Below are 102,643 nucleotides of genomic sequence, written 5' to 3' on the forward strand. Positions count from 1 at the left end.
GACAGATATTTGTGGAGGTAAATCACAGGAGGAAGGGCAATTTAAAACGTAGACAGCTACAGAGAAATTATACGTAATATAATTTATATATTTAAAATAGGGCGGCACAGTGGGAGGTAGTGTCTCAGTCACAAAGCTTCAGGGACCTCTGGGTTGTGGGTTCAAGTCCCAGTCCAGGTCTGTGAGGAGTGTAGTGTGTTCTTCCTGTGTCTGCGTGGGTTTCCTCCGGGTGACTGTCTGTGAGGAGTGTGGTGTGTTCTCCCCGTGTCTGCGTGGGTTTCCTCCGGGTGACTGTCTGTGAGGAGTGTGGTGTGTTCTCCCTGTGTCTGCGTGGGTTTCCTCCAGGTGACTGTCTGTGAGGAGTGTGGTGTGTTCTCCCCGTGTCTGCGTGGGTTTCCTCCGGGTGACTGTCTGTGAGGAGTGTGGTGTGTTCTCCCTGTGTCTGCGTGGGTTTCCTCCGGGTGACTGTCTGTAAGGAGTGTGGTGTGTTCTCCCCGTGTCTGCGTGGGTTTCCTCCGGGTGACTGTCTGTGAGGAGTGTAGTGTGTTCTCCCTGTGTCCGTGTGGGTTTCCTCCGGGTGACTGTCTGTAAGGAGTGTGGTGTGTTCTCCCTGTGTCTGCGTGGGTTTCCTCCGGGTGACTGTCTGTGAGGAGTGTAGTGTGTTCTCCCTGTGTCTGTGTGGGTTTCCTCCGGGTGACTGTCTGTGAGGATTGTGGTGTGTTCTCCATGTGTCCGCGTGGGTTTCCTCCGGGTGAATGTCTGTGAGGAGTGTGGTGTGTTCTCCCTGTGTCTGCGTGGGTTTCCTCCAGGTGCTCTGGTTTCCTCCCATATTCTAAAAACACATGTTGGTAATCTGGATTGGTGACTTGAAAATGTCCGTGTGTGTGTGTCTCACCCTGTGAGGGACTGGTGCCCCAATAGCTTCCCTATTCATAAATCTCTAGTGACATTACAGTTTATAAATAACAATGGGTAATGTGTCAGAAATCACAAAGCTAGAGAACTCTTTACTGTGGATCACATTTCAAGGCTACATAACACATACCTACCTTGTGCCCAGTGATTCTGGGTAGGTTCACTTGATTTGATGCCGCCTCAGAATGAGCACCAGGTTTGGAATGAGCGCAGGGTTTACTTGGTTAAGCCTCAGAATGAGTGCTGGTTTTTACTTGTATCTCTGCAGTCATTCAGTAGACTTACAGAGCATCTTCAATAATTAAGTGTCTATCTACATATATTTCATGACTAGAACATCTGTATCTCTGCAGTCATCCAGTGTAAATATACTCAAACATTTAATGATCAGAACATCTGTATATCGTCGCCGTCCAAATGAAAAAAACATGGATCATTTGAACCCAGCAGCTGTCCTTCACATTGTGTGACAACTTCATGATGAATGAACAAATAGAAGTGCTCCAAAATTACTTTCTACACTGACTTCCATTGAAAGTTAGGAAGGTTTTTTTTCCTTTTGCTGTAAAGTTACTATTTTCTACAGTAATTAAGTGTAGCGTTATGCTAACTTTAATGAAAAGAACATCTGTATCCCCAGAGTCATTCAGTGTAGACTTGTTCAAACATTATTAATCATAACATTTGTATCTCTACATTCATTCAGTGCAGATCTACAGTAAACAACACATCTGTACATTTACAGTAAAGCTGTATCTCTCCATCATCATATCACTTTCCCTCTTTCTTAATTTTTCTAATTTCAGGTCTCAGGCCCTATGTTCATTTCTGTGCCAATGTCCTCTGCCAGTGAAGCATCACCCTCCACAGTATTGCAGTTTCTGAACTTGTGGTTGGTGATGTGTTAAATGCCCTGCCACACGTGACGTGGGTCGTTGTTGGTGAAGTGTTCCTCAATTTTCCTCTTGTAGGCAATCTTGGCCTCTTTGATGCCTCTCTTCAGGTTGGTTCTTGCCACGCTGTATAAGGCACTGTCCCCAGACCTGAATGCGATGTTACGCTTGTTGAGGAGTATTCGGACCTCTTTTGTCAACCAGGGTTTTTGGTTTGAGTAAACCCTGATGTGTTTGTCCACTGTTGCATTGTCCACACAGGTTTTGATGTAGCAGAGTACAGTTGATGTGTACACTTCCAGGTCCTGATCCTCAAAGATGTCCCAGTTGGTTCTTTCGAAGCAGTCCTGCAGCTGTAAGGAAGCTCCTTCGGGCCATGTCTGGACAGTTCAACCAGGTAAGGACAATATTTGAGCTCTGCGCATTTTACAGCTTTTGAGTATCCATTCAGTGCTACAGAATGTGGTCCAGCACAGTTTGCTGATAATTAATGTTGTAATGATTGGCTTCCATATGTGTTGTGTTCTGAACATGTTTCACTGCTGCTGTGTAGGATGGAGTTCTGTTGGCAGACAGCAGTCCTTTTACACCAAATAGCAGCCTGCACCCTTTAATACTAATTTACAGCTTGAATGGCAAGCCCTGTACAAAGGTAAGGAATATTTCTGTGCTTCCTTCACTGTTAAATGTCTTTACAAGATTGTGCGTTAAGGATTGAGAAGTTGCTGATACACGTGTGGTCAACAATATGTACAGACAACTCTTTTTATTGATAACAGATCTGTTCAGCTGAGCACACACTGCTGCCACATTCACAATATTGACAAAAGTGTTCACTCACCCGTCCAAATCATAGTATTCAAATGTTCCCTTCGCATAAAGCAGTAGCCAGAATAGGTAGCTCACTGTTTGTATGACTTTTATACCATAATAGTATTCAAGGAACATGTCAACCATAGATTGGTGTTGTTTATCCTTTAGGGGTTGGACCAGTATCAATATCTCACTAAGTTCGTTAAGGAGGGCTGGAACAGAAATGCAACAGACCAGGGTCTATAGGGTTAAAAATGCAATGATGTATTCATTAACATAATGCTGTGACCTTCTGCCACTGTGTGCATAAATGTCTGTGAATAACTGAGAAAAGAAAAAAAAATCACAGGGTAGGAGTGCGTATAATGAAGTTAAATATTACATTAAAATACCATCAAAATACCACAGCAGCCAACTGAGAACAACTCAACAAGAACTGTTCGTCAGTACGTTTCTCTCTCTCTTCCTGTGGTGAAATGTAAAGAATTACACGGTAATTTACTCACTCAGAGGGTGGTCTCTCAGGGGTCTGAGCTGGTCCACGAGGATGTTCAGTGCCTCAGTGACTGCTCTGATGTGGGCGTTGATGTTCACTGAATTATGTTAAACATATTAATGAATACATATTAATGCTGATAATAAACAGAATTCATACATTTTCATGAATGTTATTATAATGACGTCTTCTGTCCACCTCCACCTCCAGCTGCTGCTTACAGAGGTTAAGGTTCTGATCACATCCCCTGCCATCAACATCATCATCACTGTGAGCGTCCTCCTTGTGCTCTCCTCTGTTTAATATCAACAAACACAGCTAATATTAAGAAAATATATTTAAATAGTTTTTCCTCAAAAGGAACATTTTTATTTTATTTTTTGTTCAAACCCCAAGTTAGAAACTGTTCTGATCAATAGGAATATAAACATTTTCATAACACATCACACCTGTGAGGTCCCTTATGCATGGAGCGTTATCGCCATCTTGTGGTAGTAAGGGCTATTTCATCCACAGCTGCAACAACATCAGGATCAAAATGTGTAAATAACTTATTTGTTTGTTGCTTGTTTTTTACGTGTAATTGTATTCCTTTAAAATGCATTTCACGTGGCTTTATATGTAGCTTTTGAAGTTCTATCCCAATAAACACTCAGTTAAAGTTAATAACTGTACACATTAGTACCTGTTTCCACCTTGACACACAATATATTCATTCATTTATTCATTCATTGTCTGTAACCCTTTTCCAGTTCGGGGCCAGGGTGGGTCCGGAGATTACCCAGAATCACTGGGCACAAGACCGGAACACACCCTGGAGGGGCGCCAATCCTTCACAGGGTAAATATATTCATTTGAATGTTAAAATAAAAGTATTAATTTCCCTGTGGAGCAGCACGGTGGCAGTACATTTAGTGTCACATATTAGATATTTATTGTTGTAATGTAAATATAATGTAATGCACTGATTGAACTCTATATTACAACACAACTATGAAAGCAGGGGCCACGGCAAATCATTTGAACACAGCAGCTGTCTTTCACTTTCTGTGAAAATTACATGATGAATCATGGACCAATAGAAACGCTCCAAAATTACTCTGAATAACACCTTTTTACATTGAATTCCATTGAGAATTAAGGTTTTTCCTTCCACTATTAAGTTACTTTAGTTATTTTATAAATTCATGTTTTTTGGGGGACACCTGTGTAAATATATCGATGAATATATAAGAGACACTGGTCGTCTGGTCTTCCATGTTAAATATCTTTCAGGTTAGGTCTAAAAAACTGCTGTGTCAAGGAGACACAAATGAACGAACTAACAGTTCTTGTTGTTGAGTTGTTCTTAGTTGGTTGCTGTGGTATTTAAGGAGTTTGCTAGGGTGTAGTACTCAGTAGCAGATACTCGAGGTTTCAGAGTCAGTATCGGTCGACCACAGACTGCTGTATTGACCGACAGTGACACTGTTAATATTTACTCATATGAAACAGTTGGAATCATGATGGACCTGATGAGTGTGACTGAAGAGGATGGGGAAGTTGTGAATTTGCTGGAGAACCTCCTGAAGGAACCAAGCACCGACACCCAACCTCTGAGTAAGTAGCTGAAATTATCAGCATCATCAGCTTCATGATAACACTCCATTTCTCAATAGAAATGATGATAAATAGCTGCTAATAAATAAGAAATAACATGCAGAAGATGAGCAGGTTCAATAAAGTGCTGCTTAAGTCCTTAGATTTATAAGAAATACGTGTCCACACACTTTTCGACGTGAAGTGTAGCTGAGCCTCTGCTGATTCTTTCAGAGCATGACTCAGGAATGGAGCCGGAGGCAAATACTGGCTCTGTTCATGGTGAATTCATCGGTGAGTGGTGGAAACAGTGTGAATACATGAGGAATGAATAGGGATTGAAAAACTGACTTTGTTTATTGATGTTGAAGGAGAGGTCTTGACAAGAATGTACAAGGTAATGCTGAGGGTGAAGTGACTCAAGGATGAGGCGGTGAAGAAGAGAATTGATTGAAGCAGGGAAACACTAGTACACTGTCCAGTGGTTGTTAGATGGTTGCTAGGGCATTGGTAGGTAGTTGCCATAGTGAATTGTGTTGTTGTTATGGGCAAAGAGGTCAAAGTGTTTAACCCCTCATCAGACAGAAAAGAGGGATGAGGGAAATGAGAAAGGAACAACAGTAGAGGAGATTGAGACAGGAACAAAAGGAAAGGAGGGTGAGACAGGAACAAAAGGAAAGGAGGGTGAGACAGGAGCAGAAGAAGAACAGGGTGAGACAGGCAACAAGAAAGAGGAGGATGAGACAGGAGCAAAGGAAGATGAGAGTGAGATGGAAACAGAAGTAGAGGGTGAGACAGACAACAAGGAAGAGGAGGATGAGACTGGAGCAAAGGAAGAGAAGAATCAGAAAGGAAAAGATAGTGAGAAAGAACAGAGACAAGTGTTAAGGCTGGGAGCAGTTAGAAAACAGCAGGGTGAGCGAGTGAGGAAGAAGGAGGACAGAGTGAACCGAAGACAGTGAGAAGACAAAGTGGACAGCAGAGATTTGGAGGACGTAGTGCACAGGAGACAGTGAGAGGACAGAGTGGACCGCAGTGAGGAAGAGAACTGAAAGGAGTAGACAGCAGAGAGGAGGAGGCAGTGAGAGGACAGAGTGAGGAGGAGGCAGTGAGAGGACAGAGTGAGGAGGAGGCAGTGAGAGGACAGAGTGAACAGAGAAGAAGAGGACGGAGTGAGGAGGAGGCAGTGGGAGGACAGAGTGGACAGCAGAGAGGAGGAGCAGGAGGATGGAGTGAGGAGGAGGCAGTGAGAGGACAGAGTGGACAGCAGAAAGGAGTACGGCGTGAGGAGGAGGCAGTGAGAGGACAGAGTGGACAGCAGAAAGGAGTACGGAGTGTGGAGGAGGCAGAGTGGACAGCAGAAAGGAGTACGGAGTGTGGAGGAGGCAGAGTGGACAGCAGAAAGGAGTACGGCGTGAGGAGGAGGCAGTGAGAGGACAGAGTGGACAGCAGAAAGGAGGACGGAGTGAGGAGGAGGAGGCAGTGGAAGAAGAGAAACACACGAGGACAAAAGAGAAAATTCAAACTTAAAAAAAAATCACGCATATGTTAATAATGAAAAGACCTACAGCCCTCTTCTGGCACATCAAATGATCTAATTACATTTCTAATTAATAATGGGAGATAACCTGGTAATTAAATAGTGACAGTAATTCAGTAATTGAGCAGTCTTTACTTGTCTAGGACAGCTTTACAGTGTACTCTGGAACATCCCTGTGAGGATTTGATGGCATCAGCCATGAGAATGTTAGTGAGGTCAGACACTGATGGATGTTTGGTTTTGAATCACAAACTCCACTGTAGTTCATCACAAAGGGATTGGGTGCAGTTTATGGAAAATCCACTTGTAACCAGGGGGTCCTATGTTCTACTATGGGACACTTCAAGGTGATGTTCATGATTCTATTTAAAAAAAGAACATTTAATACAATTCTGATGATGTTTCCTTACTATTTGCTGCTCTGTAGTTTGTAAGTAAATTTCACTCGGATGTGGACATGAACAACACATGTACTGTACGTAAGAAATACTTGTAAATGATATATTTTGTCACCTACAGGCCTAGTCTAATACATGTAAATAATAAAAAATATATTTTGGCTATTCATCTTTCACGGTTTTCCTAGATTTTCCCTCAGTATCGCGATATAACGGCCATAAGCCCTTTTGAAAGAACCTGAGAAGTAGCGAATCTGCGAAAGATGAACCACGAAGTAGCGAGGGATTACAGTAATCAGAAACACACAACTAAAGGTCAGACAGATCCACCTTTTGTCAAACTGAGATGTAAATACTCTTCTGATCCAAGAGACATTTATTTTTTTTTTTTTAAAACCTACCTAACAAAAAAGTGTGTAATTAAAAACTGCATAATGAATGATTAATTGCATATACTTTATATATATATTCATTAATTCATTGTCTATAACCTCTTATCCAGTTCAGGGTCGCGGTGGGTTCGGAGCTTACCCGGAATCACTAGGATGCATGGCAGGAACACACCCTGAAGGGGGCACCAGTCCTTCACAGGGTAATACTATATATAGTCTGTGTCTAATTAAAAATATGTATCTCCTAAATTAGTAACTTTCCGGGAGATTGAAAAAACCTTGTTCATTTTCAGTGGAAGTGAATGTATACAGATTTTATTCAAAGTTCATTTAGAGCATTTCTGTTGGTTCATTCAGTGAGAAATTTTTACACATAGTGAAAGATAGCTGCTGGTGTGGGGTGTGCTCTCCCTGTGTCTGCAGGGGTTTCCTCCAAGTATTTTTTAAATGATTATTATTATTATTATTTTTTTTGCCACAATCCTTAAACCCATGCTGGTAAGTAGATCATTCAAAAGTGAAGAGTTAAAACTGACTTTCATTTTGGTTGGTTACAATAATGAACAGTATAACACTCAAATAACCTTTAGTGCTCAGAGACTATGACATCATCAGTTTTCCTTGAGAATATGATGCTGATTCAGCATTGATCTGTAGTTGAAATGTAACAAAAAAAAGCAACACTAACAACAAGAAACAATATCTAACATTTATTTCAGAATTAATTTAATTTAGCATTCAGAATAATAACAGCACAGAAATAAATGTCAGATAATTCACGTCTATGATGGAATGTCAGGGAATAATCTCAGTGCAGGCGTTGCTTTGTGTCAGTGCTGGTGTGGAGTTGGGGTTCACTTCCAGAGAATTCCTCTTGTTCTCCAGGACCACACCATAGCTAAAACAACACAGAAAAAACACAGTGGTCTATGACAGGAGGAGTATTTAATGAAAATTCAGTGAGGCCCAGGTGCTAAAATATGCTCTCAGTCAGTGTCCTTAAAAAGCCCTTAAACCTGATTTCTAACTGACTTCAGGACGAATGTACATTACATACAATGTGCATACAGTACATTAGCTTACAAGCTAATTGGTTTGATCATTTTATGTGAACAATGATTCCTAGCTAGGAACTTTAGTTTGGCTCCTGAATTTAATATAGCTGATGATATTATGGTAATGTAACCCAGTGAGATCCATTAAAAAGGAGAAAGTCTACATTCATTCATATGTTTTGAGATTGTCCCAAATATTTTAATTTCAGGAAATCAAAATTAGGTATGCGCTCTAATACTACTGATCAATACAGATGATCGCTTAGATTCATCAGCCTCTCTTGCACTGTTTGGAGTGGTAACAAAAACAAATGTAACACACACAAAAAAGAACAGATGTTTATTAAACTATGCTGAGAGATAGATGGTTAGATGGAAAGCTCACAGTCCTCTAATAGTAGCACAGTGGGATAGGAATATGTTTAAACTGGAAATACATGGTTAGAGGGTCTGCATAAAGATTTACATTAATGTGGCAGTCTTGTCACTAGGGAGCTGAGGAATGGAGAGCGGTATCTCACAGCTTGAATATTTATTTGTAGTAGTTATTACAGTCGTATTAACAAATGGACACAAACTTTGTTCAATAAAAGGGAAAAAAGTGTGATGCTGTATTACTAAATGGTGTGTAAAAACTATACATTTCTATTGTGGTTAATTTTAATATTAAAAATGCTGTATAGAGAAACAGAAATATTTACAGTTGGGTAGCTGTGACTATAACGGTTACTGTCACCTTTAACTGGGTGCAATTATGTAAAAATAAGTAGCCCACCTTATTTCAGATCTTATTCTTTCACACCAAGACACCTTGCACTCTAATCAACGTCCTGAGGATGTTCTGTTGGTGTGTGATATGATATCCTGTTGGTTTCATCACCTCTAGGAAAAGAAAATAATTTGAAGTCTCAAATGTGTGTTAGCTTCAACAAACGTGGAAGTAAGCACTGGGAATACCAAGGCCTGACTCCCAAGACATGTCAGTTAACTTCAATTAAATTCTGAATAGATATCAGCTTCACAAAACCAAAAAAAAGCAGTTGTTGGTGTTTAACAGTGTTCTTTGTTGACACAAGATACTCAGTCTAATATCAGTCCCTGTGCACACATACATTCACACAGTCAAATAAATAACCTTATCATTCAACAGCTGACTTACAGCAGTCCTTAAAACCTATGACTTGAAAAGGACTTTAAAATATTACAGTCACAGGACTCTGATCCCAATTAAGTGTGGCCTTAATATTTCGAAAACTGGCCTGATTAAAAAAAAATATTCTCGCTTTGGTTATTTGGAGGTGTGTTCTCCCCGTGTCCACGTGGGTTTCCTCTGGGTGCTCCGGTTTCCTCCCACAGTCCAAAAACACACGGTGGTAGGTGGATTGGCAACTCAAAAGTGTCCGTAGGTGTGAGTGAATGTGTGTATGTTGCCCTGTGAAGGACTGGCGCCCCCTCCAGGGTGTATTCCGGCCTTGCGCCCAATCATTCCAGGTAGGCCCTTGACCCACTTCGACCCTGAACTGGATAAACGCTTACAGATAATGGATGATGATTGAATGGTTATTTGGAGGGTGGAACCATGGTGCAGCAGGTAGTGTAGCAGTCACACAGCTCCAGGGACCTGGAGGTTGTCGGCTCCCTCTGGGTGACTTGTCTGTGAGGAGTGTGGTGTGTTCTCCCTGTGTCTGCATGGGTTTCCTCCGGGTGAATGTCTGTGAGGAGAGTGGTGCGTTCTCTCTGTGTCTGCGTGGGTTTCCTCCAGGTGACTGTCTGTGAGGAGTGTGGTGTGTTCTCTCTGTGTCTGCATGGATTTCCTCCGGGTGAATGTCTGTGAGGAGAGTGGTGCGTTCTCTCTGTGTCTGCGTGGGTTTCCTCCAGGTGACTGTCTGTGAGGAGTGTGGTGTGTTCTCTCTGTGTCTGCATGGGTTTCCTCCGGGTGAATGTCTGTGAGGAGAGTGGTGCGTTCTCTCTGTGTCTGCGTGGGTTTCCTCCAGGTGACTGTCTGTGAGGAGTGTGGTGTGTTCTCTCTGTGTCTGTGTGTGTTTCCTCCGGGTGCTCCGGTTTCCTCCCACAGTCCAAAAACAGACGTTAGTAGGTGGATTGGCGACTCAAAAGTGTTTGTAGGTATGAGTGTGTGAGTGAATGTTTGTGTGTCTGTGTTGCCCTGTGAAGGACTGGCGCCCCCTCCAGGGTGTATTCCCGCCTTGTGCTCAATGATTCCAGGTAGGCTCTGGGCCCACCTCTACCCTGAACTGGATAAGCGCTTACAGATGGTTACAAATGAATGAATGGCTATTTGGAAGATAGGCCCTGATTGGCCAAACATTGGCTTTGGTACGTTAGAAGATTGACCCATACAGACCAAAAGTTGGCTTTGATTATCCAGAAAGTTGAGTTATTTAAGGAATTATTAACAATCCGTCTTTCCAAATCTTAGCACCTGTGACAGATGGCATATGTTGCAGGCCATGACAATCTACTAGGCTGGTAAAAATTCATCCACTGTTATTAGACATCCAAATATGTCAGCTGACTAAGCACCAAATTCTGCTTCATGTAACAGGTTTTAGATGTACCTGAGCTTTGGTTTGATATAGAAGTGATAAATGATGATGATGATGATGATGAGTACTGGAATCACAAGGAGGGACCACAGCCGATGATCCTGACCTTGAAATACACATCATCACAAAATCCCATCAGAGTTTCAGCAATTTCCTTTTAATCCTCCAGTTTACACATTTTACACACATTAGTGAGAACACATGTAAACACAGTACACATGTAAAGACTGATTGGATACTCACTGGATCTGATGTTTCCCAGAATAGTCTGATTACCAACTTAAAAAAAACAAAAAAAGAGGCATATTTCATTGCACTCTATTAATACTGACATAGCACTAAAGTCTAAACTTCTCTCAGTGTTTCAGTTATTTATGTCAAATCTGTGGGTTTAAGCTCCAGTTGAGGAAATAAAACAAGAACTACACTGAATTACTCACCATAGTTTGAGGGCGGTGTACTCGTGTTGTTAATGGCTAAAGAATAATAAAGAAAATGACAAAAACAAAAAAAACATAATAACTGGTGAACACTTGACTGTTTTTGACTGCAGCTGCAGAACTGAATTACAAACTACAGTCTTTTTGGCTAAACTCATTTTTTCAGCATCTGCGATTAAAAACAAGTTCCCTGTTCTTACAAAACAGTATTTTAAAGAAATTAAACACAAGAAAATGTAGGTACATACCAAGATACACGATCTGGAACTGAAACTGGAAAAGAGAGAAATCAATAATTAATAACAATAAAGATACAGTTATAAGAACACACCACTGCTCATGATGTACTATAGAACAGAATGCCTATGGTTTAAAAAGTGGTCCAAAGACAGATGATTTAATGTTGGAAATGAACGTACACCAGTGCCGTGGCAGGTCATCTTATACTCAAGTCCAGTGATGCAGTATTTGGTGGTCAGACTGTCTTGAGACACAGCAAGGACTAATGAGGGCAGGGTCTTATTTGGTGAAGAAGGGCCACTGTCAATCAAGAAGTGTCTATCCTAAACAGCAGCAGAAAAGAGGAACATTAGTCCAGTTATTTAGTTAAAAGGAGTTAATTACGTGAGTTCACTCTTCCATTTTAAGAAAATATTACACTATTTGTTAGAACATTGCTAAAGGTACTGGGCTGGGCTCTAGCACTTCAGAGAATGGTGTTGCACTGCTGATTAAAAGAATTTGAAGTCATTGTTTGGACATGTTTTGCATATTTAGTACTACTCTGGTTAGTGCTGCTTCCTTCATATCCTCACCAAAAATCAGCTCACCAAATTCCCATGGCTCCACATCTCTGCATGTAAACACCTGCCACTCCCAGGCACATACCCTACATGACAAAAGATATGAATTCTCCTGTTCTAATAAGTGGGCTGGGCTTACCTTTGGTGGTGGTGAATGAAGACTCAATTCTTTTCTTTGTGCCGCCATCAACTATGGAAAGACCCTTTTCTGTTTCAGCATGAAAATGTATTGATTTGACCTCCATTAAGAATTGGCTTGGAGAGTTTGATGTCGGAGAACTTGACTGACCTTAACTGGCCTTCTCAGAGGAGTAGAGAATGACACACTACCCATTGCTCGTATTAAATGTATTCATGTTGGGTTATATATCAGAGGTAGAGTAAATAGAGGTCTCACCTTTGTAAACCACTCCTGTTCACAGTCTTTGTCCTTCTGGTATCTGAGTGGTTCGGCTGGAACTGGATAACTGCATCCATCAGAACAAATCTCCTCACAGTTCAAGGTAAAGGAAGAATCCTGAAATTGTGTTCAAAACCCAGTTTGTCAATTTAAATATAAAAACAAAGATTTGATTGTCTGATTCATGAATGTGAATTATGAATTTCCACAAAATTTCTGCAGATAACAGATACATTTTTGGCATTTGTGTTTATGAAATTGTTTGGTTAACAGCTTTTTAACAGTATAATTAAAATTTTTGGGCAACTTATAGGAGGCCTGCACATTTATTCATTAGAAAATGATTTAAAATTTCAATCGATTGTCAATGATTAATTGTTTTTGATTGTCTATCCTCTAAATGAAAAAATTCAACTGCTTCCTTGGTAGATATTATTTGGATGCAATACAAAAGGAAACAGTGGAGAGCACTCTGTGCCCACAGAAGAAAGACTAGAGGACGCCCAACACAAACTGTGCAGCAACAGATGAGCTACTCCCTCGGGCTTACATCTACAAGAACTACAGGGTATGTGTGTCTGTTTAAAAATGCATCTGCCCTACTGTGTCAGATTTAGTGTTACCAAGCCAACAGCAACACACACTAACACAGCACCACATCAGTGTCCTGACCGTTTAAGAACCGTGTGAAAGTGGGGCAAACAGAATTACACAACTACAGATGGACTACAGCCTGTAATTGTTGGTCTACATAGTGCACATATTTGGTAAAACACCACTCTCCTCACAGACAGTGACCTGAGTTGTGGTTTGAACAAGAATCTGTCACACTTTTTCCTTAAACAGACATATGAAAAATTCTCATCCAATTACATGTTTTATGTAAAAAGCCCAACAGCGTATGTTCTACACCATGAAGCTACTGGAAAACTTAATGATCTGCACTCAGGAATCAGAAAGAAAGGAGTAACATTTGTTTGTTAAATATCTGCTTACATTTGGTGGTGGAAAAGATGGTCCTGCAGGAAATGTTGCTGTTGTTAGACAAGACAGGATCAATGCAGCTCCGATGATAACTCTATTCATTTTCAACCTGTAAATAAAGACAAATCCTGAATGAACTTAGACATGTTACTGTCAGTGTTCCCCTCTGTTGTTTGGGTCAGATTAGTCTTAGCCACAGACGTTCTGCCCAGCAGTTGGCAGAGAGTATGATACTTTCCGTGCACTAATCTGGCCCAGGACCCCAGGTTTTGCCTTCCACCACGTGCCACGCGAAATGAGCAGAAAAAAAAGTTCTCTTCTGCAGAGAATGGACTTCTGTCATTTTTACCTTGAATTAAATTTAGGATCATGTATTTATGTACATCTACTCGAGTAAAAAAACCTCAGTAACGATTAAACTTTAACAGTTCTTGACTAGATTAATAGTACTTTTACTGAAGTAAGGGACTTCTGTACCTCTGTGCCACCATGTCATCCATAGAAATGAATGAAGCTATGCATAAATTGTCCAAATATCTGTGCTATTCTATAGTCTTCTGAAACAGGAAACACAGTGTAGAGCTTGTGTAAATCTTTTGCAGAGCTCACTAAGAATCACTCATTCTCCTAAATAACTGTCCCAGAATGCCCTACAGTCTCAACAGAACAAAGTTAGAAAAACTCAAAGTATTTCACATATACTTTCCAACGTTTACACAATGAGCTAAATTGTAAACGTTAGAAAATAACAGTGAGATAGTACCAATGATGAGTAATGAGTTTCAGTATCATTGAGTTTTTCATGAGAGAGATTGAACAAATCAGTTGTTATTTTTGTAGTTGGAGCTATAGCTACAGTATCTATAGAGTGAGGCTGAAGTTATGACAGACGTCTGACAGAAGTCACTGCTGACATTTACTCTTATCATAGTGTTATAGAATTACAGTAAACTATTGTAAAATGTTGTACATTGATTATATATTAATAGTATTTTACTGGTAGCTGAGCTGTATGTTTGTTCCCTGCAAGTGGCACACATTCATTCATATTCCTTGGCTCATTTGACATGAATCCCTTATCAGTTGTAATATTCCAGTTACAGCAGAAACAACACAACGATGCTGTCCCCACACACACACACACACACACACACACACACACACACACACACACACATGGGATTTGAAGAAAGGCTATGGGCAATAATATCAAAAACTATGCCGTAGTTTCAAGTGTGTTACTGTGATTCTGATGTGTGTGTTTTCTGGGAACAATTTTGAAAAATCTGCCATGTGCAGCAAATGGAGGTTATTACCATTTTCCACCAATGGAGGCTACTTCTACTTTGATTCTATTAATTATTGACATTTTTGTTTAGTTAATTTCTCATTTTCTTGAATATTGTGTGCACTACAGTAATGTACTAGTTGTTCAGCAGTCTATATATTAAACAAACTGGAAAAGCTCTTACCTGTTATACTTCCAGCAGAGGTTAGATGCAGAGTGATGAAGTCTTACTTCAGTGAGGAGGAAGTGATGCTTCAGAGAGTATGAAAGAACTTATATAAGGGCCCCGCCCCGCCCCCCCCCCCCGCCTTCAAGAAACTTCAGATGCTATGTCACTTCCTGGCATGTCTGCAGATATTAAGCAGCAGGTCTATTCCATAAGACCATAAAACTTAAACTATAGGCAATTGAAAAAAAAACACTTCTGTAGTTTACTGAAAGTGTATCTTCAAATTGCATTGTGTTTGACTCATTACACATTTGATGTCCTGTTGAAACCTGAAACCTTTGTTCAGTTTGTGTCACTAGCTGAAGTTTTATTCTCTGTAGAGGGCATGTTAACATAAGACAATTGCAGTGAAAATGGGTAAAATGCAAATAAATCCGGAGGCATAGTCAATGTGTGTAATCTTTCTGTTACAGCAAAAAATACACACAAATTCTGACCACACACAACACATACAGATGGGACTAAAAGAGAGACCATGGGCAGTAGTATCAACAACTTTGCATTAGTTTCAAGTGTGTTACTCTTATGTGGATGTGTGTGTTCAGGGAACGATGTTCTCTGGGTCCTGGATCCTCTGAGCTCTATTTAGGTTTTAGCTATGCTCAGCCATGACTCAGCAAAAGTGACTTTTCAACACTAAAATTGTATGAGTCAACACCAAACAGCTGAGTTCAATACCTTGACTGAGGTTAATATAACTTTACAGTGTGTGGGTAAATGTGTTTTTTCTAGTTCATACTTGTTGTTTACCAGTGGAAGTGTATCAATGTGAGTTCAGAGCAATTTGGATCAGATACAGGACTAAACGGGAATGAAACTAAAAAGAAGGTTCATGCATGTACAGGAAATAAACAAGTGTGCTAACATCAGAGGATATGAGCAGGTTATCACTGCTTTTTTATATTTAGAGCCCAGTGCTTTTAGAATAATGTGAGTCCTTAAGGTCAAAGTTAGGACCAACCTCGCTGTAAATGAAACAGAGCTTCCTCCTCACTGTGTTTTTAACTTCAAAGTGCAGATATTCACAAAGATGAGGGAGGAATGTGTGCACTACGCTAATGAACAAAGGCTAATGAGCGGTCCAGAGCTGAAACAAACTGGAAAAAAAAACATCAAATCATTTTAATAAATCCAGCAAAAGTACTTTTACATCCAGTTTTTCCAGCGTCAGTTTAGATCAAGTGTTTCTTCAAGGAGTGTGCATGGAGAATAATGAGATGATATACTTCCTTCCACTAACAGTGATGCAAAAAAGGGCCGACTAATAACACTGACATATGACGCTCACGTCACCAAAATAATGGAGCAACTCGGACTTCTATTGCTGCGTAAACAGAAACTCATGAGTCAGGCTGTTTTTGCTCCCTCTGCAGTTGTGTGGAAAGTTATTGTCAGAAGGGTGTGTAAACAATGAGCACATGAGTGTGATATGCAAATAATCCAGTAGAAAGTTATTGTTTAAGCCCTTAGACAAATTACATGTTTTGTTAGTTTTATAAGAGGAAATTAGTTAATGCATTGTCTACAGAGAACACACTGCACCAGAGGCATTTGCTCTAAGACTGCAAGGGAAGCTCAGCTTCCCCTAAAATGTAAAAAAAAAAAATAAGTGATCAAATATATACTGCTGTGTGTACATGTCATTGAATAAATATGCACTACAACGCGCTCAAGTTTTGTTCAGAATCAGCTTCTTATCACTGGTAAAGACGCGGCTTTCCTCTCAATCATTCCAGCAGTTTCACAGTGCTTTAAACAGTAGTCCAATAGTGAAGCAGCGAAGTGCAGTGAAACGAGACGAGTCATTGGATAAATGCTGGGCTTTGTCCCGCCCATCGGATGCTCAGCGTCTCTGGGGGTCTATGGAGCAGTGGGCTGGCCTCGGCTGGCCCGGACGCTCAGCTTCTGCATGATGATTGGATGATCTGTCTGAGGCTGAATCCCTTTTTGATTGACAGCGAAATGAGCGAATCAGCGATCCTTTGGTGTAAAGATCCGTGGGAGCATTACATTTTCACACAGTTTATTACTGAGTTTACTATTCTGCCAAATGAAGATTAGACTGATAAAATGTGTCCTCTGAAAACATTTGCTATTCTATTGTAAGTGCATTTACAGTTTGTAGGTTTTGGGCATTTTTCTGTTTTCCGTTCAGAAATATTCTGTAATGATTGATTTTGTGAAGTGACCGTGCTACAGATGAATCAAATTATACTGAACTGATTTGAAAAATGCAGAAATACATCTTTACAGCACCTGCCTCTTATCTTCAATTACAGAAGGTGTTTAGAATGAGGGGGTGATCTGCTCTGTTCTAGATTTAGGAAAATGTACTTGAATATGGTCCACGGGACCTGGCCATACTCCACAGAAACAGCTTACGTTTATATAATGGAAAGATTGGTGTTTCTGATTCACGGCTGTAAACACAATCACAGTTATATACGTGACCATTCAAACTAAGGAAATCCCAAACAGTGGCAGCTGGCAGCATTTTAACATATTTTTATTGTAAAAGGTCTGTATTCAGGCCAAGAAAATGCAACTGCCCTTTAAAATATATCATTTTTATTTTACTGAAATTTGCATCATAGAGTATGTTTGCAATACATGTGAAGTATGTGAAGCTGCTTTGTGACATCAGTTGTAAAAAGCGCTATACGAATAAATTTGATTTGAAGTTCCATACAAAACCAGTTCCAGTCTAGCCTTTCATGGCTGAACTCAAGTGACCTTCAACACATTCTACACTCCTCCCGCTGACTGGATGAGGGTGGGTGGAGTTGTCCTGGACTCTCATGCTTTAGGAAACCCCCTCAACTGATATCAGGCATAAATCATTTAAAACATTTTAAAGTAAAGACATGATTTAAGGTCATGGTACGGATAAGAGTTAGTGTTAAGTCGAGTAGTAAAAGTTAACATTAAGGTAAGTCTCTACAAATTGAACGGAACTTTCAAAAATGCAGACCTTTATTTGTTTATACTGATTGGAGTGTGTGTGCATGTGACATGTGATGTGTTTTTATTCCTTCCTTTGCCTCATGATTGCGTAAGATTTAGATTAAAAAAAAAGTTTCTTAGAGATGCAGCTTCCATGTTAAAAAAGCATTTCATGGGCAGAGTTAGAAGCCATTACAGGACACAATTCATTCAAGAAACACACAGATGAGTTCATCTCCTTGAAAGTTTGGATTAAAGAGAACCTGCAAATTTCTTTCAACGGCTATAAACTTTTATTTGTTTTTAAAAATTGTGATGAATATATAGATATTTCATTTACTGCAGTCACTCTGAGCCATTCATTCATAGAAAGAACTTAATGAAAGTGCTTTTTAAGATTGTACTAAAATGTACTAAGGTACTACCCTGAAGTGTGTGGTGGGTGGGTGGGGGGGGTGTTAATATGCTTTCAATGTTCTCAGGTTTCCAAAGTAAATAAACTTGCTTCACCCTGCCCCTGTACTTTTTACAAGGCAAGACTTAAAACTTTGACACATTTATCTCTACAGAAATGAACAGACAACCTTTATCTCTACACTCATTCTGTATAAATCTACACTATCTTTGATGATCAAAGTCATTCAGCAGTCAGTGTAAATCGACATGTGATAAATCATCAGAGCATCTCTGCAATCATTTAGTGTAGATCTATACAAATGACTGCTAGAACTACAAGAATACAGTGTAGACCACACACACATGGGATATAGTCAGAATCTATTTGCAATCATTTTAACAACTATTCATTAGTTCCATTTCAAGGAAACATGTTGATTTTACTGAGTTTACTAATCTGCCAGGTGAAAAGGGTAGGTAAGAGTCCTCCTTAAAGCACCTTCTCATTTAGTTCTACAATAATCATAAACATGAGTCAGGTGGGTTTTCTGCTCTTTTCTAAATTCAGGGAATTACGTTGAAATGATTGACTTAATCACTCACGTGCTACAGATGCATCAGATTATATTGTTGAATCAGAATCAGGAGTACACCTTTAAAGCACCTGTCAATTGATTTATAAATGTGTTTAGAGTCAGTGTGTGATCTGTGATCTTTTCTATGTTTAGTGAAATGTGCTGAAACTATTGTTCATAGGAACTGCCCACATGCTGTTAGAAAGAGCAGACAGATATTAGACTGAAAAACACAGGAGTTTACCTTTTTGTTTGAGGGTATTTTTGAGTCACGGCTTTGGACAAGAACACAACCATTCAACCAAAGACAATCATAAAGAGTGGCAATGTTTTCACATTCTTCTGGCCTTTAATAACGCGTGAACTGAAATGACCTCTACAGGAATCTCCTGTTGTGACGTGCTCGCGTCTGCTCACATGGAGGAAGTGCTGACTGTACAGGCTTCAAAATAGATTGTATACAACCGCATTACGAAATACAGCACAAGTGAAAGTAAAAGCTTTTCATTTTTAATTGCAGCTATGATTTCACAGATGTTTAGGGATTATTGATGTTTTGGCAGAGGTGTCACTGTCATCTTTGGATTATTTTGATGGGCAACAAAAAAAAGGTTACATAACACATACCTACCTTGTGCCCAGTGATTCTGGGTAAGTTCACTTGATTTGATGCCGCCCCTGATCAGAGCCTCAGAATGAGCACCAGGTTCAGAATGAGCGCAGGGTTTACTTGGTTAAGCCTCAGAATGAGTGCTGGTTTTTACTTGTATCTCTGCAGTCATTCAGTAGACCTACAGAGCATCTTCAATAATTAAGTGTCTATCTACATATATTTCATGACCAGAACATCTGTATCTGCAGTCATCCAGTGTAAATATACTCAAACATTTAATGATCAGAACATCTGTATATCGTCGCCGTCCAAATTAAAAAAACATGGATCATTTGAACCCAGCAGCTGCCCTTCACATTGTGTGACAACTTCATGATGAATGAACAAATAGAAGTGCTCCAAAATTACTTTCTACACTGACTTCCATTGAAAGTTAGGAAGGTTTTTTCCTTTTGCTGTAAAGTTACTAGTTTCTACAGTAATTAAGTGTAGCGTTGTGCTAACTTTAATGATAAGAACATCTGTATCCCCAGAGTCATTCAGTGTAGACTTGTTCAATCATTATTAATCATAACATTTGTATCTCTACATTCATTCAGTGCAGATCTACAGTAAACAACACCTCTGTACATTTACAGTAAAGCTGTATCTCTCCATCATCATATCACTTTCTCTCTTTCTTAATTTTTCTAATTTCAGGTCTCAGGCCCTGTGTTCATTTCTGTGCCAATGTCATCTATGAACCTGAAAAGCCAGATCTACTGGAGAGGAGTGAAACAATTGTTAAATGTTTAATGAACTTGTTGTTTATCCCACAGCCTCCAGTCATGCTGCGATTGATAGGAATGCTTCTAACAGTACCGATATTCCGTTTGTCACTTCCAGCTGTTCCGTCCACTACTGACCCACACACTCCATCAACAGATGTGAGTAGTAATCGTTTAACTAGAGGTCATTATTTTACAGCTCCACAGTTTGTAATTTCTGAAGAGTTTTATATGACTTTTGATTGACGTCCTACAACTGACTAGAACCTTTTTTTCAGAATCAATTGCCCACCATCACCCTTCAATGTGACAGAGGATGTACGTATACAGTACCAGATAAAGCAGTACCAAATTTGTGGGGAAAAGACTGAACAGGAGTGGTTAAACCAGGTAAGGACAATATTTGAGCTCTGCGCATTTTACAGCTTTTGAGTATCCATTCAGTGCTACAGAATGTGGTCCAGCACAGTTTGCTGATAATTAATGTTGTAATGATTGGCTTCCATATGTGTTTTGTTCTGAACATGTTTCACTGCTGCTGTGTAGGATGGAGTTCTGTTGGCAGACAGCAGTCCTTTTACACCAAATAGCAGCCTGCACCCTTTAATACTAATTTACAGCTTGAATGGCAAGCCCTGTACAAAGGTAAGGAATATTTCTGTGCTGCCTTCACTGTTAAATGTCTTTACAAGATTGTGTGTTAAGGATTGAGAAGTTGCTGATACACGTGTGGTCAACAATATGTACAGATAACTCTTTTTATTGATAACAGATCTGTTCAGCTGAGCACACGCTGCTGCCACATTCACAATATTGACAAAAGTGTTCACTCACCCGTCCAAATCATAGTATTCAAATGTTCCCTTCGCATAAAGCAGTAGCCAGAATAGGTAGCTCACTGTTTGTATGACTTTTATACCATAATAGTATTCAAGGAACATGTCAACCATAGATTGGTGTTGTTTATCCTTTAGGGGTTGGACCAGTATCAATATCTCACTAAGTTCGTTAAGGAGGGCTGGAAGAGAAATGCAACAGACCAGGGTCTATAGGGTTAAAAATGCAATGATGTATTCATTAACAGAATGCTGTGACCTTCTGCCACTGTGTGCATAAATGTCTGTGAATAACTGAGAAAAGGAGGAGTGAGTATAATGACTCTGACTCTATTCAGATTTCAAAAGTTACTTCACTGAATTAGTTCTTGGAAAGAAAACAAATAGTACACACAAGCAGCACGCAGCTCATCTTCTGTAATAAAATAATGAATTTAAGTGGCACTCAACTCATCAATTCTTCAGAATTATTCAACTCATCTTTCAACAATGTAGCTAACACTCTGTGGAAATGAGAGCCTTTTTGGGCTAAAGTCAATATTCTTTCTTTCCTTTTCCCTTGTTATGTGTGTAACAGGTCCGTAATTATCAGAAAAGGTGTTCAAATGTTCATTACCCGGGGAGATTAAAGTTAAAGATTACATTAATGACGTCTTCTGTCCACCTCCAGCTCCAGCTGCTGCTTACAGAGGTTAAGGTTCTGATCACATCCCCCGCCATCAACATCATCATCACTGTGAGCGTCCTCCTTGTGCTCTCCTCTGTTTAATATCAACAAACACAGCTAATATTAAGAAAATATTTAAATAGTTTTTCCTCAAAAGGAACATTTTTATTTTATTTTTTGTTCAAACCCCAAGTTAGAAACTGTTCTGATCAATAGGAATATAAACATTTTCATAACACATCACACCTGTGAGGTCCCTTATGCATGGAGCGTTATCGCCATCTTGTGGTAGTAAGGGCTATTTCATCCACAGCTGCAACAACATCAGGATCAAAATGTGTAAATAACTTATTGTTTGTTGCTTGTTTTTTACGTGTAATTGTATTCCTTTAAAATGCATTTCACGTGGCTTTATATGTAGCTTTTGAAGTTCTATCCCAATAAACACTCAGTTAAAGTTAATAACTGTACACATTAGCACCTGTTTCCACCTTGACACACAATATATTCATTCATTTATTCATTCATTGTCTGTAACCCTTTTCCAGTTCGGGGCCAGGGTGGGTCCGGAGATTACCCAGAATCACTGGGCACAAGACCGGAACACACCCTGGAGGGGCGCCAATCCTTCACAGGGTAAATATATTCATTTGAATGTTAAAATAAAAGTATTAATTTCCCTGTGGAGCAGCACGGTGGCAGTACATTTAGTGTCACATATTAGATATTTATTGTTGTAATGTAAATATAATGTAATGCACTGATTGAACTCTATATTACAACACAACTATGAAAGCAGGGGCCACGGCAAATCATTTGAACACAGCAGCTGTCTTTCACTTTCTGTGAAAATTACATGATGAATCATGGACCAATAGAAACGCTCCAAAATTACTCTGAACAACACCTTTTTACATTGAATTCCATTGAAAATTAAGGTTTTTCCTTCCACTATTAAGTTACTTTAGTTATTTTATAAATTCATGTTTTTTGGGGGACTCCTGTGTAAATATATCGATGAATATATAAGAGACACTGGTCGTCTGGTCTTCCATGTTAAATATCTTTCAGGTTAGGTCTAAAAAACTGCTGTGTCAAGGAGACACAAATGAACAAACTAACAGTTCTTGTTGTTGAATTGTTCTTAGTTGGTTGCTGTGGTATTTAAGGAGGTTGCTAGGGTGTAGTACTCAGTGGCGGGCGATACTCGAGGTTTCAGAGTCAGTATCGGTCGACCACAGACTGCTGTATTGACCGACAGTGACACTGTTAATATTTACTCGTATGAAACAGTTGGAGTCATGATGGACCTGATGAGTGTGACTGAAGAGGATGGGAAAGTTGTGAATTTGCTGGAGAACCTCCTGAAGGAACCAAGCACCGACACCCAACCTCTGAGTAAGTAGCCGAAATTATCAGCTTCATCAGCATCATGATAACACTCCATTTCTCAATAGAAATGATGATAAATAGCTGCTAATAAATAAGAAATAACATGCAGAAGATGAGCAGGTTCAATAAAGTGCTGCTTAAGTCCTTAGATTTATAAGAAATTTCAGGTCTGAGCTGGACTTCTCTGTGGTGGGAATGAATGTGACGATCGAAAATTGTTTGTTGTATTGGGTTGTGATATATCACCAGCCTGAACACTATCTGTTACCATGGCAACCGAGTGAACTGGGCTGGTATTGGTCCATTCCTGCAGCTTAATTCATTCATTCAGTGCCATCTTTTCACTTCTAATCACCACAGGATATAAACCATTTAATTCACACAAAACTACAACTTACTATTGAAAAAACAAATATAAAGATTAATCATCATTAGTATCTCATTATTTTGCTTCGCTATCCCTCACATAAACTCACTAAAGTCAGAGGTACAATGTGGAGACACAACAGTTTGATTAAAACAAACACTATGTGGCCAAAAGTCTGTAGACACCTCTCAGCCAACATTTCTTCTGGTGTGAAGAGTATTAATGAAGACGTTTACCTCCCCTGACCCTTTTGGGAAAGCTGTACACTAGATGTTGAAGAGTTCCTGTGAAGATTTGATGGCATTCACACACAATAAATTTTATTTTCAGGTCACAAACATTGCACCAACTGATCCTATAGATATTGAATGGAGCACCACCTCTCCAGTGAATCCTCCCCCAGCTACAGTCCAGTGCTGGGGGGCTTTAATACCCTTTTTGCTCTGATTTATCGTTTGCCTTGGTGACGTGCTCAATTCCTCAATTGAAAATGTGTCCACACACTTTTGGACGTGAAGTGTAGCTGAGCCTCTGCTGATTCTTTCAGAGCATGACTCAGGAATGGAGTCGGAGGCAAATACTGGCTCTGTTCATGGTGAATTCATCAGTGAGTGGTGGAAACAGTGTGAAAACATGAGGAATGAATAGGGATTGAAAAACTGACTGTGTTTATTGATGTTGAAGGAGAGGTCTTGACAAGAATGGACAAGGTAATGCTGAGGGTGAAGTGACTCAAGGATGAGGCGGTGAAGAAGAGAATTGATTGAAGCAAAAACAACTTGTGGGAGAGAAGGGGAAAGAGCAGGGAAACACTAGTACACTGTCCAGTGGTTGTTAGATGGTTGTTAGGGCATTGGTAGGTAGTTGCCATAGTGAATTGTGTTGTTGCTATGGGCAAAGAGGTCAAAGTGTTTAACCCCTCATCAGGAGATAATGAGTTGGGACCTGGAAAAATAACCCAGACAACAGTGGTGCATCTTCAATAATTAATAACACTTCTAGCAGAGAGAGCAGAGGAGTATGAGACAGAAAAGAGGGATGAGGGAAGTGAGAAAGGAACAACAGTAGAGGAGATTGAAACAGGAACAAAAGGAAAGGAGGGTGAGACAGGAGCAGAAGAAGAACAGGGTGAGACAGGCAACAAGAAAGAGGATGAGGAGACAGTAGCAAAGAAGATGAGAGTGAGATGGAAGCAGAAGAAGAGGGTGAGACAGGCAACAAGAAAGAGGAGGATGAGACAGGAGCAAAGGAAGATGAGAGTGAGATGGAAGCAGAAGAAGATGGTGAGACAGACAACAAGGAAGAGAAGGATGAGACAGGAGCAAAGGAAGAGGAGAATGAGAAAAGAAAAGATAGTGAGAAAGAACAGAGACAAGAATAAAGGCTGGGAGCAGTTAGAAAACAGCAGGGGGAGTGAGTGAGGACGGAGGGAACAAGAGAGGGAAGGAGGACAGAGTGAACCGAGGACAAAGTGGACAGCAGAGATATGGAGGACGGAGTGCACAGGAGAGATATGGAGGAATGAGTGCACACGAGACAGTGAGAGGACAGAATGTACAGCAGAGAGTCAGAGGATGGAGTGGACAGCAGAGATTTGGAGGACGTAGTGCACAGGAGACAGTGAGAGGACAGGGAAGATGGAGTGAGAAGGAGGCAGTGAGAGGACAGAGTGAACAGCAGAAAGGAGTATGGAGTGAGGAGGAGGTAGTGAGAGGACAGAGTGGACAGCAGAAAGGAGGACGGAGTGAGGAGGAGGAGGAGGCAGTGAGAGGACAGAGTAGACAGCAGAAAGAAGGACGTAGTGAGGAGGAGGAGGCAGTGGAAGAAGAGAAACACACAAGGACAAAAGAGAAAATTCAAACTTAAAAAAACAAACAAACACGCATATGTTAATAATGAAATGTAACTGTAGAGCTGTTATTAAACCTGTCCATTGCATCCTCCTGGTGGGCTGTGTTTAAAGTACTAACACACCTACAGCCCTCTTCTGGCACATCAAATGATCTAATTACATTTCTAATTAATAATGGTAGATAACCAGGTAATTAAATAGTGACAGAGGACTGGATTTAAAGGCTAATGAATGGTTTAAATGTGTTCAGTAATTGAGCAGTCTTTACTTGTCTAGGACAGCTTTACAGTGTACTCTGGAACATCCCTGTGAGGATTTGATGGCATCAGCCATGAGAATGTTAGTGAGGTCAGACACTGATGGATGTTTGGTTTTGAATCACAAACTCCACTGTAGTTCATCACAAAGGGATTGGGTGCAGTTTATGGAATATCCACTTGTAATCAGGGGGTCCTATGTTCTACTATGGGACGCTTCAAGGTGATGTTCATGATTCTAATAAAAAAAAACATTTAATACAATTCTGATGATGTTTCCTTACTCTTTGCTGCTCTGTAGTTTGTAAGTAAATTTCACTCGAATGTGGACATGAACAACACGTACTGTACGTAAGAAATACTTGTAAATGATATATTTTGTCACCTACAGGCCTAGTGTAATACATGTAAATAATAAAAAATATATTTTGGCTGTTCATCTTTCACGGTTTTCCTAGATTTTCCCTCAATATCGCGATGTAGCGGCCATAAGCCCTTTTGAAAAAAACAGACAAGTAGCGAATCTGCGAAAGATGAACCGCGAAGTAGCGAGGGATTACAGTAATCAGAAACACACAACTAAAGGTCAGACAGATCCACCTTTTGTCAAACTGAGATGTAAATACTCTTCTGATCCAAGAGACATTTATTTTTTTATTTATTACCTACCTAACAAAAAATGTGTAATTAAAAACTGAATAATAAATAATTAATCGCATATACTTTATATATATATATTCATTCATTCATTGTCTATAACCTCTTATCTAGTTCAGGGTCGCGGTGGGTCCGGAGCTTACCCTGAATCATTGGGGCGCAAGGCAGGAATACACCCTGAAGGGGGCACCAGTCTTTCACAGGGTAATACTATACATAGTCTGTGTCCAATTAAAAATATGTATCTCCTAAATTAGTAACTTTCCGGGAGATTGAAAAATTATTTTCAGTGGAAGTGAATGTATACAGATTTTATTCCAAGTTCATTTAGAGCATTTCTGTTAGTTCATACAGTGAGAAATTTTCACACATAGTGAAAGATAGCTGTTGGTGTGGTGTGTGCTCTCCCTGTGTCTGCAGGGGTTTCCTCCAAGTATTTTTTAAATTATTTTTTTTTTTTTTTTTTTGCCACAATCCTTAAACCCATGCTGGTAAGTAGACCATTCAAAAGTGAAGAGTTAAAACTGACTTTCATTTTGGTTGGTTACAATAATGAACAGTATAACACTCAAATAATCTTTAGTTCTCAGAGACTATGACAACATCAATAGTCCTTGAGAATATGATGCTGATTCAGCATTGATCTGTAGTTGAAATGTAACAAAAAATAAACACCACTAACAACAAGAAACAATATCTAACATTTATTTCAGAATTAATTTAATTTAGCATTCAGAATAGTAACAGCACAGAAATAAATATCAGATAATTCACATCTATGATGGAATGTCAGGGAATAATCTCAGTGCAGGCGTTGCTTTGTGTCAGTGCTGGTGTGGAGTTGGGGTTCACTTCCACAGAATTCCTCTTGTTCTCCAGGACCACACCATAGCTAAAACAACACAGAAAAAACACAGTGGTCTATGACAGGAGGAGTATTTAATGAAAATTCAGTGAGGCCCAGGTGCTAAAATATGCTCTCAGTCAGTGTCCTTAAAAAGCTCTTAAACCTGATTTCTAACTGACTTCAGGACGAATGTACATTACATACAATGTGCCCTACAGTACATTAGCTTACAAGCTAATTGGTTTGATCATTTTATGTGAACAATGATTCCTAGCTAGGAACTTTAGTTTGGCTCCTGAATTTAATATAGCTGATGATATTATGGTAATGTAACCCAGTGAGATCAATTAAAAAGGAGAAAGTCTACATTCATTCATATGTTTTGGGATTGTCCCAAATATTATAATTTCAGGAAATCAAAATTAGGTATGCGCTCTAAAACTACTGATCAATACAGATGATCGTTTAGATTCATCAGCCTCTCTTGCACTGTTTGGAGTGGTAACACAAAAACAAATGTAACACAGGCACACAAAAGGACAGATGTTTATTAAACTATGCTGAGAGATAGATGGTTGGATGGAAAGCTCACAGTCCTCTAATAGTAGCACAGTGGGATAGGAATATGTTTAAACTGGAAATACATGGTTAGAGGGTCTGCATAAAGATTTACATTAATGTGGCAGTCTTGTCACTAGGGAGCTGAGGAATGGAGAGAGGTATCTCACAGCTTGAATATTTATTTGTAGTAGTTATTACAGTCGTATTAACAAATGGACACTTTTTTCAATAAAAGAGAAAGAATGTGTGATGCTGTATTACTAAATGTTTAAAAACTGTATACATTTCTATTGTGGTTAATTTTAATATTAAAAATGCTGTATAGAGAAACAATTTTTTACAGTTGGGTAGCTGTGACTATAACGGTTACTGTCACCTTTAACTGGGTGCAATTATGTAAAAATAAGTAGCCCACCTTATTTCAGATCTTATTTTCTTCACACCAAGGCACCTTGCACTCTAATCAACGTCCTGGGGATGTTCTGTTGGTGTGTAAATAAATAACCTTATCATTCAATAGCTGACTTACAGCAATCCTTAAAACTCATGATTTGAAAAGAACTTTAAAACATTACAGTCACAGGACTCTGATCCTAATTAAGTGTGGCCTTAATATTTAGATTTTGGCCTGATTTTATTTTATTTTTTTATTTTCTCGCTTTGGTTATTTGGAGGTGTGTTCTCCCTGTGTCTGCGTGGGTTTTCTCCAGGTGCTCCGGTTTCCTCCCACAGTCCAAGGTATGTATGATAATGGATGATGAATGAATGGTTATTTGGAGGTAGGCACCGTGGTGCAGCAGGTAGTGTCGCAGTCACAGGTTGTGGGTTCCCTCCGGGTGACTGTCTGTGAGGAGTGTAATGTGCTCTCCCTGTGTCCGCGTGTGTTTCCTCCGGGTGCTCCGGTTTCCTCCCACGTGTTAGTAGGTGGATTGGCGACTCAAAAGTGTGTTGCCCTGTGAAGGACTGGTGCCCCCTCCAGGGTGTATTTCTGCCTTGCGCTCAATGATTCTCTGGACCCACCGCGACCCTGAACTGGATAAGGGTTACAGATAATGAATAATGAATGAATGGTTATTTGGAGGATAGACCCTGATTGGCCAAACATTGGCTTTGGTACATTAGAAGATTGACCCATACAGACCAAACGTTGGCTTTGATTAGCCAGAAAATTGAGCTATTTGTAGAATTATTAACAATCTGTCTTTCCAAATCTTAGCACCTGTGACAGATGGCATATGTTGCAGGCCATGACGATCCACTAGGCTGGTAAAAATTCATCCACTGTTATTAGACATCCAGATATGTCAGCTGGCTAAGCACCAAATTCTGCTTCATGTAACAGGTTTTGAATGTACCTGAGCTTTGATTTGCAATAGCAGTAACAAAGGATGATGAGTCCTGGAATCACAAGGAGGGACCACAGCAAATGAAGCTGACCTTGAAATACACATCATCACAAAATCCCATCAGAGTTTCAGCAATTTCCTTTCAATCCTCCAGTTTACACATTTTACACACATTAGTGAGAACACATGTAAACACAGTACACAAGTAAAGACTGATTGGATACTCACTGGATCTGATGTTTCCCAGAATAGTCTGATTAACAGCTAAAAAAACAAAACAAAAAAAGATACACATTTCATTGCACTCTATTAATACTGACATAGCACTAAAGTCTAAACTTCTCTGTGTTTCAGTTATTTATGTCAAATCTGTGGGTTTAAGCTCCAGTTGAAGAAATAACACAAGAACTACACTGATTTATTCACCATAGTTTGGGGGCGGTGTACTCGTGTTGTTAATGGCTAAAGAATAATATAGAAAATGTCAAAAACAAAAAACAACATAATAACTGGTGAACACTTGACTGTCTTTGAGTGCAGCTGCAGAACTGAATTACAGACTACAGTCTTTTTGGCTAAACTCATTTTTTCAGCATCTGCGATTAAAAACAAGTTCCCTGTTCTTACAAAACAGTATTTTAAAGAAATTAAACACAAGAAAATGCAGGTACATACCAAGATATACGATCTGGAACTGAAACTGGAAAAGAGAGAAATCAATAATTAATAACAATAAAGATACAGTTATAAGAACACACCACTGCTCATGATGTACTATAGAACAGAATGACTATGGTTTAAAAAGTGGTCCAAAGACAGATGATTTAATGTTGGAAATGAACGTACACCAGTGCCGTGGCAGGTCATCTTATACTCAAGTCCAGTGATGCAGTATTTGGTGGTCAGACTGTCTGGAGACACAGCAAGGACTAATGAGGGCAGGGTCTTATTTGGTGAAGAAGGGCCACTGTCAATCAAGAAGTGTCCATCCTAAACAGCATCAGAAAAGAGGAACATTAGTCCAGTTATTTAGTTAAAAGGAGTTAATTACAAACCGGATTCCAAAAAAGTTGGGACACTAAACAAATTGTGAATAAAAAAATGATATGGAGGTGCCAACATCTAATATTATATTTAGAATAGAACACAAATCACACATCAAAAGTTTAAACTGAGAGAATGTATCATTTTAAGGGAAAAATATGTTTCAAAATTTCATGGCGTCAACAAATCCCAGAAAAGTTGGGACAAGGCCATTTTTTACCACTGTGTGGCATCCCCCTTCTTACAACACTCAACAGACGTCTGGGGACAGAGGAGACCAGTTTCTCAAGTTTAGAAACAGGAATGCTCTCCCATTCATGTCTAATACAGGCCTCTAACTGTTCATTCGTCTTGGGCCTTCTTTGTCGCACCTTCCTCTTTATGATGTGCCAAATGTTCTCTACAGGTGAAAGACCCTGGACTGCAGGCTGCCATTTCAGTTCCCCGATCCTTCTCCTACGTAGCCATGATGTTGTGATGGCTGCAGAATGTGGTCTGGCATTATCTTGTTGAAAAATGCAGGGTCTTCCCTGAAAGAGATGACGTCTAGATGGGAGCATATGTTGTTCTAGAACCTGAACATAGTTCTCTGCATTAATGGTGCCTTTCCAGACATGCAAGCTGCCCATGCCACAAGCACTCATGCAACCCCATACCATCAGTGATGCAGGCTTCTGAACGGAGCGTTGATAACAACTTGGGTTATCCTTGTCCTCTCTGGTCCGGATGACATGGCGTCCCAGTGTTCCATAAAGAACTTCAAATCGTGACCCATCTGACCACAGATCAGTCTTCCATTTTGCCACACTCCATTTTAAAAGACCCCTGGCCCAGTGCAAACGTCTGAGCTTGTGGAGCTTGCTTAGAAATGGCTTCCTCTTTGCACTGTAGAGTTTCAGCTGGCGACGGCAGATGGCACGGTGGATTGTGTTTTCTGGAAGTATTCCTGAGCCCATCCTGTTATTTCCTTGACAGTGGCGTTCCTGTTTGAGGTGCAGTGACGTTTAAGGGCCCGGAGATCACGAGCATCCAGTAGAGTTTTACGGTCTTGACCCTTACGCACAGCAATTGTTCCAGATTCTCTGAATCTTTTGATGATGTTACGCACGGTTCATGATGATAACTTAAGAGTCTTTGCTATTTTACGCTGAGTAACACCATTCTGGTATCGCTGCACTATCTTTCTGTGCAACAATGGTGGAATTGGTGATCCTCTTACCATCTTGGCTTCAGAGAGACACTGACACTCTGAGAAGCTCTTTTTATACCCAATCATGCTGTCAACTGACCTAATTAGTGTTAATTGGTCTTCCAGCTGTTCGTTATGTGCTCAATTTCTTTTTTCCAGCCACTTATTGCTACTTGTCCCAACCTTTTTGGGATTTGTTGACACTGTGAAATTTTGAATCAACGTATTTTTCCTTTAAAATGTTACATTTACTCAGATTAAACTTTTGATCTGTCATCTATGTTCTATTACGAATAGAATATTGACATTTGCCATCTCCACATCATTGCATTCAGTTTTTCTTCACAATTTGTTTAGTGTCCCAACTTTTTTGGAATCCGGTTTGTAAATGAGTTCACTCTACCATCTTAAGAAAATAGTACACTATTTGTTAGAACATTGATAAAGGTACAGCCACATACTTTTTTTATTCATTGCCAAAATGCTGCACAGTGAGCCAAGAAATAGACCAAGTTCTCATGGGAGAAAGCAATCTTATCTTCACCAAAATCTAAAGCCTTCTCAGAGGAGTAGAGAATGACACACTACCCATTGCTCATATTAAATGTATTCATGTTGTGTTATATATCAGAGGTAGAGTAAATAGAGGTCTCACATTTGTAAACCACCTCTGTTCACAGTCTTTGTCCTTCTGGTATCTGAGTGGTTCGGCTGGAACTGGATAACTGCATCCATCAGAACAAATCTCCTCACAGTTCAAGGTAGGGGCCAGCGGTTCCTGAAATTTTGTTCAAAAACCCAGTTTGTCAATTTAAATATAAAAACAAAGATTTGATCGTCTGATTCATGAATGTGAATTATGAATTTCCACAAAATTTCTGCAGATAACAGATACATGTTTTTAACTGTATAATTAAAATCTTTGGACAACTTATAGGAGGCCTGCACATTTATTCATTAGAAAATGATTTAAAATTTCAATCGATTGTCAGTGATTAATTGTTTTTGATTGTCTATCCTCTAAATGAAAAAATTCAACTGCTTGGATGCAATACAAAAAGAAACAGTGGAGGGCACTCTGTGCCCACAGAAGAAAGACTAGAGGACGACCAACACAAACTGTGCAGCAACAGATGAGCCACTTCCTCAGGCTTACATCTACAAGAACTACAGGGAAGGTGTGTCTGTTTTAAAAAGCATCTGCACTGCTGTGTCAGATTTAGTGTTACCAAGCCAACAACAACAACACACACTAACACAGCACCACATCAGTGTCCTGACCGTTTAAGAACCGTGTGAAAGTGGGGCAAACAGAATTACACAACTACAGATGGACTACAGCCTGTAATTGTTGGTCTACATAGTGCACATATTTGGTAAAACACCACTCTCCTCACAGACAGTGACCTGAGTTGTGGTTTGAACAAGAACCTGTCACACTTTTTCCTTAAACAGACATATGCAAAATTCTTAGTTCTTCTGATCCAATTACATGTTTTATGTAAAAAAAAGCCCAACAGCGTATGTTCTACACCATGAAGCTACTGGAAAACTTAATGATCTGCACTCAGCAATCAGAAAGAAAGGAGTAACATTTGTTTGTTAAAAATCTGCTTACATTTTGTGGTGGAAAAGATGGTCCTGCAGGAAATGTTGTTGCTGCTGTTAGACAAGACAGGATCAGTGCAGCTCCGATGATAAAGATCCAAACTCCATTCATTTTCAACCTGTAAATAAAGACAAATCCTGAATGAACTTAGACATGTTACTGTCAGTGTTCCCCTCTGTGGTTTGGGTCAGATTAGTCTTAGCCACAGATGTTCTGCACAGCAGTTTGCAGTATCATACTTTCTGTGCAAAATAATCTGGCCCAGGTTTTGCCTTCCACCACATGTCACACGAAATGAGCAGAAAAAAAGTTCTCTTCTGCAGAGAATGGACTTCTGTCATTTTTACCTTGAATTAAATTTAGGATCATGTATTTATGTACATCTACTCGAGTAAAAAAACCTCAGTAACGATTAAACTTTAACAGTTCTTGACTACATTAATAGTACTTTTACTGAAGTAAGGGACTTCTGTACCTCTGTGCCACCATGTCATCCATAGAAATGAATGAAGCTATGCATAAATTGTCCAAATATCTGTGCTGTTCTATAGTCATTTGAAACAGGAAACACAGTGTAGAGCTCACTAAGAATCACTCATTCTCCTAAATAACTGTCCCAGAATGCCCTACAGTCTCAACAGAACAAAGTTAGAAAAACTAAAAGTATTTCACATATACTTTCCAACGTTTATGCAATGAGCTAAAAAACACAAAGTTGCTGTCCCCACACACACACACACACACACACACACAAATGGGATTTGAAGAAAGGCTATGGGCAATAATATCAAAAACTATGCCGTAGTTTCAAGTGTGTTACTGTTATTCTGATGTGTGTGTGTTTTCTGGGAACAATTTGGAAATTGCTCTATGTGCAAATCTGCCATGTGCCGCAAATGGAGGTTATATGATTCTTCTGTTTTGATTCTAATATTATTGCTATTTTTGTTATTTAATTTCTTATTTTCTTAAATATTGTGTGCACTACAGTAATGTACTAGTTGTTCAGCAGTCTAGATATTAAACAAACTGGAAAAGCTCCTACCTTTTTTACTTCCAGCAGAGTTTAGATGCAGAGTGATGAAGTGTTGCTTCAGAGAGTGTGAGGATGAAAGATGAACAAAGAGCCTCTCCACTCATATGAGGCCGGCCCTCTACCCCTTCATCCTTCACCCCCCTCACTGCCTTCAAGAAACTTCAGCAGCTAAATATGGCACTTCCTATGGTAAGTCTGCATCCAGCAGCTGGACTAAAACTTAAAGCTACAGTATAGCTACAGTCAATTGAAGAAAAAAACACTTCTGTTCAGTCAATGTGTTTAATCTTTCAGTTACAGGAAAAAATACACATAAATCCTGGCCACACACAACACATACAGATGGAACTAAAGGAGAGACCATGGGCAGTAGTATCAACAACTATGCATTAGTTTCAAGTGTGTTACTGTTATGTGGATTTGTGTGTTCAGGTGAAATTGCTCACTGTGCTAATCTGCCATGTGCAGCAATGTCCTCCTGAGTCCTCCTTTAATCAGCTGCTTATTTTCTTTTACTGTAAACATTAACATGAGTCAGGTGGGCTCTCTGTAAAAGGTGTCTTTTGTAAAGACATTAGAACACAATAAGATTAGTCTAATAGTGAAATTTCAACTAACCACTAAAATGTATCCGTTATGTCCCTTTTTTATTTTCCTAAAATTTTCATCATACAGTACATTTAAATACATGTGACATTTTTTTGTTGTTGAACTGGTAGTTAACTCTGTGTTTTATAGTGTGCACTTATCCAAGGTGTAAATATGTTACACATCTGTTGCATTGTTTACATTTATTTCCATTCTTTGGCCCCACTGCATTAGTGTTTCAACTGATGACATTCTGCACATTCCTCATGCTTCAAGCTGATTGGCTGAGGTGGAGGTAGGCTGGCCAATCAGGAGTTAATAATCTGAATAACAGGTTCCTCTGGGCTCTATTTAGGATTTAACTATGCTAAGCCATGACTCAGCAAAAGTGACGGAGCTGCTGTGTTCTGTGGCTTTCCAAAGCACATCTGGGAAAACCACCACAATGTCTGTTAGTCTAAACACACTTTTAGTTACAATATTCATATGGACAGTTATCAAGTGATTTTCAAAAAAAAAAAACCTTATCTTACCAATTGGGTGATCTCTTGAAAGTCTAAAAAATCATAAAAAATATCAAATGACAACATGGGGATTGGGATATAGAAACAGAAAAGCAGTTGAGTCTTGGCTTTTTAAAACTGCTCTGCAAATTTTGAGTTAGTGTTCACTACCGAGTTTGTTCTTAAGCATGTTTTAAGCTTAGGATTAGGGTAAGGGCAGTAGTCAAGGTTAAATTTGGGATCATTTTACACAAAATTAATGGACATCCCAACAATGTAAACTTGTTGTTTGTGTCTTTGTATGATGTTTAATTCATGGAATATCTAGATCTTAAGCTGTAAGAGAAGTGGTGTGTGTGGACATGTGCATTTAAATGTGTTCGTGTGTTTGAGAGAGAGAGAGAGTTGACATATTTTCAAATAGACAAGATTTGTTTGTGTTCACTTCATTATTATACATTCATTCGTTCATTGTAACTGCTAATCCAGTTAAGGGTCGCAGTGGTTTCTGAGCCTACCCAAAATCACAAGACTGTTTCTGTTGTTCTGATGTGTGTGTTCCTGGGGACATGTTAAAATTACTGAGTTTACTATTCTGCCAAATGAAGATTAGACTGATAAAATGTGTCCTCTGAAAGCATTTGCCCATTTGCTTCTATTGTAAGTGCATTTTTCTGTTTTCCGTTCAGAAATATTCTGTAATGATTGATTTTGTGAAGTGACCGTGCTACAGATGAATCAAATTATACTGAACTGATTTGAAAAATGCAGAAATACATCTTTACAGCACCTGCCTCTTATCTTCAATTACAAAAGGTGTTTAGAATGAGGGGGTGTTGTGGCAGCATTTTACACTCTCTACATGCCTCCAGCTGACAGGATGAGGATGGGTGGAGTTTCCTGACACTCAGCAGTTAGAATCTCCTCAACTGGCATCGGGCAGTGGAAACTTAGTGCTTAGTACATGTGTGGTTTGGATTACAGAAACAGGTCGTACAGAGAAAAGGGACTACAATTCTCTATAAAGCGAAGTGACTGAATGTGGTCTTGTGGTACAAATGTATTTGTACCTGAAATAGCTGAGGATTTGTTCACTAAGGTAATTTGTGTGTGTGTGTGTGTGTGTGTGTGTGTGTGTGTGTGTGTGTGTGTGTGTTTGTTTGTGTATGTATGTGTGCACCAGATTTTATATCTGTGGGGAACAAAACCTGATCCAACACTCAGACAGTGGAGACCCACAAACTGTTCCCTACCACATAAATCATTTCATTTTAAAGTAAAGACATGATTTAAGGTCATGGTACGGATAAGAGTTAGTGTTAAGTCGAGTAGTAAAAGTTAACATTAAGGTAGGTCTCTACAAATTGAATGGAACTTTCAAAAATGCAGACCTTTTTGTTTATGATTGTGTAAGTGTTAGATAAAAAAAAACTTAGAACTTAAAACTTTCTTAGAGATGCAGCTTCCATGTTAAAAAAGCATTTCATGGGCAGAGATAGAAGCCATTACAGGAGTTCTGTTGGCAGACAGCAGTCCTTTTACAACAAATAGCAGCCTGCACCCTTTAATACTAATTTACAGCTTGAATGGCAAGCCCTGTACAAAGGTAAGGAATATTTCTGTGCTTCCTTCACTGTTAACTGTCTTTACAAGATTGTGTGTTAAGGATTGAGAAGTTGCTGATACACGTGTGGTCAACAATATGTACAGACAACTCTTTTTATTGATAACAGATCTGTTCAGCTGAGCACACGCTGCTGCCACATTCACAATATTGACAAAAGTGTTCACTCACCCGTCCAAATCATAGTATTCAAATGTTCCCTTCGCATAAAGCAGTAGCCAGAATAGGTAGCTCACTGTTTGTATGACTTTTATACCATAATAGTATTCAAGGAACATGTCAACCATAGATTGGTGTTGTTTATCCTTTAGGGGTTGGACCAGTATCAATATCTCACTAAGTTCGTTAAGGAGGGCTGGAAGAGAAATGCAACAGACCAGGGTCTATAGGGTTAAAAATGCAATGATGTATTCATTAACAGAATGCTGTGACCTTCTGCCACTGTGTGCATAAATGTCTGTAAATAACTGAGAAAAGGAGGAGTGAGTATAATGACTCCGACTCTGTTCAGATTTCAAAAGTTACTTCACTGAATTAGTTCTTGGAAAGAAAACAAATAGTACACACAAGCAGCACGCAGCTCATCTTCTGTAATAAAATAATACATTTAAGTGGCATTCAACTCATCAATTCTTCAGAATTATTCAACTCATCTTTCAACAATGTAGCTAACACTCTGTGGAAATGAGAGCCTTTTTGGGCTAAAGTCAATATTCTTTCTTTCCTTTTCCCTTGTTATGTGTGTAACAGGTCCGTAATTATCAGAAAAGGTGTTCAAATGTTCATTACCCGGGGAGATTACATTAAAAATACCATCAAAATACCACAGCAGCCAACTAAGAACAACCCAACAACAAGAACTGTTCGTCAGTACGTTTCTCTCTCTCTTCCTGTGGTGAAATGTAAAGAATTACACGGTAATTTACTCACTCAGAGGGTGGTCTCTCAGGGGTCTGAGCTGGTCCACGAGGATGTTCAGTGCCTCAGTGACTGCTCTGATGTGGGCGCTGATGTTCACTGAATTATGTTAAACATATTAATGAATACATATTAATGCTGATAATAAACAGAATTCATACATTTTCATGAATGTTATTATAATGACGTCTTCTGTCCACCTCCAGCTCCAGCTGCTGCTTACAGAGGTTAAGGTTCTGATCACATCCCCCGCCATCAACATCATCATCACTGTGAGCGTCCTCCTTGTGCTCTCCTCTGTTTAATATCAACAAACACAGCTAATATTAAGAAAATATTTAAATAGTTTTTCCTCAAAAGGAACATTTTTACTTTATTTTTTGTTCAAACCCCAAGTTAGAAACTGTTCTGATCAATAGGAATATAAACATTTTCATAACACATCACACCTGTGAGGTCCCTTATGCATGGAGCGTTATCGCCATCTTGTGGTAGTAAGGGCTATTTCATCCACAGCTGCAACAACATCAGGATCAAAATGTGTAAATAACTTATTGTTTGTTGCTTGTTTTTTACGTGTAATTGTATTCCTTTAAAATGCATTTCTCGTGGCTTTATGTGTAGCTTTTGAAGTTCTATCCCAATAAACACTCAGTTAAAGTTAATAACTGTACACATTAGCACCTGTTTCCACCTTGACACACAATATATTCATTCATTTATTCATTCATTGTCTGTAACCCTTTTCCAGTTCGGGGCCAGGGTGGGTCCGGAGATTACCCAGAATCACTGGGCACAAGACCGGAACACACCCTGGAGGGGCGCCAATCCTTCACAGGGTAAATATATTCATTTGAATGTTAAAATAAAAGTATTAATTTCCCTGTGGAGCAGCACGGTGGCAGTACATTTAGTGTCACATATTAGATATTTATTGTTGTAATGTAAATATAATGTAATGCACTGATTGAACTCTATATTACAACACAACTATGAAAGCAGGGGCCACGGAAAATCATTTGAACACAGCAGCTGTCTTTCACTTTCTGTAAAATTACATGATGAATCATGGACCAATAGAAACGCTCCAAAATTACTCTGAATAACACCTTTTTACATTGAATTCCATTGAAAATTAAGGTTTTTCCTTCCACTATTAAGTTACTTTAGTTATTTTATAAATTCATGTTTTTTGGGGACACCTGTGTAAATATATCGATGAATATATTTACTGTTAATATTTACTCGTATGAAACAGTTGGAATCATGATGGACCTGATGAGTGTGACTGAAGAGGATGGGGAAGTTGTGAATTTGCTGGAGAACCTCCTGAAGGACCCAAGCACCGACACCCAACCTCTGAGTAAGTAGCCGAAATTATCAGCATCATCAGCATCATGATAACACTACATTTCTCAATAGAAATGATGATAAATAGCTGCTAATAAATAAGAAATAACATGCAGAAGATGAGCAGGTTCAATAAAGTGCTGCTTAAGTCCTTAGATTTATAAGAAATTTCAGGTCTGAGCTGGACTTCTCTGTGGTGGGAATGAATGTGACGATCCAAAATTGTTTGTTGTATTGAGTTGTGATATATCACCAGCCTGAACACTATCTGTTACCATGGCAACTGAGTGAACCGGGCTGGTATTGGTCCATTCCATTATCCATTATCTGTAACCGCTTATCCAATTTAGGGTCGCGGGGGGTCCAGAGCCTACCTGGAATCATTGGGCGCAAGGCGGGAATACACCCTGGAGGGGGGCACCAGTCCTTCACAGGGCAACACAGACACACACACATTCACTCACACACTCACACCTACGGACACTTTCGAGTCACCAATCCACCTGCAACGTGTGTTTTTGGACTGTGGGAGGAAACCGGAGCACCCGGAGGAAACCCACGCAGACACGGGGAGAACACACCAACTCCTCACAGACAGTCACCAGGAGCAGGAATCGAACCCACAACCTCCAGGCCCCTGGAGCTGTGTGACTGCGACACTACCTGCTGCGCCACCGTGCCGCCCGTATTGGTCCATTCCTGCAGCTTAATTCATTCATTCAGTCACAGTCACACGCAGCTGAACTTGAACCCACAACCTCCAGGTCCCTGGTGCTGTGTGACTGTGACAGTACTGTGCCTATTGTGTCACATTTGACTGTGACACTGACAATTTATTTATTGATATCAAAAAAAAAATTCTTACTAGTATAAATTGATTTTTTTCTAGTGGAAATTGAATTTTTACTAGTGGAAAAAAATTGGATATCAAGAATTAAATAGTTACTAGTGAAAATGAAATTTGGATATCAAGAATTTATTTTTTAGAAGTAAAAATATTTCCCACACTAAAATGAATGGGGAAAATTGAATTATCACTTGTAATAATTAATTATTTACTAGTAAAGAAACCTCTGTAGACGTATAAATATGCCGTCTGTACACAAAAAAAAATCCTGCAGACGTCTGTACATTTAAAAGAAATACATCTGAATACATGAACACGCACATATTTTACATCTGGACACAATATTTTTACGTGTCCAGCCGTTAGAATTAAGACGATTTTGACCCCAAATTCATGCCATAAATTTTCTCTCATTTCACCATTTTGGTGTGGTGAGTAAGGTGCTGAAGTTTCACGCCTTATTCCCTTCTCACTACGCAATGACTGAAAATCTCTAGTTGTGAAGTCTGTAGCATTATTTGAATGAATACATTTTACTGTTTCATATGGGGAAGAATCAGCCAAGAATTGCTCAGTAGCTTTAATGGTGTCACTCTTAGATTTCAAAAAATACACAAACACTGCACCTGAGTAATCATCTGTAAAACACCACCACATCTAATGCCATCTTTTGCTACTGGATCTATAAGACCAGATAGGTCAGTGTGTACTAGCTCAAGCAAAGCTTTTCCCCATGGATCAGGTTCTCTGTAAATCATGGCGATTAAATAAAATAGGAATTTTTTTAATGCACTGTGCAGGTCACCTTGCATGTTGAAATCAAAATTGTATGTTTATTCTATCATGATACAATAACAGATGGTGTCGTTTATTACATATATTTTAAATGGGCTAAATCAAATATTATAAAAAAAATTGGGATTTTCAGTCAATATTTTGGCACTTTTATTATGAAGGCCTCGTCAATTTTAATTGTATGAATGGAAGATCTTTTGCACACACTTTTCTTTTTGCTGGTTTCAAAAGATTTACTAAACTAATTTATAAAGAATAACAAAAGAACCTGATGAATGAAAAATTTGTAAAATATATTGTGAATGAAAAATGCAAAAATGTGGCATTTTGTCTAAAATTCTGTTTAATCGGCCGATTACACAGGTTACAGACATTAAACTCGTTTATATTACAATGGTCCACATTAAGTAATTTTCTATGAGTTACAAAATAATTCAGCAAGGAATTGCTGTACTTTCAGCATCTTTCAGACATTACGCACTCTTTACGCATTTTCTGGAGCAGGTGTAAATTTCATTTATATAGGGTGACCAGATCTGAGATGGACACGTCTTTGGGGTGTGTGTGTGTGGGGGGGGAACCAATCGGAGTAGGGGAGGGCGGGACTAGTTTGTGAACTAAACTTCTCGAAGTTCTATGTAAGCTCTAGAAAAAATCAAAATCCAGGACGTTTGTGAAATTCCACCCGGACATTTTTTCAAGTTTAAAAAAGAGGACGTCTGGTCACCCTAGTTCCTACCTACGAAGAATTTGATACTAGGAACATTGTGATGAATCCGGATATTTACGAAAAAAAAAATTTACAAATGATTTACGCGCTAATTCGTTTTGCTGCATTTCAAGAATGAGGCCCAGTGTTCTCTGTGATGTATTTGTGCTGTATAATAGCTGATAAATCAGTGGGAATAAGTAGGTGTAATGAACCAAGATTAATAGGATAAGTTTAAAGATGATTTAATCTCCATTAACAGACTGCTTCTCATCATCGAACGATCTAGAATCTGATTGGTCTCATTCAGTCAGCAGATTTTCTTGTAAAGCTGAATAATGGGCTGAAAATGCATGTTTTTGTCAGCATCACCACTAGAGAGGGCTATTCCAGTCATGAGTGTGTTCCTCTTTTCTGCACTTGACAGTCTCTATATTTCTGAACTGAAGACTGTAAAAAAAAAAGATATTGGATCATTGCTGTAGTGTTGCTGGGGGTCCTGGAGTTTTGGGTTCAGTCCCTGCTCAGGTCACTGTCTGTGGCGTGTTTGTTGTGATCTCTCCATGTCTGCTTGGGAAGGTATTCTGCCAAAAAAGTATAAATATAAAGTGTGTAAGTATCCATAGGTGAGCATGTGTTGCCCTGTGATGGTCTGGTGCCTTGTCTATAGTCTGTTACTACCTTGCACCCAGTGTTTCTCCCTGTGTCTGCATGGGTTTCCTCCCACGTTGGTAGGTTGATTGGCGACTCAAAAGTGTCCGTAGGTGTGTGTGTGTGTGTGTGTTGCCCTGTGTAGGACTGGTGCCCCCTCCAGGGTGTGTTCCCGCCTTGCGCCCAATGATTCCAGTTAGGCTCTGGGCCCACCACGACCCTGAACTGGATAGGAGCTTACAGATAATGGATGAAGAAAGTACTTCCCACCAGAAATGCCTGAACACAGTGAAAGCTGTGACAAATATCAGAATGGGTCCATTTAGTTACTGTTGTCTAAATCAACCTTCGTTTATTTAAAAGCCCCAACTGCGTCACAAGCTAAAGCACCAAGACAGGCACAAACTCGGGTGTGTTGTTGCTGTTTTATTACAAAAAAAGAGTAATAACCAGGAATAAAGTAAAATAAACACATATAAAGAGGAGCAAAATGTAACACAATTCAGCAGAAAATCCACCAGCATTATCAATTATTATAGGGCTTTAAAAGTATACACACATTCAAATGCAAACACTCTAAATAAACTTATAGCTTAAAAGGTGTAGTTAAAAGCATTCAAATCCACAAAAAGTAATACATCTGTTAAATGTTTCCCATACATACAAGCAGCTTTTTCTTCTGCAAAAACAGTATAACAATTTATAACTCAAAATCCTCTGCTGTTATTTCTGCATCAAAGAGCAGGAGGACGACAGGAAGAAAAAGAAAAATACAAATAAACAAACAAATCCAGCTGATTTGTGGCTAATAAACAGCGCCTTAAATTCCCAGAGACATACATGGTGGCTCCGCAGGGCAACACCACCAAATTTAAAAAACAAAAACAAACAAAACCTCCTGACAAAGTGAAACATTAAAAAAAAAAAATATCTGTCAGAGTTCCACAAACTTTATTTTCTACCTGTACACCATCGATTGCCCCAGCTCATTTCTTTTTTTTTTCCTCAAGTCCTAGTGAAGTGATCCCACTAAACTTTAAGACTTTGGTCTCTACATTGCTATGTACAGTTTATATACAATCAGCTGTGCATGTTTTGAGTGAACGTGGGTGACATAAATCTAATAAATAAGACGCTATAAGCTGATATTTCAATAATAGGTGATGCATTATATGTGTACTATGAATATAATTATATAATATTTATGTATAATGTACAGTACAGTGCAAAATCCAGAGTAATTTACTTAATTCTAGTCAAAACGTATATGAAACCCTTGACAAAGTTTTTATCGTGAGGGGGGGTGCCAAACATAATTAATATAAATTACACATATCCTAAAAAAAAAAAAGGCGGCACGGTGGAGCAGCAGGTAGGTGTCGCAGTCACACAGCTCCAGGTGACTGTCTGTGAGGAGTGTGGTGTGTTCTCCCTGTGTCTGCGTAGGTTTCCTCCAGGTGACTGTCTGTGAGGAGTGTAGTGTGTTCTCCCTGTGTCTGTGTGGGTTTCCGCCGGGTGACTGTCTGTGAGGAGTGTGGTGTGTTCTCCCTGTGTCTGTGTGGGTTTCCTCCGGGTGACTGTCTGTGAGGAGTGTGGTGTGTTCTCCCTGTGTCTGCGTGGGTTTCCTCCCACAGTCCAAAAACGCACATTGGTAGGTGGATTGGCAACTCAAAAAAGTGTCCGTAGGTGTGTGTGGCCTTGTGAAGGACTGGCGCCCCCTCCAGGGTGTATTCCTGCCTTGCGCCCAATGATTCCAGGGAGGCTCTGGACCCACCACTACCCTGAACTGGATAAGGGTTACAGATAATGAATGAATATCCTAAAAAATATTTCATATAAATATGTATACATACTTTATATTATTATGTCCACATTGTCTTCATTACAGGTTTGTTTCTTTTCAGAACACTACTTTGCATTGGGTGCTAGTTCTCTTCTTAGGATTAGGAACACAGGAATTCAAAAGTGGAGCTTTTTATTTGCCATCAATGATAAAAGGTTTGTGTGTTGTTTATCTGGTGGTGGTATTTATGCTCTATAAACTTCTGCTTGGTTCTTTAGAGTCCAACATTTTCTGTAACTTCAACAGACCTCTAGTTCTGCGAAATCCTGTATTTAACTTTCTCAGAAAAATCTTCTGAAATGAGAATAACTTGTATTTAATGTTAGTCTCTCGTTTTTGCACAGTACTGTATGTAAAAGAAGTTCCTATTCTCTCTCTCTTCATGTGTGTGTTTGTGTTGCAGGTCTGTCTTCATGCAGTGTGCAGAGTGGGTGGGTGAGTGTGAGAGTCTGATGAAGCCTAGACCTGTGTGTGTACGCATGTGTGAGGTAGATAGGGCTATGACAGGGTTCTGATTCTAACCAAACCTTCTCAGCCAACTTCCTCTATATGGTGTTAATGTGAGAGTGTTTGTTAATATTGCATAAATGATCTAGAACCTTTGTCCTGGTCGGTGTGTGTGGGAGGTGGGGTGGGGGTTCACTATATAACATGGAGATTCCTATTAGTAAGGCCCCGAGCCTGAGCACACAATGTTTCTGTGTATGTTTTGTGTGTGTGTGTGTGTCAGCTCAGCAGTGCTGTGTGTACATAGGTGAAGCGCAGTAATCTGACTTCAGTAATCAACCCTCTGCAACTGACCATCTCAGATTAGGGAAATATTTTCAGAACTTGTTTAAAATGATGACCAGTTATTACACTCGTGTACAGCCAGGTTTTGCAGGTGTGTGTTCATGATTGTTTTGTCTCTTTAAATGATGCAAAAAAAAATTTAACAGTAATTGCTGCTTGTGCTGAAGATATTTTTGGCAAAACATGAGCAACGAGTTCAAAAAACATGTTCTACATCTTTAACACAGGCTCTCTGGTGTCCAGCTAAAGATTCCTGTGAAAACAGGGAGACATTTATTCAAATCACCCAAATAATCAGAACACTCGGACTGTACAGAAAATCTGCATCAGATTTTATGCTGCAACCCCAGTCAGAAACAGTGGGAATTTTACTGTTACCATACAGCCTATAAATACCGTATAAAATCTACTGCTTTAGCAGTAAAACATTTTTTTACTCCATATTTAAATAAGCCAATTCTAATTTCCTATCAACAGTCATCCTGTGAAGGACTGGCGCCCCCTCCAGGGTGTGTTCCTGCCTTGCGCCCAGTGATTCTGGGTAGGCTCCGGACCCACCGCGACCCTGAATTGGATAAGCGCTTACAGATAATGAATGAATGTGTCTAAAACAGGAATTATGATATCTGGTGTATTATTATTATTTAACTGTGAAACATAAAAAGCCACTGACATTCCTTCTAGAGATAAATCAACAGCTTGTTTTGAGCCTTGTTCACTTTTAAATCCTCCACTTCTCAGAAAGTGCTTCAAGCATAAAATCAGGCCTAACATCTGCTTGTCCTAATTACATTTCCTGAAAGGTTCAAGCTCAGCTGAGATGGTCAGCTCAGAGGATGTTAGTAACTGTACACAGATTGATCTCACTATATACAGTATAGTATGTGTGTGTTTGTGTACAGGTTTATGACGTGATGGTGGTCCCCCTCAGCAGGATATGTTGGCAGTCTGTAAGCGTACGGCGGTCCCCCACTCTCTCCAGAGTGCGTTTAGCCTCTGCCAGCATGTGAGCACGGTGTCCGGGTGGGGTCAGCAGAGGCACGGGTAAGTGGCTGAAGGCCAGCAGAATTGCATGGGCTCTCTCCCTCTCACCCGCTACACATGCGCCCTCTGAAGGCACAGAGAGAAACAACATGGAAAAATCACAAGGTTACAATGGAAATAACTTATGCAATGTAGTACATGTATAGAAACTGTCCATAAATTGTCTCCAAGTCATAAAATATATTTATTATTACCAAGTTACTGAAGTCCAAAAGAGGGGAAAAAAAAAAAAAAAAAACATTATGTGCATGGTCATGTGTTTACGCTCAAAATGTTAATTTATATTTCCACTTAATCCATATCAGGATCACAGTGACAACAGAGCTATCAAAGAAGGCCAGGTATCTCTGTCTTCTGCAACTTCCACCAGCTATTTTCTAGTGGTTCCCCATGTTTCCCCAGGGCATACAGGAGATATAATCTCTATAGCCGATCCTGGGTCTACCTGCCTCGCATGCCGCCAGCTGGACGCATTAGAAAGTATTCAGGAAGCTTATCAAATGCTCGAAGGACCTGTATGTGATGGAACAGGAGTTCCACTCCAGTCAAGGTAAGTATACCCATGAACCCTGGGTGAAAACCCAATGAAGTAACTGAATATATAAAACTAAAATATATTTTTCACAATAAATTTTGAGAAATGGGGCAGCACGGTGGCACAGCAGGTAGTGTTGCAGTCACACAGCTCCAGGGGCCTGGAAGTTGTGGGTTAGATTCCCACTCCAGGTGACTGTCTGTGAGGAGTGTAGTGTGTTCTCCCTGTGTCTGCGTGGGTTTCCTCCGGGTGACTGTCTGTGAGGAGTGTGGAGTGTTCTCCCTGTGTCGGCGTGGGTTTCCTCCGGGTGACTGTCCGTGAGGAGTGTGGAGTGTTCTCCCTGTGTCTGCGTGGGTTTCCTCCGTGAGGAGTGTGGAGTGTTCTCCCTGTGTCCGGGTGACTGTCCGTGTGGAGTGTTCTTTCTGTGTCTGCGTGGGTTTCCTCCGGGTGACTGTCTGTGAGGAGCGTGGAGTGTTCTTTCTGTGTCTGCGTGGGTTTCCTCCGGGTGACTGTCTGTGAGGAGTGTGGTGTGTTCTCCCTGTGTCCGCGTGGGTTTTCTCCGGGTGACTGTCCGTGTGGAGCGTGGAGTGTTCTTTCTGTGTCTGTGTGGGTTTCCGCCGGGTGACTGACTGTGAGGAGCGTGGAGTGTTCTTTCTGTGTCTGTGTGGGTTTCCTCCGGGTGACTGTCTGTGAGGAGTGTAGTGTGTTCTCCCTGTGAATACACTTGTGGGGAAGTGCTGTTCTCTCTTGTTTGTTTACGTTCAGATGCTCTGTGTCTAAGGTGGAACTGTATGTTTTTATTCACAGTTTGAATTATCTTTGAAACTTTCTCACATGAGTTGTTTAGTTTTCTAGAACGTTCAGTCTTTGTTTACATGCTTTAAGCAGCCTTCTGAATTTATCGTGAATTCCACCTTAATTAATCACAAAAATTAGTCTATATTACCCACCTAAAGAGCAGGAATAAAGCTATATCCTCATCATGATTTTCAAAATGTAGAGCTCTCTTTGCCGCTTCTCTGCCATGAGCCTGGCATGTCTGTCTGAGCCGCCTGGATGTTTATTTTCAACTTTACTGACGCTAAGCTAACGAATTGTGAGCAAACATTATTTTAAAAAATTAATTAAAAGTGGCCTTTACAAGTGGAGATAGAGGACTCAAACAAAAACACAAACCTGTATAAGGGTGTGTTCTTCTGCGCAGGCTGTGCTCCAACAATTGGTGTGTACGAGTTGGGCTTGCCCCTGCCATTAACCTCACAGTAGTCTCATGCAAAAACACCTAGAGTACGAAAGAACAAGAGAGAGTGAGACTCATCCTTATTGCTTACAGTTTGAAAATCTGTCTTTGAGGTATTTCAGGTCTAAGCTGCAGTATTAGGGACAAACCATGAGGTATTAGAGGTTGCAGAATTTATGTTAATGACAAATATTTAAGTGCTAGCATTACCTTGTGCTGGGCCTGGGGGAAACCCTGTGCTAATTTACGTAGAGAACTCAGGTCCCTCTGGAATCCTGCCAGTTGTGAGCTTGGGGCAGGGCCTGGTTCTCCATTAGCTCCACTTCCTCTCTGCCATAAACTGGTTCTCAGGGTCAGGAGGAGGTCACACATCAGCAGCTCCATTCCCTGCCAGAGAAACACAAACAGGGAATGTGCGATTTGCTATGAGTGTGCCCGTGTGTATGGTGAGCATGTGTGTTTGTAAATATACAGTGTGAGTGAATGTGTGTGAGAGTGTGTAGGGAGGTATATGGTAGGCCTCTGTTTTGCACTGCAGAAACATTGCACTGGGCTGCAGCATCATGCAATGCAACTACAATGCACCACAGCCACCTCCGTCAATTACTGCACACACACACACACACACGATTTTACAAACACAATGCCATAGGTTAACATCGGCACATTTATAGAACATTAAGTGAGAGCAGGTAGTGTGTATAGGTGTACCTTGTGTAGCCAGGTGTAGGTGTGTGTGTGAGAGAGGCTGGTGTGCAGGTAAGCACTGGCCCGATCACAGTATGTCAGGCAGCTCAGAGTTCCCTCTCCTTTCTGTGGAGACACACTCATCTGTACTGCCTTACACAGTGCCAGCACAGCCTTTGGCAATGGGTGGCTAACACACACACACACACACACAAAAAAAAAAACAGAATTAACACTTAACACACAATAGCTAATGACAGCAGCATGTACAGCAAGATACTGAGACCTACCAGGTCGACCTAGAAGAGGCATTTTCCCTTACAGACTGACTCCTAATGTTGAAACAGGCATGCATGAGTAGAATCGTTATTTCAGCCATTTTTCACATAGCACTTTTCCACCAATGAGGAAAAAGAACAGTTCCAGTTTGTGAACTAAATTTGGAACTATTTGGCATGCTTCCACTGACAAACTGGCACGCAAAAAAAACTTATCCTGAGCTGGAACCAAAGAACAGTAGGTTCTTCAACACGAACTGTGGCTTCATCTCTGGGTGTGTTGGGGTTCAGTAACTTAAAAAAGAGCTCAGAGTCTCATGCAGCGTTAGCGCCCAGTGGAGCTGGGAAGGGTAATTTACAAACTTTCATATAGGAAATGAAACAGGAACACAGCTCCTTTTCTGTGTGTTTCTGGGGCTGTGTTTGACTCTGAAGACGGCTTGGAACTCTGTATTATTTCACGTGTGTCTTTGCCTGAAATATTGTAAAGGGAAGTGGTGGGGAGACATTTTGTGCCGTAAGTGTTTATAAAACTCCATATAGTTGCTTACAACCACATTAAACTTCACGTGCTTTAACGCGTTACATTGAATATATAATGAATTGTAATTCTTAATATCAACACAATGTCAAATCTTGAGTATCGATATTTGGATCAAGCCGCCCACCTCTAGTACAATCACATGTAAACAAAGACATTGATATGAAGCACCACAGCTTCTCCAGACCTTCCAATGAGTGTGTATTTAGGGCTTTTCTGTTTTTGAAATGCCAGAAACACCTGTTACAATAGCTACATGGCTAATGGTTGTCCGGCAAAACTAGGCTAGGTTTTAGTGTCTGAGCTGTTAGCTGTCTGCTGCAATTTTCTCAATTAAAGTTGTGTCCAAGCTTCACTGTGTTTGATGTTAACTCTCTCCCTGAATGTTTAATCAGCAAAGCACCTACAGTCCAGTCATAGAGCATTCTCCTGTTGTCATGGTCCAAGTAATACATAATTTAGTGCTATCATTCTTTAAAACCTCTTATTTTTTCTTCTCTATTGGAACAGACAGAAACACATGTGAACTACTTAAGAAATACTCACTCTATTGAGTGCAGTGCCCTGGGCATTCGCTCTACATCTGCCAGCAGTGACTTCACAGATGCATCATCACCCTGCAGCCAATGAACAGACGCCTTCAGGATGGATGCCCACCAGCGACACACAGGGTCTCCCACTGGCAAGAGCATGGGAAAACAGGACCAATGTACAAGTAAGTTAAAAATATAAAGGAATTTCCTTAAAGGCTAAGCACCAGCTATATTACAGTGGGACATCTGTGAACAAATGGCCCAAAGATCCCAAAATATCCAGAAAATGGACTAAATTTGTCCACTTTAAACGGGCACTTTGGAAAGGACCATCCGCTCACTCCGTTATCTGTAGCTCATTTCACTGGCGCTTTTCCAACAATATGGGCATGTAAGGACACCAACGAAAGGTGTTCAAGAGCCTCTGTAACATGGAGGTAAACAGGGTAAGGACACTCACTTCGCCTGTTTTAGTTGGTGTTAGTTAGCGTTAGCTTGACTCGCTAAACTCGGTGCTCAGATTATACTCGGCTACGTAGCTGCATTACGGAGGTTTATAGTGTCGGATGAATTCGAGTTCGATCACATTTACAAGAATAACGGTACTTCTAAATTTGAGTTTAGCTTATTGCTAGGCTATTGTCATGAATAATGTTGGTTATTTAGCTAGATACTGTCATAACAGTCAGTCATAACGGTGTTTTACCGCGGCGTTGTTCAGCTGTTGTCCTCCAGTGACGTCACAGTTGCGTTCAAGAATTTCCGTAGAGAGCTCGGGTTTTTCCGTCAATTTAATAATAATAATAATAATTTGTTTTAAAGCAAATTAAGCTGCTATTTTCATTTTAATTCATACTTATATCTGTCAGTAACTACAATAAAGTGGAATATTCATGGAGGTCCATTAAGTGGTGCTTAGCCTTTAAAGATTAGTATTAATCTTCCAGCCAATCAACTGTGAAAGGCAGGAATTACAGACATTAATTCATTCACGTCTCAAAAGATTCTCTAAAAGATCATTCTATATCCCGTTGATGTTGTAGGCTTCTGATATTTCTATCTTGGATGCTGTGCACATTGTACCTGGTGTTGTGATGTGATTGGCCACAGCAGGGAAGGGTGGAGTAGGAGAGGCTGAGTCTTCTGTACAGTTGTTCAATAGCTGCAAAAACTCTAACACACCACTGAACTCTCTACAGAGGCAACAATAGAGAGAATAAGGTAAGTGATATTAATATTTATTTTCCCCAATCCAGGACATAGAAAGAGATGTGGTCTACATTTTAAAATTTATCATCATTAGACACAATCATTATTTGTGTCATATGTGATGTTATAAAACATTCAAATTCATTAAACATGCAGACAAGGAGAATACACATCACATTCCTAATCATGATTTGTGTGTGTGTGTATATACCCGCTCTCCTCCCTGCGTTTGCTCGTCTCTGTATCAGTGTGTGGTTGGATGAGAGTATGCACAGCTCTTTCCAGAAGCTTCTCACAGAAACTGCGATGTAGCTGTGCAATGGGATCCGCTACATAAACACACAGATGTACAAAAATAATTAAGTAGAAGTTCTACTCGTGTTAAGTAGCTACATTTACATTTAAAGCATATGCTCTTAACTAGAACTTACAAGGTTACTGGTATTACAGGTAGGCCAATGCTGTCTTGCTCAAGGACTCTTATTGGGGTAGCACAGACTTGGAATCGAACACAGGTCTCTCCCATGTGAGTCAATGGTGTTACCACTGTACCACACCAACCACTAGCTGAATACATGTCATGTTCTTTGTGGTTACTGAAAATATCTAAGCATCAGATCCCCCACTCACATGTGGTGGGTTGTTTTTGATATCTATGTTCAGCTAAACTGGACACAACTATCAAGATTTTGTCTTGAAAGAGAGATTTTTCAAGGGGTTTCCAGAATTCTATTATTCATATATTTGCTTTGAAGCCATTTGTAGATTTTAAGTGAGATGTCCTTGTGTATTTATTTTGAAATTCACCATTTTCCAGTAAGTGACTTCACTTCCTTTAAATATAGATGTTTTGTAAAGTGTTGCTTATAAAAGCAATGCTTTCATATACTCAAATTTTAATTAGTTATTTATTTAAAATGTTTTATATTCCATTCTATTTTCTATTACTAGTCTAAATTAATCTGTCTGTTTGTGGGAGCATGTGTATTATGTGGTAACTGAAATTTACCTTGTTCTCTTTTGGAGGTGTAAACACCACCACTGCTCTCCGGCTTCACTGACCAATCACAGCTCAGGAAAAACTGCCTGCCCAATGGGGTGAAGAGCCAGCGCAGGCTATCTGGGAGTGGCTTGGAGTCTGACTGACCAATTAAACTTTCAGCACAACTCAACAGATATCCCTGAGTGAGAAATAGGAGCGGAACACATTGTTGTGCACATGTTGTAAACATTCATTCCAGTTGTTTTTTTGTATAATGATTATACAACAGGTTTTGTCAAAAAATTAAAATAAAGCAAAGTACTTTTCTGTTAAATATATTCTGTAATTATGTGTGTGCATACTCACTGGTAGATAGCTGAGGTGGTTTCCCAGTGCAGCTCGCAGTGCGATGGCAGTGGAAATGTAAATCTGAGCATGCTCAGTAGGGTTCATCTTCCCCCGTGCACTTTCACTCAGATTCGCCGCATTCAGACACACACAGACACCCCATAATGTGCTGCGGTCTGACATTTTACCTGCAAACAGACAGGTGTTTTAACCCAAGGAATAAATAAAACACCATCACCTGAGAAATCGTATATTTCACAGTAGGAGACTGGGACTTTAAAATATGCCCCACCTACAGATGAGTGCCACAGAAATAGGTTGAATTGACTTTGTTTGAAACACACACCTGTCAGCTGCAGTTTGCCAAGTTGATGGTAGACCAGAGCCGCATCTCTGGAGCTAGTCTGAGACTCTTCCCCCTCGTGCTTTGCACCAACCAGACGCACCAGCCAGCCAAAGGGGGCGGGTCTGTGCAGGCAGTAACGAATCAGATTCCAGGAGAGCGAGCAGGCTAGGTCAAAATTCGTGGAGGGTAGTGCACGGGATAAAATGGAAAGACACGTCTCTAAACTGACCACTGCAGCGCTGTAATCGCCCTGAGAGAAAGGGAAAAACAGAATAAATGTCTGATAGCAGTTTTTCACTGCATGGACCTACACAACTCGACTCTTTTGCTTTTCCACTGGGCAAATGTGGCACCTGGAACCAGATCATTTTTTAAATCCTGCTTGCTTAGGGTTCAAAACGAGCAGTGTAGGTACTAAGTCATGACGTGTAAACCCTGCAGAGAGTTGACTGGCCAGAGAGACCTGTCAATCACCAAAAATGCAGAGCTCCAGCAAAACACGCTTCTTGTAAAATATCTGAAATTACAGCAAATTTCACATTTGTCCAACTCACTACGGCACCTCGTAACATTACCTCGAGGGGTTCCAATGCTCTTTGGGTCGGTGGCTGACAAGAATCTGAAGCGAAAGCTGAACATGCCACTAGAAATACTGTGAGAACTAAGAGCTGTGTTCAGTCCAAAAAAACACAAACAATACGCGACTACACCACAAGTATTTATCTCTGCAGGCTGGAGACCAGTACGTAGGCTGATACCAGCAAGTGGGAGGTGGTGGTGTTTTGGTTTTCAAAGCCTGCAGATCCACAGAGTCAGAGTTTCACAACGTCACCAGCTCCATTTAGCATGGGAGCAAAATACAAGCAGCTAAAAGTCCTATTGAGCCAAATCCATGCAGTGGAAAAGCATCATGAGACAGAGGTTTTGAAAGGTAAGGTTACACTGTTCAGGGATTGTGTTCTTGTTGTGCAACATGCATGAATGTATACCCTGTAGAGTTGTACGTCAGCTTGTTTGCGGTGTCTCCAGAACAGTACTGATGTTGGAGAGTGTAGGCGTGTTACTGGCTCCCACAAATACAAAATCCTCACGCACCCCCATACCACTCCAACACCACTGAGCACCCAAACTGTTAGCCACGGCAATACACACCACAGCCAGGCCGCTACAAAGAGAGAGAGAGATATTAAATGTTAGCATTGACTAAATAAGACCATCTGTATGAGGAGTTCATAGAAGTACTATGTCATTCAGAATTGTTCAGGATAATAATCATTATTTACACATATATGACCTGTATGTGTGTATGAATGTAGATATCGATGTCCTCTATGTGAATATACTGAGCATGTGTGTGTGCGTAGTGTGTGTGAAAACCTCACCAAAGCTCTGTGTCTGTGCAGGCAGCCAAACAAGGGATCTGGAGGAACCGTGTCCTTCTCCTCCAGGCCATGACCGGGCGTTGTTATCATCAGAGCCCAGCAAAGATGGCAAGGGGTTCAGTGAGAGACAGAGAAAGGTTAAAGCACATAGAAGGACTCTGGAGCGGTCCATTACACCCACAGAGGAGGACGGAGACGCTGGCTCACTCTTCACCTGTAAACAATAGAGGGAGTGGTTAGAAGTTAACTTTTACTGTATCGTATCTGTGGACATTAAAATGACCTCACGCAATAAAGCACATTGGAAAGGAGCGTATTTACTTACTCTTCCCATAATTTCCCTTCAAAGATCTATAACCCCTTACTGCTATCTGTATGCAGAAGTAAACCTCCAGGTTCTAATGTTTGGCTGTGTTTGTGTGTACCTGCTCATGTTCAAGCAGTGGACTGCCTGGCTCTGAGTCCAGACAGAAAGGAGAGAACTGTGGAGGAGAACTGGAGCCAGAGTCTGAAGGTGGAGGGGTCATCACACACACGTCTGGCTTCATTTCCACATCATCTGACACACATATCACCTCTACACAGAGAGAAACACTGCATTACGACCTGCATTTATATTGTTCAAATTCACTATGTATTTAAAATAATTCTGAAATCTCTCTTTTCACTAACATCCAGATACGTGTAGATGAGGCCTGAGCCAAACATGTGTATGACAAGATTTCTGACAAAATGATCGTCTTTCCTCAATTCAAGCGTATCTCACAAAGACAAATTTATCATACACACGTGTGCTTGCAGATACTCACTGTGTTTTTGGCTGGCCATCTTGAGTGTCAGGTTCTCTTGTCTCAGTTTATGATTCACTTGCTGCAGGTACTTAATGTAATCTATCGCCTTACGCAGCACACCTGACTTGTGCATCTGTCACACACACACTTCACAACATTAGTCTCAGCCTCCCAATCAACCATAAATATTAACGTGTTTTGAGATTTGAGAGTCATTAGAAAAATGACAAAAACTGCACTTCCCAGAATGCAGCAGGAGGCTGTACCTTAGCATCACTGCCCATGACCAGATCACGGAGCTCAAGGATTTTGTCATTTATGGACGAGCGGTATCGCTTCTCGATAATATTATGGGTTGTCCTCCGTTCACCCTCCTTCACCACACCGCCGGCTGCCGTGGCAACTGCAGTGCTCTGTTCCACCACAGCCCTTGTCATACCCCCACTGTGTGTGGGGCCTGTCTGGAGTTGTTTGATTGGGAGTTTGTCATTACCACCCATGACAACTGGAACAGTGGTCAGAATATTACTGCCCACCAGAGTCTGAGAGAGAGAAAGAGAGCGAGATGCATTTGTGAATTCAGTGCAAAATGAATCAGGACACTATTAAATAGCTTCTCTCATGCCCAAGGTCATCGTACATTTTACCAGTGTTAATTACAGACGTTTCCAAACCTTGTGGCCAGAGCACTACAATGCACCTCCAGTCAATGCATATAATCTTGTGAATATTTAACTAAGGGCTTCTCCATTTATTTTCACGTGACATAGTGGAGACACTGGAGACACCAAAATACAAATATGAGACGCTTTGGTAGAAGTTATTGTTTCAGAGGTCAATGTGAGGTAAAATGTGTTGTTTGGTGGCATCAGTCGTGGCGTTACAAACAAACACAAGTTAGTTGAATGACAACATGTGTCTGCAGCAGGAAACAGTGTTAAATCGGATCATTAACCAGTCATCGTTCGCAAAATGATCTCTGAAAACATGCTGTTGCCTTATTACAACAATAATAATAAAAATAATAATCATGACAGTTTAAAAAGCCCTTGAATAATAGCTAATGAATGTATTACAGTGAGATAAAACAAAATAGATAAAATCTGAATAAAAGAGTGAAATAAAACAAGCTAGACGATAAATATACTGTAAAGTAGTACGTTTTTATATATTCCACATTTTGTTATTTTAAAAAAGGGAGTGTTAATCTTTCTTAATTCTTTATGCTTTAGAGACAGTGTGAGGATAGTTTGCACGTTCACTTGCAATTCTCTTTTTTACCACATGATGTCACCAATGTGCGCTCTCTCCGCAAAGTCTTATGTCAAACCTTGCTTTATGTGTGACGTTACGTACACACGTTTTAGACCCGGTTTTGTGCAAACACTCGAGAAAGAAATTGAGAAAGTGTGTGTGTGTGTGTGTACTTACTGGAACTTGTAGTGCAGTCTGCAGTGGTGTGGTGAGTGTGGTGATTCCAGCTGGATTCTGCATGGTGGAGAGAACCTGGGTTCCATCATGTTTAAGGGTGGTCAGAACCAGTGAGTCTGTCTTTAAGATCTGCGGTTGATGCACTAACAACTGTGAAAGAGCGGGAGAAACAACATTAAATGTTTACAGCTTCGATTTGTCAGCTTCAAGCCTAATTTATGATGACTTTAATGAAGCCTGTATTTTTGATTCCTAGAGAATCATGTTTGAAAACTCTGACAGGATAGAAACATTCATTCGACTCAATTTACACTAAACATTCCAAAAGTTAACGGACAACAGGTCAGTGACATGACGGGATTTTATCTCAGAGATGCTGAGTTTCAGAAGTAAAGATGGGTAAGTGTTCAACATTCTGTGAAAGACCACACGAGCAAATAATACAACAATCATGTTTCTCAATGTAATATAGTAAATAACTTTAAGATTTCTTTATCTATAAAACATACCAGCCTTATAAAATTAAGAGAATCCAGTGAAATCTGTAAATGCACAGCACACGGCCCATAACCAACACGGACAGGCTGTGAACGTGGCGTTCCCAAACGCTTACAGAGTGGTGTTAAAGGAAGAGTTAATGCAATGCAGTGGAAATATGCCCTTGGCATTAAACTCAAAATGCGGTTTTTCAACAATTTAAAATGTACTTTTAATTCAATATAGGGTTCATATGATTTTAACATCACTGCATTTGGTTTTTAATTTATATTTTGTAAATTATTTTGGGGTTTGTTCTAATAAATGGCTATATTACAGGTAAAAACACTCACACTGAAATCTTCAAATTATAGTGTAATTATACAACAAATATATTTACAAATGCTGTGCTGCATTATTTTAGTGCTATACCTCATAAATTTCGTTAAAATGATCGTTTTTATAAATGGTCCCCTCCCCCACTGAAAAATGGAAATTTAAAAATACTTATTCATAAATAAGGTTATAATTTGACATTAATATGACTACATTAGTAAGTGGTAAGCGAGCCTCAGATATTGTAAAGCTTTGGTGGTGTGTTTACTCACAGGCACTTGCTGCACTTGTTGCATCTGTGGTGACATGGTGTGAACAGTAGTAGGCGCTGTGGACAGTGTTTGGATCGTCTGACCAGCAGGTGTTAACAAACGCTGGTGCTGGATGGTCATTGGCTGGACCTGCGATGATGTCACAATGCTCTGCATCTGTGGTTGGAGGACTAAAGGCGAGAGATTAAATAATTTTATAAATAGCACACGTCACAGCTAAAAAGAAGAATTGAGGTTACAAAAATATAATTTTGTATTTTCAGAAAGACTTGAAATGGCAAAGGTTCTCTGTTTTTACAGGTTTTAAAGTCAACTGAAAAATATCAAAACAATTCAATCAGTAGCTCTTCTGTGACTTCAGAGGTACAGGTCATACTTTCTCATATGGAATAAAATGTGTAGTTCTGTCTCACCCTGAAAGCCAGTGTTGGGAGTTTGGTGGCAGATGACCGGGTTTTGTATAAACCGAGACTGTGTTGCTGTGGGTGCGATCATCACTGTCTGCGCCTGCGTCTGCACTGGGAGCGTCTGAGTGTTTGCCTGCACGGCCAGCGTCTGTACAGGAAAACTTGACGACTGCACCGTCACAGTTTGCGTCTGCAGAGGCATTGGAGCAGCAGCCAACTATGAAGCGACAACACAGACTTATTATAGCAGCAACTTCACTGTACGTTTATCATAAACATGAAATCTTAGCTGATAAATACTACTAAATTACTGCTGAATTTAACCCCAACAGATTCTATACACACACTCACTGGCCATGTTTATGTGCAGCCTTATCATCCATAAATAATCTAATAGCTCAATAAGAATAGAAAAGTTCCATGTATACACCTCAATCACAACAGAGTAGTCTGATTCTATCCATTAAATAATCTGTTAAATTAAATAATAGTATCCGATTACACACACCCAATCAGTAATCTTATGTAAATTCTGCACATTAACCCCAGCTTGTACAAGGTACACATTACTGAGGGGAAACTGTATCCATCGCTGTGGGTCTTTACCTGTATGTGCTGCTGTGGCTGTGGTCTGGGCTGAAGCACTGGCGGTGTGCGGGTTTGATTCGCTGAGACGGTCTGTACAGGTGTGTGTGGTGGGGTGACCGGCATAACAGGTGTGGGGGTGGCAGGCGCAAGGGTCACTGGGTTATTCTGGATCCCAGCAGGGTGTGGCTGAGCTACAGAGCGAATAGGAGCTCCCACCCCAACCTGCAGGGGCACTGACCCAACCTGGTCCTCAAACAGGTCGGGAAAATCAGCCTGGTTACTCACAAACTGCAACATTTCTGGAAAGAAAGAAGAAAAAAAAAGTGTGGGTTAATTCTAGTTTGCCGATATTACAATTAAAAAAACCACACTGTCATCACATTGTTTTGAAGTTTGAACTGAAGTTCTAGGGCTGATTCATAGTTCACGGAGATGTGTGAACGCTCAGAGCGTGGGACTGTCCGCATTGCTTCATGTCCATAGTTCTTGGGTCACTATTCCTGGCGACCGCATACAGTGGAACCTCTACTAACAAACTTTCCAAGATATGAATTGGGCATTTGAATATTTTTTGCCTCCACCAACGAACCATGACTCTAGAAACAAACCCGAGCCGGCGGCTGGAAATGGCCACTGACCCCAATAGGCGAGTCTCCCAGCGCCCCCAGACTTGAGTGAGCTTTTAAGATTAGCACATTGTAGCTTTAGCAATTTAGCATTAGTGTAAATAGCAGACACTGAAATTCGTGCTAAGTTAAGCCGTATCTACGCTTCGTCTCCCCACATTCACCGCCTACTCTCCGTTATTCCCCCCCCCCCTCCCCCCCACCTCCCGTCATACAGCCAGTGCCTGTGTTACTCCTCCAGCCAGTCGTCACGTCTTCAAGGTAGCGCTGTGTAACCACTTACAACTTTATTATTTCTTTTTTATTACTGTTTCCACTGTATTTCTCTTTTATTTTTAGTAACGCTACATGTATTTTTTTTACTAATTTGAGAGTGTTGTAAACATATATCAGTGCAAAAAGGGTGACTTTTGGGGTGGGGGCTGGAACGCATTAATTGCTTTTCCATTATTTTAAATGGGGAAAACTGACTCGAGAAACGAACTTTTCCACTTACGAACCGGGTCACGGAACGGATCAAGATCGTAGGTAGAGGTTCCACTGTATTTCTATGCAAGAGCTAGGGGTGGCACTGTAGTGCTGCTGGAAGCTGCTTTTTCCAGCACAGAAGTGATGAAGAACAAAAGCAAGCGCCAGTGTAAACACCCACACTGTGATCTGTAAAAACAAATCTATTTAAACAATCACTACATCAAGAGTTGGACAAATCTGTATGCACTAATTTAAATGAATAAGTAAATAAAGATGTCTTTGCTCACATTAAAAGTGCTTAGGTGTGTCATCTGCTGGCCCTGTGCCAAGCAAAAATGCAATCGTTAAGTTTCTAATATATTTTTTTGCTTTTATTAGTGCAAATTTTGCATTCTTGTCCATCTTTTATTGCAAAAAATCCACAAAAACAATAGACATTTTTGTATGTGCTATTCTAACAGTCTGGAGAATTATGACAGGGCCCTGTGTAAAATTAACAATTTATTTAAGAACTCTTAAACAGACACTGTACTAAAAAGGACTGGCTATAGGTTCGTGCTGAATCATTAACCAAACACTGAAACCTGTTTCAGTTCATGCAAACAAATGCACATGCACCGATTAGAGTCACAGTGGCCCACGGCATGTTTAACAGGACCACATTCTTTGGAGATAAAATGTCAGGTTCTGTTTGTGCAGCATCCGTTTTTCTCTTTTCCCCACTGAGCTCATTTTCTACACCTAGGTTCAGTTCATAAACATTTCTCTACCGTAATCAGCAGCTTGGTGCGGTTTTTACCAGGTTCTGATGGTATATGAATTGGAAGAGTGACCACAGTTGCAAATAATTTGAAATATGTAGACACACCCAATGCTGCTATTACCATCGTATTGCATTTAGACTGTTGTGATAATGGGGTTCATAATGGACAAGGCTAAAAGAATAGCTTGAAAAATATTACGCTTTTCACTTTTAGCTTTCTGTGAAATGTAGAGCAAAGTAGACATTTTTTTGTGTCTACAGTTGGCTTCTTTGGTTTGAGAGTAGATGTGGCTAATGTTGCTAACAAGCAATGAAAGAATACAGTGGAACCTCTACCTACGATCTTGATCCATTCCGTGACCCGGTTCGTAAGTGGAAAAGTTAGTTTCTTGAGTCATTTTCGCCATTTAAAATAAGCCCCCACCCCGAAAGTCACCCTTTTTGCACTGATAAATGTTTACAAAACTCTCAAATTAGTAAAAAAAAAATACATGTAGCGTTACTAAAAATAAAAGAGAAATACAGTGGAAACAGTAATAAAAAAGAAATAATAAAGTTGTAAGTGGTTACACATCGCTACCTTGAAGACGTGACGACTGGCTGGAGGAGTAACACAGGCACTGGCTGTATGACGGGAGGTGGGGGGGGGTGGAATAACGGAGAGTAGGTGGTGAATGTGGGGAGACGAAGCGTAGATACGGCTTAACTTAGCACTAATTTCGATGTCTGCTATTTACACTAATGCTAAATTGCTAAAGCTACAATGTGCTAATCTTAAAAGCTCACTCCAGTCTGGGGGCGCTGGGAGACTCGCCTATTGGGGTCAGTGGCCATTTCCAGCCGCCGGCTCGGAGGAGACTCGGGTTCGTTTCTAGAGTCGTGGTTCGTTGGTGGAGGCAAAAAATATTCAAATGCCCGGTTCGTATCTTGGAAAGTTCGTAAAGGTTCCACTGTATATCTAACCAATTACAAAGCCATAGGTAAATCCTATTAGAAGGTTATACTAGTGCTAGGAAATCTGCAGTGTGATAGGATAAACAAAAATCATTCTGCACTAAATAAAACAGAAGATTTAAATTTTTTTCAGCTCGCAAATGGTAAAATCCCTTTTTTTTTTTTTGATGTATAGATAATTAATTACAGATAAGTATATTTATGTACAATATCTATCCATTGTGAAATTACTCTTTTACTATCTTTATTAATTATTTGACCGACCAAAATGTCAAAATAAACCACTGGCCTTGAAAGAGAAGAGCTAAAGTTCACCTAAGAGTTTTCTGCCCTCTGTCCCACATTATATTAGAGGACGGACAGCAAGAGACAAAACGGCCTTGAGTTCAACACACTACCACTGAGTCCAAGGTCATGTACAGGTGAGTGTGTAGATGAGAAGAAGCCATAGGATATGATAATTATCCTAGTTTCTCTGTCTAAAATTTGATTGCTATATTTAAAAACACAAAGCATTCTGGACAGTACTTTTGTGATTTTATTTTCTAGGTTTTATTAAATAAAATGTTTAATGTTTAATTTAACCTAGTAATCTATTAGTATTGTAATAATTATTGAATTATATGCATATATTGACCCTGAATATGTAAAATAATAATATATAAATATATTATTAAAAACAAATTGTTAAAACATTTATAAACTAAAGAAACTATACACTACAGACTTCAATCACATGGATTAGCATTAAAGACAAACATAACATTCATTTCTGTGGAGTAACTAACTCTAACTAAATTTGTCCACTTTAAACGGGCACTTTGGAAAGGACCATCCGCTCACTCCGTTATCTGTAGCTCATTTCACTGGCGCTTTTCCAACAATATGGGCATGTAAGGACACCAACGAAAGGTGTTCAAGAGCCTCTGTAACATGGAGGTAAACAGGGTAAGGACACTCACTTCGCCTGTTTTAGTTGGTGTTAGTTAACGTTAGCTTGACTCGCTAAACTCGGTGGTTCAGATTATACTCGGCTACGTAGCCGCATTACGGAGGTTTATAGTGTCGGATGAATTCGAGTTCGACTTTTACAAGATCACATTTACAAGAATAACGGTACCTCTACATTTGAGTTTAGCTTATTGCTAGGCTATTGTCATGAATAATGTTGGTTATTTAGCTAGATACTGTCATAACAGTCGGTCATAACGGTGTTTTACCGCGGCGTTGTTCAGCTGTTGTCCACCAGTGACGTCACGGCTGCGTTCAAGAATTTCCGTAGAGAGCTCGGGTTTTTCCGTCAATTTAATAAAATTGTCAGTTTTAAAGCAAATTAAGCTGCTATTTTCATTTTAATTCATACTTATACATCTGTCAGTAACTAAAATAATGAGAAATATTCATGGAGGTCCATTAAGTGGTGCTTAGTCTTTAATAATAAGCAACCATTACCATACAATGACAAAAGAGCAGGAGAATATTTGAAATTTCAATTACAATTATACATAACACACACACAAAAAATATTGTTGTATGCCTAATACCTGCCTTGCGCCCAATGATTCCAGGTAGGCTCTGGACCCACCGCGACCCTGAACTGGATAAGGGTTACAGATAATGAATAAATGAATGCCTAATATCTACAAATTAAGTTACCTTTTCAAAAAAGATATAATCTGTCCAATCTTTAAAGGAAATCATTGGCTCCCACTAATAGAAAATCAGTAACAAGCCAAAGCTAACTTAAGGCTGAACTAACTGAGTAAATAAGGAAACAGAAACCGATGACATCTCCCTGGGTCATAACAGTTTCAGTGTTAAATGCTGCTTTTGTCCTGTAAGCTGGTTGGTGTGTGAGGTCATGAGGACTAAAAGAGAAATGACACTCACTCGCTCCAACTCTCCCACTCTCATTCCAGGACTAAGTGTAATCTCTATCTGGGAAACCATCCCTAAAATTCTAAGCAGTAAATGGGGAAATAACACACTGGGAACACTGTACTTGTTTATTTGAGTCATTTGAGGACATCAGTTGAGAAAATATGAAGCAAAAGAGCTACTCCACTAATTTGGCCACTTAATTTTTATTATACATAGTATTTGTTTGGTGTTCTCTCGTTCTCTCTCTCTCTCTCTCCCTCTCCTATGAACAGTAAAAATTTACATTTTTCTTCACGGACAGCAAACATCATCCAATATACAATGCCTCTATTGGTTGTCCCCTTATTTTAGTGGTGAGGACAGTAAATTATAGCCAGACATTCTGGAAATTTCTGGGGGAAGGAAGAGTCAGTGAAATCACAGTATCTTTATTTTTAACTACGCGACTATTAAGCAATCAACTCTTAAACTACACAACCCCTAGAGAGCTTGCAAAGTGGAGTTTAGTCCATGCATCATTAGAATTAGCCTTGAACTCATTACATCAACTTTGACCAGACCCACCTTCTGTCACTTACAATCCTCTTGCCAGAGTTCAACTACTAAAACTACCGTAAAGGTCTGCAGCACAGCAGCAACAGTCAGTCAATATCTGACAAACAGCTCGACTAAATTATCACCATGACGGAAGATCTCCAACACTTCCCTTTGAGGCCAGTGATAACATCAGGTGATTAGATTACTACATTACATCAACTCCACATCTCAAACATATCATCAATAAACCTTTATTATAAAAATTGTGTGGTGTGTTCTCCCTGTGTCTGCGTGGGTTTCCTCCGGGTGACAGTCTGTGAGGAGTGTGGTGTGTTCTCTCTGTGTCTGCGTGGGTTTCCTGCGGGTGGGTGACTGTGAGGAGTGTGGTGTGTTCTCTCTGTGTCTGTGTGGGTTTCCTCTGAGTGCTCCAGTTTCCTCCCACAGTCCAAAAACACACGCTGGTAGGTGGATTGGTGACTCAAAAGTGTCCGTAGGTGTGAGTGTGTAAGTGAATGTGTGTGTTGCCCTGTGAAGGACTGGCGCCCCCTCTAGGGTGTATTCCCGCCTTGCACCCAATGATTACAGGTAGGCTCTGGACCCACCGCGACCCGGAACTGGATAAGGGTTACAGATAATGAATGAATGAATATATTATAACTAATCAGAGGGGGTGTTTGCTAAGAATTCCTAGAGCATTGCATGTGTATATTACATAACACAAGAGGCAGTAATTACAGGGGAATACTCTGTAAGCTTACTACAACCAAGAGAGACAGTAATACTCCTAACACAGACATACACACTCTTACAACTGTTCCCTGGGAAGTCAAATTTCCAGTTTTTATCCACTGTCTTAAACAAGGACAAATAGACCAGGATGGTGTCAGTACTTAGCTTTTTAGCTCAACACCAAAGCCACAAGGCTGACACAGCTAACAAGTAAGGGAAGCTTTTTTTCCAACTATTAGAAAGGTGTTAACTGCATGACTAATTTATCACACACTCGTCTCCAACTGTAGGAAGCAATCTCAAATAGCCTTGATTGTGTGGTTTCTAACAGTGTATGTCACACAGTGTAATCATTCACATTGGCCAATATAGGTACATATGGGTAGTGGTAGTTCTCCTTGACCCTGGATTTTGCCAATAACATTGCCCTTTCCGTGTGGTGGTTTTGAAATGCAGACAGCACCATGTTAATGGTGAGGAATACCCTTCTGTTACTTATCTGCTCCAGTCCAGTTCTTAATTAAACGAGCGAATCTTAGACACCAGACATGCCTTGTCTGAACCAACAGCATTTGGGGTAATTTGGCCATTGCACATTTGTCCTTCTGTTAAAGAAACACTAGGTAAGATTTGGTATTTTAGCATTGTCAGCACTGCACTGTCCTGAAGTCGAGGGTTACAGGGTTAGAGGCTTTCAACCCTCCTCCAAAAGATACATAGTGCAGTTCCTGCAGTAGTGAGCCTTCTACTAGTGATGCTCTACTCTACCTATTACAAGTCAATACCACTGCCTAGTGTTCCTTTAAACTACTGATTTACGTAGATAGTGTGAGGTGCTATTACAAGTGTTTCTACCAAACTGAAATCTCATCAGTGATATAAACCAAAGCAAACAAACCTAAGAGTGATCAGAATGAGGGTTAAACACGACCAAATAAAGTGCATTTATAATGATCTTATACAGTAATTGATAGTGATGTTATTATTATTTTGCAATTTATCTGCACAACTCAACATCTGAGATATAAATAAGAGTCAAATTGTGCACTGTTTAAAATAAGAACACTTGATTCAAGTGTACACTTCATATAAAGACAGTTTCTACAGAATGAAGCATCTCCACTCTGAACGACCACTTACAGCTTAATCTTTGAATTAGTCAGACATTTTGGAAAATAAGTAACACTTGCCATTGCCTTTTTAACTAAGTCAGCCCAGTGCAAGTTAATGACAGATGGTTAACTATAAAACACTAGAGCTTCACGTCCATCTACAGGTCTTACATAACACACATGTAACACACATGTAACATACAATGCACATGTACTAGACCCAAAATATGTCACCCTACTGCATGGCTTTGGATGCATCTGTCAACTGATAAAACAAATCTCACCTTGAACATCCCAGACGCAACCATCTCTCCCAACCCAGACCCTGTCAAACCCGTGTCATCTTTTAAAACCCCACATCTGGTCTGTTTGAAATGCACTTGTTTGTATGTGGGGTTTGTCAAAGGCCTGTAGAGTCCGGTACTGACTGAATGCTATGTATCATAACCATCATCCATTCACAAAACACACTGTTCTGCTTGCTTTGTGTTTAAAAGCTCTACAACTGCTACACCCCCTGCCACACACACATACCCATGTAATACAGCTATAACTCTACGTCCTTCTACTGCCACCACTACCACTATGAGATAAACAGTTTACTGAACTGTGAGAGTAGAGGCAGTGCATCTTAAACGAGCACAAGCCACCACTCTATGAAGAGCACTGCACAGGAGCATAAGCAATTTTATGTTCAATATAGGGCCCTGTTCGTTAAATACAACCCTACTACTATGTTACCGAGAAACAACTGTTGTTATAAGTGAGTATTAGGGGAGCAGTAGTACACAGAGGACAGTGACATACTCTCTACACCCCGGTGATACACGGGGGACTCGCCCCGTTCAGAATCTCTTTATTTTTACTTTACCATCGATATCCCCGAGGGTGAACTCGTCCCCCAGTTCAGACAGAGTAGGATCCATATTCTCCATTGCTGACAGGTACTCGCTGCCGTCCATATTTTCAACCTTCCCGTTTCCGCCGTCAGTCCGGGGGAAACCCAGCAGTGAAAACGGAGCCTGTCTGTCTGGGTGTGCGTGTGAGGTGCGTCTTAATATTAAAAACGACTCCGAAAACACCCCAAAATGCCCCAAACTGTCTGAAGCCTCATCTCAGAGCTGAACTGAGAGAGATCCTGCTTCACAAAACAAACGGAGCCATCTTGTTCCCGACGCTGACGTCATTCGCTCCGCCCTCTGACTCCTGATTGGATTAGCCGCTCCCGTTACATTAGTGAGACCAGGCGACGTCGACCAATCACAGGGCTCTCTGCGCCGTGGTCTGATAGTACGTCGATGGGCAGAGCAGAGCCGTGTGCTCGCCCCCGGCCGATGCCTCCTCCCACACAACTGTCTGTGAACGGCGGGGCTCATGTATATGCAACGAGGGTAGGTAAGGGTCATATGAATATTCATACTCGGTAGTGTAGACGCCGCTTTGTTTTGTAGGAGTTGCGTCACCGTCACCTCACACGGTTCCAAAGCAAACTTTGTTTTATAAAAACATTTACAACTCTTAATGTTCAAAAACCTGTATACCACGAGTTATATATTTTGTGAAAATGAAACAAGCATACAACAAAACCCCTAAATCTCCAAAACTACCTGTACACACAAAAAAACCGTGAGATTTAGGGGTTAATAAATAAATAAATAAATAAAATATTAGCGTGAAATATATTCTTATAAATGAGCTTTAGAAAACCAAGAAATATCAGCACTTTAATATCATTAACATCACCTTCAGGGGAGGAACGAGGGGGTGGTTTATGTGGCTTAAGCCTCAAAAGATTTGCCAAAAGCAGTTATAACAAAATCCTAATAAATAAAAAATAAAAATTCTCTAATTGGACTGGTAAAATCATTCATTCATTCACTCATTATCTGTAACCCTTATCCAGTTCAGGGTCGAGGTGGGTCCAGAGCCTACCTGGAAACATTGGGCGCAAGGCGGGAATACACCCTGGAGGGGGCGCCAGTCCTTCACAGGGCAACACAGACACACACACACACACACACACACACACACACACACACACACACATTGACTCACTCACACACTCCTATGGACACTTTTGAGTCACCAATCAACCTAGTAACTTTTAGTTTTTGGGCTGTGGGAGGAAACCAGAGCACCCGGAGGAAACCCACGCAGACACAGGGAGAACACACTATACCCCTCACAGACAGTCACCCGGAGGAAACCCACACAGACAGAGAGAACACACTATACCCCTCACAGACAGTCACCCGGAGGAAACCCACGCAGACACAGGGAGAACACACTATACCCCTCACAGACAGTCACCCGGAGGAAAACCACGCAGACACAGGGAGAACACACCACACTCCTCACAGACAGTCACCCGGAGGAAACCCACGCAGACACAGGGAGAACACACCTCACTCCTCACAGACAGTCACCCGGAGGAAACCCACGCAGACACAGGGAGAACACACCACACTCCTCACAGACAGTCACCCGGAGGAAACCCACACAGACAGAGAGAACACACCACACTCCTCACAGTCACCCAGAGGAAACCCACACGGACACAGGGAGAACACACGTCACTCCTCACAGACAGTCACCCGGAGGAAACCCACGCAGACACAGAGAGAACACGCCACACTCCTCACAGACAGTCACCTGGAGCGGCAATCGAACACACAACCTCCAGGTCCCTGGAGCTGTGTGACTGTGACACTACCTGCTGCGCCATCGTGCCGCCCCTGGTAAAATCAGTGTTAGAAAAAAAAAAACGTTAACACCTTATTATTATTAACGACTGATTTAAAAACAATTATAATAAACACTATGGCAACCCTGTCGTTCACCTCATTAAACAAGCACATGTCAATTAGAGAAGTATAAGGACAGCAGCACTAAGTTATGGAAAAGAGGAACAGTTTTCTGGAATGATAGAGCTCCAGCCAATGCCTTTGGCATGAGTTGGAGTGGTATTATAAATCAAAAACATGTCATCCAACATCTGTGTTATAATTAAGGCACTTGGGGCCAAATGCAATCCAGTTTTTCTAAAATGTTCTAAACACCCCTCCATAAAAATATAGAGATGAATTTACTGTAATGGTGGAGAAAGGTGGCAGAAAGTGTTACCCTTCAAAATAATATCATTTCACACTCATATTTCCAAAGCAAGACTTTATTGATATCAGCAGGGTCCTCTGTCAGAGGCAAATACAAACATCCCCATCAGAAGGCACATCAACACATCTGTGTCTTATCGATTTATTTAATCAAAGCAAATATTCTTTGTACTAGCATTCTGGTCATTTGAAACATTGCTAAAATGTACAACCTGTTCTGCACTAGAGTATTTTGGTGAAACTATATAAATGATAAAACCTTTCATACTGGAACACATGCACATCCTAGTTCTCATGGAAACAAAAAAAAAAAAAACCCAAAAAACAAACTGTTAAGTGTGTAGTAGTTTTGTATACTTCAAACAACGCACTGTCAGAAAAAAACTGTCACTTGTGGTGGTAGCCTCAAGGACACTTCTTACGTACCTCTAATTAAGGAATGTAATTGTGCTATATTTTATTTTAATAAGAGATTTGTTGATTTTATATGCCCCATTTCATCTCAAGTCTTATGTTCTTTATGCTGTTTTACAGTTCTTTAATGAAAGATTACAAATATTCACCTCTCCTCATGGAGAAGAAAATGTAATGTACCTTTAGGGAACACAACTGAACTTTAAAACCACTGTTGTACCTTTAAAAGGTACATTTACACTCTTTGTGCTTTTAGTGACCAATAAATGTACCTCTACTGTACCTTTTTACTGTGTGAACCCTTACAGAGATGAACCCAAATGCCTTGATGTGAAGAAGAAGTGACGGAAACTCCACAGAAAAGAGCACCACATCTTTTTAAAGCTTATAGTTTGAGAGTTTAAGAAACATCAAACTACCACATGAACAGCCTGTATATCTATACAGTGTCCACTTCCTGTCCTCCATGTTCCTACATATACTTATCTGACATTCTATCAGAAACACCACTGATGAGGTGGTACTAGTCAGGTGTATCTAACAAACATGCAGTTCTGTTTATAAATGTCAAGCAAATAACCAAACAATCTTTGCAAGTGTAAAGTGTACTGGCTGTAACCACAAAAGTGCAAAGAACTATACAATCAAACAGCACTGCAAATATCAGTCCTCCTAACTGTGCTTATGTTTAATAAGTAAACATTACAGATGTACAAATACCAGATTTAATCTGGTATTTTAGCACAAGATTATTGACTGAATAAACATTGTGGTAATATAAATCAGGTTGATCAAAATCATTGACATTTTTCTTCCTTTCTCCAACAATTTTTGAATAAATAACCTGTTAAACTTAAAGGCTAAGCACCACTTAATGGACCTCCATGAATATTCCACATTATTGTAGTTACTGACAGATATAAGTATGAATTAAAATGAAAATAGCTGCTTAATTTGCTTTAAAACTGACAATTTTATTAAATTGACAGAAAAACCCGAGCTCGCTACGGAAATTCTTGAACGCAACCGTGACGTCACCGGTGGACAACAGCTGAACAACGCCGCGGTAAAACACCGTTATGACTGACTGTTTTGACAGTATCTAGCTAAATAACCAACATTATTCATGACAATAGCCTAGCAATAAGCTAAACTCAAATGTAGAGGTACCGTTATTCTTGTAAATGTGATCGAAGTCGAACTCGAATTCATCCGACACTATAAACCTCCGTAATGCAGCTACGTAGCCGAGTATAATCTGAGCCACCGAGTTTAGCAAGTCAAGCTAACGTTAACTAACACCAACTAAAACAGGCGAAGTGAGTGTCCTTACCCTGTTTACCTCCATGTTACAGAGGCTCTTGAACACCTTTCGTTGGTGTCCTTACATGCCCATATTGTTGGAAAAGCGCCAGTGAAATGAGCTACAGATAACGGAGTGAGCGGATGGTCCTTTCCAAAGTGCCCGTTTAAAGTGGACAAATTTAGTCCATTTTCTGGATATTTTGGGATTTTGGGCCATTTGTTCACAGATGTCCCACTGTACATTGAATGATTGCAGCCAAAAACAACACACCTTTTCGTCATTCTGCATTAAATTAAGTGCAGCTTCTAGAGTTGTTGTCCACCATCTACGTCACAGGCAAGACGCCTATTAGAGTTATTAGACAACTGTCTTTTAAACCTTATTCGTTCAATTAGTAAGAAATAACATGTTTTCTGACTATCAATAAACACAAGTTAGGAACTCAAATTCCACTGTATTTATTTGTTTGACACTTTCATAGAGCTGCTGCTTAGCCTTTAAGTTAACCCATAAAACCTCAAGGACCTTTCATCGGGTTATGACTATTCTCATTATTCATCTTTGTAACTACAGAGTAATTTCAAAACAGATACTGAGTAATTAACAGTAAGCTGTATATTTAACAATGAATAATTAAGTATTTAATAACAAAATGATTAATTACTTTAACAACATTTCTAAATCATAAGCTCTGTGATTTATTTGCTTGCGGTTTAATGAGTTTAAGCTTGGACTGGAGTTAGAAAGCCATTATTTTCAAGTAAATGCAATGCAGTTGGCGATAAGCAAAAACATTGCATTCCAGCATCAGTTTGTGGTTTTCCACTGCATGGCACCTACTCAACTCAGCTTGGCTTTACTCAGAATTTGTGCTCTTACATTAGGCATTTTTAGTACCCGTTCGCTCATGGTTCCAAAGGAGCCAAGCACGGGACTAAACGTGATGGGTAACACTGTTTAGCGTGCTGATTGGCCAGAGAGACTTATCAATCATGACATCGCAAACAAGCCAATTGTAAAATCTCCAAGCCACAGCAGAGATTGCATTTGTTTTTATCCAACTAACAATGACAGCTTCTATAATTACACCGTGGACCTTGGAAGAAAATCAAATGCTGCTTGGATTGGTGGCTGGCAAAAGGATTCAGAGAGAGTTGGGCAGTGCAACAAGGAAGGAAAAAAATCAACAACACTTGAATAAATGATGAGTAAACAATGCGTAACATACCCATTGCCGTTTGTTGTGGTTTCCAAAGCTCGCAGTTGCCGTTGAGACAGTGTTTTGCAACATCACCAGCTACATTTTGAGGTGGTAGAGCTGTGCTAAAGGAAAAGCTACGAGGGACCAGGGAAATCAAGCGAGTAGGCACCATGAAATGGAAAATTGACATATTTTGATGATTTTTTTAAGCATAATATATAAACTCCAGCTACACTTTGCATTGTCCTAAAATTTCAGAATCAACAGGCGAATAGAAATACTACAAAAATACTCTGGAAAAAAATTTACCTCCAAAATATATGATATGATAATATATGATCATAACCACTCAAAGTGCTCCCAGGCTAAAGCTAAGTTTATAACAGTCCTTCATTTGTTCCAGTAGATCTCATAGGAGTGCCTCTCTGTGTTATCACTTGCTGATCGAACCTTTTCCTTCACCACCTTTACCACAAGTCCTCCAGCCACCACGATTCCTGCAACTGCCTTCCCAATCTCTGTCAACGTCGTTACAATCCGTGCTGTGGTTCCCACCGTGTTAAAAGCACCCGTAAGCCCACTGCTAGCAGCTAAACCGCCCTGACCATTGCATGCAGCACCCCCTATTGCCTGTACAGCACCTCCCACAGCGCCCCCTGTAGCCGCTGCCTCTGGTACAGACACAGCCCCCACTGCCTGCAGAGCCCCTCCTACAGCCCCCGCAGTGGTTACTGCCTGTGGTGCAGCAACAGCTGTAGCTTCAGCTCCAATCAACGCAGCCCCCATTACTGTTCCTGCCCCCAAAGCTCCACCCACTCCTGCAGCCACACCCACCACTGTAGCCCCCACTGTGCTCACCTGTCCCAGGGCATCCAGTGCAGCCTCCCTAGGCCCAGCTGCTTCTGCCCCAGCTAGAGCCCCCATAGATCCCCCCAGAACCCCTCCAGTAGCAGCCCCTACAGCTACTGCTGTTTTTCCAGTCGCTGCAGCTACAATAGCACCAAGAGCTTTACCTACACCGCTTCCTGCCACAGATACCCCAACCAACCCCACTGAATTCCCCACCATTGAAGCTCCCGCTGCCATAGCGAGAGGGGCAGCGGCTCCAAAAACAGCCCCCACTGCCATTCCTGTTGCTCCAGCTGCCACTAACACTTTCACTTGGTCTAGAACCTTCTGAGACAGAGCTGCTTCTCTGCGGAAGCGGCTAACTGCTAGTTGGAGTGAGTGGTGCCTGCCTCCTTTTTTCTTCTCTCTCTCCCACCATTTCACACCTCTATCCTGCACTTCACTCATTCTCCCTTCCCTTTGTTTCTCCTCCTTATCGCCCACATCCTGTCTGCTCTCCAAATCCCTCTTTCTCAGTCCTTCCTCTTGGTTCATCCTCCTTCTTTTAGGTAAAGCTAACCCTCCACTGGCACTGTCCATTTCTTCTTGTCCTTCTCCTTCTCCTCGTTCTCTCATCAGCCTCTTCTCTTCCTCTCGGATGACAAGCTCAGCCTGCTGGAACATGGCACTAGTGTAGAACTGTCCTCCATTTTCTTCCACCATCTTCTCTACTTTTCTTATCAGTGTCTTCACCTGCTTTCTGTTTCCCGGTTCCTTGTTGTTTAGAACATGATATCGCTCATCGCAAGTCTGGAGTAAAGCCTTCAGTTGCTCTGGGCCTTCTTCCTGACCTAGAAAGTTCTCTATCCCACCTCTGCTGTCCTCTAAGTCATCTCCTCGGGTGAAAAGAACCACCGTGTGGTGCTGTAGAGCCCGTTCTCCAAACACCCGCACCATCTGTAGGGCGGCTTGATTCTCGTCCTCTGTGTAGCGACCCAAGGGGAGAACGAGCAGGAAGGCGTGAGGTCCAGGAGCACTCAGCGCCACACATTTGGCAATTTCAGAATTAACTACACCTTCAAAGACAAAAACAGGATACTGCAATTATTTCTGCACTTAATCACTGCTACATGGCCTTACAAAATATTCAATATACTCAACATTTAATATGACATATGTTTTTAATCTTAAATGCAGTAAAACAGTAAAACAAAATGTTATTAGTAGTGATTGTGTTCTCATTTGTCCTCACTACCTTATATTCCATAAAAAACAAATTCCACTGGGACTCAAAAGATGAAAATTACAAAAGTGAAACCAAGATGTGCTTCTAGATAAATCTTCAGTACTTTACATTGAGACATCAAGTGCCACCATAATGGATATTGTAATATTCATTTTCAAGGGCTTAACACATGGAGACACAGATTAAAATCTCAGATGTACAATAAGATGAACCACAGACAGATAGATATATAGATGGACAGAGAGGTAGATAGATAAGAGGTTTACAAACGTAAATGATAATGAAAAATTATATAAATATGCATACCCTATATAGAATTAAAAATGGTATTGTTAAAATACAAGCTGCTAGTCTGGCTAACTACTGATATAATCTTATTGCTATTTTATGTGTAGCTGATATTGAAAAATTAAATAAAAATGCATATCCTATATAATAACAAAATGAGATATTAAAATACAGGTAGGGGTCGCAGTTACACAGTTCTAGGGACCTGGAGGTTATAGGTTCAAGTCCCACTCCGGGTGACTGTCTGTGAGGAGTGTGGTGTGTTCTCCCTGTGTCTGCGTGGGTTTCCTCCGGGTGACTGTCTGTGAGGAGTGTGGTGTGTTCTCTCTGTGTCTGCGTGGGTTTCCTCCGGGTGACTGTCTGTGAGGAGTGTCGTGTGTTCTCTCTGTGTCTGCGTGGGTTTCCTACAGGTGACCGTCTGTGAGGAGTGTGGTGTGTTCTCTCTGTGTCTGTGTGGGTTTCCTCCAGGTGACCGTCTGTGAGGAGTGTGGTGTGTTCTCCCTGTGTCTGTGTGGGTTTCCTCCGGGTGACTGTCTGTGAGGAGTGTGGTGTGTTCTCCCTGTGTCTGTGTGGGTTTCCTCCAGGTGACCGTCTGTGAGGAGTGTGGTGTGTTCTCCCTGTGTCTGAATGGGTTTCCTCCAGGTGACTGTCTGTGAGGAGCGTGGTGTGTTCTCTCTGTGTCTGTGTAGGTTTCCTCCGGGTGATTGTCTGTGAGGAGTGTGGTGTGTTCACTGTGTCTGTGTGGGTTTCCTCCAGGTGATTGTCTGTGAGGAGTGTGGTGTGTTCTCCCTGTGTCTGCGTGGGTTTCCTCCAAGTGCTCCGGTTTCCTCCCACAGTCCAAAAATACGTTGGTAGGTGGATTGGTGACTCAAACTTGTCCATAGGTGTGTGTGTGTGTTGCCCTGTGAAGGAGTGGTGCCCCCTCCAGGGTGTGTTCCTGCCTTGTGCCCAGTGATTCCGGGTAAGGTCTAGACCCACCGTGACCCTGAACTGGATAAGCCGTTACTTTATGTAACTGTCAAAAAATTTACAGCATGCAACTAGTTGCTCTGTACAAAGTCACCCTAAATAAGTTAAAATATGAAGTCAGAGATTTTAATTCCTAATTTCTGATCAATTTGACTGTGATTTTATTTAAACCAAACAATTAATTAAATTAAATTAAAATGCTGGCTTACATGGATACTTTAAATACCCACTAACACCTGTGATTGTTCTGCATGCCCACAGTAGCCACTAATATACCTTGCGACTAGGTCCTTCCTACTGGAATGTCAGTACGGCAAAAGTCAACAATGAGATACTGATTAAGAAATGACTACACAGCCCTGATTTGAAACAGACCTGCATCCAAGCGAGTGTCTCCAAAACCCGGCATGTCCACCACCACCACTCTCTTTCTCCTGCTGGAGCCTTCCTCATCCTGAGAAAGTTCAGCAGTGGCCTGCTCACACACTCGCGTCACTGAGCTTGGCCTCAACTCAGACAGGAAGTGACATCGCCCCAAGATGGTGTTCCCTGAAGCACTCTTTCCTGAGCCGGTCCGTCCAATCAGCACAAGCCTAAGTTCCTCCTCTTTCTCATCCTCAATCTGTCCCTGTGCTTCATCATAACCACTCCCACTGGGCTTCTCTGTGAAAAATATGGAAAAATAAATATAAAAATAATAATATTTTTGAAGGAATTCTTCAGGTAACCATATTTATCTGTATTCTTTCATTAAACAATGTCTATCTAAAAAATAATTCAATACATTTTAGCTTGTAGATGCTTGCGCTAGAAATTTTAAATGAAATACACAATATGGCCAAAAATTTGTAAAAACTTGCTCATCCCATATGTTTACAATTAAAGGTATTACTGGGTAATTTGCCTGTCTTTACTGCAGTAACAGCTTCTACACTTCTGGGATGGCTTTATACAAAAAGTTGTATAAGGGATTTCTGTATAAACTGGTATGTTGACACATTAACATTATAGAGGCTAGGTACCGATGAAGCTCTAAATCACAACCACCAGTTTAACTCAAAGGGATTGAGCAGTGCTTCATTACTCCACGGAAAACAGTTGATCCTCAGTCCAATGGCTACTGATAGGACCCTTTAACCCACACTTGGCATTGCACCTGTTGAACTTGAGTGCTTCTGCTACAGAAAATATGGAGCTCTATGGAGACTATACAAGATGTGCATGCACAAAGAACATTTAAGTCCGTAATGAGCGAGCCTTAAAGTGTCTTTAACCTTGGTACAGACAGTGCACTTCATTCATGTACATATTTGAATCAAGTACATTCAATGCAACATTTTAAGTGCAAACAAATCTAAGATTTTAAAAACAGTGGAAATCAAGATTTGTTTATTTGTATAAATATTCATTTATAAACATAGTTAACATGGCCATAGTGTGTATTTTATATGGCAGAAGATGCATTAGGAGCAAAATAAGTAGTCTATGGTTTGGCTGCTTTGAAACTGGAGGATTCCCAAAGCACACTCCAATAGATGACAACCAGGGTTTCTTACATAATAAACCAAAGACACCAGTTCTGTTCATTCACAGAGCCGGGGGTTTGGGCGAACGGTGGATGGGACGATCTTATACAGATCCACACACGATGAATGATGGTGAAAGTGCAGAGCTACGGCTGAGCCAACTTTAGATTAGATTAGATTTGATTCAACTTTATTGTCATTGTGCAGAGTACAAGTACAGGGCCAATGAAATGTAGTTAGCATCTAATCAGAAGTGCAATATATAACATTATTTACATAATTTACATAAAGTGTAGTTGTGATGTGCCATTGTGATTATGGAAATTAAAAGTAACCATATATACATGCACATATGACTTTAGGGGCTTTTTTTTTGTCTTGAAAAATTACTTCTAAATATGTGATATTGATGATTAGAAATATTTTTGTAGGGTTTTATTTGATGACAAAAGGGAGGAATTTATTAGGAATGCTAATGTCCAACATTCAACATGGAAAAACAACACTGATTAAATACTAGCTAACTTTAGGAATGTTCACTTTTGGGTAATTAAAGGTCCTTCTTTCTGGGTGATTAACAAACAGAATAACCAATATAAATATCACAAAAAATAGTATATAATGTTTTATATAGACCAATGTTTAAGGGCTTAATCAAGCAGGGCTTTCAGCTCTAACTTACATAGTAAATATCTGCAATAGTGAATAACAAAAATAGATACACTGAGTATTAATGGTATTAGTAACTTTAACATATACATTAATCAACATGAAACAATAGATAAACAAGATCTAAACTCGTACAGCATTAAGCTACTCTTAATTAAACAGCAGTGCTCTAAATATAACGAAGGTTAGCGACAGCTCACAAAATGGCAGACTGCACTGTAACCAACGGTTTGTGATTTCAACAAAGAACACCGCTAACTCAGCGAGCTAATGTTATCTAACCACAGACGTCCTTTCGCTAACAAAACAAGCTAAATGTGGCTGAACGAGCTAACTTTAGCTGTCTGAGCTTAATGCAGCAAAAGATAAAATATTGTTTTATGTTCCTACCTGATCCATCCATGACGGAGAACTGAACTTACACCCACATCAGAGACCCGCTGGACACTGGGCAGTGTTTCCCTCTGTTATTATGTCTGTTTTGAAACAGTGTGTGTGTGTGTGTGTGTGTGCACTGTCTGATCAAATGTCACTAACACATGCGCGCCACACACACACACACACACACACAGAGAGAGAGAGAGAGAGAGAGAGAGAGCGAGAGTAAGGTCTTGGCGCCACCTGCTGGTCTGGTTAAACAATAGCAGTAGTGAACCCATCCTTTTTGAGAAGGGTATCTCTGCAGGCCTGAGGCAGCTCCAAGTGGGCGCGGAAGAACATTTAAAGCACGACTCAAACAAGAGATATGTAGTTGGCATAAAGGCTCTGGAGATGGCCCAGAGGCTAAAGAACCCTTTTTATTTGTTTTTAAAAACAGGGCTGATATGGAGCTGTTTCTAAAAGCTTGTGTTGATGAGCAGGGTCTCAGGGTCAATGCGATGTTTGTGGTTACGCCATGCCCCTCACCCCAGAATTTTTAAGGCATGTAAACTGGACTGTAGCTGGCCCCTCACCTCAATTCTTAAGGCACAGATACAGACTGCAGGGCCCCTTATACACCACAGTTCAGACAGTGTGTATAGTTTGATACTTTTAGAAACCTAGGCTGGTTCACTGTGACGTCCTGCTCTGTGTAAAATGCCCTGCACAAAATAGGTCTCCTAGTTATTTTCTTTCTTCTAACACATTTCCATAACTAATGCAGCTCAGATTGCTCTGTTTGAGCAGTGTTTGAAGTGTAAGAGAATGTCAGTGAGTTTGGGACGTTGTGTTTGATTATTGTGTGTTTTGTCGTACAGCTGTGTGCCTGGTGACCATGTAACAACTGTTCTGTGTTCAGTGTTAATATTGTACCTTGTAAACATTGAGTACATTATATGGAGCCTTATGTGATTCACAGACGTGTCTGTGGTTGGATTAATGTGTGAAATTCTTGCAATAAATAAAGAGAATAACCATTTAACTGAGACCACACTGAGAATGATAATGTTTACTCACATATAGCTTACTACTCACTTCCTAACAAGACACATGACAGTAAACATGGGTTCATCAGCACAGCTCAGTGCTGGGGGGCTGTATATTCCTCGCCTGGCGTTAGGTTCATGTTTCTCTACTCCACAGAATCCAGTTCTATTGTCAGTGTTTCTCTACAGCAGCGGTCCCCAACCTTTTTTGCACCACGGACCGGTTTCATGTAAGACAATATTTTCACGGACCGGTTTCATATGCTCAGGCCTTGCTCGATAATCGTTAATGACGTAATCAAATAATAAATCATCCGCAGTGGTCTTATGTCAAATGCAAACATCAACACACAATAAACAACCTTTTGTTCATACATTAATAATCAACAACATCTCTGTAAATGAAAATATTTATTTTAGAACGAAAATCCTTTCTAGTAAGAAATAATTATAATAAAAAACTAAACTCGATTCTAGTGACAGTGCTGGTCATTTCTCTAAAAAAGGGTGAACACATCAATCAAATAATAATAATAATAATGTCAATTAGAGAGAGCCCTGAGCTTGTTTCTCTGCAACGAGCCGGTCCCATCTCAGAATAATGAGAGACAGTGACACCCGAAGTGTGTTCCGTACGTTCAGTCTGTTCCGTAGTTTCGTTTTGGTTGCGGTCACAAAGATAGTGGTTGGAAATGGAAGCAGGGCTTTCAATGCGTTTTGGGCGATCTCAGGATTATTCTGCCTCGATTTTAACCCAGAACACTGGCACAGTTGTTGTTTGAAACATACTTTTAAGGCCACCGTCATTTGCAATGTCCAGCAGTTGATCCTCTTTGAAGAATTAAATGTTCTTTTTGGACCGTTCCCAAAGTAATTAAAATTTAGAAGACCTCCAAAGATCCAAAATACAACCTTCCTCCTCAAGGAGGCGTGCTCGTTCCGGAAGTTTCACAAAGACCAGTCGAGTGAAGTTCAAAGCAAATCAAAGTATTTATTTTAATACTGGAACCAGGAGAACTAATACATAAGAAACGCAACCTAGTGCCCTTCCACGCAAAGTTCTGACCTTCCCATCTGACTCCACAGTTTTATACCCCAAATGACGTATACCCTGCTGGCAAGGCGTTTCTGGCTGATTAACATATATTAATATGCATAATAAGACATGTTAGTACTCAGGTTCCTCACGTGCAGGTTTCCCATGCACCTATGACCCCAAAACACTCATCATGCCCTTCTGACTCTGTAGGTTTTATTACCCACACTCCTTTTCTGTCACCAAGATTCAGAGGGGTCACTAATGGACTTAAGGTCACTGAGATGCCCTAAAGTTCAACTCCCCCTTTTGGCTAACAGTTGTAATTTATGTGTTTCCTAAGTACAGAGAGGTCTAAGAATTTAGAAAGGTGTAAACACTGAGTCAGCATGTCAGTTAGTGTGCAGATTGTAAACTGTTTAAATGCATGGTTAAAATACTGGTTAATCATTCATATGAATACAAGGTTTCATACAATGAATATGTAATTATACTTTCTAATTTTAACTAATCATCATTTAAGGATATTTGTCCACTAACACAAAGTAATAAAATTATTTTTCACAACATCTTCTAGCACGGACAGGCTCCATTCACCAGGTTTGTTTACAAATGGGTCGCGGATCCATTCTTTCGCCGTCCGTGGGTTACGCATGTATGACGCGGAATGACGCACAGAAGTCACTTTTTCAAATAAAACATCAACATTTAGACTGATAATCAATAAAAAAAAATCAAACGTTCTGTGCGGCCCGGTACCTAATGGCCCACGGCCCGGTACCGGGTCGCGACCCGGTGGTTGGGGACCGCTGCTCTACAGGGATCAGAAAGGCAGTGTGTGCACGTCTGTGTTAGTAACGTGTGCAACTTAATGTGGAATACATTCATTACAAATTTGTCCTCAAATATTTGTACATATGGTGTATTTCTGAAATAAATTAAACTGAATTAATGAACTGTATTAAAATAATTTGAAGCGCTGTGGTGCAGCAGGTAGTGATGCAGTCACACTGCTCCAGGGACCAGGAGGTTGTGGGTTTGAGCCACACTCTATGTGGCGGTCTGTGAGGAGTTGGTAGGTGGATTGGCGACTCAGTGTGAGTGAATGTGTGTGTGTGTGTCACCCTGTGAGGGACTGGTGTCCAAAAATTTTTCTGCCTTGCACCCAGTGATTCCGGTTAGGCTCTGGACTGGACCCACCGCGACCCTGAATTGGAAAAGCAGTTTCAGACAATGAATGAATGAATGAATGATAGTCCTTCTACAAATTCACTACACAATCCAGGTAATAATAAAGGGAGTCTTTCTGACAGTCTGAGCCAGTGTTATTCCAACTCCGATCCTATTCTATCTGTTCAAACAAACTTGATTCAACTAATTTTGTGAGTAGGGTGTTCCAGGACCTGGTTCTGACGCTAAATCAAAGCGTGTGTGATCCTCTGAACACAAAGAGTAACACATAATACTCTACAACAAGGACATACTTCTATAAAGAATCATTTAAAACCACACAGAGGAACTAGATGAAGTACAGTGAACTTCTCTGAATGTCTGTTTATATTCTTAGTGTTATGTTGAGCCACATTTCCTGAAAGGTTGCACCACTATCTTGGAATTCATTAAACCATAACTACATTACAGCGAACTTCCATCTGATTAAGTTCACCTTGTAGCTACAGGCACTGACTCTAGTGTCATATACACCCACTATGACTGAGGGCTCATGGGAGGTTTACTGAATATTATGATTATTTACTAATGATTAGCACCATTTCTCCCATTGTCCATTAATGGAGAGGAGCTGCTTTAAATATTTATTTGAACAGTGGGCCATAAGTGTTACTTAAGGGTTTACACATTTAAACTGATCCAATACTGTGCTGAGTACAAAACAGATAACACAGTCCTATAGTTCTGATTGTGGACATGAGAGACCTAATGGATTTCATAAGTTTGCAGTTCACCTCATAATCAGATTAACATAATTATATAATTAAAATATCAGAAGTGCTATGTATTTTGTTTTCACTGAAACCTAATGTTTTAAACTATAAACAGTAGAAGGTATCCAGTTCTGTTGGAGAGAAACTATGCCCTTTTTTCAAATCACAAAGACTGCTTTTCTTACATTCGCCTTCCCACAAAACATAGATCGCCCACTTGCTGGTTTCCGCCCACTTGCTGCGTACGCTCCTCCCACTTGCTGGTTTCCGGCCTGCAGAGATATGTAGTTGGTCCTTTTTGAACTAAATGGCTGTAATGTCATGTAAGAAAGCCAATGAAATTTGTTGAGGCACCAGGACTCAAAAAAGGAACCCATCCTACTCTAGTCGACACCAGAGTAAACAAACAAAGATCATTATGAATAAAGGATTATTATAACGAGTGTACAGAGGTATAGTATAACGCCGTGTTATGGATACGTTAAGAACTGTAATAATAAAGTACATTGAGAAGAAGCTTTTCTAATTAAAGCCCGGTCTCATCTCTCATTTGTTGTGTGTGAAGGTGAGCCACTCTGGCACATGGCAGAATTAGATTGTGTTTCAAAATAAAAGTCTCTGTGAATGTAAAATCTGTTGGAGGTGATTATAAATGAGTTATATCCTGTACAGGACAGTAATCTGAGTGGTCCAATGGTGGACCAGCAGTGGTCTACATTCAGTGGTGTGCCAACTTTTTTACACCAGTGGACTGATATGTGCTCGCTGTCTGGGAGCTGCAGCCCTTAGCATTCTGCATAAAACTAACAATAAAGTAGTCATTGTAAAACCTACATTGTTCAAACACAAAAGAAACAAACAGAAAGACCTACATCTTTAAAAAGATAGTAAAAATAAGCATTTATGTTTTCTTAAGAGTCCACTTCATCTGATACCAACCCTAACACTACCTCTTAAATCATACCTTCGTATTTATCCTAAACCTCCATACTGGACTAATTCAACTGGGGTTTACAGCTGAGAAACTGACAAGATTCCTTTGGATCATACAGTATTTTGTTTTCTCCATTCACTGCGACTTTCAAAGTTGCTGGATACAGAAGAAAGTTCTGAACACCTGCTCCTCTCATCTCCTGCCATACTGCTGTGAATGAACTCAGTTTCTTGGCCATGGAGGAAAAAGAGTCAGGAAAGAAACTCAGCACTCAGATATTTCATATTTATATAGGGTGACCAGATCTGAGATGGTGAAAAAGAGGACATGGGTGATGAGCTCTCGCTCTAGCCCCTGTGTGTGTTGCCCTGTGAAGGACTGGTGCCCCCTCCAGGGTGTATTCCCGCCTTGCGCCCAATGATTCCAGGTAGGCTCTGGATCCACCGTGACCCTGAACTGGATAAGCGCTTACAGACAATGAATGAATGAATGTTAACACAACTGAGTAAAACTGTAATCTAGTCGCAGTACGACTCTAAATGAGAACAGTCGGTGCAACCCAGTACCACCTTCCAATGACTGATAGAATTCGTGAAAGTAAAAGTAGCAGTTTGCAGTGGAAAATGTTTAACTTTTATGTCTTTTCAGGGCAATTGTGGTGCTTTCATTTTCTCCAACCTGCACGTACATTCCCACACTTGGTTCTTCTGGAGGTCTGATAATGTACTGCTCTAATCAGAATGATGACTCATTCCTTACAATGCAAGGAAAGTAATTATCAGAATAATTCTCTTAAACTCTGTGGAGCACAGTTGAATGTTCTAACCGTCTTCAGTTGGACGAGTTCTGCTCCATTCCACAGTGCAGAATGTGATCAAAGAGTTTCATTTTCATAAACACAAGACACAAACCTCATTCTGATGAATAAATGTCACAACAGTATTCCACTTACTACATGGTCTTATAACAACGTGGAACAAATATTATGAAGAATTATTGTAACGATTGAGTGGAGTGGAGCCAGGATATCATTTATTTCTATTCTTTTATTACAGCTCTTCATTCTGCTGGAAATGTTCCAGAGCTTCCTCAAGAAAAACTGACTGTAGAAAATGATTATTCGAAGTACAATAAAAAATTAGACCAGTAAAAGTTGACAAATACATCCATGACCATGCAATGTGAAAAGGTTCAAGGGGTATGAACATCTTTATAAGCCACTGTTTATTATAACATACCTTTCATCACACGTATCATACAAAATATTACTGTGACCCTCCCACTTTCTGACCTCCCTTTTCTTCATGAACCTGAAAGGTACTGGGTTAAAGAAAACACATATAGTTATGTAACAACTAGTCAAATGACGTCACTGGTCAGACAACACAATCCCCCTGTAATATGAACCATGGCTCTAAACAGAGGATGATATCAATATTTAATTATTTGTCTTTGAAAACCTATTGAAGGCTGCAATAATGTCTCCTGTTGTGTTGTATGTCTGCGAGTGCATAGGATCTTCGTTCTTCATCAGACTTAAAGAAAAAGAAAGCACACACAACAGTGGACACAGGATTAATATCAATGTAATGTGTGTGTAACAGCGAGTAATATAAATCTAATATTTAATCACAGACATTATTTTTTAATATACAAAGTACACACCAGTCCATAACCACCAGGCATCTTCACCACACACATAATTACAGACTGATGCTCAATACGATAATAGCCAAGTGTCTTGTCGTCCTCCATTTGTTCCGTTCCAAAGACCATCCTCATCTTGTCTAAAAAAGGATTATTCCAGGTAAAGGAAAGTGTAGCTCTCAGAATTTTAAAATGTACACATTTGAGGAATTGTAATTTCTGTTAAATTAGATGTTACAAATGACCTAATTAGATTCTATATGTGTAATAAACAATAAAGCGCTTTGGTCATGCATACCTTTCTCTGGTGCTCCTGGAAATTGTTGTATAAATAACTCCTTTAACTTTCCGACTGTCGTTGCTAGTGCCTCTGATTCTGTCTGAGCCACAGTAATTTTTTTTTTTTCTTTATCAAAATGAACAATGACCTGGAAAACCATTGTATTTTCGTTCACTTCAGCGGCTTATTGTGCGAACGAAAACGAAGACGATTTATCAGCAACAATGACAGACACTTCTCTCTCCGGTCTCATTTTAATGGAGTTTCATTCAATTCCACCCCACGGACGAGCGTCTTATGGGGCGTTCCTTGCAGAAACCTTTAAACCCCCCGGTTACAAACGTACATTCACCGATACAGTTGCAGATTTTTAACGTAACAAAAGAAACCAAAAAATGACGTCCATAACCTTTATTTACTAAACTGTGCTTGCTGAGATTAAGCCAGAAGCGCAGCCGATTATCGCCGTTTTTGCCCCTGCGCCCAGCTCCAGTGTTAGGGACCGTCGCACAATTACTAGAAAAAACGGGTAGCGTAGTGTTAATATCCAAATATTAATCTCTTTCCTTATTGTACCTAATGATGTCACATCAACTTACAAATGTACAGATATTTATTCTTCACACATTACAAGGCTTGTTTTGATGAAAAAATCAGTCATTAATTTTATAACGATTAAAATAACTAAATAAATCTATTAATCTCTCACGTTATTGGACCTAATGATGTCAACCCAACACAGAACAATACAGATATTTATTCTTCACACATTACAAGGCTTGTTACAAGGATTTCTTGTTGTGAAGAGACTGAATGGCACCTGGTGAAGAAAAGCCATAAATAGCAGATATCACCAGGATAAGTGTCTTTTAGCAAGAGAGAAAACTCAAAATGTTTGAAATTAACCTTCAGACTCTTATTTTTTTCAATAGCTCTTATTTTTGCATTTTTCAACAGTTTGTTCCCAGCTGACTTGTGAAATACATCATTACATTTTAAATGTATTTATTTCTGTATTTTTCAGTAAAGGCAGCACGGTGGTGCAGCAGGTAGGTGTCGCAGTCACACAGCTCCAGGGGCCTAGAGGTTGTGGGTTTGATTCCCGCTCCGGGTGACTGTCTGTGAGGAGTGTGGTGTGTTCTCCCTGTGTCTGTGTGGGTTTCCTCCGGGTGACTGTCTGTGAGGAGTGTGGTGTGTTCTCTCTGTGTCTGCGTGGGTTTCCTCCGGGTGACTGTCTGTGAGGAGTGTGGTGTGTTCTCCCTGTGTCTGTGTGGGTTTCCTCCGGGTGACTGTCTGTGAGGAGTGTGGTGTGTTCTCTCTGTGTCTGCGTGGGTTTCCTCCGGGTGACTGTCTGTGAGGAGTGTGGTGTGTTCTCCCTGTGTCTGTGTGGGTTTCCTCTGGGTGACTGTCTGTGAGGAGTGTGGTGTGTTCTCTCTGTGTCTGCGTGGGTTTCCTCCGGGTGACTGTCTGTGAGAGGTGTGGTGTGTTCTCTCTGTGTCTGCGTGGGTTTCCTCCGGGTGACTGTCTGTGAGAGGTGTGGTGTGTTCTCTCTGTGTCTGTGTGGGTTTCCTCCGGGTGACTGTCTGTGAGGAGTGTGGTGTGTTCTCCCTGTGTCTGTGTGGGTTTCCTCCGGGTGACTGTCTGTGAGGGGTGTGGTGTGTTCTCCCTGTGTCTGCGTGGGTTTCCTCCGGGTGACTGTCTGTGAGGGGTGTGGTGTGTTCTCCCTGTGTCTGCGTGGGTTTCCTCCGGGTGACTGTCTGTGAGGGGTGTGGTGTGTTCTCCCTGTGTCTGCGTGGGTTTCCTCCGGGTGACTGTCTGTGAGGGGTGTAGTGTGTTCTCCCTGTGTCTGCGTGGGTTTCCTCCGGGTGACTGTCTGTGAGGGGTGTAGTGTGTTCTCCCTGTGTCTGCGTGGGTTTCCTCCGGGTGACTGTCTGTGAGGGGTGTGGTGTGTTCTCCCTGTGTCTGCATGCCTGCATTAGTGAACTTCAGCTATGTTCAGAGAAGGTTTCACTGTGAAATCTAACAACAACAATGCCATGATGAACAAGAACGTAGGAGTATGTTATTATTATTATTATTTAATATTTTTTCAGAAAATACAATCTGTCTCATTTTCAATTCTGCAGAATACTTTTTGAATGCTAAAGAACTATAATTTCCATCTGTAAATGTCATGTGTATATCTTAAATTCACAGATGAGTGAGAACAATCCTGTAGTTTTAATTATATTTTTTGCAGTGACAGTTGTGCAGATGATTTAATTCTGTGGTGTTTTTCTCTGTCTGTGCCACAGAACAGAACCCGAGTCGTTCTTTTGGCATGTGGGTCGTTTAACCCAATCACTAACATGCACCTACGAATGTTCGAGCTGGCACGGGATCATTTGGAGAGCACTGGAAGATACCAGGTGGAGAAAGGAATTATCTCTCCTGTAGGCGATGGCTACGTGAAGAAGGACCTGATTGCGGCCTGGCATCGGGTAGAAATGGCCAGATTAGCCACGGAGAGCTCTTCCTGGATCACTGTGGATGACTGGGAGAGTCAGCAGTCCGAGTGGGTGGAGACGGCCAAGGTCCTCAGGCACCACCATGAAAAACTACTAAGAGAAAACAACCAGGAAGAGCAGGACACTGTGAAGTCTGAGATGACAACACAGGAGGGAAGTGAAGTAGAATGGGAGAGTGTGTCCCTAGGACACAGCACCGACGTCCCCGAGCTGAAGCTCCTCTGTGGGGCTGATCTTCTGGAGTCCTTTGGTGTGCCGAACCTCTGGATTCCAGAAGACATTGCAGAGATTGTGGGTGTCATCAGCAGGTGCGGCTCTGATGCCGAGTCACTCAGTCAGAGTTGCTCCACCAGCACCGTGAGAACATCCACATCGTCCGAGAGTGGGTGACCAACGACATCTCCTCCTCTCTCATGAGACAAGCTCTCTGCAGGGGCCAGAGCGTCCGGTACCTGCTGCCTGAGTCTGTGGTAGACTACATTCAGGACCGGCACCTCTACAGCAAAAAGCAAGAAGAGAAAACACCCTCACGCCTCAGAGGTACAGCACAGAAATCGTGTACACGACTCAGGACTCAGTCACCGTCACTGAGGATGAGAGTCGGCCAGGCCGATCCACGGGGAACCGAATCCTGCCGTTCAGGTTCCCCAGGATCAAGACCCCAAAACTCAGGTTCAAGGTGAGAGAGATATTTCTGGAGTTGGATTGTAACAGTATGTTATTTCTGACCCTCAGAGTTCAAAGTTATTGAAGTGTCGTTAACTCTTTCTTAAATACAGTTGTTTCACTGCATCTTTTGGGTTGTTGTAATGTTAATTTTAACGTTCTTTTTCAAAGCTATCAAACAGAATTGAACCACTGGCTGTTATCTCTGAGGACTATCTCCAGAACAGACCTGTTCCTGCTGGTAAGTGTACATACACACACAAACACACACAACGTACACACACACAAGCTTAGGATTGGATTAACAGCAGGTAATGATTTCTTTTACCTGGTTTCACTTTTGTAAACTTCTTCACTCTTGTTTTGCAGTGTTTCAGATATCATTTTCCAACCCCTCCCCAGAGACTCCCAGCACTTCCACAGCTGCTGCTGCTGAATCACCGAGAAAGACCCTCTTCTCCAGAATCACTAGGGCTTTCTCTAAATGTTTCAGATAGAGACAAATGCATAAATACACAAGCATGTAAGTACACCTCATACACAAGTCAGAATTCACATTTGACATCCTACATTTACCGGGACAGTTAACAGTTAACTTCAGCTGCTAATTATAGGTTAAACTAGAGTCCCAAAGAAGAGTTGAACAGTGGTTGAAGTGGAAGGATTTCTTTGAGCCAGTTTCCCATTCTAACTTTCTACACTCTTCATGTTTCACAGTTTTTCAGACAGCGTTTTTCTCTGCTCCAATGACTCCCAGTGCGCTCCAGTCCTCTACTGAACCACAGAGAGAGACCCTCCTCTCCAGAGTCACTAGGGCTTTCTCCAAGGGTTTCAGTTAGAGGGAGGAAAAGGCATAAACACAATGCTCTTTCAGCATGTAAGGAATTCAGAATTTATTTATTTATTCAGTTTTGTTTTAAACAGATATAAGCAGCACTTAGTTTAAGATTCATCTATAGTTTTACCTAAAAATCCCAACAATGACACAAAAGTAGTTTGACGTATTAACTTTCTGCACTATTTCTGTTTTGCAGTGTGTTCTTCAGTCTCCCCTCCAGTGGCTTCCTGAGAGAAGGAGGAAGACGATCCTCTCTAGTGTTGTCCAAACGAAGCCAGGGGCGACGGTAGGTAACCTATCCTCCTCTGGTCAATCTACTGACAAATTATTGACAAAAATAAAAAGACCCTATACCATTACATATGTCTGCTGTTATACTCATGTACTGATACAATCACCGTATATATATATAATGTAAGCAACAATGATGATGATATTATTATTACTCTTATTAATAATATTAGTAGAAGTAAGAGTCCATAAAAATGTCAGTGTACAGTGGGCAGCTGATCCAAGGCAAGTGCAAGTAGCTAGAGCATGGGCAGCTGGTCTGAAGCAGGGAGCAGGAGCTCGACAATCATTCAATCAGCGTCCAGATGGACAGGTGGGCAGTCATCCGCTCGGAAAAAGGTAGAGGGATGGAATTCGTTTTGATCTGTTTGGATGAATGTAAAACAGAAAATGTGAACATTTCCAGAGTGTGTCTAATGACTCCGGCAGATCTGACTATGACAGCTTTAACTAAAAGGAGAGAACCAGAAGGACACACAGATGCAGGAGCATCCTGGAACACTGGCATCCCTCTGCTCCACCGTCGACATACCTGAGTGATCGCGTGAAGCGGCGGACGACACCAGCGTCTCAGTTTGCTATAATTCCCTGTGTCCGTAGACCCCTGGATCTGCCGCCTTTATCTATGGGGGAACATTAACTACTGAAAGCTAAACTGAAAAAAAAAGCCTAGATTTGAAGATGTCTGAGTCCTGAACATATTCTGGAAGATCATTCCAGAGTTGGGGGCTTTATAAGAAAAAGTTCTTCCCCCAGCTGAGGCCTTCTGAATTCTGGGAGCTGTTAAAAGTTAAGTACTCTGTGATCTGAGTAATTGAGGCGGCTCGTAATAGGAAATAATGTCTTGCAGGTGTTCAGGAGCGAGCCCAAGTAGAACTTACATTAATAATAGAATTTTGAAATCAATATGGAATTAAACCGTTAAAATCAATTAAAAATCAGCCGCAAAATCTTCCAGAAACATTAGATAAAAATCATACACCAAATATAAACAGTGCTGAAAAAACTAAATATTTAGGTGTGTTTCATGTTTGATTTCGTATTGATCCCAATTCAAATGGAGTAAAGAAATCACAAAAAGATTCATGCCACAAGTGGAGCAACCTGATTGGTCGTTGACTTTGTAACTAGGTTCAAATCCACCTGCTGATTAAGTTGGTGAAGTGACCCATTAGAAGTGTCCTCAGCTGAATTCTTTGTTCTTATTACAATTTTGCCACACTTTATTTCCTGCAGTAAAATTGATCATTTTCCTTATGGAGCAGCTTAAAACCTAGTTGGCCCAAACTGCTAAAGGTGTAATTGTGCTGACATGTGCTTGGACCCTTGGATTGCCGCTTGCGGCTATATTTATAATTTATTATCTTTGTTAAGGCGAGGCATAGAAAATACACACTTTACCTACACACTGTAAAGTTATATTAATCTCAGTCAAGGTATTGAACTCAGCTGTTTAGTGTTGACTCATACAGTTTCTCTCTGTTATTTGTCATTGCCTGGAAACTCCAGTTCATATTCCTTCAGCGCTTATTTAATTACATGGTTCAAAAGTCAGCCTTAGGAGCTTGTTTCCTTCTTTGTTGTAGTTTGCATAGTTTAAAAGTGCTAAAAATAATAAATAAAAAAAATGTAACTGATGACTGGCCATATGAATATTGTAACTAAAGTGTGTTTAGAGTAACAGACACTGTTGCAGTTTGCCCAGGAGATCTGCTTACTAATGCCACAGAACACAGCAACTCAGACAGTCACTTTTCAGACAGTCATAGCTGAGCATAGCTAAAACCTAAATAGAGCTCAGAGGATCCAGGACCCAGAGAACATCGTTCCCTGAACACACACATCCACATAAGAGTAACACACTTGAAACTAATGCAAAGTTGTTGATACTACTGCCCATGGTCTCTCTTTTAGTTCCATCTGTATGTGTTGTGTGTGGCCAGAATTGATGTGTATTTTTGGCTGTAACTGAAAGATTACACACACTGACTATGCCTCCTGATTTATTTGCATTTTACCCATTTTCACTGCAACTGGCTCATGTTAACATGCCCTCTCCAGAGAATAAAACTTTAAGCTAGTGACACAAAGTGAACACAGGTTTCTGTTAGATATCAAATGTGTAGTAATGATGAGTAATAAGTCAAACACAATGCAGTTTGAACATAATCTTTCAATAAACTACAGAAGTGTTTTTTTTTTCAATTGACTGTAGATATACTGTAGCTTTACGGTTAAGTCCTGCTGCTGGATGCAGACTTTTTCTAGGAAGTGACACATGTAACTGAAGTCTCTTGAAGGCGAGGGGTTGCTTATATTAGTGGAGGGGCTCTGTGTTGTGTTTTTCACCTCTCACTCCCTGAAGCATCACTTCATCACTCTGGATCTAACCTCTGCTGGAAGTATAGCAGGTAAGACCTTTTCCAGTTTGTTTAATATCTAGACTGCTGAACAACTAGTACATTACTGTAGTGTACACAATATTCAAGAAAATAAGAAATTAACTAAACAAAAATGTAAATAATTAATAGAATCAAAACAGAAGAATCATATAACCTCCATTTGCCTAAACCACACACTGGAAACTATTATAAAGAAAGTTACAGTGTTTGAAAGTTCCTCTTTTTATAGTTTTTATTGCAATCTGCAGTTTACCAGTGTTTACCAGTTTATTTTAACAGAGTCAGATTTTATTTAATGTTCTAAATTCCTGAAAAACAGAAATATCAAAACAATGTGGATAAATGAAGTGAACACAAACACATCCTGTCTGTTTCAAGATATGTCTTGTCTCTCTCTCACTCTCGCGCTCTCTCAAACACACACACACACATCAATTCTCTTACAGCTCAGTCTAGATATTCCATAAATGACTCCAAAGGCTTTCTGGGATAGTAACTTTAGCAGGAAATGACTGTATAGGGTAAAGTATTAAGAATGGATGTCAGCCTCCAGAACCCACAGCAACAAAATGACACACTAATTAAAGAAAACTGTAAAGACATACAGTAACTTACTGTAAAATCTTCAGAATTAGTTTAGAGTGAAGAATTAAACAGTTTTCACAATGAAATATTTTTTTCTTTTATAAATACTTTTGGACGTATACAATTATTTTAGACATAAATTATATTACTACATTACAGTACATCATTAAAAGGTGTGAGCATTTTTCCTGTGTGCATTTGTGCTACGCTCTCAACAATAAATGTGCTACAAAAGGTTATTTGAGTGATGCCATAGATAAACCACTTTTGGTTCCATAAAGAACATTTGTTTAAGAAATGTGAGTGTGAAGAAACTTTTAAAGGTTTAAAATTCATCACTCAGTCTTAAGGTTCTTTACCCATTTAAACATTTTAGCAACAATGGTTATTTATGGAACCAAACCTGTGTTTTCTACAGCATCGCTTAAAGAACCTTTTAAAGCACCTTTATTTTTTAGAGTATGTACAAAGGGCAGCTCCTCTTCTGTCATTTAAAGTGAAGCATAGTGAGCTCTACACAAGACTTACACTGTGATTTTCTTGTTTCAGATGACTATAAAACAGCACAGATCTTTGGACAATTTATGCATAGCTTCATTCATTTCTATGGATGACATGGTGGCACAGAGGTACAGAAGTCCCTTACTTCAGTAAAAGTACTATTAATGTAGTCAAGAACTGTTAAAGTTTAATCGTTACTGAGGTTTTTTTACTCGAGTAGATGTACATAAATACATGATCCTACATTTAATTCAAGGTAAAAATGACAGAAGTCCATTCTCTACAGAAGGGTATATTGTAATTAGACACATCTAGGGAATACCTTCATTACTGGTTCGAAGACACCCCAAAATGAATGGGAATAAATGGAGAGCTACTCTCAAATGGTCTTCTCATAGTGTTTCCACTCATTTCCTGTGGCACGTGGTGGAAGGCCAAACCCTGGGGCCCTGGGCCAGATTAGTGCACTGAAAGTATCAAACTCTCCTCCAACTTCTGGGCAGAGCATCAGTGGCTTACACTAATCTGAACCAAACCACAGAGGGGAACACTGACAGTAACATGGCCTTCATCCAAGTTCATTCAGGATTTGTCTTTATCTACAGGTTGAAAATGAATGGAGTTTGGATCTTTATCAGCTTTATCATCAGAGCTGCAGTGATACTGCTTTTTCTTCTAACAACAGCAACAACATTTCCTGCAGGACCACCACCAAAAGTAAGCAGATATTTAACAAACAAATGTTACTCCTTTCTTTCTGATTGCTGAGTGCAGATCATTAAGTTTTCCAGTAGCTTCATGGTGTAGAACATACGCCGTTGTGCTTTTTACATAAAACATGTAATTGGATCAGAAGAACTAAGAATTTTTCCTATGTCTGTTTAAGGAAAAAGTGTGACAGATTCTTGTTCAAACCACAACTCAGGTCACTGTCTGTGAGGAGAGTGGTGTTTTACCAAATATGTGCACTATGTAGACCAACAATTACAGGCTGTAGTCCATCTGTAGTTGTGTAATTCTGTTTGCCCACTTTCACACGGTTCTTAAACGGTCAGGACACTGATGTGGTGCTGTGTTAGTGTGTGTTGTTGTTGGCTTGGTAACACTAAATCTGACACAGCAGTACAGATGCATTTTTAAACAGACACACATACCCTGTAGTTCTTGTAGATGTAAGCCTGAGGGAGTGGCTCATCTGTTGCTGGACAGTTTGTGTTGGTCGTCCTCTAGTCTTTCTTCTGTGGGCACAGAGTGCTCTCCACTGTTTCCTTTTATATTGCATCCAAATAATACCTACCAAGGAAGCAGTTGAATTTTTTCATTTAGAGACTGAATTTAAATCATTTTCTAATAAATCAACGTGCAGGCCTCCTATAAGTTGCCCAAAGATTTTAATTATACAGTTAAAAAGTAACTTGTCTCTATGCTCAAATAACCAAACAATTTCATAAACACAAATGCCAAAAATGTATCTGTTATCTGCAGAAATTTTGTGGAAATTCATAATTCACAATCATGAATCAGACGATCAAATCTTTGTTTTTATATTTAAATTAACAAACTGGATTTTTGAACACAATTTCAGGAACCACTGTCCTTTACCTTGAACTGTGAGGAGATTTGTTCTGATGGATGCAGTTATCCAGTTCCAGCCGAACCATTCAGATACCAGAAGGACAAAGACTGTGAACAGGAGTGGTTTACAAAGGTGAGACCTCTATTTACTCTACCTCTGATATATAACACAACATGAATACATTTAATACGAGCAATGGGTAGTGTGTCATTCTCTACTCCTCTGAGAAGGCTTTAGATTTTGGTGAAGAATGCTTTCTCCCATGAGAACTTGGTCTATTTCTTGGCTCACTGTGCAGCATTTTGGCAATGAATAAAAAAAGTATGTGGCTGTCCAAACAATCAATTAATTCCATTCCTGTCAGAGAAGGACCTTCAGTTAAATAAATCTTAATATAAGTCTTATTCAGGGTCATTTCTAATTATTTGCTCAACTCGAGACATTTATGGTGTAAAAAAGCAGCAGGTACTTTTTAAAATTAAAGTAAGACCTTTTTTTTCTCTATTATGTCCTTGTTGAGCATAAATAAGGGGAATTTGGTGAGCTGATTTTTGGTGAGCATATGAAAGAAGCAGCACTAACCAGAGTAGTACTAAATATGCAAAACAATGACTTCAAATGCTTTTAATCAGCAGTGCAACACCATTCTCTGAAGTGCTAGAGCCCAGCCCAGTACCTTTAGCAATGTTCTAACAAATAGTTTAGTATTTTCTTAAAATGGTAGAGTGAACTCACGTAATTAACTCTTTTTAACTAAATAACTGGACTAATGTTCCTCTTTTCTGCTGCTTTTTAGGACGGAAACTTCTTGATTGACAGTGGCCCTTCTTCACCAAATAAGACCCTGCCCTCATTAGTCCTTGCTGTGTCTCCAGACAGTCTGACCACCAAATACTGCATCACTGGACTTGAGTATAAGATGACCTGCCACGGCACTGGTGTACGTTCATTTCCAACAATAAATCATCTGTCTTTGGACCACTTTTTAAACCATAGTCATTCTGTTCTATAGTACATCATGAGCAGTGGTGTGTTCTTATAACTGTATCTTTATTGTTATTAATTATTGATTTCTCTCTTTTCCAGTTTCAGTTCCAGATCCTGTATCTTGGTATGTACCTGCATTTTCTTGTGTTTAATTTCTTTAAAATACTGTTTTGTAAGAACAGGGAACTTGTTTTTAATCGCAGATGCTGAAAAAATGAGTTTAGCCAAAAAGACTGTAGTTTGTAATTCAGTTCTGCAGCTGCAGGCAAAAACAGTCAAGTGTTCACCAGTTATTATGTTGTTTTTTGTTTTTGACATTTTCTATATTATTCTTTAGCCATTAACAACACGAGTACACCGCCCCCAAACTATGGTGAATAAATCAGTGTAGTTCTTGTGTTATTTCTTCAACTGGAGCTTAAACCCACAGATTTGACATAAATAACTGAAACACTGAGAAGTTTAGACTTTAGTGCTATGTCAGTATTAATTTATTATACTTTTTATTATTATACATTATATATTTATAATAAATTATACTTTTTTGTATATTTTTTAGCTGGTAATCAGACTACTCTGGGAAACATCAGATCCAGTGAGTATCCAATCAGTCTTTACATGTGTACTGTGTTTACATGTGTTCTCACTAATGTGTGTAAAATGTGTAAACTGGAGGATTAAAAGGAAATTGCTGAAACTCTGATGGGATTTTGTGATGATGTGTATTTCAAGGTCAGCTTCATTCGCTGTGGTCCCTCCTTGTGATTCCAGGACTCGTCATGCTTTGTTACTGCTATTGCAAACTAAAGCTCAGGTACATTCAAAACCTGTTACATGAAGCAGAATTTGGTGCTTAGTCAGCTGACATATCTGGATGTCTAATAACAGTGGATGAATTTTCACCAGCCTAGTAGATTGTCATGGCCTGCAACATATGACATCTGTCACAGGTGCTAAGATTTGGAAAGACAGATTGTTAATAATTCTACAAATAGCTCAACTTCCTGGATAATCAAAGCCAACTTTTGGTCTGTACAGGTCAATCTTCTAACGTATCAAAGCCAATGTTTGACCAATCAGGGCCTATCCTCCAAATAACCATTCATTCATTATTCATTATCTGTAACCCTTATCCAGTTCAGGGTCGCGGTGGGTCCAGAGCCTACCTGGAATCATTGGACGCAAGGCACGAATACACCCTGGAGGAGGCGCCAGTCCTTCACAGGGCAACACACACTCACACATTCACTCACACCTACAGACACTTTTGAGTCGCCAATCCACCTACTAACATGTGTTTTTGGACTGTGGGAGGAAACCGGAGCACCCGGAGGAAACCAATGCGGACACAGGGAGAACACACCTCCAAATAACCAAAGCGAGAAAAATTATTTTTAAAAAATCAGGCCAGTTTTCTAAATATTAAGGCCACACTTAATTGGGATCAGAGTCCTGTGACTGTAATATTTTAAAGTCCTTTTCAAGTCATAGGTTTTAAGGATTGCTGTAAGTCAGCTATTGAATGATAAGGTTATTTATTTGACTGTGTGAATGTATGTGTGCACAGGGACTGATATTAGACGGAGTATCTTGTGTCAACAAAGAACACTGTTAAACACCAACAACTGCTTTTCTTTGGTTTTGTGAAGCTGATATTTATTCAGAATTTAAATGAAGTTAACTGACATGTCGCGGGAGCCAGGCCTTGGTATTCCCAGTGCTTACTTCCACGTTTGTTGAAGCTAACACACATCTGAGACTTGTCATTATCTTTTCCTAGAGGTGATGCACCAACAGAACATCCCCAGGACGTTGATTAGAGTGCAAGGTGCCTTGGTGTGAAGAAAATAAGATCTGAAATAAGGTGGGCTACTTATTTTTACATAATTGCACCCAGTTAAAGGTGACAGTAACCGTTATAGTCACAGCTACCCAACTGTAAATATTTCTGTTTCTCTATACAGCATTTTAATATTAAAATTAACCACAGTAGAATTGTATAGTTTTTACACACCATTTAGTAATACAGCATCACACATTTTTTCCCTTTTATTGAACAAAGTTTGTGTCCATTTGTTCATACGACTGTAATAACTACTACAAATAAATATTCAAGCTGTGAGACACCTCTCTCCATTCCTCAGCTCCCTAGTGACAAGACTGCCACATTAATGTAAATCTTTATGCAGACCCTCTAACCATGTATTTCCAGTTTAAACATATTCCTATCCCACTGTGATACTATTAGAGGACTGTGAGCTTTCCATCCAACCATCTATCTCTCAGCATAGTTTAATAAACATCTGTTCTTTTGTGTGCCTGTGTTACATTTGTTTTTGTGTTACCACTCCAAACAGTGCAAGAGAGGCTGATGAATCTAAACGATCATCTGTATTGATCAGTAGTATTAGAGCGCATACCTAATTTTGATTTCCTGAAATTAAAATATTTGGGACAATCCCAAAACATATGAATGAATGTAGACTTTCTCTTTTTTAATTGATCTCACTGTGTTACATTACCATAATATCATCAGCTTTATTAAATTCAGGAGCCAAACTAAAGTTCCTAGCTAGGAATCATTGTTCACATAAAATGATCAAACCAATTAGCTTGTAAGCTAATGTACTGTATGCACATTGTATGTAATGTACATTCGTCCTGAAATCAGTTCAGGTTTAAGGGCTTTTTAAGGACACTGACTGAGAGCATATTTTAGCACCTGGGCCTCACTGAATTTTCATTAAATACTCCTCCTGTCATAGACCATTGTGTTTTTTCTGTGTTGTTTTAGCTATGGTGTGGTCCTGGAGGACAAGAGGAATTCTGTGGCAGTGAACCCCAACTCCACACCAGCACTGACACAAAGCAACGCCTGCACTGAGATTATTCCCTGACATTCCATCATAGACGTGAATTATCTGATATTTATTTCTGTGCTGTTATTATTCTGAATGCTAAATTAAATTAATTCTGAAATAAATGTTAGATATTGTTTCTTGTTGTTAGTGGTGTTTATTTTGTTACATTTCAACTACAGATCAATGCTGAATCAGCATCATATTCTCAAGGACTACTGATGTTGTCATAGTCTCTGAGAACTAAAGGTTATTTGAGTGTTATACTGTTCATTATTGTAACCAACCAAAATGAAAGTCAGTTTTAACTCTTCACTTTTGAATGGACAGTCTACTTACCAGCATGGGTTTAAGGATTGTGGCAAAAAATAAATAAATAAATAAAATACTTGGAGGAAACCCCTGCAGACACAGGGAGAGCACACCCCACACCAACAGCTATCTTTCACTGTGTGTGAAAATTTCTCACTGAATGAACCAACAGAAATAAATGAATCTAAATTAACTTTGAATAAAATCTGTATACATTCACTTCCACTGAAAATTAACAAGGTTTTTTTCAATCTCCCGGAAAGTTACTAATTTAGGAGATACATATTTTTAATTAGACACAGACTATATATAGTATTACCCTGTGAAGGACTGGCGCCCCCTTCAGGGTGTATTCCTGCCTTGCGCCCCAATGACTCTGGGTAGGCTGCATTTGCAGTTTCCCCTTACTCCAGGAAGTGCTACTAGCTGCTTTTTAGTCCTTTTAAGGAGGGGTCCCTTAGTGAGTGGAGAGGCAACACTTCATCACTCTGGATCTAAACTCTGCTGGAAGGATCTCAGGTAGGCTTTAGTGCTTTTCCAGTTTGTTTAATATCTAGACTGCTGAACAACTAGTACTTTACTGTAGTGCACACACACACAATATTTAAGAAAATAAGATATTAACTAAACAAAAATGTCAATAATAGAATCAAAGTAGAAGACGCAAATAATCTCCATTTGCTGCACATGCCAGATTAGCACAGATTGACAGATTAGTGATGTCACACTGTTCCAGTGTCCTGAGGTTGAAGAAGTAAAGAAATCTCTTACTTCAATAAAAGTACTAGTAATCTAGTCAAAAACTGTTGAAGTTTAAACATGATTTGTGTTTTTTTGCCCAAGTAGAAGTAAGTACATGATCCTAAATATAATTCATGTAAAAAAGAAAAAGTAATTTGCATATTTACACATTGTAGCTTGCGATTTTCTCCTTTTTGTTTTATGACCAGTTCCTTCGAAGAGTTTAAGTAAATGATGTGAGACTTCTATAAAAAATGTGACTCTTTACTAAACCAAAAATGCCAAGATTACAAAATAAAGGTTCATTCATTCATTCATTCATTCATTCATTATCTGTAACCCTTATCCAGTTCAGGGTCGCGGTGGGTCCAGAGCCTACCTGGAATCATTGGGCGCAAGGCGAGAATACACCCTGGAGGGGGCACCAGTCCTTCACAGGGCAACACACACACACTCAGTCATTCACACACTCACACCTACGGACACTTCTGAGTCACCAATCCACCTACCAACGTGTGTTTTTGGACTGTGGGAGGAAACAAAACAAATGTTGCAAAATATAATTCCTTCAAATATACAATAGTTAGGTTTAGTTCCGTAGAGTCACGGTCAAAGACTGTTGCGCTCTGCCCTCTTTGTTACTCACACAACTCACTGCTTCTGCAGAGTGACGTCATGCATATATTAATATAATTAAGCAAGATTAAAGGTAACAACATTATTAATAAGCAACAGTCAATCTATCGAATATTCCAACAAACATTTAGCCGTTACAAATTTAAATTATAATTCACTTATTTCCTTTATGGCTCTAACACACATTCACTTACACACTCACAAACACACATTTACACACATTATACACACACACACAACTTTACACTCCTTTACCCACACTCTCACACCTTTACATACACTTGCATACACTCCCAAAAACTTTAAACACACTTTAAACCAACACACACACACACACACAGAGGGCCAGATGAGAACAATAATTTAAGGCCATGAATGCAGGTTTCTGTCAGACGCATGACCTGCATTAACCACTCACTGGATGCTCTTGCCTCCCCATTGCATCTAGTCAGTTCGTCTTAAACCGTTTGCCCCTCCCACTGGAGTAAACAATTCAGAGGAAACCCATGCGGACAGGGGAAGAACACACCAAACTCCTCACAGAATAATAGATACAGCAATATTAATTGAAATGGGAAGTAATGTATGTACTAAATCTAACTGAAACAAACGGTACACTAACACTAATGTAAATGAGAAGTAAATTATATTGTAATACTAATAGAAATGGGCAGTAATTGTCAGAGTGCTGAGGTTGTTACTGTTTCCAAGCTCAGAGGGGAAAAATAAGAAAAACTTTATAAAGAAAACAATCACACACAAGAAAAAAAAAGAAGAGCAAAAGCAAAGCTTTGCCGATATATTTTTTAAAATCACGTTAACCTGGGTCCTTATTTATAAAAATATTGATTATGTTGTGTATGTGAAAGGCCAACTTGGTAAAAAAACAGGTGCAGTATCATAATCTATGAAATGCTGGATTCAAACACTTTTCCCAAGCCTATAAAATCATACACTGCAATGTTGAAAGACAACCTCCTAGAATTAGCAGACTATTTAAGGTCACGCAGGTACAAACAAGGGAAATCCACAATCAAAATCCAAACATGGGTTGTCACCAGAGAAGCTAACAAGAAAACTAAATCAAATAGTAGGGCTCAGGACTCCATATCCTAATGTAGAGACTTCACAAAACTGAAATAGAGTCTGGTGCCTATGGCCAGTACGTCAGGAACCCCAAGTCCATATCTGTGCAGGTCGGAGAGCAACAAGTGGGAGGGACATACAGGCTGTAGACCAGTAAGTAGGTGCATTAGGCTGTACTTTCCACTTGGTGGAGCTGTGTTAGTGTGTGTTGTTGAGCTGGTAACACTAAATCTGACACAGCAGTGAAGCTGAATTGTTTCTGCTCACTCACTGGCCACTGTGTTAGACCCTGTCGCTCTTATAGATGTGAAGTCAGAAACAGTAGCTCATCTGTTGCTGCACAGTTTGTGTTGGTCGTCCTCTAGTCCTAGTCACAGAATGCTCTCCACCGGTCCCTTTTGGGGGATATTTTTGGTTTGTGGATTGCTCTCAGTCTAAAAGTGACATTGTGGTTTTTAAAAACTCTAGCAGCACTTCTGTGTCGAATCTGTATTTAACAGCACAACACAAACTAGCATGCCACCACCTCAGTGCTCAGTGAGAATGATCCATCATCCAAATAATACCTGCCAAGGGAGCAGCTGAATTTTTTCATGTAGAGTATAGACAATCAAAAACAATTAATCATCGACAATCGATTGAAATTTCAAATCATTTTCTAATAAATCAACGTGCAGGCCTCCTATAAGTTGCCCAAAGATTTAATTACACTGTTAAAAAGAAACTTGTTAGGAACTTGTTATTTCAGGAACCGCTGGCCCCTACCTTGAACTGTGAGGAGATTTGTTCTGATGGATGCAGTTTTCCAGTTCCAGCCGAACCACTCAGATACCAGAAGGACAAAGACTGTGAACAGGAGTGGTTTACAAAGGTGAGACCTCTATTTATTCTACCTCTGATATATAACACAACATGAATACATTTAATACGAGCAATGGGTATTGTGTCCACTTTTGCTGCAGTGTAATTTTATACTCCTCTGAGAAGGCTTTAGATTTTGTTGAAGATAATATTGCTTTCTCCCATGAGAACTTGGTCTATTTCTAGGCTCACTGTGCAGCTTCATTCCATTCTTATCAGAGAAAGACCTTGTATCTCCAGTTAAATAAATTTCTCTCTATTTGTCATTTCTATTTGTTTTTTTCAACATTTATAGTGTAAAAGAAGCAGTGGGTACTTTTAAATTAAAGATCTATTTGTTCTGTAAGGGGTATTATGTCTTTGTTGAGCACAAATAATGGGCTAAGTTCTTTCTTTGTTGTAGCCTATTTACTCTTATTTTTTGTATTGGGAATACACTCACATTCTGCTACGCTACCACTAGTGAGTTTGGATACTGATGCTGTGAGATATGGAGGATTCAGTTCATACCAAATGTGTTTCATAGGTTTTAGCTGAGGGCTTTCGTCATGGGTTAATGCAGCAAACAGCAAACCCTGGGGCCTGAGGGTGGCAGGTGTTTACATGCAGAGAATGTGGTGAGCTGAAATTATATGAAGGAGTGACAAAGCATGCAGGAATTCAGAAACAAGTTCAAACCATGATGTCAAGTTCTTTTAATCAGCAGTGCAACACCATTCTCTGAAGTGCTAGAGCCCAGCCCAGTACCTTTAGCAATGTTCTAACAAATAGTGTAGTATTTTCTTAAAATGGTAGAGTGAACTCACGTAATTAACTCCTTTTAACTAAATAACTGGACTAATGTTCCTCTTTTCTGCTGCTGTTTAGGACGGAAACTTCTTGATTGACAGTGGCCCTTCTTCACCAAATAAGACCCTGCCCTCATTAGTCCTTGCTGTGTCTCCAGACAGTCTGACCACCAAATACTGCATCACTGGACTTGAGTATAAGATGACCTGCCACGGCACTGGTGTACGTTCATTTCCAACAATAAATCATCTGTCTTTGGACCACTTTTTAAACCATAGGCATTCTGTTCTATAGTACATCATGAGCAGTGGTATGTTCTTATAACTGTATCTTTATTGTTATTAATTATTGATTTCTCTCTTTTCCAGGTTCAGTTCCAGATCGTGTATCTTGGTATGTACCTGCATTTTTGTGCTTCATTTCTCTTTGTTTTGGTGCAAAATATGATTTTAGCCAAATAAAATTCAGTTCTGCAGCTGCAGACAAAACAGACAAATGTTACCAGATATTAAGGTATTTTATTATAAGGTCATTTTCTATTTTTTTCTTTAGTCGTTAACAACACGAGTACACCGCCCTCAAACTATGGTGAGTAATTCAGTGTAGTTCTTGTTTTATTTCTTCAACTGGAGCTTAAACCCACAGATTTGACATAAATAACTGAAACACTGAGAAGTTTAGACTTTAGTGCTGATATTTCAGTATTGATAGATTGGAATGAAATGTGTCACTCACCAGCTCCAGTGAGTATCCAATCACATGTGTACTGTTCTCACTAATGTGTGTAAAATGTGTAAACTGGAGGATTGAAAGGAAATTGCTGAAACTCTGATGGGATTTTGTGATGATGTGTATTTCATTCGTTGTGGTCCCTCCTTGTGATTCCAGTACTCATCATCATCATCATCTTCATCATTTATCACTTCTATCTGTTACATGAAGTAGAATTTGATGTGTGTTTGGATATTCTGTCTAATAACAGTGGATGAATTTTTACCAGCCTAGTAGATTGTCATGGCCTGCAACATATGCCATCTGTCACAGGTGCTAAGATTTGGAAAGACAGATTGTTAATAATTCCTTAAATAACTCAACTTTCTGGATAATCAAAGCCAACTTTTGGTCTGTATGGGTCAATCTTCTAATGTACCAAAGCCAATGTTTGGCCAATCAGGGCCTATCTTCCAAATAAAGCAAAAAAAAAAAAAAAAAAATCAGGCCAGTTTTCTAAATATTAAGGCCACACTTAATTGGGATCAGAGTCCTGTGACTGTAATATTTTAAAGTCCTTTTCAAGTCATAGGTTTTAAGGACTGCTGTAAGTCAGCTGTTGAATGAT

At 40.1% G+C, this 102,643-nt stretch overlaps 4 protein-coding genes, 1 long non-coding RNA gene and 1 pseudogene across 5 annotated transcripts; 2 read left to right on the forward strand and 4 right to left on the reverse strand.

Moving 5' to 3' along the window:
• Positions 1-7,790: 7,790 nt before the first annotated feature.
• On the reverse strand, positions 7,791-14,805 carry LOC136699294 (uncharacterized). Its single transcript, XM_066673890.1, has 10 exons — positions 14,744-14,805; positions 13,284-13,380; positions 12,285-12,404; positions 11,504-11,647; positions 11,333-11,357; positions 11,085-11,120; positions 10,888-10,923; positions 10,657-10,750; positions 8,856-8,962; positions 7,791-7,923 (listed from the first exon to the last, which is right to left on the reverse strand). Exons 2-9 carry the CDS (start codon positions 13,371-13,373, stop codon positions 8,899-8,901), a joined length of 609 nt encoding a protein of 202 aa, XP_066529987.1. The 5' UTR covers positions 13,374-13,380; positions 14,744-14,805; the 3' UTR covers positions 7,791-7,923; positions 8,856-8,898.
• A 4,266-nt stretch (positions 14,806-19,071) lies between these two features.
• LOC136699389 (uncharacterized) lies at positions 19,072-45,402 on the forward strand. Its single transcript, XM_066674086.1, has 16 exons — positions 19,072-19,137; positions 20,201-20,241; positions 20,361-20,472; positions 20,629-20,727; positions 21,589-21,654; positions 22,134-22,221; positions 22,879-22,983; positions 31,778-31,858; positions 32,159-32,275; positions 33,770-33,931; positions 37,208-37,327; positions 37,582-37,647; positions 38,127-38,214; positions 38,634-38,738; positions 43,974-44,058; positions 45,265-45,402. The coding sequence occupies exons 1-9, from the start codon at positions 19,072-19,074 to the stop codon at positions 32,197-32,199; spliced, it is 699 nt and encodes a 232-aa protein (XP_066530183.1). The 3' UTR covers positions 32,200-32,275; positions 33,770-33,931; positions 37,208-37,327; positions 37,582-37,647; positions 38,127-38,214; positions 38,634-38,738; positions 43,974-44,058; positions 45,265-45,402.
• On the reverse strand, positions 42,126-66,029 carry srebf2 (sterol regulatory element binding transcription factor 2). The gene is made up of 20 exons (XM_066673883.1): positions 65,734-66,029; positions 57,808-58,088; positions 57,208-57,418; positions 56,795-56,964; positions 55,710-55,859; positions 54,545-54,820; positions 54,297-54,411; positions 53,913-54,064; positions 53,488-53,701; positions 53,095-53,270; positions 52,106-52,355; positions 51,778-51,947; positions 51,439-51,610; positions 50,641-50,758; positions 50,304-50,413; positions 49,234-49,366; positions 47,893-48,058; positions 47,392-47,568; positions 47,118-47,223; positions 42,126-45,472 (listed from the first exon to the last, which is right to left on the reverse strand). The coding sequence occupies exons 1-20, from the start codon at positions 65,822-65,824 to the stop codon at positions 45,267-45,269; spliced, it is 3,444 nt and encodes a 1,147-aa protein (XP_066529980.1). The 5' UTR covers positions 65,825-66,029; the 3' UTR covers positions 42,126-45,266.
• Positions 66,030-71,286: 5,257 nt separating this feature from the next.
• Positions 71,287-76,943, reverse strand: LOC136699390 (uncharacterized). The gene is made up of 3 exons (XM_066674087.1): positions 76,813-76,943; positions 74,603-74,890; positions 71,287-72,800 (listed from the first exon to the last, which is right to left on the reverse strand). Exons 1-3 carry the CDS (start codon positions 76,823-76,825, stop codon positions 71,287-71,289), a joined length of 1,815 nt encoding a protein of 604 aa, XP_066530184.1. The 5' UTR covers positions 76,826-76,943.
• Positions 76,944-82,801: 5,858 nt separating this feature from the next.
• Positions 82,802-84,124, reverse strand: LOC136700304 (uncharacterized). The gene is made up of 3 exons (XR_010803713.1): positions 83,687-84,124; positions 83,407-83,528; positions 82,802-83,276 (listed from the first exon to the last, which is right to left on the reverse strand). It is a non-coding gene; the product is annotated as an uncharacterized lncRNA (long non-coding RNA).
• A 1,535-nt stretch (positions 84,125-85,659) lies between these two features.
• On the forward strand, positions 85,660-87,338 carry LOC136699391 (nicotinamide/nicotinic acid mononucleotide adenylyltransferase 3-like; annotated as a pseudogene).
• The last annotated feature ends 15,305 nt before the right edge of the window (positions 87,339-102,643 follow it).

The sequence above is a fragment of the Hoplias malabaricus genome, chromosome 6 (genome assembly GCF_029633855.1).
Source record: "Hoplias malabaricus isolate fHopMal1 chromosome 6, fHopMal1.hap1, whole genome shotgun sequence".
NCBI lineage: Eukaryota > Metazoa > Chordata > Actinopteri > Characiformes > Erythrinidae > Hoplias > Hoplias malabaricus.

What these genes read in the sequence shown, in the direction of transcription:
- srebf2 (XM_066673883.1), bottom strand. Translation starts at nt 65,824, where the DNA reads ATGGACGGCAGCGAGTACCTGTCAGCAATGGAGAATATGGATCCTACT. An exon ending in AGACTGCACTACAAGTTCCA is followed by an intron (nt 54,821 to 55,709) that starts GTAAGTACACAC and finishes TCTCTCTCTCAG; the next exon opens with ACTCTGGTGGGCAGTAATAT. An exon ending in AAGAACACACCCTTATACAG is followed by an intron (nt 45,473 to 47,117) that starts GTTTGTGTTTTT and finishes CTGTGCCTTCAG; the next exon opens with AGGGCGCATGTGTAGCGGGT.
- LOC136699294 (XM_066673890.1), bottom strand. Translation starts at nt 13,373, where the DNA reads ATGAATAGAGTTATCATCGGAGCTGCATTGATCCTGTCTTGTCTAACA. An exon ending in AACAGGAGTGGTTTACAAAG is followed by an intron (nt 11,648 to 12,284) that starts GTGAGACCTCTA and finishes GCTGCTGTTTAG; the next exon opens with GATAGACACTTCTTGATTGA. An exon ending in TACACCGCCCTCAAACTATG is followed by an intron (nt 10,924 to 11,084) that starts GTGAGTAATTCA and finishes GTTTTTTTTAAG; the next exon opens with TTGGTAATCAGACTATTCTG.
- LOC136699389 (XM_066674086.1), top strand. Translation starts at nt 19,072, where the DNA reads ATGACCTCTACAGGAATCTCCTGTTGTGACGTGCTCGCGTCTGCTCAC. An exon ending in ATGGCAAGCCCTGTACAAAG is followed by an intron (nt 20,728 to 21,588) that starts GTAAGGAATATT and finishes GTCCACCTCCAG; the next exon opens with CTCCAGCTGCTGCTTACAGA. An exon ending in AAATCTCCTCACAGTTCAAG is followed by an intron (nt 31,859 to 32,158) that starts GTAGGGGCCAGC and finishes CAATACAAAAAG; the next exon opens with AAACAGTGGAGGGCACTCTG.
- LOC136699390 (XM_066674087.1), bottom strand. An exon ending in AGACACTCGCTTGGATGCAG is followed by an intron (nt 72,801 to 74,602) that starts GTCTGTTTCAAA and finishes TTGTCTTTGAAG; the next exon opens with GTGTAGTTAATTCTGAAATT.